The sequence below is a fragment of the Conger conger genome, chromosome 12 (assembly GCF_963514075.1).
Source record: "Conger conger chromosome 12, fConCon1.1, whole genome shotgun sequence".
NCBI lineage: Eukaryota > Metazoa > Chordata > Actinopteri > Anguilliformes > Congridae > Conger > Conger conger.
In genome coordinates, this window is record NC_083771.1 from 23,646,483 (window position 1) to 23,790,661 (window position 144,179).

A 144,179-nucleotide genomic window follows, 5' to 3' on the forward strand; every position below is an offset into this window, starting at 1 on the left:
ATAAATGCAATTCAACTGTAGTACAATGCAGTATAACTGCAATTAAACTGTAGTACAATGCAGTATAACTGCAATTCAACTGTAGTACAATGCAGTATAACTGCAATTCAACTGTAGTACAATGCAGTATAGCTGCAATACAACTGTAGTTCAACGCAGTATAACTGCAATACTACTAGTACTATGCAGTATAACTGCAATTCAACTGTAGTTCAATGCAGTATAACTGCAATACTACTAGTACTATGCAGTATAACTGCAATTCAACTGTAGTTCAATGCAGTATAACTGCAATACTACTAGTACAATGCAGTATAACTGCAAGTCAACTGTAGTTCAATGCAGTATAACTGCAGTACTACTAGTACTATACAGTATAGCTGCAATACAACTGTAGTTCAATGCAGTATAACTGCAATACTACTAGTACTATGCAGTATAACTGCAATTCAACTGTAGTTCAATGCAGTATAACTACAATACTACTAGTACAATGCAGTATAGCTGCAATACAACTGTAGTTCAATGCAGTATAACTGCAGTACTACTAGTACTATACAGTATAACTGCAATTCAACTTTAGTACAATGCAGTATAACTGCAATTCAACTGTAGTACAATGCAGTATAACTGCAATTCAACTGTAGTACAGTGCAGTATAACTGCAATTCAACTGTAGTTCAATGCAGTATAACTGCAATACTTCTAGTACTATGCAGTATAACTGCAATTCAACTGTAGTTCAATGCAGTATAACTGCAATACTACTAGTACAATGCAGTATAGCTGCAATACAACTGCAGTTCAATGCAGTATAACTGCAATTCAACTTTAGTACAATGCAGTATAACTGCAATTCAACTGTAGTTCAATGCAGTATAACTGCAATACTACTAGTACAATGCAGTATAGCTGCAATACAACTGCAGTTCAATGCAGTATAACTGCAATTCAACTGTAGTACAATGCAGTATAACTGCAATTCAACTGTAGTTCAATGCAGTATAACTGCAATACTACTAGTACTATGCAGTATAACTGCAATACAACTGAAGAAATATGTAGTATACCTGACATACAATGCAGTAAATTAAGTATAGTTGCTATGCACTGCAGTTGTATTGCAGTTATACTGCAGTTAAAAGGAATTGACTGCAGTGATTATTTTACATTTCAGGACAACAGTATCGGCTGCTGCCTTTGTTCTGCAGTTCAAGGCCATAATTGCATATGTTCTGTTACAGTAAAGTAGCATAGTACTGTCAAATGGTTGGCATTTATATAGCACCTTTATCCAAAGCACTGTACAATTGATGCTTCTCATTCACCCTCTCATACACACGCCAACAGCGATTGACTGCCGTGCAAGGCAGCAATCAGCTCGTCAGAAGTGTTTGGGGGGTAGGTGTCTTGCTCAGCGACACGTCGACACACCCAGGGTGTGATTGAACCGGCAACCCTGCCAGACAACTGCTCTCACCGCCTGAGCCAGTGTCACCCTGAATTTTGTGGAAGCCTTGATTGTCCTGTGAAGAATTCCTTCAGGATCCCTTCTAACCTGCCGATGTCCTTCAGCAACACTGCTTCTTCTAACCTGCTGATGTCCTTCAGCCACACTGCTGCTTCTAACCTGCCAATGTCCTTCAGCAACATTGCTGCTTCTAACCTGCCGATGTCCTTCAGCCACACTGCTGCTTCTAACCTGCCGATGTCCTTCAGCCACACTGCTGCTTCTCACCTGCCGATGTCCTTCAGCCACACTGCTGCTTCTCACCTGCCGATGTCCTTCAGCCACACTGCTGCTTCTCACCTGCCGATGTCCTTCAGCCACACTGCTGCTTCTCAGTTCTTACTCTTCCTGCATCTGCTCTCATCATCCTGTTCTATCGGTTCTTCAGGCTCCATAAACTGTAGCTTTCACAATGTTACCACAGCTGACTCCTGAATAACAGTGATTATTGAGAGAATAATTAACATTAGTACATAACACTTTCTGTGTCTGAAGGAATTTTGGCATGTGTCATGCGAAATTTGAACTTTATATAAAGTTGTGTAATGCTACAATTGTGTATATGGTTTTGTGTGTTTTTTTTAAACGCTTTGAGAGTGTTAAGATGGCTGTGTTAACACATGGAAAACATGCTAAATCAACTGAGAAAGCTGTAAATAATCTAAATAAATACATATTTAAATTTGGTAATGAAGATAAAGACAATTACAAACACATGATTGCTTCTGCTATATCATAAGTGCATATACTGGGTTTATGTAAAACTGACAGGTATGAGGGTTTATAATGACTGTATTGCTGTCACATTACACAAGTCAAAGTACATCACCCTGCTTGCAAGTTGCAATGTTCATATTTGAATAATTCATTAGTTTTTAGTTTTTAAAAGGGGAATTGTGAGATGTTCATAAGACGATCACCCCTGCAACATTATGACACCTGTTTTACCCAATGAAACAAATCACATATTCAAACGTGTTCATGGATAAGTATTTAGGAGGCATGCAAGACACACACAGCCCTGTATTTTAGTCCAAGTGGAATCGGCTGCTTCGAAAATGTAAAGTCAAATTGAAAAAAGGACGAAGGAATAACAAATGCAAGGTTATTGTTTGTGCTGAAGGCTCGTTTCCGAACGCCCGCGTTCTTCAACGAGCTTCCCGCCCTTCTGAGAAACTTTCATTTGTCTTGTTTACTGTGAGGGTATTAAAAAATGCGAAAGAAAGAACTTTTGAAATGGGTTTCTTTTCTTAAATCAAAAGAGGAGGGGAGAAGCTGGATTTTTAATAATATACTTGACATCAGAGCAACATAATACAAGTCCAAATTAAACTACAACCCTCCCTCCCCCCATCTCTTGCTTACTTTTATTGGGAGCCCTGAGATTGCATTGTTCCTGCTGTGACATAATATTCCAGCCTTGGTTTATTTTTGCATGGGAGAGGGGTTGTTCGCCACAGTCCATGCAAATCAAAAGCCTTGATTTATGCACCTTTCCAGTGGCAAGTGGAACATTACATTTAATTTTGCCAAAGGAGCCTGGTTCCAGCTGGCTCAGGCTTGACACTGTGAACTGGGCCTCGTGGAGCACAAGAATTCATTACTTCTCCCACAATATGCGAAAGCAACATTTGAATGAAACATTTGTCTCTTGTCAGAACAGTGTAGCATCTACTCTCTCTATACAGATATATTAAAAATAGGAGGGGGGGGGAGATGTCTGGCACTTGACTGTAACAAAGCAAGGAGCTGCGTAGCCTTGGCATATTAAAATAAGGCCTGTTGGGTACGGGCAGGAGGACAATCTGTTTCCCCAGTAATATTCCATTACTGCTTCGTAATGATGGCGGAGAGGGAAGTAATGAAATGTGTAAAGGAGGCCGCTGGCTTGTGCTTCTTCACACTTTGTTTACATAGAGTGATTTGGCATCCACCATTTTTCAAAGGCGAAGTGACTTATGATTCTGTAGCGGTCACAGCCATGGGGTTGTAACATTTATACGTTTACCAATAACTATGCATTTTTCATCATATGTATTTTTTTAAATGGCTAAATACTTTTTTTTTGTTTTCTTAAGAACGGTTTATTTGTGCTATTACTTGTTTCTTCTCTTTAATGGTGACAAAAAAAGTGAGCTGTGTGTTGATTCATGTTAAGGAAGTCATGAAGATTCAGTGCATCAAAGACATCTGGCAAATTATTTATCACAAGAAAGTATACAAGATATTTATTATTTTCAGGGTATGGTCAACTCGTTTCCGGAAATGAACTGAAATTCAACTCATGAATTGAAAAATACCCATAATATTTGATGGTGATTTTTGCAAAGATTGATTCTTGAATACATTTCTTGAATTGACTGAATGACCCCAAACTGATATGTTTACAGTCATACTGTACGTTCAGTGACAGAAAAACTGACAGTAAACTTTTCATGCTTATTTGAAAATGCAAGACGTTCTAAAAGGCTATTAACAAACTCTCTGTATGTAAAAAGAAATATTTTGGGGAATTTTTTTACAAGCCATAAGAACAGAATTGTTGTTTAGTATTCATTTGTTACTGCTATCAAAAACCAAAGCATTGGAGCATCAGTTCAAAAGGTGTAATATAGTGTGCACTTTGAAAAAAGCGTTAAAATGCATAGTGCAGTATTCACTTTGAAAAAAGGGTAAAATGCATAGTTCAGTGTATACTTTGAAAATGGTGAAGAATGGATAATATAGTGTACCCTTTCAAAAACAGCCTCTTTACTGCGGGGAGCAACAAGCCTTCCATAAAACCAATGATGTTTTACAAGGTGAGAACTTCCTGATCTTCCAGACTAATGCTTCAGGAGAAGAGTTCTACCTTCCCCTTGCCAGCCGAAGCAGAGTGTCCATTTCATTACATGGAGAAGCATAGGACACAGCCCTTCTGCAGCTACAGTATGTGAGCCATATCCAGGAGAAGAGGTAAGAACCAGTGGGACAACAGACCTGGGTCAAAAAGGTCATTGTTTTGAATTCAAATACTTTTCTGTGCTCAGTTGATCTTGCCAGGTGCAACTGAGCCAACCAAGAGGACCAGAAGGTTGGGCACGTTCTGAGAGTGCTTCACAGGTTCCAAAACTCCAGACAAGCTCAGTAAAGTGTAGAAAGCATTTGAATCCAAAACTATGTTGAATTTCACCCAGAGGGACAACACACCTGCTTCTCTGAGTGAGGAGACTGCAGCTGCAGGATGGCTAACTCAGAGTTTGGCCCTGTAACATACATACAAAATGGCTGAATAGTGAATGAGCATCTCCCCGTTAAAGAAGTAAATAAAAACGGCCTCCTTGTGCGCTGCAATCACTTGAATGGGACGATGAATGAAATGAAAATGAATCGAACCACTCCCACACCCCACCCCGGTCCCTCCGAGCAGCTGATGGGTGAGAGGGAACAGCCCAGCATGGGCCGGTATTTTAATGCCTTTTTCTGAGAGCAGCCGGCGTGGGGCAGGGGGCTAAAATCACGGCCCAGGGAATATTCCGGAGCCAGAGCCGGGGACGGGCGACCCCTCTCCCTCTCCCTCTCCGGGTGAGCTGGGACAGATTACAGCCACATTGCAGTGGATTTGAAAGGAGTGGGGTTGATTACATGAGCAGTGTTGTGTAGCGGAGTGCACCCCCTTGATAAAGTGAATCCCTCATGCATGCCCTGGGCAGGGTGCTGACTTCAAGGGCAGGCCCGAATATTCCAATTGACTACTCACCCTCCAGTCCTTCTGGGCTTTGTTCCTGCTCGCCCTGGCGATACGTATGAGAGCACAAAGACCCGGAGAACTCCACAAACTCAGAAAGAGCCAGCTGAAAGATATTTTCATTAACAATGGGGGGAAAAAAAACAATCGCCAGATTTTCTGCACTGGATAATATGGTAATGCTTTTTAGCCTTAAACGCATTTACAGGCCCGGCACTAATCTTATCTCATGGAGAAAATGCCATTTTCATGTAAAACATGTTCAGGGAATATACATTGATTACGGAGTCTCTAATTCCTGACACACTGGTAAAATAATGAGAGAGAAGCCTAGCAGAAGAAAGTTAGCAGAAGCACTGAGTAGGATGTAAATGTAGACAAAACTAGAATTTTTTAGTTCAAATATTTCTGTTTTTTAAAAGGATGGTACTACTGACTGGATAATGGACTACTTTATCCAGGAGAATTTATCAGGACAATGAGTTTATTTACATATGTTCACTCCCATATTCCAGTTTTACTTCATGCTCTTGCCTTTAAAATACAGACCAATATGATATTTTTCCAAAGAAAGATTATGTGGTTCACAAAACTTTTAATGCTACGCAGGCTTTGCATTAGTTTATGGATTGAGCACATTATTAAGCAGACCTGTACACCAGCTTGTTAATGCTATTATTTCATCAGCCAATCATGTGGCAGCAACTAAATGCATAAAAGCATGCAGACATGGTCAAGAGGTTCAGCTGTTTGTCAGACCAAATGTCCGAATTGGGAAAAAAGGGGATCTAAGTTTGACCGTGGAATGATTGTTGGAGCCAGACAGGGCGGTTTATGTATCTCAGAAACTGCTGATGTCCTGGGATTCCTGGGAACAGTCTCTAGAGTTTGCAGAGGATGGTGCGAAAACATTCTGTGAGCAGCAGTTCTGCGGGCAGAAATGCGTTGCTAATGAAAGAGGTCAGCAGAGAAGGGTCAGACTGGTCAAAGCTGACAGGAACGTGACAGTAACGCAAATAAAAATAAGAAGAGCATCTCTTAACACACAACGCGTCAAACCTATAAGTGGATAGGCTACAGCAGAAGAGTACTTCATAAGTCTAAAAACACTAAGTCTAATAAATACCTAATAAAGTGCTCACTGAGGGTATATTGTAAACACGATAGAGAGCAGAAAGATCTCTCAAGCAGAACTTCACATAACATAACAAAAAAATATTTTTCAATGAACAAAATATATTTGCTCTTCAGATAACAATATGGTTTGTTACACATAAATAGAACACAAGTGAATTACTTCATTTGAAGGGTGAAGGCATAAGACCTCCATCAGATATCTATGAGTTGGAATTTGGTCATGGCCAGATCTGGACATGGGGCTGGGTGTTGTGGTCTTATAAGTGCCCACAAAACACACAGCTCAGAGCCCAGGTTCATCCCCAATTCACTTTCCAGCCATGTCTCCTGTGACTGTCAGATTATTGACCAGCTGAAAAGCCATACCTGGGGCAGCCAGCCAGCTGCTGTCAGTCCTGATTGAAGAGTCAGAGAAAATGTACTTTTCTGGAACCTTCTATATCCTTTTATTGGAAGCCATTTATGCGGCCATTTCTTGCCAGGCAAGAACAATGTTAACTACTGGATGGTTTTAAAATATGGAATCATGGGTTCAGAGTGCAAATCTCAAAGTGGGCAACAGTGAAAAAGGAATTATCAGTGTTTTATACATAATTTGTAATAAAAGGCCTGAATCCATAATACCCGTTCCATTAGCTATTCCTTACTGCTAATGGCCTTAAGTTAAATTTATGCACTGATTATATAGGGCAAAAGGTCAAAGGACTGATTCATGATGTCACCTTTGGAAGTTATTCTAGAGCCCATTTCATTAAAATGAAATTGCTCAAAAGATGGTGAAGGAAAGAGCAAACAAGCAATGTGTTGTTTACTGCAGAAAAGACTGCAGAACTTACAAGAGCCACAAGCTGTGCATGTTCCACATTCTGACCACTTTCCTAATGCATGGACAACTCTGAGGCCTTTGTAAATGTAGTCACACAAAAGAAAGCTTGGAGCTTGTGGTTGAGTAAAAACAGAAGGAAAATGTGGCTTTGGAGAAAACATCTTGGCCATCTCAGAGTGGAGCAGTATTCCAGCAGCATTCTGCAGAAAGGCAAGAGAAAAGATACAGTTTCAGAATTGTGCTCATGGAACCCTGAGGAAAACACTGCTATGCTGTGCACAAACATTAACCTTGCTGCCTAGGTAAGATCTGTTGAAAACGCTGATATTTTTTGCAGTAATTATAATGGGTTGCATTAGTAATAATAGTAATGTATAGTAGTATTGGCGAGATCATAATACGAAACCGCAAACAGACTTAATGTGTCTGACCTTTCTGTAAAATTTATGCAAGCATTTTGAGTAGGTAACATTCCTCTTCCCCGAAGGCTGAAAGATCAGGCTGCAGTTTTAGATCCCCCAGGGATCTTTATAGAGCCAAAGTGGGAAGCCAATGTCCAGATGCAAATGACTTTCCAAGGTCCTTGCGATTTGCTCATTAACTTTCAGCCGGCATAAGTCCTAACTTTATTATTGACTGCTCAGAATACACAATACACTGACCTCTGCCACGCGCAACTAAATCTCTCCCGCCGATCCATTGCAGTGATTTCTGTATCGGGCCGGAAAACTGCAGCCAGCAATTTAGTCACCTTTAGTGTTTACGTCCCTCAGCTTCCCCCTCCCTCCGTAGACGCATCAGCATTTTAAAGCTGTCACTCACGAGAACACAAGAGTCAGTATCGACGCACGCATTGTCCGGCCTCTCTAAGAATCTAATCTATGCCTGTATGCATAAACGCATTGTTTATGACCGGGTGAGTGTGTTGCAATTTTGTTAGCCTTATGTCTGTCTCTCATTCACATATATGTTTTTCACAGAGAAATGCTTTTATGAGATCCTAATTCTAAGTCATTGAATTGCATATGCAATTTGAATAGCAATGGGGAGATATGTGTCTTCATGCAATACATAATGCAGAAACACTTAATTTGTGAATATATGACTTGGAGGTCAATCTATTTTACAATGTGATACTGTCAGTGGGGGGGGAGGGTTCACAACAGTGCCTATCTGTACAAATGCATGACGGATATTACTTATCAATAAGTGCCTCTTTGGCAATGAATGTAAGAGATGATCATGGCTGTATGTAACTGAATTAGGAACAGTGCTAATCTGCTGCATAATGAACCCATCAAAATATACATTTTCGCTGTAGCAAAACAGCTTGACTGGTGACACATTGTTTTTTTCCTCATCACAGCAGTATGTGCCTCTCCCTTTTCTGCTGCAGTATAATTTTAATGTCCTTTACTTGAAAAAGGAAGAAAAACTACATTTTTGGGAGCTGTGATTTTCATGAAATGAATTACAAAGCTCAGTTTGATTCTCGTGTCCATTACTGTGAGCAGGAACTTCCCCAGACTGAAGACAGAGCAGGGTCCTGGAGCTAGCACCGGCAAACTTCACAGAGTGGAGTCACAGTGTTATTTAGAGGTCATGGAGCAGGCATTATCTGAAATCGGCACATAAAGATGAACTACGTCCTCCTGAGACCCTGTGTCTTCAAACAAGGACATTCAATTCTGGCTTCCCTGAGCACTATTCGGTATTTCCAGACATTCAATATTTAAAAATATGTATTTTCTCTGAAACATGTTTATGTCATCCAATACACTTGTGTTAGGCCAAGAGCATGCACATTATCTCCAATACTTTTATGAGAAATACACATTTGTATGTATTTCATACATGATACAAGCTGCTTTCAAGGATGGTTTTGCTTACACGATTTATACCTCTGTTCAACTTACAAAGCAAGTGTGGAACCCCCTCTTTCTCCAAAAGTGCAATATCCCTCCTATTCTGTGCAACCAAAGTTCTTGTTTCATATACTCAAATCCATTGAATATACACCAAACACGAATGTTCAAAGATGTGACTGACATCAGACCAAATACATCATTGTTTTGGATTCAAATACTTTTCTATGTTTGATTGATCGTGCCTGGTGCAATTGAGCCAACCAAGAGGACCAGAAGGTAGGTAGGTATTTTGAGTATTTCATAGGTACCAATTAACCAGCTCAGTAAAGCATAGAAAAGCATTTTAATCCAAAACAATTACATTCTGCATTTGACTGCAAGGTCGTATTGACATATGAACCATACATTGACAAATCAATATGCAAATTTTCATTGCTTAAGTATGTATATGTTTTGTATTGGGTCTTGTTGCAAACTAATGGACTTTAAATAAATAGATAATCTTCATATTTATAACACAGGCTGAACATCTGGGTCTGAATGAAACAGACAGGGTAACATACTCACAAACTGGAGAAGGGGAGACCATTTGCTCTTCAGTACTCTGAATCGGTCCTACCTGTTACATCAAATATTTACTGAAAGCTGCAGGAATGTTCCGGAAGGCCGTTATAAATCTCCCGACCAGACAAGGTGTGAGATCCCTGGGAGCTTAGCGCTTATGCAGATTAGCAGCGGTGAATCAACATATTAAAAGCAGCTGACATTTGTCCTGATATATTGAATCATTAGCACGACAGAATCACTTAAGCTGGATCCACTAACGTCTAGTTTCCTCTGCTTATTGACCCCTGCAGACCGGCCCTGACAAGTGGAACTCAGCAAAGTTCATTAATAATGTGAAATAAATCAATTGGTCAAGAAATAGTGGAGGAGAGGAGACTGCTGCAATGTCTTTGAGGAACAATGTCCTTTTCTGACCCCCTGTGGCAGCAGCTAGAGGACAGGGTCATGGGTGATAAGGTCCTGGGGCTGGGGGGGGGGGGGGGCAGTTACACAGAGGACATGTCAATAAAGCTTATTCATTCAAAATGTATTTTACATGCAATATTCCGGTCCAATATCTATAGACATGTTAGTGCTCTTACACCAGGCCTTTCCTTCACTTATTCTCAGGATGTTTCCTTCCTCGCTTCTGCCCCAACCTCAACCGCAATGCACACAGTCATTCCACTGAATGATACAGGTATAAATGCATTTTATCATCCTTCAAAATGGAAGCAAATCAATTAAGCAAAAATAACGATCTGTCAGGAGCAGACGGTAAAGCATCTGACCTGCAACACCGTAAATTAATATGGACTAAATGTAAATTCTTAAAATATGTAGTAAATCTAATAACAATAGAGATAATAAAATGGACTGTAAGACAGATTGGTCCTTGAGAATTTAATCTTTTGTAGGGAGGAGAGGGGGGGCCATTTCTCGGGACATGTGGTTTCTTTAGAGACAGAACATAAACATAGACTCTTTTACAATATGAAGATAAATAAACCACGCTTTCTTGGCATATGACCAAAGAGCAGTTTAGAATTCCATATATTCATCAATCATTTTCCGTGGCTCCATGGCAACAGTATTATTGTAATGATTCTCTGCAGAAGAATATAGTACTCTTTTATAAATAACTTCACTCATATGAGGCACAAAGCCCAGGGAGGGAGTAAACATTTAAGCACTCAACCCACTTTACCTTCAGATAAACCTGCATAACTATGCAACAGGCTGCGGCATAAATCAAAGTAAAACCTGGAAAAATGTTAACAATTTAAAATATTTATTCAGCCCCCGCTAAAACAGTCACGCAGCAATCAAATTAACAAATGAATGCCATTACTCACATCGATTACAAACCCGGTAACATTATGTCATGTGCGGAGTGGTTTTGATATCATTCCCCTGCTTAAGAAAAAAACTGTTCCTAATCACTATCCCAGAAGAGCTTGAGCTGCTGTCTGACTTTACATAATGATGCACAATTACCATGGAAACAATTAATGATCATTTTGTGCAAAGCACTGGTGGCTTATAAATGAGTGGTTTTTATGAGTGCGATGATATGAAAATGTTATAAATTTAACCTTGGCGTTATTGTTTTGCGCTAACTACAGTGCCCACCTTGGGTCATAATGTACAAACTATCTTTTGAAATGATGTTAGCTGTATGGAAATGAATAAATAAAGTCCTGTTTTGTCCAATTAGATGGGATTATCATTATTGATTTCCTTTCTGCGTCTTCATCCCTTCTCCCTCCACCTCTCTTTTCTTGCATTTTAATTCAGAGTTTTTGTCAGAGTGCGACAGCCACGTTCGCTTTGGAGGCTTGTCCGTCTTCGCCCGTTCATTTCTTCATCATTCCTCGTTCCATCGATTCCTTTTCTTCATCAACTGCCCCCGCGCGGCACCGGACCCTCCCCCCCCCCCCCCCCCGGCGGACCTTGGCACCCCCCGCCGTCGTCACGTCGGGCGCGGAAGTGCAGCGTCAGCCCGCCGCGGTGCCCTTCAAGCCCGTTCGCTGTCACCGAGGGAAGGAAGGTCAGAACCGGAAAAAAAAATGCCTCGTCGTTTCATTCGCTATTCTTGCCAGAGACGAGTGCCAGCTGTAAGAGGGAGAGATGGGTAAAAGATTAACACACCGGCCCCAGCTTCCCAGCTGTGGTTACTAAAGATTATTTAGTTTTTACTGTGTTCAAAAAGAGGTGTACACCAGAAAATCCTTCACCGTAGAGAAAAGTAAGTCACGCCCTTGCGCTTGAAGAGAAAACTTTGCTTCATGCCCTATCTTGATTATCCGGTAGCTTGAAAACCGCTCCCAGAACACGAACCTGTAAACTATGTATCTTAATAACAGAAAACAATTAGCACAATTATCACTGGACAGGGGAAATTCAAATCAAGCTATCAGTTACTTACTGTATGAACAGTGCACATATTTGTTCAACACAATTTGGATTTCTAGAATTACCCAAACCGATCTCATTTATAATGCATAATGTCTGTAACATGCTGGATGTTTCTTATATTAGCCTGTGAAGTGTAAGCGAAGTGATGCCATCACCTTGCTTTGAGACAAATTCTCCACCAAAAAAGAAAAGAAATACCCAGGGGAAGCCCCCTCCAGCCAGGGAAATGCTTTTTGTCAGGGCCTGTGAGGGGTGAGAAATAACAAATCTCTCTCCTAATAGCAACTGAATTAAATGTGCCAGCTCGTATTGCCGACGGTCGCCCCGGAGACGCAGACATCCCGGGCCGGACCCGATTCGCCGCTGCCCCCTCGGCTCGCGGGCCCTGCCCGGCGTCAGGCGGCCCGTTCGCCGATCGACTGCGACAAACCCCGTGATAGGTCGCGGGGAGATGGGCCTGTGCCACGCCGGCGCTCTCCCCGGGGATTGTCCCCGGCCGGGCCGGCCAGCCGCGCTCGATTAGGGAGGCCGCCGCGTAATGGCGCAAAACCAGCGCAGCCACAAGTCATCAACAGCCCTGCCCGGCTTCCCCCGCCACCCTGCGGCTGGGGGCTGATGGGATGGGACAGGAGCGGGATGTCTGGGTCGCACCCCAATACTCTTCCTGGTGACCTACAGGACTAGTGGGGGCAGCGGTTTGTGTGTGTGTGTGTGTGTGTGTGTCTTTCAAATAATTATGTCTAATATTCATAATATTCTTTAATATAGCTAATATTTATACCTAGTACTATTTCATATGAAAAATACACCATCTGTTCTAATGCAATTAATTAATTTGCAATAACTAATTCTACTGGATTGCACAAAGAAGTGTGTATGCTCACACACATTTTTAAACAGCTGCAGTTCTGCAAGTAAAGATTCAGGAAGTAAAATTAACATTAAACAAACCCCAAAAACAAGAGCCAATCAATAACAACAGATGGAGGGATGTTAAATTTCACCTGGATGTTTGGATGGAAGCACAGATAAAAAATTAGTTAGTGCGTGGTCGCACAATGCCTGAAAACCCTTTTAAGCACTCTGCTCCCCCTCACCGCCCCCCCCCCCCCCTCTTCCCTGCGTAACCTTTGACCTTGCTAATTAGCTTGTGTTGACACAGAAGAAAGGGAGCTGTGTTCAGTCGGAGCAGGACACTGCTATCTAACAAGCATATGCGTGTTCCCGGCAACCCCCACACACAGCCAGCCATTATTAATTAGGCCCGATTGTTGCTACAGGGGTGTTAATTGTTCCTGATTGAAAGGCAGACTTTACGGTCAATTTACCCGCCCTGTCTTATCAGGTGACTCTTGACACCCCCTTCATTTTTTAAAACCTAATTAGCTGTAAAATACATGACAAGTCAATTGTGGTAAAGGAGGGGCACAAAATGAAGCGCCTATCAGGGCTAAACGTCTGCTCGCAAAAGATACACTTGTCATGTGGCCTGTTGCTGTTTTGCAATAAGATAAGGGCAGGCAGCCAGAGGAGACAAGGTGGTTGGGTGGTTGGGGGGGGTCTTTTTAACGGCACCGCGTTGAAGAAAGCACAAGGTGTGCAGCAAGATTTGATGGCATCGGTGGATTGCTTTTTCTCTCCTCCCTCCCTCATCTATCTATCCCTCATTCTTTATTCCTCTGCGATAAAGGACAGATGTGATTTATTATGGGACATTTTCAGCTTGTCAGTAGGGCACTGATGAGGAAAATTGACTGAATGTTGACATCTCTGAAGTTACGGTGTCTTCTCAACTATTGTGGCATCTACCGTCCACAAAATCACAAATATTCAATAATTATTTTTTACATTTCAAATTGTGCATTGTAATTACATTGAAAATATGAAGTGATTAAGTCAATCTTAAAGCAATAATAGCTTCTTGTAAAACAATACTTAATTTAAGTCAAAATAGTGTTCTTCAAAGAGAAATACAAAAAACTGCATGAGAAACAGAATGTGATCCAACTGCCACATGCGACTTACATCATGGTGGAGATAAACAATATTTCCTTTTCTCTGCTCCTTGCATTGTACTGCTTTTGGGTTCTCATAGCTGGTATTCTTTGAACAATTTCCAATATAAAAGCGAACTTGGCTGGGCCTTCAAAGTAGCTTCAGGGGGTCGGTAGGGGGGGGTCAGATAATGGGACACTCTGGACCCACCACAGCACAGGGACCAGGGGCACTGCTGCTGCTGAGCTACAGCAAGGTGCCTGTGGAAAACAAAATAGGCGAGACCCAGGCTTCAACGGGCCCGTGTTTACTTAAGCAGGTGCTGTAAGCTTGAGCAAGGCCCACCCCACATCTGTTTGCCATATAAAACTCCAGGACTCTATCAACCATTTACGCACATAAATGACATGGAAATACAAACATTCAAACACAAACTTAGCATGAGACTATTTTTGGCCTTAAAATAAAATAAAACCTTCCATTTGTTCGCAAAAAATACAGAAAAAAAAAGTCAGGTCAGTCAAAGATGCGTAAAGGGGAGTGAAATGTCATCATTTAACAATCAACATTCCTAGAGATATTCTGAAAGGTTGCAGCATAATTAAAACATTCTGAGGTTAATACATTTAAATGAAAATCCCTCAGGTTATTTATGTTTTATAATGTTTCCTGAAATCTCATGTCACAAATTGTGGAAGGAAAACAGCTACCAGAGTAGCCTGCCATACAAGGCCCTTCACAGCTTAATGTGGAAACAAGGGAGAATAAGCCCATCAATCCCATAATAGCGCAATGTGTCCACAGAACATGATGCCAAAAATTTCACAATATGCGGTGACTTATCGTACACCATTGAGTGAGCGGTGTGGATTTTTATGGACAGCCTGGAAAATAAAGGCTTTGCATTTTTGTCACTATAGTGATGCCAGCGTGGAGAACAAGACTGAGATCCATCTCTCACAGCTGTGAATGGGGGAAAGGATGCATAAACCCTTGCATTTGGCAACACAACACACTGCCCCAGGCCATAAAGAACCCCTCCATGTTGGTTTTCTGTTAGGTTTGGCGGCCAGGGTGAATTTATGTGGCAACTGATTCATCTTACAGACCGGCCCATCTGCTGAAAGTGGGCACTATTGGCAACAATTCCAAGACGTTGCAGATTGTTAATGTGGCATCAAACTATAAACAAGGAAATGTTGTTCCATCAATAATCAGCTCAACATATCGGAGTCAGCAGCAGCATGTTTTCATGTTTGGGGAAAAAAACACAATTCTCTTCCTGTTTTATCAGCAACTTTTAAAGTTTACTCCCACTTTCTGTGGCTAAAGATTAACTACGATCCTCTGCAAGAGCAAGCATTAAATATAGTCCTGTTATAAGAAATTCATGAATATATGCCAATAAATAATACATTTTAAGCACAGTGAATGTGAACGTAAGATTAAACATTTTAGGCAAACTTTTCTAAATTATTTCCAAGAGTTCTCTAGTAAAATAAAGGCATGTAACCCATTTATAAATTACAGTGCAGTGCTACATTCATACATTTATCAGTGTCACTGTCCAATTTATAATGATTTACTTTACTAATTTACTTTGTATTATGCCATAAAATAAAATAAATGTCATAATTCTTCTAAATTTACACATGCTGTCCGCTGCTATAGAACTTCAGTTTAGGTATGTAGCTCAGCTAAAAAAAAAACCTTGTATAATTCTATCACATTTCTTTCCAACCATGCCTTGCACTGGATGGGTTCTTCCAAAAGTACAAATTTTAGAAATGGTAATCCATAAAGCCCATCTATAACCAATATTTTCCTTAGACCTGTACAACCCAGCAGTCTCGGGAATACAGTGAGAATATTCTCATAGTCATTTAATACGCCATGACGATTTGGGGGGAATGTTTGTTCTGAGTGGAAAGGCCCAACATGGGGAGACACATACGCACTTCAAAGAGCTGCAAACCAAATATGAGTAACCCTTTGGACACTCTGGCGGAAAAAGAAACAGGCCGCGGGGTTTGGATATCTGGCTGGCGGGGCTGAGCGCAGGCGTCCTGCGGCGGACTCTGTTTTCCTTACATACCGCCGGCACCGCTACGCAGCCCTGCGGCCGCCCGCCTGACGTTAGCTCGCTGCGCTCCGTTTATTTGCGTAGCGTCGTGTGCGGGATCCAGGAATCCAACCCCCAATCCAAGATGGCCGCCCACTCTCGGCTTCAGGGGGTCAATTGTATTTACGTTTTTTTTTAATGAGATGCTTTCATCTGGTGCGTTCATCTCGGTGTCTGCTTCAAGCCAGTGTTTGTACTTTTACTTTCATGGAGATAAAAAAAAAAAAAACTTCAAGCAAGGTTCCTAGCCAAGGTCAATTAGACACATTTGAGTGAAGCCACTAATAATGGTACAATTGTTTTTTAATTTGTTTCAGTCAAATCAGTTATAGCCTTTCAGAGCCTGCCAGGTCTTCATCATATGGACAATGTAGTCCACACTTCTCCCCGCTACAGAACCAAACTTGATAAAAGACTCAAAAACTCCCACCACCCTTGTCTGGTTTGCTCCAATTAGAGGGAGAGCTGTACTGACAAGGCTCAAGAGTTTGAGTAGCTGTGGAATCCAGTGCTGAGGATGGTCCCCACCTGTTTGGTGCGAAGCACAAATGTCAACATGCAGTCTGATAAAACCGTACATTACGCTCCATTTAAAAAGAACCAACCAAACCTGGAATGCTGAGACCCCCTCAAATAGCTCTGCTGTTCACATCTTGGCAAAGGAAAAAGCTTTGGGTCTATTGGGGGAGAGACACAGAATCAGAACATGTCGAGAGAGGGATTTGCTTTTCTACAATTCAAAACCGAGTTGTGTTTACCGCACAGTTGAGCCTGACACAGACGCTGTGCAGCCTCACTTCAATTCTACTCGTGGCTGAAGCAAAAAAATGAGTCACCATCTGCTTTACCTGTTTTGTCGGTTCCCATTCATTATTTATTAGTCCAGCAGATGCCCATAGCCAGACCAAATTCTCAAAAACACATTATCCATTTATACAGTGAGATGTTTTAAACTGGAGCAATTTGATTATGTGCCTTGCTTAAAGGTACTAAAAGAGTACCCTATTACAGATTTGAACCGGCAACCTGTGAGTTGAGTTTCCTACTCAGCTGTTATATTATCCTACTGAGTATTAAATTATGCTGCATCTGAAACCAAGTCACTGTAAATGAATGGAATAATTTATTTAAGTCAAAATGAGACAGCTTTCCTCCATGTTCTCTAATTGGGGGCATATAAATCTCAACTTTCTCTTATATGGAGGTATATGAATGAGCAATCGGAGCATATACATTCAGTGAGCACCAGCTTGTTAATGCAAATATTTAATAAGCCACTCATGTGGCAGCAACTCAATGCATAAAAGCATGCAGAAGTAGTCAAGAGATCAGCGGTTTTTTAGACCAAATGTGAGAATGGGGAAGAAATGTGATCTATATGACTTTGACCATGGAATGTTGGTGCCAGACAGGTTGGTTTGAGTACCTCAGAAACTGCTGATCTCCAGGGATTTTGCAGAAAATGGTGTGATAAACAAATACATCTAGTGAGCAGAAGTTCTGCGGGCAAAAACACGTTGTTAATGAGAGAGGTCAGTGGAGAAGGGCCAGACTGGTCAAAACTGACAGGAAAGTGACAGTAACGCAAATAACCACACATTACAACAGTGGTACTAATAAGTACCTAATAAAGTGCTCACTGAGTGTACATACATGAACTTTACCATTATAAAAAGAGATTTCTCTGTTAAGTAATCATTTTAGTTTATTGAGTTTACATTTATAAAGGGATTGCTTCTAATGTAACAAGTCACCAAAGCGATATTTGCATTATAATTTTGTTACATATGTCATTTCATAGAGAAAATGTAATTTTACCAAAATGTATATTTATCCCTCATGTCTCAAATCATGCTGATTTCACACTGAATAAGAGAGATTCTGGAGCCGTGTGGATGAAGGCGGCAAAGTTTCCACACAGTCTGCAACAGCAGAGCTGAGTTAAATATGGGAGCTTCGCCACCTGTGGAAGTCATTTACCTCCCAGTTTGAAACATTACATTACACTTTATTTGGCTGACTCATTTTATCCAAAGCGACTTACACTTGATTAGACTAAGCAGGAGACAATCCCCTCCTAGAGCAATGTGGGCTTAAGGGCCTTGCTCAAGGGCCCAACAACTGCGCGGATCTTATTGTGACTACACCGGGGATCGAACCGCCGCCCTTGCGGGTCCCAGTCATGTACCTTAACCACTACGCTACAGGCTGCCCCAGTCATGCACCTTAAGCACTAGGCCACAGGCTGCCGCGGGAAACAGGACTTTAATGGCACTGTTCACTTTCCGTCACGCGGTACGGCTGGGGGCTCAGAGGTCAGAGAGCCCCCCCCCGTCAGTGGCTACTTTGTCTAATTACAGCCGACAGAAAAGTTGTGCATGCGGCAGTATTTTGAGCCGCCCCCTTCGATGGCAGTGGTTCAAAGTGCTGTCCTGAAAATGTGTAACATTAAATGCCTTGCATAGCATTAGCAACGCGCACAGAGCTGTTTCAACAATCCCATTATTATTTGATATCTCTCCTCAGAGCATTGATGGGTGGCATTATGAAAGGTGGATCTCTATTTCAACCTTGAAGGGGTTGGGCGGAGTGCCAGTAATGAAGACGTATGAAACCTTAATGCAGCTTAATGTAGCAGGTGTCATATATATAATGTACAGAAGCTCTTTCTAAAGCATTATATTCATTGCTACTACCTTAAAAGCTACTAAATCTTGTGGTCTAAGTTAGTCCGCCTATGATTCCCCCTGCATTAATCGATAGAAAAATTGTTAACACACCTTAACTGGGATCCATTAGCCCATTCAGGGACATTAAATGTGCCAATGCAGTCCGTGAGAGGGGGGGGGGGGGGGGGGGGTTCCAACTCTTCGGCTGCACTCAGGTTAATGGCCAAAGTTGAATGGAGTGACCACTAAATCTCCAAGGACATGAGACGCGGCTGATGCTCCGTCTTCAGCCCATGACGCCGTCTGAAAGCTCACGCCTGTCGCCTGTCACTACGAACGGTTGGGCAGAACACTTCCCTCCCCTGCCGTCGAGGCAAGATGTCAGGGTTCCCCAAACGTGGTCCTGGAGAGCTGCAGGGTCTGCTGGGGTCTCCAACTGGGGTCCTGGAGAGCTACACACTACCAGAAATAAAGGTATGAAAAGTGGCTAAAAAGGTACGAATGTTTATCTCTGGGGTGGTATCCTATAGGCGAATAAAATTGTACCCCTAATCAGCACTATACCTTTTTTACTCGGAACGTTACATTCTCATTTGTACCCAAATATAACGTTACTGTACTTTCAGGGTACGTTTTGGTAATTTGATCCTTGAACAAAATTGTATATCTACTGTCATTTTTTTTTTTTACAGGGTCTGCTGGTTTGCATTGTTACTCAGCATTTAACCCCCTCACTGTTTTTTTTATTTTATTTTATTTTGAATGGCCCTCATGGCATAACGTCATAGCCAGGGGCCCTCAGAAGAGTAGCTTAGAGCTCATTAACTTCAGAGCTGTGCCCTTCTTCCTGGGTTTTGATGCCTCTGGTAGGCAATGGGATCAGGGTCACAAGACATCTCCTCACCAATCTGTTGTCTTATCAAGTCAGGGCCTTGGTGCTCTCTCAGGCCAATGTCAGATACCGTCTGCAGTATTTTTCATATACTTATAATCCACTTATCAATGTCCTTACCCCTGACAAGCGCTATGCCACTATGATGCATTATTTTAATTTGTGAACAGAAAACGACCTCTCTCTTTGAACTCCGCAGATAGAATGAGAATGAAATTGATGTCAGCACAGAATGTACTGAGAACACACTGAGGTTCGGAATCCATAACTGGTATCCATGACGCTCAGACCAGAGAGAGACACTGAGTAGTACCTCACTGTCAAATTGCAAAGCCATTCATTTCATTATGAAATACTGCATCAAAAAAGCCACAAATCATTTGATAACTTCAAATGGGTAACTGCACATATCCCCTTATACACAAGGCGTAGTTTGAAGTAACTTTGCCCTCATTCAAAAATGACACCTGAGAGCTAAGAATTTGAGGGTTTGATCTACAGGATAATTATGAGATGTGTTGTGCTGCATCTTTGTTGGTTGTAGGATGTTTCAAAAAAAGGATTGAGCGTAAACACATTGAGTGTTTAGCCAATAGCTTAGCAAAATACCCAGACATTCACATGCTACAATTTTTGAGAAATTTCTAGAACTTTATTATTCAACATGATCAAATTAAGCCCACACTATCAGCATCTACAGTATGTTTACCAAACAGATTTTTAATCTCTTCCACCAACAGCTCCTCCAGCTCTGGCATAATTTAATTTCATCAACCTGTAGCATGGAAGTACTGGAATTCGTCTGGCCCGGCTAATTTGTAAAGCAATTATTGTTAGGATGAGTCAGCTCCAATACATCACGATCCGAAAAGGCACTGGGAATATCAGCGCGTGACCAGGGATGGGTTCATCCTTACTTTAGCCGCACTTCTAGCCGCACACAAATTAGATCAAAGCAAAAGTGTATGTGACAAGGGGTAATTAAGTCATGTCATGCAGCCAAACCTGATGGTGGATGGAGGGAGGGAGGGAGGGAGAGAGAGAGAGAGAGACGAGGAGAGGAGAAAACGCCTGAGGTAATTGCATTTACTTCATCTTGTAATGCGCCCCCATCATAACTGCTAATTCAATTGTACATTGATTCTGCCAACTCTTTGCCATTAAGAGCGCATTTAATTGCTTCCATAAAGCTTTTAATATGCAGCGCACAAAGGGGAGACATGACACCCGCACAGTAAGTGCACAGCTGTCCCATCCGTCGCCGTGGCGATACGGCCGGGGGGGGCGGAGCGAGGAGAGAGTGAGGGGGTGTGGCGTTGGACAGCCCTGTGCTCCTGCAGATACATCATTATTAGATGAACGTTGGGGGGGCCGTTTCGTGCTTGATGTGCGGGATGGACCATGGTAGCGGTTGCAACAGGGGCCTGACACTAACCCCCCCCCCCCCCCCCCCCCCCGCCCCACACCCTGCTGGGAACATCTTATCTCCTCACCAGACAAGAGCTTAAGGTCTCTACTGTCCCATTACCTCTGATAAGGGAAACCATATGAGAGAGAGAGAGAGAGAGAGAGAGAGAGAGAGAGACAGAGACAGAGAGAGACAGAGACAGAGAGAGAGCAAAAGAGAGGAGGATTTTGGGGGGGTGTTGGGCGCCGATATTACCCCTGTTGGGTTGTCGCTTCCATCTCAGACGAGCAGACCAGGCGCAGTAAAATCGCTAACAAAAGCCCCGCCAAGACAAGACCACAGCCATCAATTCCCCGAGACGTACACAACCGCCGCCGCTGGGCAAACAAAGGCCGGTGTCAATAGCAGCATGTTATAAGGCAGTCTCTCAAATTAAAACCATGTAGCAAACTGCATCTGATGGCAACAGCTATTTAGCGGCGATATTTTACAGGGGGCTGGGTGGGGGGGGGTAGGCCAATGAAAAGCAATAAGTGTTTATATTTAATGTATCTGCTCCTGCCAGCTGCTCGGGGGGACAGGGGGAGGGGGTTTAATAGGAGCTGTCCATCAGTGTCAGGGCCAGGGCAATAAGAACGGGCGAGCCGCAATAAACATGAAGAGGAGATAACACAGGCGCTGCTCCAGCGTCCAGCAGCCTCTTGTTCACTTCCACTGACACCGCTCCCCGCTTGTCATTTCACTGTGTAGCACTCATAATTTGTCACGGCGGATGGTTATCTGCGGGAACCCTGTCTTGTTTTAATTCTGATCCCTAAAGGGGAGGAGGGCCGGCGGGAACCGTGTTGGAAGAGAGCGTAGACCTGTAAATAAAACGCGTCTGTCCTGAGACAAAGGATCAGGGCTCAGGCCAATGCATTTGTGTGTGTGTGTGTGTGTGTGTGTGTGTGTGTGTGTGTGTGTGTGTGTGTGTGCGTGCGTGTGTGTGTGTGTGGGGCGTAGTGGTTAAGGCACATGACTGGTCAGTGCCCACACACAAGGTCAGTGGTTCGATCCCTGGTGTAGCCACAATAAGATCCACACAGCCGTTGGGCCCTTGAGCAAGGCCCTTAACCCTGCATTGCTCCAGGGGAGGATTGTCTCCTGCTTAGTCTAATCAACTGTACACCGCTCTGGATAAGAGCGTCTGCCAAATGCCAAAAATGTAATGTAATGTAATGTGTGTGTATTTATGTGTGTGTATGTATGTGAGTGTGTATGTGTATCTTGCATGTATGTGTGTTTTGTGTGTGTGTGTATGTCTATTTTGTGTGTGTGTGTGTGTGTGTGAGAGTGTATCTGTGTGTATGTTGCATCTGTTGAATCAGGAAAGTGGGGGGATTGTTTACATCCCTCAGGACAGGGGTGAGAACACTCTGGCCCCCCCTGTGAATATTAATTGGAAAACGTTGTTGTTCTAAATGCTGAGCCACTAAAATTCTGGCTCCCTGGCAGGGGTAACAGAGTGCGTGTGGGACAAATTCCTGTATGACAATGAGATCAAAGCTGAAGTGTTCCCTCTGCCGCGCAGGACGGGGAAAAGTCTGCCATCCCCCGCGGACGGTCCTCACAAGCACACCCGGCCGTCAGGTGTCCGTTTCAGCAAGACAGGCTATACTGTAGGTGACCTGGCATCAACTCATCCACGGTAATAGACTAAGAGGAGCGCGCACACAAGGGACCACTTTAAAATGCATTTGCCAGGTGTCTTTTTGTTGTCCTGAGGTTACCTGTGTAGTTCCAGGCTTCAATGCATTAGGTGAGGATTAATAATTAGGGCTATATTATGTTACCCATTATATTACTGAATGTCCCATTGATCACTTTAGAATAGCTTTAGAATGACTCTCTTGGAAAACTTTAAATTAACAACCTTTGTGATAAAAAAGTACTTTATATTTCACAGGTAATTAAAAAAAATTCACTAGTTAAAAAGAAAAGGAGCCACTATGCTATTAGAATGAAAATATTATCTTCGGCCCCACAGCATTATTCAAAAGGTGACAACATGCTCGGGTCTGCCAAAGGGCTTTTGTCCAAGGCTTGGATAAATATTCAGTTCCAACTGGCCGGTTTATATCACTATATACCACAGGGTAAATCCTTTTCAATTTCAAACAAGTTTCATAATAACAATAACACAGCCAAACACACTGGCTGCTTAAAGAAGGGTCAGCGTTACACCTCTTCCAGACATTCCTCTCAGTCACTTTGTCAAGGTCATCAATCAGCCAATGAGAATCATGCATTTGTCAAAGCACTAATATAAAAATATACAGTAGATCCTCTGCGATGCTAACACTTTGGGAACAGGCTTCCTTTGGAACTCTGTAACGTCTGTAACTTTGTCAAGTGAAATAAAACACACATACTTGAAGAATTTTAATACTTTATTCAGCCAGAATGTATTGTTTTAGCCATATTTTTTTTAACAGGTTACAGTCAGGGCAGCACAGTGGTGCAGTGGTCAGGGCAGTCACTTCGAAGCACGAAAGTCCTGGGTTCAAACCCAGCCAGAGCCTTTCTGTGTATGTTCTCCCCGTATTCCTGTATATTACGTATGAACAAGGGCTTGTCTCTCTGTCTATCTCTGAATGTATATGTATGTATTTCTCTATGACGTGCGAGTACCTGTGTGTGTGTGTGTGTGTGTGTGTGTGTGAGAGAGAGTGCCTGTATGTATGTGTGTGTAGGCTTTTGTGTGCCTAGGCAGTCTTCCAACCTTTTCCCAGTCCAGAGAAGGGGTCTGAATAATGTAGAAAAGCTGCAGCGAGGTGGAGCTTTAATCTTTATAAAAACCTTCACCCGAGTGGCGAGGAGGCCGGCTCGCGGGGAGATTAAATGCTTCTGCACATTAGTAATGTCAGCACAAAATGATTATCTTCTGTGAATAATTTATCCCCTGCGTGCTGTAATTTCCTTATCTCTCCCTTTTTTGCCTCTTTTACTGCGGAGGAGACAGCAAATGGCCGAAAACCTATAGATCGTCTATTCCATCAATCAATTAAAAAACACTTACCTCACACTCAACATGATTTATATCTTGTTAATAGAATTGTCTCACTATATCCCTATATTATTGTACCCTTAATTTCATTAGCTATTTGCTTAATGCTCTTTTTAAGGCTGACCTCCAAGGAGAGAGAGATAGGGTTATTAGTCTAATAATGGCCTGTTTCTGGGAATGGTGGAGGTCAGGGCAGGGAGAGGTCTCTGGATGGTAGCCCACTCCTTACTAGCTGTGAGGCCATTCTATCAGAGATTGCCCTGGGAGGGGAGGGCGTGCGCAAAGTCACTGCTTGACAGAGGGCAGTTGTGTCAATCAGATCACCCGCCAGTTTGGAAAATAAACGACAACTTTATTTGACAGTGGCCGCTATGACATTGAAATGACAGGGCCGTTACCATGATATACTACAATGCCTGTCACAAAGTCATGTCCATTCACAACTATGGCAAACCGTTGTTATGACACAATCTACAGTTTGTGTTATGACACAGCTGACATAGCAACCGGCATAGAAGGTTCACTATTGCAAGGGTGTCATAACACTGATTCACCATACTTGAAAATGTCAATAATTAGTTGAAAGCTACAGTATGTCACTGTGTACCAGCTTGTTAAACAGGCAAACGTCCTGCAAAACACCTTGTCTTGGGATGGGTTCACCATTTTTACATTACATTAACATTATTTATCTGACACTTTTATCCAAAGGGACTTACAGTTGATTAGGCTAAGCAGGGGACAATCCCCCTGAACCAACCACCTTCCAGGTCCCAGGCATGAACCTTAGCCACTAGGCTACAGGCATAAAACAGGACCGGAGTTGTGCACCCCTGCTTTAAATAGTGAGGAATTCCAGGCCATTAGAAACCATTCATTCCCTATTTGTTTATTTATTTGGTTATTTGGTTATTTTTAAACTTTTTGGATTGCCTAATTATGTTTTAATGGGATTCCATTTGTTTTCTCCATATGACTCTAATGCACTCTTCACAGATTTATTGATTTGATTAACAGTTATCCAAAATGAGTACTTGGATATCAAGGGACCTTGCATGGTTCCTTAAAATATAGTATGTCATCAAAGTCTCCCATATAAAACCTCACCATTTTTACCATGAAATGAAATATAATTAAACATATCACTTATTATATAGATTGCATGACATTATATAATAATTACATTATGCAATAATATATTGAATATATATTTATGCAATACATTTTCTTATAATGAATATAATAGTTAATGTATTCGGAAAATGAACATTTTTGGCATGGTCTCTGTATAGCAGGACTCAACACTGTACTACAAAAGTTAACTAAGAGCTTAATGAACCTACTTAATACTTTACATTTAAAATTGTTTTCACCTCTGCATTTAGATTTCTGCAAGCTATTTACTCCAGGAAGGTCTATGAGCAATGCTAATATATCATTTAGCCGAATACCCTTGACACAGTAGCATGTAGCACATATTTTAAATATTCATCACGGCTGGCCCTACAGACCCATTACAATCTTCTGGCCGACATCCCAGGGGCCAGGTATCAGTCCTCTGGAAGCATGAGTAAAAAACTACCAGGTAGTGTCATCAAATAATCAATCATCTAACCCTCTCATGATTGCACTCATCTATTACTTAAAGACATTGCATAATATTTCAATACATTAAGTACACGCTAATGGGGGGGACCTGGATGTTTGATCCTAACCCTCTCACTGGAGGAGATCAGGCCCACTTATCAATTCAGCCGCCACGCTGACGAGGAACAAATCAAACAACCTTTACACATTTCAGAGAGTCAACCCCCGGCCGCCTCCCCCGCCTCACCCAAACGCCCTCGGAAAAGACAAAAGAGAGAGAAATGACTTCTTCAGGGTCAGTGATACATGTAAGTAGTCTAGAGACGACAACCGCAGAGAGTCTTCAAAATGTCAACCGTCAAACGGGGGCCGCGTTCCCCATAACTTAAGCGGAACCACTTTGCAGTGGCCGACTGTTTTAGAGGCACGGCTCAATTAATTTCTTATAACTTATTTTATATTAGTTTAATATTATTAAAGTAATACAATTAGTAATTGTCTAACAAATTAAATAAATAAATCATTTTATTAAATCTTTAGACTATTCATTCATTTTAATTCATTGCATTGTACGTATTATTATGTTACGTATATGCAAACACATATAATGTATAATTATCACTGCATAATCTTACAAATGAACACATTCAGGGGTACTTCTGTTTTTAAATAAATTAATCTTGGCCAGATCCATACTGTAAGATTTTATTGGTTGAAAAAGCAAATGAAAGCCTGTTATGACCCAGCATAATATATTTCTCACATGTGGGGATTTCAAACGTCTCTCCCCATTAAAAGTTAATCAAAATGACAGAACATGATGAAACTAATGGGACATAACTAATAGTGATAAAGATATTCAGTCATTTGTGGTGATTTAGCTTTATTAATTCACCGCTGCTGTGAAGACCTTTGACACGGCTATGTTAATTGTTTTGAGATTTTTGTTTTGAGATTTTTTTTCTGTGGCATCAACATTATTGATCACTGCAGGCAAGACCAAGATGGAACTTATTTATTGTAAATGTGGGGACAGAAAGCTGTTAAGGAAATTGATTTTTTTATGTTAATTGCATCGTCAGGCTTAGCAGTCTGACATGGCTTGCTCATTGAGCATTTTGTATGTTTGGTGAAAACCATTCTCTGCACAGACCAGCAAGTGTGTACATGGGCGTTACTAATGATCCAATCCACACTTATTTTATAAGCCAACCACAATCCGAAAGCCTGAGGCTTTGGTTTGTGTGGGCAACCCTTCTGGTACCTCTAAATGGGTACTTATAATTCAAGAAAAGCTTGTGATAGTATGAATTTACGCTATTACTAGCAAAAATTGATAGCAAATTGATCATTGAAAACAAATTGGCAATGGTTGAGCTGCAAGGGTATGTATAAAGCACAGAAAAGCAGTCCTTTGAGCTTATTAATTGTATTATTGTAATTCTGTGGTGCATCCATTGCATGCATGTTAAATCAACCCCATCTGCATTAAGAGCCCATAAAACATCAACTACACCGACATTATTACTTTACAAAGCCTTTGCAACTGCTTTATTATGGCATTGTAAATCAATATACTGTAAAGTATTGCAATGTATCAGTATGACTAATCACAAAAAACGAGACTGACATGCTCACTGTGGGACACAAGGGGTTAAATGGTAATAATCTAAGAAGCTTTTTAAAATCCATCCTGCCCATATATTTTACACCTAGAGATGCTTTGTTTTTATTACTTAATTGCCCATAAAAAGCCAAGGTCTTGAATGCAAATATGGTGGATTTCAGGGAACATGCAGGTTTCTTCTGTATCACGGTGCTTCAGAAAATTCCTTTCAGCACTTTGACCATAAAAAACTAAAATGATATAAATTGTTCAGCAATATTACAATGCACAATTATTTCATAATATGTTATCATAATTCATAGTTTGACATAATTAATACATAACAGTATATCATCAATACCAATAATTGTCTATGAGAATAGCTCAAAATGAAAAAGAACATTTCTCCAGCCCCATGTCTGAGGATATATAAAGCAGTTTTGATTTATTTATTCCTATTTTTTTTCCCTAGGGTTATGTATTTTATCATTGCTAATGAGGATAAATACTGTGCAGCACGTCTAAACTGTTTAAGGCTTGTTCTTTTATCTTTAAAAATAATACAAGAAATAATAAATAGTAATCATACAAAAATAATTACTCCTCATTTAGTCAGTAACTTCCTGGAGTTATTAATGAAACGTTGGTAACGCTGGTCATAACTATGGCATAACACCTGCCATAACCAGTAATGACACCATATTACATTCTGTGTTACATGTATATGTATACTGCAATCAATTATGACAGTTATTTTTAATTATCCTTCGTACATACAATTTGCCATAAATGTTATGACATTGATGTGAGCTCCAATACGTTGTCATGGCTCATAATGGCAAGTGTTATATCAATGATTAAAGCAGCAGGATTTATTGAAGATCAAGTTAAGTATTATACACTATTTTACACCTTTCCTTCATTATGGCTGCATAAAGTTTCTAATCATGACTGTAAAATAATCAGCGTTAAATCAACTCAGATAAAACACATTGTACTCTGCTCGAGTGCATTGTGATCGAGTAGATGTTTTTGGAACATTTTACTATGTAGTCATCAGAAAAAGTGCCACACTTTCGATAAAGAAACAATCTGAGCCTGTCACAAATTTCACAAAGAGGCTAAAACCCCTGTACATTAAGCATCTTTTGTGCCGCTAAAGGAATTGGAAAATGATCTCACAGACTTATAATTTACATTTCTTCATTCAGACAGCCAGCTGTTGACATTTGTAAGTGATCTCTCATCCTGCAAATACAGGCACGCTGGATGTTGAAAATAATGATTAAAATTCAATACATAATTTATTTGCTTAGCTGATATCCTGGGAGACCGATGCAACTCATATTGTACTGGATATGATCCCTTTATACAGAAGAGTATTTGCTGACAGAATTCAGGTTAAGCATATTACACAAGGGTGCTGCAGCATTTACCCACCTGAGTCAGCTAAACCTGCAGCTTTGGCCAACAGCTGTTCAACCTCCGTGCGAAACAGCTGCAAAACATACAACGACACAATGCAATTGTATATAATAGTATAATGTTAACTATATGGCTGTTCATAAAATGAGTTATGGTAGACACTTTATTTCCTGGTGTTCTTTTGAAAACTCCAGTTGGTTTGTACTCTCTTTTATATTCCAAAATAAATGTTTTATGCCACCCAGGAGACATTAGACGTTTAAAAGTCAGTATTAAACGGGAATAATGCGGTGTCTTGGGATCTGAACTTCAAGAATCATCACACATCTTCCAACGGCAAGTAAATCAGAATGACCTTGTGCAGAGGGACAGGATAACACATAAGCACCTACATGTGCGAACCAACATGGAATAGGTTTAGTGTCACAATCTCGATTAATAAAAAATGTGATACAGTAAATGTATAATATCCTTGACTGTGCCAATAAAGTATGCATATACAAATGCATCGATGCGATCCTCTATAGGGGACCTCTTTAGCGACACATTGCCTGCCCACATTCATCCAATCAAGACTCAATAACAAAACAAAAATGGTAATCTGAAGAATGATGAATTGATGAGGAAGTACTTAGTTCATACTGTCACAGAACACAAAAGGTGCTGTGTAAATATTATGACATTGATATGAGCCTTGTGCTTCCATACTCATTGGTGCAGTAAGAAAAAACAGCACACACCACATGAAGTACAAACCCTGTATTAAGGCAGGAAGTTGTCTCTAGTTTTTGCAGTAAGCAGTGTTTGGATAATTAACTTTGGTCACTTTTGCTCTGTTTGTTTGTTTCTTTGTTCCAAAAAATAAATAAAAATAAATAAATATTGGCCCTCGTCCTTATCTTTGTTGTACAGGTAGCAGTTGAAATTGTACTTCCCTCTAGGGTCTTTCAGCGCACTTATCCCTGGTTATGGGTATGCACTTTGTTGTACGTCGCTCTGGATAAGAGCGTCTGCCAAATGCCAATAATGTAATGTAATGTAATGCAGTATCTGAGACAGCAGGGCCTGGTAGAGCAGCCAAGGAGTCATGGGATAATGTGTTAAAAATGGGGAAATCCAAATAGCAAAGCCACATTACTTTACATACACTCAGTGAGCACATTATTAGATATTTATTATACTTATTTTTTAGATATATTTGTCTTCTGATGCTGTAGTCTATCCACTTTGGGTTATGATGCGTTGTGTGTTCAGAGATGCTCTTCTGCATACCACTGTTGTAATGTGTGGTTATTTGCGCTACTGTCACCTTCTTGTCAGCTTTGACCAGTCTGGCCCTTCTCCTTCTCTATTATAGCCTTCTTATGACATGACGTGGCTTTCCAACACATGCTTTTGAAAATGATATACTATATTTAGCTTCATTTCATATAAAATGCACTTGTCATATAGGGCTTTCTGTGAATGAGGCAGAAACTAAAATATTATTTTAGAAGTTTGTTAGCCTGTTTAAACTTTGTAATTCATCAAAATAGGCTGTAATCCCTGTTTACACACCTAAACATGAAAAACCGGTTTTAAAATGGAGGTTTAAAGCTGCTCCACTTTAATTCGTTTTTGTGAAATATTGCATTTAAAGCATCCAGCTTATATACTTCACAAACTATCAATTTATACCACAGGATATTTACTGAAGAAATTCACTGTATCATGCAATACTGTATGCACCAAATCAGGTCATGAAAGAAAGGCTTTGGGATTCAGATATTAAAGGCACCATATTGTGCCATATCTATTCTATATTTCATGTTGATGTTGCATTCTCCATTCTCCACGACCTTTTGGCTGGGTCATCCTTTAGGGTTAGCTACCCAGCATTAAAAGGGTGTGGTATATCGTGGCACATTCCGGTAAATGATGACAAAAAAGGAGAAATGTTGAGTGTTGGGTTTTAATATCTTACTGAGTATGACAATGGGGATTTGGGACTACAGCATACATACAGCACCATATCTCAAAACTACAATCTACCATTCTAAGTTGTGTTTTGTGTACAATACCGACCCTAGCCTTTGAGGGGCCGTAAGCAGGATCTGGGGCCCCCCAACCCACCATTATTAATAGTATATATTCAATATCAATTCGGGGACCCCTTGGGCACAAGGCCCTAAGCAGCTGCTTACGTCAGTCTGGCTGGCTCTGTGTCAATCTCAAGGAAATACACTTAGGCTGTATTTTTTACATCAGACATGGTAAGGGTCTACCTTTAACATCAGACAAGGTACATAAAGGTCTACCTTTAACATCAGACAAGGTACATAAAGGTCTACCTTTAACATCAGACAAGGTACATAAAGGTCTACCTTTAACATCAGACAAGGTACATAAAGGTCTATCTTTAACATCAGACAAGGTACATAAAGGTCTACCTTTAACATCAGACAAGGTACATAAAGGTCTACCTTTAACATCAGACAAGGTACATAAAGGTCTACCTTTAACATCAGACAAGGTACATAAAGGTCTATCTTTAACATCAGACAAGGTACATAAAGGTCTGCCTTTAACATCAGACAAGGTACATAAAGGTCTACCTTTAACATCAGACAAGGTACATAAAGGTCTACCTTTAACATCAGACAAGGTACATAAAGGTCTACCTTTAACATCAGACAAGGTACATAAAGGTCTATCTTTAACATCAGACAAGGTACATAAAGGTCTACCTTTAACATCAGACAAGGTAATTCATAATTGTTTTGGATTCAAATACTTTTCTGTGTTTGATTGATATTGCCTGGTGCAATTGAGCCAACCAATAGACCAGAAGGTGGGGTTTGAAAGTATTTCATAGGTTCCAATACACCAGACAAGCTCAGAAAAGTGTAGAAAAGTATTTGGATGGCATTTGCCCCAGGTCTGCAGTGGAAGCTGACATGAGACCGGCCTTGTGGATGTGCCTGTCGTGCGGGCCTCGAACCTCCACAATCGCATCTCATGAACAATGGAGTTGGGAATGTCATCTGACCTCTGCTCCAGTCAGCGGGACCGGCCCTCCCGCAGTAACAGGACAAAGACAGCAGGGCCCTGCGGATAGATGACTGGGTTTCCCAGACTCCAGCGCGAGCCCCTGCCACTTATTAAATTAGCCCAAATCTTTATGGCATGATCAATAGCAATGTGTTTATTTTGCAGAGGAGTGTTATTCATTAGAAATTCAAGCAGCCTTAAAGAGGCTCATTAGGGTCTGCTCTGCCGTGGCTCCCCGAGACAAATAGCCCCATTGAGGGGAAGGCAAAAGGCCAGGACAGACAGGGAAGGGCAGATGACTTTCACAAAGGGATAAATATAGACCCTGAAGAGCTGTCAGTGCAGAGAGGAATGCCCTGCCTATGCTTTCAGTCAGCTGCCTCCCACAGGTTCAGAAAAATACACACCTACACACACACACACACACACACACACACAGGCAAGCACACACACATGCAGACACACACAAAAATGCATAACAATAAAATGACAACAACAATAATTTGTTCAAATGTAAAGTCTAATATTATCAGTACCGGTTTTACATTTACTTCTGATTACTGACAATGGCATTCAGTAACTTGTTACTGATTACTTGTTAATTGTCTGTCAAATAGATGATGAGTTATTTGACTGACTTTAGACCGATGACTAAAACAGGATGTCTGATTTATCATTTGAATTCCCAAAGGCATTAAAATAATAGGTGATGAAATAATAAGTGTATATCACATAAACATATAAAATATAGCACATTGTGTAAATTTAGTTGTTATTTAATTTAGCACAATATTTAATTACTACTTTAATTATTTAATTGCTATTACTCTTTGTATGGTAGACATTTCTGCAGATAACTTAAATGTCCAGTAAACAGTTAAATTAAATGTCCAGGCCTTATTTGACATTTACTGATGCCAAACAGGGGGCTGAGAGATAAAAAACAAAGAGAGTTTTTGAATCTTATTTTTCAATTAATGCTCCTTGGCAATTATAATAATTTAGAAAAAAAAGACTCAACACCGGGAAAAAATAAGTTATGATCCTGTTGTACATATTTACATATTTTGTGATGTCTGTTACCCACATCAGGCCTCGGGACATCAGCCTATGAGCACTACTGGTACCCTGTTAGTCATAACCCATCTAAACACCTGACATGACATAAAACATAATGACAAGAGCAGGCCATTCAGCCCAGCAATGCTGGCCTTCTCCTACCACTAAAGTGTACCTAATGCTTAGTTAGATAATATCTACTACCGTATCAAGCCCGGCCTGGAAAACTGCCAGCGTTTCCACCTCTATGACATTGGCTATTCCACACAGTGACCACAGCACAACAGCACTTCCTAATGTCTATGTAGAATTTATCCTTTGCTAATTTCCATTCACGCAGCCCCGTTCTGCAAAAAGAATCTCCTGTAGATTCTACTTGTAGTATCTAACCTGCCACACCTCAGGCTGGCGTCAGAGACAAAGTGACAGAGGAAGGGGGGAAGGAGGGGTTAAACTGGTAAGCGCATGTTTACTAAGCCGTTTAGAGCACCTCTCTAAAAGCGAGGGGGGGTATGGGGTGCTTTCTTCTTTTCTCTTTTCCCACCCCCTTTCCATCTCAGTGCACATCAGTGAATTGATGGGATGACCCGGACTTGATCTTCCAGGGCATCGTGCCTGATGGTGCCTGCAGATTGATAAATTGATTCAAAACTATTACCATGGTAAAAAAAAAAAAAAAAAAAAAAAAAAAGCAATAAGGTCATAAAAATTGCATTGGTCCAGCTAAGTAAATCCCAGTGCATTTTTTTGGGGGGGGGGGGGGGGGGGGCAGTGGAAGAGAGAAGGGGGGAGGAAGAGGAGGAGGAGGAGGAGGCGCAGGGCATGAGATGGAATGAGAGACAGAGAAATGACTTTGAAGAGCTCATCGTCTGCAATCTTTTCTTCCTCCCCAGGATGCATGCGGCTGCATAGAGCCACTTCATTACTGGGGAATTACTGTATGAGGCGCTGGCGGGGCCCGGCCTGCCTTAGGGTCCGCTGGGGGTCTCTTCCTTCCCTGGGGGGGCTTGGGCCGGTTAATACCTCATCACCGGCTTCATTGAACGCTTTAATCTGCACCCCTCTGATCAATAGAATCCCGCTGTAAATTAAAAGGGCCATTTCATGTAATCAAGCCTGTTAATGCTCATTCTGAAAACCATTATTTGTGGAAGGCATTTAGGAGAAAATCACCACAGTGACAAGACCCCCCCCCCCCCTCCCCCAATGCACAGGGAGCTTATCGGAGGGACACGGATTTGGAGGATGAGGAGGATCGGGGAAGGGGGGGGGTGGGGGTGTGCGTGTCTCTTTTCAGTGGGATAACGTGCCGCCACAGAGAGAGCAGGGATTGAAGGAGCAGCCGTGGAAAGGTCCAGTGGGTCTGACGGCCGGGAGGAGGGGGGACTGCGGGAGTAGGGAAAAGGATGAGAGAAAGAAGCCATAAGATGGGAGAGGAGACATGCCTGCTGCTCGCTCTCTCCCTCTCTCTCTCTCTCTCTCTCTCTCACACACACACACACACACACACACACACACATCCCGGAGAAGAAGAAAATTAAATTTTCCAGCCTGCTATTTCTTGCGGCAAATTCAATTACGGCAGCCGCTTGTACAGAAAGCTGTAACTTCCCTGGGCCTGAAATTGAAAAGAGCAGCAGGCTGATGAGACAGCGGCGGACTGCTGAGCTTGGGCAGGAAACAGAAACAGAGAGAGTCCACTGTGGAGCCCAGCCGTGGGCCACATCACCCAACCCAAACGCCGCAGCGCAGCTACAGATGCACTTAGGCCTACTGAGGAGGGGGGGGGGGGGGGGAGCATGCAGTCAGAGAAGAAGAAATCACAGTTATCAAGGCCAGACATTTTCTTTATTGAGGTTTAAGAAAAAATCTGATATTCAGTTCAAATATACTGAACGATTTGGATCATTTGTCCTTTTTTAATTTGGAAATGTTATCAGTTCTTGTAGATTGAACTGAGATATGGAACATGAAGGAGATATGCAGATGTTAAGATGGCTACGTTCAAACACACCTCTTCCTTTGCCTGTAGCTGTCAATCATCACCAGACCTGTATCAAATATGTATATGTAATTCTTTAACCATTGAGATTCAGGTACACATTTAAAAACCTCCTGCATGCCTCTGATAACATTAAACATACAAAAGAATATTTTTGCTCTGATATATATCATGACATACTGTATATTGGTGGAATTTTTGTCTTATTTTTTAATTATCAGTCATCTGGGGTTATTATTTGACCAGATGATTGATGTTATGATGTTTTGATCATCATAATTTTTGAAAAACTTAGAGAAATAGTAATTCATTATATCTATTTTAATATCTATCTTAAAATATTGATGTAATGAAAATAACTCCCTATATTTCTGACCTGTACAAATTGATCTCCCAAAAGCAGCAATGAAGTTTATTATTATTATTATTATTAATAATAATAATAATAAGAAAAATACTACTAATAATAAAAGGAATCACAATAATAGTACTACTACTGATGTTAATAGTATTGTCAGTATTGACAATAATAATAATAATAATAATAATAATAATAATAATAATAATAATAATAATAATAATAATAATAATAATAAAATGTATTAGTATCATTATTATTATTATTATTATTATTATTATTTTCCTGTGAAAGTAGAGGTCACTAGGCATCTCTTTCTCCCAGAAAGAATTCAGCTGCGAGACTTGAGCTTATGAGATTGATTGAGATTCAGAGCTCAGCTGATCCTCAGCAGGCTCTCCAAATCTGGGTGCATGAAAGCACAAAAACAAAGTGTGTACAATGTATCACTATTAAACTCAGTCCATTGGCGGAATAACAAAGAGGGATTTGCTCTTGACTTCTGCTGTCAGCCTGTAAAACCTGCTCTCCAGCAGAGCAGAAAATAAAAATAAAAAGTTTTTGAGGTATATGAGTGGTTTTGAGATGAAACTGTGGCACTGCTTTGATCGATAGCTCAGCACACTCGAGTGTCTAAGCAGCATGTTTCTCAACAATCTCTATTTCTAAGTCTAGACAGAGATTCAGTGAGGAAGGGAAGCGTTTGAGCTTATCATTCGCTGCTATAAACAAATAAATAGCCATCTACAGCACCTCAATTACACCTGCATGTTAACAAGGACAAATCATAGCTTTAATCTGGTTGTTGACAGGGACATAGCGTTGTCATTATGCATGAGTGATTCTCCCTCATTCAACCCTAGTGATTCAGACGGAGGCATCAATGATGAGGAATTGAAAGCATGACAGGGCAGGATATTACACACACGCTCTCTCTCTCTCTCTCTCTCTCTCTCTCACACACACACACACACATACATATGGGCATATGTGTGCGCACACACTCCTACATACACACAAACATAGAAACATAAACACACACTCACATGTACACCTATGCTGGCTAACAAATACACAAACATGCGCACACAAATGCACATGCAAGTACACAGACACACACATACAAACATGAACACAGACGTAAACACACACACACACAGAGCACACACAAGGTGCACAAAACAGCACTGATCATTACTCACAGAACTGCATGCATAAGTCCACGATTCTAGCATCAAACGTACTAAGTTATTATAAGAGGGATTATGACAAAAACAGTTACATCAATAGTAAATTAAGTTTTTATCATGACAAAATTACATCTGTATGTTAAAGCCATTGCTTCATCTTGTCAAAGTCTGTTATTTCCTCTCGACTCAATTCTAGCACACAGAAAGCCCATCGATTTGGTGTAGGTCAGGTTCGGTCTAGTTTGGCCATCAAGCGGAAAATGAGTTCCCCCCCTTGTCATCCTAATGTGCTGCTCCTCCTCCAGGCCCCCTCTAATTCTTCAGCTCTTCACCAACAAAGCCCGTGGAATTATCCAGAAAGAGTAGAGGAAATAAACCATCTAATTCCAACCCGAATCTGCCCAGGGAGGAACTCCATAATGAGGCCGGCCTTAGTATTTAAGATGGAGAGAGAAAGAGGAGAGAAAAAAGGCTATTAAAGTTGTATCTTAAAAGGTCAATAACGTTCTGCGTATAATGACTTTGACTGTTTTAATCCAAATATATGAGTCTGCTGCTAAGCCCTTCCCTGACATTGATAGACTTGAGTGGCAGTGGAGGATCTTCCCTGTCAAAACATCAGCGCTGGGGAGATAATGAGAACAGGCGCACGAGTGCAAACTCTCTTCAAGGCACGCTGCTGCCGCTGGCGTCAGAAAAGCGCTGTTACCCCCGGCTCTTAATCGCCGTAAGTCGTTTGGGTGTGTGATGGTCAGGGGGGTATGGGGTGTGTGTGGGAGCGAGTGTGTGTGTGTGTGTGTGCAGGAGGTGTTTTTTTTTCAGGAAATGAAGAACCGTTCGACCTAGGTGATGTTGCAACCTGATATCATCTCTCCTTTCTCCCCGGACATTTAATATGATATTTGCTCTCGCCGTTGGCCTTCCGAACCGGCTGTCAAGAAGGAGCATCTCATCTGCAATGTATGACAATTTCCGTGTGACAGAAAAGACACCGTCCTGAGTCAATAGTCTATAAATTGCACTTGGAAATAGGATGGGCTTAACTAAAGGCTGTTTGCTCTCTCCCTGGAGGTCAAGAGGCAAACCGCCCCCTCTCCCCCCACCTTTTTAATAATTTGTATGTTTAGCTATTTGGTCAATTTACTCTGTACTTGTAATGCCTCATAGACGACACCATCAATCAGATGCCACCTTGACAAAAAAAGAAGAAATCTCCCACTACAATATTATAGGTTATTAAAGCATTATGGGAAACACCAGCTCAAGCATATCACTGAAGGCCTCATCTAGCGATTCCCCTTTGCACCCCCACAACTACCCCACCCAACCCCTACTCAATCCCACAACTACCCCACTCCACCCCTATCCCACCCCACCACTACCCGACCCCATCCCTACGCCACCCCACCCCTATCACAAACACAATCATTACCACCCTGCCTGTATGTGACTGTTCATTACACGTTCCAAACACAATCATTACCATTCTGCCTGTATGTGACTGTTCATTACACATTCCAAACACAATCATTACCACCCTGCCTGTATGTGACTGTTCATTACACCATCCAAACACAATCATTATCATCCTGCCTGTATGTGACTGTTCATTACACGTTCCAAACACAATCATTACCATTCTGCCTATATGTGACTGTTCATTACACGTTCCAAACACAATCATTACCATTCTGCCTGTATGTGACTGTTCATTACACCATCCAAACACAATCATTACCACCCTGCCTGTATGTGACTGTTCATTACACGTTCCAAACACAATCATTACCACCCTGCCTGTATGTGACTGTTCATTACACCATCCAAACACAATCATTACCATCCTGCCTATATGTGACTGTTCATTACACATTCCAAACACAATCATTACCATCCCGCCTGTATGTGACTGTTCATTACACCATCCAAACACAATCATTACCATCCTGCCTATATGTGACTGTTCATTACACATTCCAAACACAATCATTACCATCCTGCCTATATGTGACTGTTCATTACACATTCCAAACACAATCATTACCATCCCGCCTGTATGTGACTGTTCATTACACCATCCAAACACAATCATGACCATCCCGCCTGTATGTGTCCCTCTGACATGCCCCTATATTCTCTTCCCCTCTGAATTCTCATTTCCTGTTCCACCATCTTGTTCGAGGACAGCAACCCCCCAGAGCATGGCGTAAACGATGATAAATTATGATGACATCATAAAGAGCGACAGTACTGAGTGTTTGCTGTTTGCAGGTAGTACATCTCAAACATGTTAAACCTTTGTCTTGGAGATTAGAAACAAAAATGGTAAAGAAAGAAAGAAGCAGTCTCAATTGTCAACTCCTATTGCTATTCCACTTTAGCTTAGCCATACGTCAGGCAGGGAAGTGTCACAAGCATGCGTACTTATGCAAGTCTGCTGTTCCTCTCTCAGATAATAATTCAATTTCAAGGCAAGGCACATGGATCATGAACAACTGCGAAGAAAATAGCTTTTTTCTCTGCGTTAACGCTATAGGTATTTCCCCAAAATAAACGTTCCATTTTATACCCAACAACTGACGTTATCGAACGACCCCTGCAAACCCAATAAGGACTGAATAGGTATGTGTACAGGTAACAGCTCATCATAAGAATATTTCCCATAGGGACCCATTGTGAAAACAGCAGGTCTACATAAGCATCTTTAAGTGCCTAACACTTTAGCCTCCAGGTTGGGCTGCTCTTGATTGTTTCTCTCTGTTACAAGTGCAGGCAGTCAATGTACACGGGAGGGAAGCAGGAGGAAATCATAACGTTCCCTTTGGAAAATGACACCGAGCTTGGAGGAGTCACGGAAAGCGTTCTCGCGCAGCAGCAACGGTCCAGGGGGAATCGGAAAGCGATCACGCCGCACGTTCGGACGGGATGAGATTTACATCTTCCCCCCGAGATGCAGATCAAAGTCTTTGACACGAGACAGGGCGCTGCACCAATCCCACTTTGCAGAAGAATATTATCCCAGGTTCAATCAACAAGGAAAAGGATGAATGTTGATTGAATGCAGGCCAGTGCCTTGATGAAAACAGATTTCCCTGGGCATGATTTTGCCCAAAGACAGATATATTTGGGATTGATTCTGCAATGAAGGAAGGAGGCGGTGGGGTAGCTGTCTCGCAATTTGGGGCAACATTAGCTCAGGGGGTAGAGTGGCTGTCAGGTAGTCCGAGAGTTGTCGATCCCCTGCTCTGGGTGCGTCGACATAACCCTGAGATTGACACTGAACCTCAAAGTGCTCCAGAGGAGCTGATTGGTGCCTTGCATGGCAGCCTTTTGCCGTTGGTGTGTGTGAATGGCAGGCTTTAATTCACAGTTTAATTTACAGTACAATTTTGCATTTGTGTTTATTTTTTTAATATAGTTTGGCTGCCCTCAGAACCATTAGAAACTCAGGAGCCTCTGAAGAGCTTGACACACTCCACAGAGGGCCCGTGGAAAAGGCCACGAGTGTTTGCACTTTTGTTGCTGATTGTCTGGGCCAAAAGCCATTTAGACACAGTGTCACAGCCAGAGTTAATGAATTAATCAATCAGTAATTACATTTTTCCTCTACGCAAATGAAGGATTTTTTTTCCCTCACAGCTGAAAAAGAGGCGAAGGAAGGAAATTGAGAGTCTGAATTACAAATGATCCACCGTACAGTAGCTCCTTTTTTTGGAAGATTGATGACAGAAGTTTAGGGATTTTGATTAAGCCGCTACAAAAATGACTTTGATTAGTCAGCATTAAAAAGTGAAAGAAAATTGATCACTTTAGCTGGGTTGAAATAAAATGTTATCATTTGGCATTTAAAAAAGACAAATGACGGTAAGGATAATGTCAGCCTTCTGTCTTTATGTTGGACTTACATTATTACTTCTTTTATCACCATTCAGGATATTAATAAAAGAATCATCCGTGAATTAATGCTTTTGATCATTAAAGAGTTCACACGAGAATATGAACACTTTACCAAATGACTTTGTCATAATGCATTTCAGCCATTTGTAATCCCCCACAGTGCTTTCCTAATGCATTAAAGTGCGCGTTGCAAGTGTTAAAAACCCACTGGCCAACCAAAAACCAAAAACAAAAAACCCAAACAAAAAAAATGACTTTAAAATGCAACTAATGTCTCTGATGCATTTATGCCAAGTGCATTGTCTATACTGCATTATGTGAGCTGCCATATAAGATATAAACACAGGTGTTCGTGTTAACAAAATATGGGGTTGCAAACAAACAGAGGCTCCTGGTTTAATCTCTCCCTGCCTCCCACTTCTTATTTCTGACCACTGTATTCTGTATAAAACACAGTACTCTTACTCACTACAAACAAAGTATATAAAGCACTCCTGAACACTCATTTGTCATGGTGGGGGGGGATACACGTATATAATCTATTCTCTCGCCGAGGCCTTGAATACCGGCCGCCCTGAATGAGCGGGAGGCTGTTTTCCGTTCGGCCCTCACCGCACCTCGGACGGAAAAACCCATCCCTCGTTAGATTTATTTGAAAAGAGCAAACAGGGAGACGCCGGCGTCACTGTGGTGACCCCATACATCACGGGCTTTGTGACCACATATTAAGTGCTTTTCCCTTCCCCCGCCCATTAAAAGTAAATAATCTGCAGAGAATGAGGCATTCACTAAGGAGGCATCCTATTTGTCATACGTGACAGGTATCTGTTTATATACAAACCCAGGGATGTGCATCAGGGAGGGGGGGGCGGGGGACAAGTGGCTGAGAGAGTGATGATGTCAACTGCTAGGAAGGAATGTGCATTAATACCACTGGCTACTGCACTGCATGGAGGGGAGGGGCTGCATTAATACCACTGGCTACTGCACTGCATGGAGGGGACGGGCTGCATTAATACCACTGGCTACTGCACTGCATGGAGGGGAGGGGCTGCATTAATACCACTGGCTACTGCACTGCATGGAGGGGAGGGGCTGCATTAATACCACTGGCTACTGCACTGCATGGAGGGGAGGGGCTGCATTAATACCACTGGCTACTGCACTGCATGGACGGGAGGGGCTGCATTAATACCACTGGCTACTGCACTGCATGGAGGGGAGGGGCTGCATTAATACCACTGGCTACTGCACTGCATGGAGGGGAGGGGCAGCATTAATACCACTGGCTACTCTAACACCCCCAACCCCCAAAATATTTCACCCTTCCTACAGACCAAGCATGATTTTACACAACCTTTTCTTTTTGGAATTTTATGTCATTAAAATAAGTTAGGTTGAAAGGCATCTTGTATCCATGGTGAAATATGGTAGTGGGTCAGTGATGTTTTGGGAATGTTTTAATTCCAGAGGTCCAGGGGCACTGGTTAAAAAACAATGGTATAATGGGTACCACCAAGTATCAGACGATTTTGGCTGACATTTGGTTGCCTCTACCACAAGGCTGGGACTTGGCTGTAAGTGGAATTTGCAGCAAGACAATAACCAAAAGCATAATCCATACGCAAAAGGTTTCATGACTACAAAATTATGTTCTGCAAAGGCCATCTCCATCCGAAAACCTCTGAGTGCTGGGCAGTTGATAAGCACACACCCAAGAATGTGAAGGATCTTGCAAGGATCTGAAATGAGGAATGGTCCAAAATCCCTCCACATGTGTTCCTTAACCTTGTCATGCATTGCAGGAAAAGACTTACAGATCCAGAATTTTTTTCTGATTTACAAATATTGAATCTTGAATATTCTTGAGCAACAGGTTATAGATCTGTTCATGGTTTCCTTTAAAAGGCAAATACCACAGACTGCAGCATTGAATGTTCAGGAAACTCCTTTAAACATGCATATAGTTGCTCTGGTGCCTCTATTTCTGAACAAATTAAACATATAAGAATATTATTTCATTATATGTGTGTAGGACAACTCAGTTCCTGGGCCATGCCTTTATGCGTATATTTATTTATTTACACACAATCTCTGCTAAAAGTTTTAAAAAGTAGTGGGAAAATAAAGTCGTGGCATAATCTTAAGATCATTAACTTAATTATTTCTGGTTAATGAGCATAGGGGAGCGAGGGAAAGAGGACCCAATTACTAATGAAGTTTCATCATCGTATGAGAATAAATGAGCATTGCGCAGCGACAATGCTTTCATGTTGTTGCATATTTATAACGTTAGATTAATTTAATATTCCCCTTATAAATCATGCAAATTTATGAACTGAAGGTTTCGTTTTATTACAGCATATTAAGTCATGTTCGATGCGTGAGGTGGCCCTGAAGTGAAGCAGTACCCAAGGTTAGTCACTGTTATTTATGACCCTCCCTGTCAGTTAACACTAAGCTGGCTTTTATTGCAGCTTAATGTGTGGGAAGGTGGGAACAATATTAAGGACTACAGTCATAGCCATCGCCAGACAGATGCCGCCGGCTGTTTCTTTCACACACAGATTTTTCTTGGATCATCAATAACTGCCATCACCCTGTGGACTCCCAGTCAGACTGAACTGAAGTTTCCTTTAGAGCCAATTAATGTTACTTCATACCTGCTCTGAAAAAAACAAGACATTTGAGAATTGATGGTATGCCGCGTAGCTTTTCACGGACAAATTAAGTCAAGAATAACAATGTGACGTTTGAATAATAGGACGATGTACGGATGTGTTTGGCATTGACCTCGTTTTGACAAAAAAAGAAAGTGTCTTGCTTTCCCAGAAAAGACACAGACACAGACAATTCACCCCCTGAGTACTCCGTAGCCTCCTTTAAAGGAACAAACTAAGAAAATCTCATATCATTACTGAACCTAATATGTCACAAGCGGCAAACAATACCTCCGACGGGTTTCGTTACACAAGCGAGGTCAAAGGTTAAGCAAATGAAAACTCCAGACAATTTGTGTTCCGGCCTAAGCATACCAGACACTTATATTAGATTATTCTTTAAAAGTCGGCCCTTAACCATTCTGAGTGGAGAGTGACCTTTGGCACACTGCAGGTCCAAACAAAGTGTTTCCTCTGCCTGGGAATACTGTATGCAAATGGTACTTTTTAAACTGCCGCCGCAGGTCATAACACTGCGATTGTTCTTAACAACTGCAGGTGGCATGCTGGGTCATATCGCCCCCGCTAATGAATCAGCGACGGGGACCCTGTACCATTTATGGCACCCGGGATTGTGCATTTGCAGCAATTTACAACGATTAATAGAGGGAGGTCACCCTGGGTCACTTTCAATTTCCACTCGGAGGGGAGAAAAATGGAAACAACTCATTTGCACAAATTTAAATAATTCGCTCGCGCGGAGAGGGGAAAAAAAAGAAAGAAGGAAAAAGAAAGGAGGGGGAGAAAGAAAGGGAAGCCGGGAAAAGAGAAAGGGAGAAAGAGAGGATAAAGAAGGCAGGGAGAAGGCTGGAACGGCGGGGCACAATGGGAACCCGGGCTGTGGCAGTCGGCTCGCATAAAGGCTGCAATAAAAATCACAGCAGATATGAATCCAGATGTAGGGGGGAAAAAGGCTCCCTTTTCTCCTCCCTGTCTCGCAAGGGAGCGACTGTTGCCTCTAGTGAGCTTTTAAACTTATCATAAATGTATTAAGATTGCGCCGGGCCATGAAACAGCTGTAGACAATTAATCTTCTGCAAATCTTATCCGAAGAATTGGTTTCTGCAAAGTAACATCTGCTCAGGGAGGAGATTACTCATGGGCAACACGGGCCCGACACACTTTTATGCACAGGGCACCATCATTGCCAATGAAGTAAAAATTTATAGTTTTCCCTGTTCAGTAAAAATAACATTCGGCTGCATTAAAACGTCATCCATCAACATCGTCCCCGGACTCTGGGCCCATCTCAGCCACAGAAATTAAGAAAGTATTCGTTTTAATGTGAACTTGTAAAATGCTTTGCTCCGTTGGTCTGATATTTCCTGCGCCTGTGGGTGTGTGTGCCTGTGTGTGTGAGTGCAAGTACATGAATGCGTGTGTATACGGTATGTGGCTACATTCACATTTTGTATAACCATTCTACTGTGAATTGCTATTAATATTTCAGTTAAGCAAATTTCAAAAAGGCAAATGTGATTCCTGTATTTACATAACTAAAACAAGCATAGATAGAAGCCGTTTATAAGTCAGTGTACATTAAAACAAAATGTTTATTACGATACGTTATATTTATGGAGTAAATATTTCAACTGGGCCCATTTCCTGATTTATGCCAATTTCAAAATTCTTGGAAAATCCTGATATCTAGGTTTTGCTGCAGCATTTTAGTGAGAGATCTAAGTGAGTCATAGCAACAGTATTAACAGATGATATAACTGGGAAGCAATGTCCTGTATAGGTTAGGAAAGTGGGATTTAACTGAAAGTTGTTGGTTTAGTTCCCAGGTTGGGCACTGCTGTCGTACACTTAAGCAAGCTACTTAACCTGAATTACTGCAGTAAAAATCCGACTGTATAAAGTATTTATATGTAAAGAATGTAACTCACTCTTTTCATGTAATTGTGAGGTGTATATGGAAGAAGAAGAAACCATTGTGCATGCTGGGATAGGCTCCAGTCCTCCCTGCAACCCTGACCAGGAATAAGCAGGTATTGATAATGCATGAATGGATGGATGGATGGATGGAAGAAACCACTGTGCTATTAAAAATTAGCAGAGCATTACGCTGATTTGACTACACCATATTGACTGAAGAAAAGCTTATTATGAATGCCTTATGCCAGACATGCCCAAATTATGGGCCAGAACCCATTGTTCAGCTATAAGATTGGGATGGGCAACTGGGTGCACTACCATTTCTATCTAACTATTTCATGTTTAACTGCATTCCTCAGCTTAATCAGGTCTAGGAGCAGGACGTCAACCTTGGAGACAACCCTCGGATGAACTCCCAGCAAGGCGGGAATCGATCATGGCGTCTTCTGCCGGCTTCTGTTGTGTTGAGTGCGAAATGGTTAGCACTAGTTCTGCTGCCAAGCTTCATATTAATGGCCTCTGTAGGAAGTGTCACCATAATTTAGAACCAGAGCAGGAGGTAGCCAAGCTAGAGGCCCACATCTGGGCATTGTATCAGATCCAGGAGGGTGAGTTATCGATCTCCCTGATGTCTTTTCCTCCTGGCATCCCTTCCTTGGAAAGCCCAGCACTGAGAGACTACAGAATAATGCACCGACTGCAACACTACACTGTTCAACCTGATGAGCTGACCAAATTGGTTATAACCTCAAAACCAACTGCATGGACATTTGATCCTATCCCAACAAAAATGGTCAATGAACTTCGCACTAAATACATTCAGTGCTGGTTCAGGGCTTTTAGGATGTTCAATGATGCCTTATATTGAAGGCTATTTCTGTACTGCCCCTAAATGCCATTGGTCCTAGCTACAATCACATCTGCCCTTTCTTATGAAGCCATACCATAAAAAACAAACACACCCGCAGAATTGAATTGAATTTGTTTCTGACTAAGCCATGAAAGCAGAATTCTCTCTCTCTCTATTTTGAGTTTCAATATTTGTATTCCAGTGGTATAAAATAACAGTTTTTGAGATGTTTGATAATTTGGTTTACTCCAATTGAATGTGCTCTTGAGGTGGGGCAGTGTGTAGCCTAGTGGCTAAGGTACATTACTGGGACCCAGAAGGTTGGTGGTTCAAGCCCCAGTCTAGCTACAATAAGATCCACACAGCTCTTGAGCCCTTGAGCAAGGCCCTTAACCCCAAATTGATCCAGGTGGGATTGTCCCCAACTTAGTCAACTGTAAGTTGTAATGGATAAAATCATCAGCTAAATACCTGAAATGTGTTGTCCTGAAGCTAACTTAATGCCATTTTTTTGTATTAAAGGATAAAATCCAAATTCTCTCTCCCTCTCCTTTTCCATTTCTCTCCCTCTCTGAATTCAATTTAAAAAATATTAATGCATATACTGTACACACACAATTGTATTTTTTCTGGTGTTGCTCTAGTTCATTCCACTCTTCCCCAGGTTAAGGCAGGCAGCTACATATTGACTGGCAATTTTGTGCAGTTGATTACTTAGGTATTACATAAAAGATTATGTTTACATACATGTACAATGTTTCTGAAATATTCAGAATATACATTGTACAGTGTGCATAATGTAAGAAAAATGAAGAGTGCACTGTTGGCTGTCTCAATAAAGAAAGGAGAGTTGGACAAAGCATGAGCTGACCATGATGCACCATTCAATCCCTCTTCCATTCAACTCGTCTTCCATGACATGTTCTGTCATTGCTGTATTTAGTGGCCTTATGGGGTAGGGTGGCCTTATGGGGCAGGGGGAACTGCAGCATGATCTGGCTCACACCACCGCAGCCCCACTCCAAATTGAAAAATACGTATGCTAGACCTAACTCAAAACATCATCTGTATCCTTCTAACTTCACACTGAAGTGGTAAAATTACGTGAGAAAATTGTTATTATTTAGGCTACAGTTGATTCTGTATGTATATGGACATAATTTGGCTCTGTGCTCCAGCACGCTGCATGTTAAAGAAACTGCCCTACATGGACTGGGCTACGGCTGTCAACATTGTTATGAAATGGAAATGGGAAGAAATCCATATTAATGATAAACTTAGTCATATCAGGGCAAGTTAAGAAGGTGAGGTGTACAGCCTTTAAATTGGCCGTGTGTTCAAGAACTGCAGCTCTAAGGATGAAGAAGTGTCATAATCAGATAGCCACGTCCTAAATACAATCACAGCTAACCAGCAGCTGACTGGAGCCTCGATCCTGAAGCAGAACAAGTCCTGTCAGCTACATCAAAGAAATCCTGAACGCTAGGCTCGGCAACAGGCTAAGCTACTGGGCCTCCAACCACAGAAGACTTTATCAACAAAAACATTATTCTGTACAAGTTGCATGTATTGGAGGGGAAGGGATTCATTCAGAGACAAAGAAAAGAAACATTTAAGGAGTCCCTCAGGGGCCTATTTTCTGCCTGTCTTTATTCTCTCCGCATTAATTACATTCCTGTGACTTTTTCATTCCCCAACTGCCGCCTTCACACAGATGGCAATATTATTTACAATATAGGCCTCCGCCTGGAACCTAGCCAGATGCAACCTTAATAGGAATTTGATCATCTGTAAATTTGGCTGCCTGTCAATTAGTTCATTTATTTATTTATTTCTGTTTTTTACAAACAAAGCAATGTGCAATAGCTGCAGTAGACAGTGCTCTGCATTGTTTCTTGGTGAAGAAATACTATAAAAATACGGGCCCCTGCAAGCAGTTAAGGTGCATACACATCATCCCCGTTGTCCAGATCAAAAACGCATTGAAACATCAAATTAGTTAATTAGCATGTCTTTAGGGGGCGCTTATTGTCAGATCATCATAACAAACGTAGCAGGTCACTGTCTCTATCTGTGATCTGAGAGTTGTAGAAGAGAGGGCATTCATGAAGATAAGAGAGAGAGATTGTATTGAAAATATTACAATGGTCTTATGACATATTAGATCTATCCGCACAACCACAGGGATCTCATATTTTTACATATTGATCATTCCATTACTACTGATAACCATCATATATCTACTTATTCATTTTGCCATCATAGATTTTGATAAGTGACTCATATACCTCATTCCTGACCCAAAAGAATGCAAAGGTCCAGCACAGGGATTCAAGGGACTCATATAGCTGGGCTAACATTTCCATATTTGCCAATATTTACCAAGATTTCCATTTCCACGTCTGCCAATATTTACTAACATAAATCAAGAATCCCCACCTCTAAATTGACTGCAGACATTTTTTAAAGGATGGAACTTTTATACAAGTGTTTACTCCTTGTATACGTATACTGTATATTCAGTTATTTTATACAATCTTCATAGTTAAATTTTGTCAATCTTATCATGTTTTTTGTCCTGTTTACAACACCAACACACCGTGTATTTAGATTAGTCACAGAAGGAATGTTAACGCTTTGGGTTAAATCTAGGCACGATAAAGCTACACAGCCTAAGTTGCAATAGATTGTATTTCTATTTAATAGTTTTAATAGGAATAACACTTCATATTTCATTTCATGAACAGGGGTTTCTTTGGTTGTGACAACCCCCACAAATGTGCTTCACATTGCAAGTTATCTACATTTACATTTACATTTTTGTCATTTGGCAGACGCTTTTAATCCAAAGCAATTTACAAGTGCATAGGTTCTTCCACAGGTTCAAAAGCTGCTATATATGCACTTTGTTCCAATGTAGAGTTGCTTCTGTAGAGTTTAAAATAGACTGAAGTCCCTTATTGGTGTCTCCTTTGTCCTGTGTGTGTGAAAATGAGCAGATAAAGCTGTGTTGAACGGTCTTGAGACATTCTGCTGTGTCTCTACCTTGAAGAGGGTCTAGCATAGGTCACCCTAAGTCATTTGATTCCAGCATGACCCCCAGCCTCCCTTGGTTGATAATGATATAGCGCTGTCTTGATCAAACAGAGCCCAGAGATATTGTTTGATGCCACTGCTTTGTGCACGGAGGGAAAACACAGAATCCATCTCTGCTGTCGTTCAGGGAGAGGGCTCGATCACAGGCTGAAAAACTCATGAATCTTTAATTACGCTTCCTCCACGGGGAGGACTTTTTAAAAACATTTTTATTACTGACCCCGTACCGAAAATAGAAATATTCACTGCGGGATGGCTTCATGTATAATTTTGTTCAGTTTTGCATTTGTTAAGACCAGGATTTTAGAGAAATCAAATGAATGCATAGCATTAACCATGACTGTGGTAGAAAGTCCCAGAAATGTTCTGTTCCTTCTTTGGAATTTATTTTTTGAATAATTTTAGCGAAACTTCACTTTACTGAAACAACTTGGCCTACTGGATGCCACAAAACAGAGATCATCTTATTTGAATGAGATATCGTTTAACATTAGGTCAATTTATTTTTCAGGAGTGCTAAATCAAGTTCTAATCCACCTTTGAAAATGTGGCAGCCGGGTCCAGACCATATTTGTACACAAAGGCGCCGGAAATAGGCCGTGTCTGAAATTTCTTGTTCATTTGTCAGGGCTGTTCAATTATTTTTCTGGAAATCAAACAGAAAGTCAGACGCGGCATTCTCGCCATGCCCCGCGCCTCCGATGGAAAACGTATTTGAAATCTCTTAAGAGTTCTGTTCGACTGAACTACCTGCCGACGCACATTATGGTCCAGAAGTTGAGATTATCTTTAAACCTCGACATGTATTGTTCAATGTGACATGCTCAATTTATCATTAGTTGTGAAGTGAGAACGGATGAGTACACTTTCAATTTAGTTCGGCGGTTTTCTACATTCATCTTGCTTCTTCATCATCCATCATTTCCCCCTGTTTGATTCGTACAAAAACACACTTTCATAAGTTTAATGCAATTAATCATAAGGAAAAGATAATTTTATATTAATGGACCGAGGCATTTATTTTATTATTTATTTGATGAACTTGCACGGTGATTTTGATGGAATCTATTCCAGATAAGCTATTATCTCCCGCTCAGTAAGCACACATTTGTCCTGCTTTAAATATTTCTTATAGTTTCGTCTTCGTACCCCCCTCCCCCCGAATCTTTGTGTATATTTCCAGCCAGTGTTTTCCCATTAGAATTGCCTGTGCAGGCTTTGTATCTTCATCTATCCGCTCATGATAAATTGAAAAAGTAGCGCTGATAGATAGGAGGTGACCCAAAAACAAAAGCAATTACGGGAAAGGGTGATGCGCGTGCAACACTGAACCACTGAGAGGCTTTGAACTAAAGGTGCAATTTTGTTGCCTTGGCAATAAATATCTAATAAAATAAAGACCTCTCCTGAAGCGCAGAATGCAGATCCAAGCACTTTTTGCACAACATCATCAATATCAGCACAACTAAAACCAGGACTAAACCAGGACTAAACTAGGACTCTGTGCCCTTTGTTCCCGATTGTTTCGAGTAGTCGGAACAATTTAATACATCTTCTTCAGGTCGATAAAATATGCAGGGATTTACAACACCGCTAAAACTTTTTAAGGCCATTGGACGAGATTCCACATGCAAGATGATGATGATGATGCAACATGATGTAAGATGAAGAACAGCGTTGGTCATTATTGTACGAATTCACGTTTGTAGTAAGCGACCAATGATTTCATTTCCATAGTCTGGCCAACCATTTACCATTTGTAATGCTGAATAAAAGACTTGGAGGACACAGCAACATTTTTGGCTGACATAGGCCCCTGTTTTGCAGATGTATCATATACCATGAAAACAATTATTTGTCAATTCAGTTGACTGTGTAGATAAAGCTAAACATTATCGGCTAAATAGTTATCAATTAAATGGTAAATCCCTCCATTTATATAGTGCCTATATTTAACGGCAATTGATGCTTTACGCACGCACGCACGCACACCAACAGCGATTGGCTGCTGTGCAAGGCACCAACTAGCTTGTCAGGAGAAATTAGGGGTAAGGTGTCTTGCTCAAGGACACTTCGACACACTCAGGGCGGGATCGAACCGGCAACCTTCCAACTGCCAGATGACTCTTACTTCCAGAGCTAATGTCGCCCGCACATTACTAACTTACCAATATATTATTTTCTTTATGGTGGGGTAGGTTTTGTATTTTGTCTAAGCAGATAGGGTCAGTTTGTGTCATGAAAGATGGAGTGTCTCTCTTCGGGGCCAATGCTGAATGCTCTGTGGCATATATGATACTGTATATGTTTTTTTGTAGCAGCAGGTTGCCAGGTTGGTTACAATGGGAAAAAGGGAGTAGAGATAAGAACCAAGAGGAAGTCTCCCTAATATGAGAAGTGCTTTTCCCATCCAACAACAAGCTTGCTAAATCTGAAGGACATGTTCAATATTCCTCTGTGCCTCTTATCAGATGTGTTCTTCACAATTGCAGCACCTCACCAAAGCAACCTGAAAACACATATCGTCATCTGTCATCTGCTCAAATTTGCCTTCCCTTCTTCTCACTTCCTTTTTGGACCCTACAGTCCATATTTTGCAACGTGATCCCAACGAAAGCCTGAAAGACGCAAAGCAATTTATTTTGCATTGCATTCCGGAAGAACAAAGATTTTTTATAATCCAGGACTGAGAAGTGGAAAGCTTTCCTTTATTAGGAACGTGTGTTCTCTTTGTGGCAGCAGAGGCTCTTCCAAGTGCCTTCCAGCCACATGCACACTGCATTTCAGGATTCATTGGGCCAACCATTTTGCAGCCGTTATACTTCAAACAAACGAATGCAATAGCCTGCGTATATCTAACAAAGGTTCATTATTACCAAATCTTATGTTTCTCCACTAAGACTATTGTATTAGTCAATGTGAAAAACTAAAGTGGAGCACAGATTAACTCACATATACAGATATCTATCTGTGTAGGACAATACTCTGCAAAACCTCACTGCCTCATGTCTCCAACCGCTCCGTTGGCAATAAGAGGAAGAGATTAAAAAGGAAAAGTTCCTGCTCGATGATTATGCAAATGGATCAACGCAATTCACTTAGGCATCTGATGATAACTAAATAAGAACATAATTATTTCTCAAACTGAATGGTCTTGAATCTCACCACAAATCAATCAGATCTCTTCTCTAAGAAGTTCGGACTCTATTGTAGCTCAATCAAAAAAAATCAATGTGGACCAATTATAGCCTGTTTCATTAGAGTATGCAAATGGAAGAGGCTTGTAAATGAGTTTCTCTTTTATTCCTACCCCTCCGGCCTGCTCTCCACTCACCCGTAAGACCAAACCGGTGCACGCTTACTGGCCTCTAGTTGTAACTGTGGGTATTAAAATAAGAGTCTCGCACGTGAGAACACACTGAAAATAACAGAGCCATGTTCCCTCAACAGGGATGGGAATTGTTTCTGATTAATCGGGAAATAATCCCGCAAATGTCTCAGGAGGGCGCTGGAATTTGGCTTTATTGCTGAACACTCTCTCCTGCGATCAGCTGTCAGAGAGGGCTTACGAAATAGCCAGATCGTCTGCCTATGGTGGAGACATTTATCATCTGAAAGTCAGCATTCTCTGATTAATCAGTAAAAACAACCCTGCATTAGCACTTCTGGTATCATTGGATCTTCTCTCCAGCCCTTTGCCATACTCTCTTTTCATTACATCACCCATAGTGAATGTGTTAAACTATCCACAGATTTCCACCTGCCCTTTATTGTCATAACGTCACATAAAACATAATGACGGGAACAGGCCTGTATCTACTGCTTAGTGTGTCTAAACATTAATAGCATCTAGCACTGCATCAAGCTTGGTATTGAAAACCCCCAGTGTTTCTGCCTCCACTGCATGTTAATATGTATCATCACACTGTATGTGTCACCAATGAGGCACCATCACTGGCACTGTGCGTTGAAGGGACCTGACTCACCCACCCAGGGGATTGCAGGCTGCCCATGGCCTGGAGCACTATCCTTATCCCCGAGTGCCTGCATAGATACCCAGCTGCGTTACTGAAGACTGTGTCTCCAACAGGCAGGGTAGCACCAGTCCCCATCTCTGGTCTGAGGCCCACTGGTGTTCATCTTGGATTCAGCTTCATCAATGTAAGCCTTTCAACATGTGAAATGGAATGGCTTCCTTTTACACACTTCATGTGCAGCTAATAAAAAAAGTAAAAAAGTAGTAAAAAAGTTAGCACACAAACTGGATTTGATTTCAATGCGTAAAACCAAAATTAATTTACATTTTATTAATTGTTTTCCACATTGCCAGACTTTTATAACTAATTTCTCATTTTAATTGTCTCAAGGTGTGAGATTGAAAAAGCCTTCGATATGACCAAGTGTGTATTCTCTCTACGGCAGCAGAAAAGCCCTGCATTTTACACCCTCGCTATCCTGGTGAGAAATACTGTTCAGAGGAGCACTAATGTCCCATGTAATACCTCAGCCCCCAACCTCAAATGCTTGAACCAGAAACTATAATCTTCAATGTCTTTTGCTGCGACCAAATGTTGTTTTAACACATAAAAAATTAATGAATAACATTGGGCATGGACTTGTACTTGTACAAGCTCCATTACATGCGTATTAACGGGTACCAAATCTAGATTTTTGACATATCAAAACAAAGAATGTTACATAGATCAAAATAACATACATGGTAATCAAAGTCAGCAGGTTTAAATGCAACGCAGTACATCTGGTCTCCCATTGGAAGTATGGTCAATGTCCATCATACTCAGATAGAATAAAAACATTATTTTACCATTACTGCTCTCTAGTAGGAGAATTGTTGGATTATGCGTTTGGCATTTCTGGGGCTTATTGTTTGGCCATTCAGATTTTAATTGCCAGTTAAATTCATCACCATCATACTCACAATGGCCACAAATGTGGTCATTAAAAATCCCATGGCACTTTTGTACACCTGGCCACCTAATAATCCCCTGCATGTGTTCCCCACCCACCCACTTTGATTTCCTGAGTTGCCATTGCATTGCAAAAAGGTATATATATATAGCATTCAAAAATTCAAAAACGTATTTTTGCAGATCATTTTTTATGCAGGTGATTATCTTGTATTCACTTGTTTGAGCTTCCAGACAATAAGGCGGAATGTGGTGTTTTTCTGGAACGGTTTCAAGGACAAACTCAACCTGGGCAACGGAAGAAAGCAGTGTCATTCACCATAGCATAGCAAATGTTGATTTTCAAAAAACTATGGAATTTCTGCCTTCTACTAATCCCGTCTCATTTCTTATGGCTTTCGCATTGCTGTGTCAAAGTAAGTGGACAGTGGCTGTTTTGTTATACGGAAAGATATTGTCTGTGGTCAGGGCGCAAACCCAAAGGATGTGAAATTGTTGTATTTGCGCTTGCGCTCGATACTCCGTCTCCAATCTTCCGCGATTCCTTCTGCTGCGGATCCAAACGGAATTCCAGTGCGGCGCCAGGCCGCTCCGTGCATGCGGCTGACGCACTCTGGCCCGTGCTGAACCGTGTCTCTGCGCTGGAGCACCCTAGATCCCTTTCATTCCGGTTATGCTCCTTCGCTAGATAAACACGCTTTCAGCGCGTTCATGCTCGTCCAGACGCCCGCGCTCCTCATGTGCGTCTCAGGAACCACGTTCTTCTCACGTCTGAGGGGAACGATGCCTGTCAGACGGCGTCATGCGTCTGCCCAGCGGACACGCTGACATCTCGCTCGTGTTTCGCTCAGGTCCGACTTCCTGAAGGTTGCCCCTCATGAACGCCATAAACGAAGGCCTGGTCAACGTTTGCCCTTGACTTTGGCTCACAACTAAATAAAAGTGTTCATTTGTTTTTTGGACAAACGCAGCAAAACAAGTAACCTTTGAACTTGCCAGACTGTGCTTTGTGAAGATGCAAAATATCACTTGCAGTTATTTGTGAGTTAAGGATAAAATGCAGATAAATTCCAGGCCTATGATTGTGTGTGTTGATGAGCAGGTTTGTATAGCACACACAAAACACTGATACATTTCAGTCCCCATTTAGTTTTTAACACAGTCAATGTGAATTAGTGATGGGTACCTTTAATACAGATTAAACCAGCTTTGTGCAATTCACTGGTATAATTGAATTTCATCCTTACAAAAATCTACCCAGATTCCTCTTTGCTACTTTTGCACTTCTTGTTGAAGCCATAAATCTATGGATTAGATATGCAACATGTAAATCTTGACCGTGGCACCCAGGTGATTTGTACTCAAGATTCGATTGAGTGGCTACATTCTTTTTTTTTTTTTTTGCCCTGGATCTTATGTTATTACACTTTTCAAAAGACTCCATTGACACTTAACCGAGGATTTGCCTCCTCGCTCTGGGAACCAGGGAGTGAGAGAATTAGAAGCGAAAGAAAGCAAAGATTATGCAGAGCAGACAGCATTCTGCCCTCTTCCACGGACTCCTCCTCTGAATAGCAGCATATCCTTCAGATGGCAGACGACAGTGACATACAGGAAGTGCGTGGTGAGTACCAAGGCACATGATCCAGGCAGCAACACAATGGCACCTCAGTGCTCTGTGGCACACCAGCCTTGTGGTTAAAATGTTACCACGTGTTTATAATTGTGTAAAAAGCACTTACTGTGTTCTCACTGTGTTCTCTCTAATTTCTCACTATTTGTGTTACACATGACATGGGAGGTCTAACTTTCTTTAGATGAGGCCTAATTTAAGTCAAACCTATGACAGACTAAAATATTACATTAGATATAATTCACATTTGGGCATAGAGAAACAAACATATGTGCTCCTATCCTCTTACCCTTCTAAGACTCAGATCTTCACTTGCTGACTTTTGTGAATGGTATTGTGCCAGAAGTCCCCTTATATTAGAACAAGTGTTCCATTTAAATCAGGGCACGGTCTGTAAAACGACCTTTTCCAAAACATTGCGCTCTAACAAATGACGGGTCATTTATGCCCTTGTGATTGGGCGAACGCTCTATAGTTCCAGGAAAAACAGTTATTTAAAATGATGTCGTACTTGAACTACATTCTCCAGCAAAATAATCGAATTTGGCCATTTATTCATATTTACTGAGTATACCTGCATTTCATTTGTATAGATCACATCGGGGATAAAAACAGTATCGGAGAAAATCTAATCAGAAATTCTGGGACGTGGTGGACAGTCGCATGCAGTCTGCCTTCTGAAATGCGGCGAGGTCACTGCCTTGCTTTTCATGATGTGTCTTTGAAATCTATCCGAATCACATTAAATTGGATATAAAGATGTGCAGACACATACATCACAGTAAATGGAGTGCTGGACCGGTGCTCGTGGAGAATCCCACCTCAACAATCGGGTTATAAAATCGGCTTCAGATCCGATTAATAATTTACAATCCTGTTAGGGGAGAACAAACATTTCTGTTCAAGCAATTTAAGTTGCGGAATTGTTATTAAACCCGGGTGCTTATAGGGACCGGGAGATGGTCTCGATCTGAGAGGCAGAGATGCTGTGAAATGTAAGCTGGCTCTAGCACTCTGTGCCGGAGAATAACTCAGCGCTATTTCACACTCGCTGCTTTCTTTATTAAACTACCGTCACAGTAAACACACATTACCCGCTCTCATCTTTTCAAGCTTTTTTATTTATTTAGGATCACGGAACCCACTCCATCGCTGTGTTGGCAGGGTGACTTTTTCGCCCAGCTAAGAGTTTCAAGGTTCGCCCTGATGAGGAAATGATCTTCAGTTTCGCAATCAAGCTATTAGCAGGATGAGCTAGTCATATTCCAATCAAGTAGTCAATGATCCTTTTAGCTCCTCCCTAACATTAGGGAACTTTTTTCAAAAGGGATAGGAGACTAAAGCCATACAAGATAGAGTTGCTGTTTTGATTTGGTTATAATAATCTGAAGTACATTTTAAATGTTGAATGTTTTAAATAGCATGTTTGCATGAAAGCAAAATGGTCACGATGGCTCACAAAGACAAAGCATTTAGACAAAAACACCTTTGACACTTCTTTGGCATTGTCTATCTAACACTGAATTTAGAAAAAAAAATTCTAAGAGGTCTTGTCCTTGGATGTTTTTATTGTGTGTTTTAGTCTCCATTAACATTGTACATGGCTACACAGTTAAATTGTTAAATAATTATCTGAAATGATTTAAAGGATAATTCATTCTAATTGTCGGATGTCCTTTATAAAATACAGTTTTTGTTTAACCATTATGAATTCACTTTTGCATTTATGAATGCATTTTGGTTTGAGAAATGTGTGCTGTCTAGTGTTCTTTTATATATGATGGTTGAGATTACTGAAACTGTTATTAGTTATGAAAATGATTCAATCGTTTTTTATTTTTTATGATTTGTCCCATGTCTCACCGGGTACAAATCATCACCATCAGCATTTTCATTCACAACTTTGTTCATGTTGAACTTGCTTTTAATCACGCCATTTCAGGTGACTAAACTGTAGTGTATCAGTTTATTTCATGTGTTTACATTTGCTTTCATTTTCTTGGCAATGTTTGTCTGGCCAAGAATGCCCCCTAGTGGTATATAATCATTAGTACAATTCGGTCAAAACGGAAAAGACATGTTAAATCAAACCATACATCAATTCGACAGCACTGATTGTAAATATTGTTTTAAAAGAAACATTTTCCTCGGTTCAAGAAAGTGTCAAATCAAAAAATTCATTCCAAAATGGTTCCAGTCAAGTAGCCAACCATCCAGCAGGGCCAGTTAAACACATAAGAAAGGACTTATTAGCTATTAAAGAACAGGAGAGAAATAATTTAACACTACCTTATATTAATGTGTGCTTCAAGAGTATGTGAGAAAAGTAGTGAGAGTGAGGGGTAGTAGTGAGATTAAGTTGCAAAGTTGGCAAAACTGCCAGTCACTTTAAAGGAGCCAGACTGAAGTGGCTCTGAATCAGGTCAGTACTGATTTCTCAGTCATACCACCATTGTACCGGTGCACAGAATAAATGGAAGAGTGGTGTTTATTCTGAAAACATTAAAAAAACTGAATCACATTATTTCATAAGTGTTGAAATGGTTCATTTATTTCACAAGCTGAAACACCCAAAGGCAAACAGCTTTTGATATATGGGAGACAGTTTTATCAGGAACTTGAGACTCAAAGTACACTCTCAGAAAGCACAGCTGACGGAGAGCTCCTTACATGCTGAGAGTTGCAACAAGTCCAATCGTATCACTGAGAAAACACACTTATGTTCCCCGATACATAATAAGTCTCCACAATTATCTGCCAGTGGCACGGATTAACAAGGTTCCGATCACCAGCCAAATCTACACAATAGCCGCCATGGTGATTGCATGAGAAAGCACTTTTGCCGCAATTTAAATCAATACCAGTTCCTCTCTTCTTCATCAGTAAGCAACAACACCTGTGACACTGGAGACAGCAACTAGATGCAATGAAACGTAAAGTAACTTGTTTCGTTTCCAAATGCCTGAAGCCACTCAGACTATGATAGTTCACTCAGTGTGAATAGGTCCCTACTTTTAAAATTGTGGAGAGGAACTAGCCTGTTTACAGTTAATGGGTAATGGGTTAATAGAGGAATGCACATTATTATGGATGCAATATAGAAAACTGTTCCACAATTTTTTATAAGAACACCTAATGTGGGGCTGAACATATCCAATTCTCACTCTAAATAGGATACATTACATTAGAAAGCATAGAACTATTTTCAACCACAGCTGTTTGTTTCCACACCGCAGCCCACAGCCAAGTTTACAGACTTGTGAGGGAGGAAGACCGTTCATTTGTGGTTTTGGCATGCAGTTCTCCCGTTCCTTGAGCACTTAAGAAAACAGACTTTGAGGATCGCCAGCCCTTCTTACCTTCCTGGGCGACCACTCATTGAACTCTATCTCCCTATCACAGATTCTTGCTGATGCTGCCATTTTATTTTAGCTTTCACAAAAAGAGGAGTACTTAGAAAAAACCCTCCCATGACCATTATTCGTAAAAGCATCTAATGGTATGACATATGGACATACTGCAATTGTTGTAGGAAACACACAAACACAATGGACATCCTATAATGGATAAATAAGTTAAATAATTGACATTTGTATTTCAGAGCAGAGCATCAAATTTATTTCACGTTAGCCAAATGTACTTGCATGGTTTTGGTGAGACTTCGGTGCGCCCCTCACAGGTCTCTCATTCTTTGAGATTTCTCACATTATTATCATGTACTTTAGATCATGCTGGAAAAGGGTGTCCACTATTGTTTCATTTACGTTTCATTTTCATTAAAACTACAAACTGCAAGTTCAATTTAATTCACATTCTGAGAGAGAAGGAGTCTTGTTACAGGGCCTTGTTACAAGCTGGCTAACCGGCATGGTTATTTAATTTGTTGATTTACTGTGTGAATGTAACCTGTGGTCAGGTGTGCAACAAAAAAAATAATTCTTTTACTTGTTACTCACTCATATTCATGATAAAAATGTCCATTATTTTCAGGAGCAGGGGGTTATGTCTGATATGTTATTCCGCCCTCAGAGCATCTTCTTCTAATGTGCTTTGCGCCCCCTGCCGTAAACCTTCCCAACTGCAACCTGGACATGTAAACATGTATGGCGCTTGAAAATAAATCTTTAGCTAGTTTGTAGCGAACTTTCACTTTAACATTCGCTGCAATATCCAGATAAAATACAACGGATAATGCATGTGTAGCCAATGTCAGCGACTGATACATTTAATTACACATCATCTTAACATTATCTGAACACCAACTACTATTATCGTTCATGGATTGTATTCTGCCCAGTATTCATGTATCTTACTTAGTTCGCTGTACTTTGAGATTTCTCACATTATTATCATGTACTTTAGATCATGCTGGAAAAGGGTGTCCACTATTGTTTCATTTACGTTTCATTTTCATTAAAACTACAAACTGCAAGTTCAATTTAATTCACATTCTGAGAGAGAAGGAGTCTTGTTACAGGGCCTTGTTACAAGCTGGCTAACCGGCATGGTTATTTAATTTGTTGATTTACTGTGTGAATGTAACCTGTGGTCAGGTGTGCAACAAAAAAAATAATTCTTTTACTTGTTACTCACTCATATTCATGATAAAAATGTCCATTATTTTCAGGAGCAGGGGGTTATGTCTGATATGTTATTCCGCCCTCAGAGCATCTTCTTCTAATGTGCTTTGCGCCCCCTGCCGTAAACCTTCCCAACTGCAACCTGGACATGTAAACATGTATGGCGCTTGAAAATAAATCTTTAGCTAGTTTGTAGCGAACTTTCACTTTAACATTCGCTGCAATATCCAGATAAAATACAACGGATAATGCATGTGTAGCCAATGTCAGCGACTGATACATTTAATTACACATCATCTTAACATTATCTGAACACCAACTACTATTATCGTTCATGGATTGTATTCTGCCCAGTATTCATGTATCTTACTTAGTTCGCTGTACTCCTAAGTCTTAATGTAGCAACCAACTTCTTCCGTCCGCAGAGACTTCCCGGTCCCGCCTCGCAAGTCACGAAGTTCCGTAGAATAATCAACTGTCTTTCGCGGTTAGCTATCAAGAAAGCAGCATGGCGGAGCTCAATACCAGTGTTTGTATCTCAGGATTTGTTCTTGGGTCATTGATGTTTCAGCACTTCAACAGTGACTCTGATGCAGTAAGTGTAAATACCATACAATCAGTTTCGCGGAACGTTATGATAACTCGCGAGCTAAGATGAGAAGCTTAGCCTAGCTAGCCTAACCGTTACCATTGGAGATTAATCAGGCATCAATTGATACTCCTTGGTTGATAGCATGCTTAGCTACATTATTCGTTAGCCATCTGGAATTACCTTACTAGCTGAATGGTTAATTTTCTTGCCTGATTGTGGCCGCAGCGGAAACTATGTACAGCTAAGTTAGCATTAGCATGTTAATTTAGCTGGGACAAGGAATTCTGTATATTTTCCATTCAGGGGATATCGGCAGCTAGGTAGGGGACAGCTTGGTCCAAGCCAGAGGAAGATAAGTCTAACAGATACTAGCTATCTAAGTTAGTTGGGGAGCCAGTTACTTACTAAATAACTTAACGATAACCAATTGGCTCGAAGCTTAATTCGCTATCTAACGTAAACGTGTGAGACTTCTCCGTTTTAAACTTCCAACGCTAGCTGTTAACTTAGCTAACTTTATTGGTAGCTATCTTTGTTAAAACAGGATTCATCAGGAATTCTGTTGGACTATATGTATAACGTTACTTATGGTTGCAGGAAGGGTTTATTCTTGGGGAGTGCAAAGCTGAAGAGACGAGCAATATCACCGACTCCCAGATAGATAATATTCAATTCGAGCACTTAATAAGTGAGTATTACCAGCGTCTTGTGTCCAGACACTGTCAACGTGTGCCAATCATTCTATGTGTTATTAACGTAACTGGTCTGAATGATTTGTATGAATAATGTGTAACACTGCTGTTCTCTGCTCTCCCATTACAGACATTGAAAAACACATTCCCTGTCTCAGACTTGGCAGGTCAGTAGAGCTGTAGTATGTTGCCACTTAAAGGAATGATTCTTTCGATCAGTGTGGTGTAATGCATTATTGATAGATGGATGTGGTTATGTGACTTAATTCACGGCGCGCAAAAGTCTCATTTCTGGTGCACGTATTTATTTTGTTCTACTTTTGCCTTTTCACCCATTAGTTTCTATAATAACATTGGAGAGGTGAACCCGGATGACATACGGCGTATTTTGTCCTCTTGTAAGGAGGTAAGAGTGTGACCCCTGCTTGTTAACAGACATTCAGTTCAATCACAGGCTGGCTGTTGTCAGACTATCCTGCAGGTGGAGGAGTAGAATGTGGCGATCCGGGGTAGACCAGATTACGTGTGTTGTGCAATGCAAATTCTTTAAAACGAAATTGGAGGCAGATTACAGTAGAGAGAACCAACATTCAGTTCTGTAGCAACTGCCCTATTGAGCATTCAAGTGTGCCAGCGTCAATACATGTGACATCTGTGGCTTCGCAGTGTGTTGCGACATCTGTGGTGTCATAGCGTGTGACAAAACCGCACATTTTTAGAGTGGCCTCCAGCACAACGGTCACACTCAGCATCTGGTTATGCCACACCTGTCTGGTGAGCAGATTATCTTAGAGAAGGAGAAATGCCCATTAATGGAATTCAAAAACATTTGATGACAAAACCAGTATTGTGCGCGTGGGACCTTTTATACAACATAGGACCAATACATGTTGCATATTTTTGTTCAGTGTATTTTCTTACTTCTGCATAATGAATAGCAGTTTCGATTATGCAGACATGCACACCTCTAGGTGTAGTGTAGGATATCAGGTTTAAGAAGATTTGGAAAGTTTTGTTCAGTACATTCTCACTACCATGATTAGCCTTGTATATGTATGCCATAGATTATAATGGCACTTATATATAGTTACATATAGATATTGTTATATATAGGCATTGTATTAGCTATTGTATTGTTGTACTCTGGGTATTCTAGCTGCTAACCGTGGTATGCTAGTTTAAGTTGATTTATTCTTCAAGGGTTCTAATTGTATCTGTATTTTCACACTTGTTCTTGTGTTTGATCTGCACTTCGTTGTACGTCGCTCTGGATAAGAGCAACTGCTAAATGCTTTGTAATGTAATGTATCCTTTTGTTTGGGTCTTTATTTCCTAGGACAGAGTGATTGGTTGGTACAGACAACGGAGGAATACAGAACAGCGAATGACCTTCAGGGAACAGTTGGTTCATCAGAACTTGAAGAAAGCATTGTCCAATCACGAGCTGGTCTTCCTGCTTCTGACACCAACCAAGGCCACGCCTTCTGGCTCCACACACCGCCTGGAGTACTCTGTGTATAGGTCACATGGAAGGTCAGCACTAAACTAGGACTAGGCTGGAGGCAAATCATTTTTCATGTTCCATTCATTCTAAATCGTAAACAGTCTCGATATATTATGGTTCCAGTTTGGTGTGCTTACCAGGGCTGTCACCAGAAGCAGCAAATAATGGAGAGTGCGCACTATGTACAGTTGCCCTCTCAGCCATCGTAAAGGTGTTCTGCAACTACACACAGCGGTCTTGCACAGTCATTTTTCTATAATTTCATAATTGGTGCCAGTGAGCTCTGAAACACAGAAATCTCCATACAACCCCTCCGAATTCAACCATGAGGAAATGTGAGTTTCAGTTTGTGGCAGTTTCGTTCAGTGTTATTTTCTTCTTAACAGCCAGTACCATAATCTCCCAGTCCTGGTCAGTAACCTGGGAATGTTGGAGCAGCAGGACTATTGGCGGTTGTCTGTGCCCTGTTCCTCATTGAGCTCCTGCCAGGCAGTGAAGAAACACAGGTGATGTACCCAGAGCTGTGCACTTAGCAATTAGAGTAGCAATTACTTGTTCTTCGGGGGGTTTATTATATTACCCTTATTAATGAAGAAATACAGAAACACAGTTTCAGGCCCCGTCTGCCTTTTGGGCCTTGAGTCATTGATCTTATGGCTGAAAGTTCTCTCAAAAGTGCTAAAGCTCTTTATGAGCTTGTGTGCAAGCAAGTCTTCTGCATTTGGTTGAGACATTTTGGTCTGAAAATCTGCATTTAGCATCTCAGTAACTAGGAAAAAGTCACATTCCTGCTATTCCTTATATGATGTGTGGGTCCTCCTCTCGTCCTGTGCAGGTCTAAGTTCTTCTGTAAGGATGGGTCCCTGAGCGAGGTGAATGAGATCAACAATATGAATGACACCCTGCAGACTGAACTTCAGGTGAGCAGGGGCTGCATCACAGAGCAGGATTAGAGGGTTAGCTGGATTACTGTACCGAGTAAAACCTGGACCAGCTCTTTCTACTTCAGTCCGTGCTCCAGATTTTGTAGGGTTCTCGGATTTAGTCTGGAGTCATTCCGCTAACTTGTCCCTGTGTGTGATTTCCTGACAGGCCGCCTGTGTCAAGCTGGAGAAAAGCGAGCGCTCCATCGAGACGTTGCTGGCAGACATCTCTGCTCTCAGGACAGCAGTCAACGAGAAGAAGCAGAAGCAAGCCTGCGAAAGTAAGACATGGGTCACATATTATGTATTAAAGAGGATTTGGGGAGGGTTAGTAAGCACTTTGTCAAAATTGAGACGTCTCCCTTCATTCATTGTGCTCAGGAGATGTGATAGTGCTACACTGAGCTCGCAATCATTATCTTTTAAATTTTAAATTAAATTGGTGAAATCAGAGCTCCACCCTTCTTCTTTTTTTCCGTTTCAGTACACCTTGTTCTAACGCTGCAATTTCACATGACTGTAGATCGCCGTATAACCCACCAGACATTGTGCTTCTTTGCAGAAGATCAGCTTCGAGCTTCAATCCCGCCGCAGAACGTGATGCTGTGCGAGGCCATGAGGACGCTTTTCCCACAATCCCCTCTGCTGCAGACCCAGACTCTCACCCAGGGGGGCGCCCCGGCAGTGGAGTTCTGTTGCAGCGCCTGTCACGGGTTCGACATCTCCTCGTCCCTGCCCCTGATCGAGACCCACTGGGACGCCCAGGCGAGGAAGTGGAGGACGGGCAAGCAGGCAAGGAGCTGGGGGAAACGCGGCCTCGCAGAGGAATTCCAGCAAACGAAGAGGAAGAGGAAGAGGAGGGGGGCCGACACGGATAGCGAAGGACCGTTGATGCTCAGCGGGTCAGAGACCGAGGATGAGCTGCTAGCCTCTCAGAACGGGAACCAGGAAACGTCCAACTCTCCGGTGTTTTGAAGACCCCTAATGCCATTCTGCCTTGATGTTTGACCTTTTGTTCGCTTATTAAACTGATCTACAGACTCACAATTAACAGTGTAAAACTAGATGTTGACTAGACTACCTTTTTAATTTCAAGTTGTGTGCACGATAATCAAGGGTGGTTTTTAAATGAAAATGGCAGACCTTTAACAAAGCAGGACAAGCAATGTCCTCATTTGTTCCAGTGCTAATCTAAACTCAGGTCAGGGAGACAGGTGTTAGTCCAGGCAGCTTTATATGGAAACATTCCAGTCACATTTGTACTGTACCCACCAATGATACATGTGAACCCTGCAGCTGTAGCTTATGATGTCAAAAATGTCAAGCCAATTTAAATAATTATGAGAAGTTGGCATAATACCCAGAAATGGCAGCCCTTGCTGTGCACCTGTGAGATGTGGATTTTGACCTGAAGTCTGGCCTGCTTTATGCTCAACAGTAATCAGGTTTAGATTGATTTAATTTTGTATAATCAAAGGTCTTGACCAAACTGGTATACAAACATCAATGGCTGCACTCTCCTGAATCAGTGGTTGTACTTCTAGCAATGGGTGCTGATGAATATGATTGGGCCTAAGTAATGGGGGGAAATGCATTTCTGAAAGAAATTGTGTGTTTTCTCCCTGGTGTGTGTGCACAGTTAAAGAAAAAAGCTAAACTGTTTGGGTGACTTTGCATATTTAAGCAGATTATATTCTTTAATTAAAATGGTCTTTCAAACATTTGGCTTTCCATAATATGTTATGTTCATAGACACCATAAAGCATGATACATCTTTATTAACTTTAACCGGGCCAATGACATCCTTTTCAATGACTGGAACCAGACGGCAAGCAAATACTTTCAGAAGATATTTTGTACAATTGAAAGTGGTTATTTGCAGTATTGCAGGTGGCATTTCATTGGCTGAGGCTACTCCGGGTGTCTGATATTGCAAATGTTGGGGTCTCGTAGGAAGATGGGGTCTTTCAATGTCACCGACATAAAACCTGTCAAGAAAAAAATAAATTCTCAGGATTATTATTCTCACACCTACACCTTGAATTACTGTTTCATTTATTTTACAGGCTACTGATCTTAAAAATGCATCTTTGCCTTTGCATTGTTAAAACACTTTGCATCAAACTTTGTGGGGAAAAAAGGAAGAGAAACCTTTTGACCAATATGCTAAGTTTTGCCAAATGGCAGAAAATTTAAAATATGGCCGACACTCTGGGTCCTGAAGGCCAGGAAAGAAACCTAAGAGCTCAGGTTGCATCTGAAAATTGATATTATGTCCATCCATCCATCCATCCATCCATCCATCCATCCATCCATCCATCCATCCATCCTTTACCTGATCTATAGAGCATGGACAGGTGTAAGCACTCTGGCACAAACCTCACATAGTCCATCAAGAGTCACTTAAGATCAGTGAAATGGCAAAGCAAGGGACAGGACCAAAGAGCTGTGGTTTTGTCCAAAAAGTTAAAGTTAGTACCACCCTGTGGCTTTCTCCTGCCAGACTGCTGAATCCAACTGCCTGGGCTAGGCTATGTCAATACTGAAGCTAAGCATGGCTGGATTGGTTAGTAGTGAAGCCAAGTAGGGCTGGGTTTAATTATTTGGCTGGGCTATCCCCTGGGAACAGTAAGCTGTTGATTGAAGTGCTGATTGCAGGACAATGGTTTGAGGTCTTCTCTCTAGTTCCCAACAGAAATACTAATATTAAATATATTAGTACATTATATTAGCAGTCGTCACAATTGCTACAGAAGCACCATATGACTAATTAGCACTTGGGTTTGGTTAATTGTTTTGTGTGTGGTTTGACAATCCATAAATATTGTATGGACATTTTACCAACGGGGTAGAAAAGAATAGATGAAAAGCCTGATGAACAGCCAAAACCAACCTACCCATGTGTTGAGCTTTCTTTATGGCCTTTGATATTTCTCTCTGTTTCCGACCACACAGCCCTGGTTGGGAAAAGTAATATTCTGTTTGTTAAAACAATCCTATTTCACGGTGAATAAAATAATACATAATACAAAAAAAGTGCTACCTGTTATGTGCCGGCCATAAATGCGACCTGTATGTGGTGATACGAACTGAGACAGAAGCTGTAGAAGAAAGGTGGTCGGCTTTCAGAAAGGATTTGAAACGGAAACTACACTTGATGATAAATCAAGATGATATTAAAACGGTAACAAAACTGATTCAGAACAAACAATCTGTCTTCAGAATGAAAACAATGAATTAAAGCAGACCTGCACATTTTTGTATTCCACCTTGATATTGCAGAGAATGCAACCCTTCTCCGGTTCCTTGAAAGGATTCCCTATCTTCACGGGCTGTGTAGATAAGTAGAAAAATTGTTACATTACTTCACTTTTAACATAAAGGATTTACTCTCTGGTTTCAGTGCTCAGCAGTGCTAACATCTCAGAGATCTTACGACATGGATTACGTCGGCACAATTGTACATAACGGCCATGATCGTGAAATCATTTAAATCATACCCTGCATGAAACATCCCAATGTTCTAATGAACATAATGAAATTCCCGAACTCGAGACATGCAGATTGCCTTTGAATGTCTTACCATATCAGCCTCGCTTTTCCCGATCTCATGCGCCGTACTGGAAATCCTTCGGACAAACTGCCCTAAATGAGAGAAATGCAACCCGAAAAAGACTAGCTAGCAGGTTATTTACATCTGATTGAGATTATGGTAGTTAGCCAGTACTAAATCGCAGCCGTGAAACAACGACGAGTTAGCTAGCTTGTAACCTTTGCTTTGATTAAAACATAACTCATGATTCTTACCTGTTACAGTAGTCGAATGTTTTGCCGTATGCTGCGAGAGCACATGATGAACAAACCGACTACCCCTAACAACGAACATCTTATAAGCACCTTATTGTACTAGATGCAGCTTAGCTAGCACTTTCAAGTTATTCGCATGTCTCACAGCACTCAATGGCTGCTCCTGTCATTGCGTACGTCTCGAAGTATTGTCCCGTCGTGAAACTGAAATGATAAAATAACGTTCCTAGAAATACAATCAAACGTAAAGTTGGGGCCGCATAGAGATTAGATTAAAGTGAATAGTACCATTGTATTATTATACTTTACTAATAAAATATATCAATGAAAATAAGTCTGAATAACATGAATTATCGTTAACATACTTTTCCGTCCGTACGGAATTTAAGGTGACTGTATGACCTCGTTCCTGATTGGTTCCTTCTTTTTAAATTACTTGACTCCACAACAACTGCTAGCTAGCTAATGATTCGAAATTAATTTTACTGAATAAACGTGGTTTGTTTACTAATTTAATTTTACGAACGGCAGTAAACATACATGAATGCCGTGTGAACGAATTGTTCTCGATAGTGAACGTACTTTAATATGTTTTGGAATGTTGTATTATGGTCGCTACATGGTTTGATAGCTGGGGAAATATTGCACGACCATCCAGTAGATTTTGTAATGTGGAAAATACTATAACTTACAATAGTTATGATATGTGTATGATATAAAGAACCATGGAGCTGGTAGCTAATATCATAACGTTATGACAATATAATCAACACATCTTGGATAGAAGAATGAGTGGCGTTACAGAGCACCGCGAAATCAAAATAAAACGCGTTTCTTCTCGCAAAAGATCTAGGGATATCCTGAGAGCTCCCCTCGCTCCAGCTATGAAGAAGGGAAACTCAAATGAGGAGCAATGCTTAGGCCTACATTGCCAGGTTGGTGCGCAAGAGAAAGACAGACCTATAGCTACAACTGGACTAAAGTCCACAGAGGTAAGCACTTTAGCTACAATAACACAATAAGAATTAACGTTACTGTATTGTTTACAAACACGAATCACAATATCCCAGTTAAACTGGGTAGTGAGCATCACGATGCGTATTGGTTTTCGAACCACAATTTGTAGTCTTTGGATTGTACTGAACTTGTAATTCTTATTAAATAACACATAGTATATTGAGGAATTATTTCAATGTTACGATATAGTTATAGAATACATTGTATTGCATGCCACGAAGAATAAATGTCCTATATTTACATCCCAGGACCTTTAGCCTAGGTTTAATGAAAAACCATGGAACTTGAACGCAAGTTTACAATGCAGAATAACAATTCAAGCAGCAACCGTTTCACATTCAAATATTAGGACTGCAATACATGCAACAACACAGGGACTACTGGACATTATATTACTAGTACGCTAGGTGGCAGTATTTTGTTCAAGGCATTAACTTATTTACTGTATGTATGACATTCTTTACTAAAAATACACTTTTCCCCATAACGCAACGCGTTCTCTCACTAATAAATTCTTATTCGTCACAATCAGGACACGTTTATCGACAGTTTCACTTTACTACTGAACAATACATGACAGCCCATTTACATTGAGAGTACACCAATTTCAACAACCTTAATTGATTATGAAATTGACTGTGAAGAAAAAATGGCTGTGACAAATCTTATGGGGGTTGAGAGGCATCAATTATTGACATATCAATTAGCTTTATGTTGCCCTTGGACATTCAAATCTGACCCTCAAGAGAGAACCATGGGTCATGATGACATGCATGATGACATGATGATTCACCGATGTCTCATGCTCTTTGTCCCCCCTTCAGTGCTACAGTGACAATGAAGATCTATTCGGGGACTATGACAGCATTGCTGGTGATAGCTCCTTCCTGGCTAAGATGGATGATATGGAGCTGAACCTGAAAGGGCCCTGCTCTGACTTCAGAAGTGAGAGAGACCCTGCCCTCGAAGGGCACACGGGTGTCAGACAACCACCTGAGCACCCCGAGCCAGACTTCACCGCACTAAAGATGGCAAAAGATCTGCGTAATGAAGATCTCAGCGATTCTACATTTATCTCCAGTCTAAGGGACCAGTTTTTTGAGGATCTTCCCAGCTCCCAGCTGGCATTTCAGCAGGATGTTGTGAAAAAAGCAGGGCAGTACCAGAGGTGCGCCGCCTCCACGCCCGAAGTGAAAGTCCGAGATGCAGGCGCCACCCCGGAGAGGAAGAGGCAGAGGAGAAGCATGGCAGAGCAGCTGAAGAGGGCCATGGCTGGGAACGCCAGCGCGTCCTCAGCCCTGGCGTCCAGGACAGCGGTGCAGAAAGAGGCGGAGGTCACCAAGGAGATGAGTGTTGCCACGCATGCCATGGAGTCCACCTCCAATGAGACTGACCTGGGTCCTTTCTTCGGCCTCCCCAGCAAAGTAAAGGACCTCATCGGCAGGCTGCGAGGAATCCAGGACCTGTATGGTAAACTGTTATCCACCGCACTGTGTGGTATAATGTATGGTACAATATCTTTACACCACACTCTGGTACAATATTGTTACACCACACTCTGGTACAATATCTTTACACCACACTCTGGTATAATATCTTTACACCACAATCTGGTACAATATCTTCCATTATGTCACACTCTCGGACAAGATCGTTATTTGCACCACACTGTACACATTCTTTAATTACACCGCATTCTGGTACAATATCTTTAATGTTTCTAAATGTGGGCAGATGCATTGCTCTGAATTGCCCTGCTTTCAGCAGGCGAGCAGCTGAGACATACAGGCTTGGCATGCAAGGCTAGCATTCCCTTAACATCCCTCCTCCTCCTTCTTTCAGAGTGGCAGAAGACGTGCTTGACGCTGGACTCAGTGCAGCAGAGGAGGAACCTGATCTACTCCTTGCCAACCAGCGGGGGGAAGACCCTGGTGGCGGAAATCCTGATTCTCAAAGAGCTGCTGTGCAGAAAGAAAAACGCTCTACTGATCCTTCCATACATCTCCCTGGTACAGGAGAAGGTAGAGTAACACAGTGCTGTAAAATTAAGCTCATCTCCCTGGTACAGGAGATGGTCGAATAGCACAGTGCTGTAAAATTAAGCTCATCTCCCTGGTACAGGAGATGGTCGAATAGCACAGTGCTGTAAAATGAAGCTCATCTCACTGGTACAGGAGAAGATAACAGTGTAGGTTAGTGTAACCTTCTTCTGGCCCTTGTATTCTTCCGTAGGCCTGAACCCCTGGCTGAGGCTTGTGTTCCTGCAGGTGTGGGGCCCTTTTTAAAGTGTAGTCTTCCATGGGTCTGAACCCCTGGCTAAGGTGTATCTTCCTGCAGGTGCGGGGCCTGGCTGCCTTCGGCCTGGAGCTGGGCTTCCTGGTGGAGGAATACGCAGGCAGCAAAGGCAGGTTCCCCCCGGTCAAGAGGAGGACTAAAACGTCCTTGTACATCGCTACAATCGAAAAGGGCCACAGCCTGGTCAACTCCCTCTTGGAAAATGGCCGATTGGACAGCATCGGCCTGCTGGTGGTGGACGAGGTAAAAAAGACTTCAAATGAGATTGACATTGACCCAGACCCAGCAGAGACCCAGCAGCATGGGGCGACATGGCTCAGGCAGTAAGAACAGTCGTCTAGCAGTCGGAGGGTTGCCGGTTCGATCCCCCGCCCGGGCTGTGTCGAAGTGTCCCTGAGCAAGACACCTAACCCCTAAATGCTCCTGACGAGCTGGTTGGTGCCTTGCATGGCAGCCAATCGGCATCGGTGTGTGAATGGGTGAATGAGAAGCATCAATTGTACAGCGCTTTGGATAAAGGCGCTATATAAATGCCAACCATTTACCATTTGCCCAGCAGTTGTAGTGCTTGCAGGAAGGCTGTTCGTTCCACTGTCTAGGAGTTGTAATTGAGAAGTGCTGAGCACTCTTCAAGAGTTATAAGGCTTTACAAGTTCAGTAATATACTAGCCCAAGTAATGCTTTCAAGGGAATCGATGACATTTTAAAATCAGATCTAACCTGTGCTAGCAACCAACGTAGGGGTGATAAAATTGGTGTGATATGTCCTGGTCAGCAGTCTTGCTGCTGAATTTTGAATGAATAAGCTTGACCTTTCTTTTTGTTTCTCAGCTGCACATGCTGGGTGAGGGGAACAGAGGGGCGGTCCTAGAGATGGCTCTGGCAAAAGTACTGTATGTAAGCAGTAAGTCCAACTCCATCTTTGTTAAACGCAGACTTGTGTCAAATACCTAATTGTTTTGGATTCAAATACTGTTCTGTCCTCGATTGACCTTGCCTGGTGCAATAGGGCCAGCCCAGAGGACCAGAAGAGGTTCCAATACACCAAGAAAGCTCAGTAATGTCTAGAAAATTATTTTAATCGAAAGCAATTATGTATTTGACCCAAGTCTGGTTAAATGAGAATCTGTTGCTAGCCATTCAACTTTTTTGTTTTTTTGACAGAATCAACACAGATTATTGGAATGAGTGCCACCCTCAGCAATGTTGTGGACCTGAAGGAATTCCTAAAAGCAGACAATTACACCAACGAGTTCAGGCCTGTATGGAAATTTGATCTCTTCCATTTGCAGTGGCATACTGCAGAGATGCCTGATCTTATCTGAGAAGGGCTGACTGACATGGGTGCTGGCTTTTGTTCTAGCTCAGCATTAAAACACTTGACTCAGCAGGGTCTTGATTGAGGAACACAATTAATTTTGTTGAGCTGTTGGGGTAGAACAGGAGCCAGCATTCACAGCAGCCCGTCTTGCATCAGAACAGAAACCCATAATCAACATTTTTTCTAAATTGTTACTTTCTACAGAAAGGGATCACAATTTCAAATAAATTACACTGAATGTCTACATGTACATGGAAATAACAGATTAATTAAGCAGAAAAAATTACTTCAAGGTCCTTTTGTGATCTGTAACTTCACATAAAATGAAAATAAAACTGTTTTTAGTGTTGACCTTAATTATCCCAGAACACATATCCACAGATTATTTTTCTCCAAGATAACAAACATTTTGGGCACACTCCTAAAATGTAAAAGTCAGCAGATGCCCCTTGGTTTATTGCAGTCTGTCAGGTAGTCCCAGCAATTTAAGCATGTACTGGGTTTCCACAGTGCTTCTGAGGGCCAGTTATACAGGCCTGGTGACATTTTGTTTTTGGGTAGGTTGGCAGTGGTATTATGAATAATAATTTCCTCCTTATGTCCAGGTCCAACTGAAAGAGTATGTGAAGCTAAAGGATTCCATCTATGAGATCGACCCAAAGGAAGAACACTGCTTCAGACTGTCGCGACCTTTGAACTTCAAGGTGAACACGCATTCAGAGACTTTATGTTTACCGCTTGCAGTGCTGAGGGGATCCCATTTCACACAAGTTCCAGTTGTGCTCTTCTAGGGCCATGGCTACCTCCTGCCTAAATGGTTCCTAAATGGAATAGAAACATCATTGCCACATACAAAAACCGCTGCTTGGCTCATCCTGTAGGCGCCTGTCATCAGTGTGTGGCTCCATGGTTTGATATTCAGACTGGACCATGGCAGTGCCAACCATGGCCACCATTTTAGTGTGAATGGTGTGAATGTCGATTTTGTATACTCTTCCTCCTGCTCTTCCTCATGCTCCTCGTGCGATGGTGCGTTCCTACAGTACTCCAGCACCATGCAGAAGATGGACCCTGATCACATCATCGCCCTGGTGACAGAGGTGATACCAGTGCACTCCTGCTTGGTCTTCTGTCCCACCAAGAAGAACTGTGAGAACGTGGCACTGATGATCTGCAAGTACCTGAAGAAGTATGTGTGCTGTTTTAAGCTGTATTCCCCCCTGCTTTAAGCTCTTTAAACTAAGACTTCCAGTTATCTGAAGGAGAAACTCCACTCAAAACAATTGGAAATTGGTATATTCCATATTCCCCTGTGACCAATATTTGATGTAAGAACCAAATATTTAATCTGCAAAAGAGACCATCTGTTGTAATTATGGAACCGAGTTGTTGTGGGAATTTACCATTTCTGTATATTTCTGGAGTCACAAGTCGGCATCCCTACGTGCCCACCAGGGAATCAAACCGCAAACTCTCCAGCGAGGCCACCCTCATGATAATGCATGTGGTAATGGTATGGACGGGGCTGAACAGGCACTCACGGCTCCGGCATGGTCCCCACGCAGGGAGTATGTGCAGCACAGAGAGGGGGAGAAGGCGGCTCTGCTGGGCGATCTGAGGGCCAGCGGGAACGGGCTGCTGTGCCCCGTGCTCCAGAAGACGGTCCCGTACGGCCTGGCCTACCACCACAGCGGCCTGACGGGGGATGAGAGGAGGCTGGTGGAGGAGGCCTACATGGCGGGGGCACTCTGCCTCCTCACCTGCACCTCCACGCTGGCCGCCGGGATCAACCTGCCTGCTCGCCGGTGGGTCCCTGGGCACCCGGTTTTCACAGTTTTTTTGTTTGCATTAATTAGCGGTACTTCAGGAGGGCACATGGGTCCTCCACTCTCCTCTGCTATTGCTGCTGAAGAAAGAGAAAAAGAAAATAAAGAATTTAAATATTATGCTCATACAAATAAAATAGAAAGAAATATGTATATATGTATATTTCATTATTATTAAAAACTCATTGGGGCTCGATACATCTATCTCAGGATAGTTTGGAGTTCCCAGAATAATCTGAGTGCATCGCTTCTCTTCCACCTAATTTACTGGAGGATGTCGTTGCTGAATCTCAGACCCTGAGTGTTGGGGGGCCGGTGGCATTTGGGTTTATTGCTAAAGCAAAAGCTGTTCATGCTTCCTCTGCCACTGGTGGAGCCCTTTAGGGTTGCTTTGCTTTGCTCTGAGTATGTCCTCATCGTCAGGGTGATCCTACGGTCTCCCTACGTGGCCACAGACTTCCTGAAGAGGAGCCAGTATAAGCAGATGGTGGGTCGGGCGGGGAGAGCTGGCATCGACACATCAGGAGAGAGCATCCTGATTCTGCAGGAGAAAGACAAGCTCATGGTAAAAAGAACCTGCCTGTAGTCTCACTAGCCCTGCCGACGCTCTAATAACCGGCATATCCTCAAATCCATTTTCCACTTAAAGCACTATACTACCCGAAGTAGTGCTTTAAGTGGAAAATGGAATATAAGTAGTGTGATACCGTGGTGTGAAAAAGTGTTTGCCCCCTTCCTGATTTCTTATTTTTTTGCACTTAAATGTTTCAGATCATCAAACAAATTTAAATATTAGTCAAAGACAACACAAGTAAACACAAAATGCAGTTTTTATTATTAAGGGAGAAAAAAATCCGAACCTACATGGCCCTGTGTGAAAAAGTGATTGCCCCCCCCCCTGTTAAAACATAACTTAACTGTGGTTTATCAAACCTGAGTTCAATTTCTCTAGCCACACCCAGGCCTGATTACTGCCACACCTGTTCTCAATCAAGAAATCACTTAAATAGGACCTGCCTGACAAAGTGAAGTAGACCAAATGATCCTCAAAAGCTAGACATCATGCCGAGATCTAAAGAAATTCAGGAACAAATGAGAAAGAAAGTAATTGAGATCTATCAGTCTGGAAAAGGTTATAAAGCCATTTCTAAAGCTTTGGGACTCCACCGAACCACAGTGAGAGCCATTATCCACAAATGGCGAAAACATGGAACAGTGGTGAACCTTCCCAGGAGTGGCCGGCCGACCAAAATAACCCAAGAGCGCAGCGACGACTCATCCAAGAGGTCACAAAAGACCCCACAACAACATCCAAAGAACTGCAGGCCTCACTTGCCTCAGTTAAGGTCAGTGTTCATGACTCCACCATAAGAAAGAGACTGGGCGAAAATGGCCTGCATGGCAGAGTTCCAAGGCGAAAACCACTGCTGAGCAAAAAGAACATTAAGGCTCGTCTCAATTTTACCAGAAAACATCTTGATGTTCCCCAAGACTTTTGGGAAAATACTCTGTGGTCTGACGAGACAAAAGTTGAACTTTTTGGAAGGTGTGTCCCATTACATCTGGCGTAAAAGTAACACCGCATTTCAGAAAAAGAACATCATACCAACAGTAAAATATGGTGGTGGTAGTGTGATGGTCTGGGGCTGTTTTGCTGCTTCAGGACCTGGAAGACTTGCTGTGATAAATGGAACCACGAATTCTGCTGTCTACCAAAAAATCCTGATGGAGAATGTCCGGCCATCTGTTTGTGACCTCAAGCTGAAACGAACTTGGGTTCTGCAGCAGGAAAATGATCCAAAACACACCAGCAAGTCCACCTCTGAATGGCTGAAGAAAAACGAAATGAAGACTTTGGACTGACCTAGTCAAAGTCCTGACCTGAATCCTATCGAGATGCTGTGGCATGACCTTAAAAAGGCGGTTCATGCTCGAAAACCCTCCAATGTGGCTGAATTACAACAATTCTGCAAAGATGAGTGGGCCAAAATTCCTCCACAGCGCAGTAAGAGACTCATTGCAAGTTATCGCAAACGCTTGATTGCAGTTGTTGCTGCTAAGGGTGGCCCAACCAGTTATTAGGTTTAGGGGGCAATCACTTTTTCACACAGGGCCATGTAGGTTTGGATTTTTTTTCTCCCTTAATAATAAAAACCTTCATTTAAAAACTGCATTTTGTGTTTACTTGTGTTGTCCTTGACTAATATTTAAATTTGTTTGATGATCTGAAACACAAAAAAATAAGAAATCAGGAAGGGGGCAAACACTTTTTCACACCACTGTATGTGGCTATCTTTCAGTTGTAGCGAGATGTGTAGCTGTCTTTCAGTAGTAGTGTGACATATGGCTATCTTTTAGTAGAAGTGTGATATGTGGCTGTTTTTCAGTAGTAGTGAGATGTGTGGCTGTCATCAGTAGTTGAGTGATATGTGGCTGTCTTTCAGTAGTAGTGTGATATTAACCCTTAAAGGAGGCGTTATGTGGGAGGGATTGATCCTGGCACCTCAGAGGCCTGATGGTCGACGGTGGACATGTACATCATAATGGATAAGGTGTCAAGAGACACAGGTCAAATGGCTGGTAAGCAGCACTGTTTTAATCATCTGTGTTTTCAGGCAGAAAAGCTGGTGTCTGCACCTATGGAGAAGTGTAACAGCAACCTCCTGCATGACAACGGCAGGGGCATTCAGAGCCTGATCCTGTCGCTCATCGGCCTCAGTGTGAGTCCACAGCCCGCAGCACACACAGCATGCAGCACACACAGCATGCAGCACACACAGCCCACAGCACACACAGCACAAAGCATGCAGCACATACAGCACACAGCCACACACAGCCTGCAGCACACACAGCATGCAGTACACACAGCATGCAGCACGCACAGCATGCAGCGCACACCCAGCCCGCAGCACACACAGGACGCAGCACACACAGCCTGCAGCACACACAGGAGGCAGCACACACAGCATGCAGCACACACAGGACGCAGCACACACAGCCTGCAGCACACACAGGAGGCAGCACACACAGCATACAGCACACACAGGAGGCAGCACATACAGCACACAGCACACACAGCACACACAGCCCACAGCACACACAGGAGGGAGCACACACAGCATGCAGCACACACAGGACACAGCACACACAGCCTGCAGCACACACAGCATGCAGCACACACAGGACACAGCACACACAGGAGGGAGCACACACAGCCCACAGCACACACAGGAGGGAGCACACACAGCCTGCAGCACACACAGCATGCAGCACACACAGCACACAGCACACACAGCACACACAGCCCACAGCACACACAGGAGGGAGCACACACAGGACACAGCACACACAGCCTGCAGCACACACAGCACACAGCCCGCAGCACACACAGCACACACAGCCCACAGTACACACAGGAGGGAGCACACACAGCCTGCAGCACACACAGGAGGGAGCACACACCAACTGCAGGGCATGTTTCACCGTATTATACAAGTGGCATATTAGGGCAGTCAGAACTTGGTCGGCTATTGCTGTTGTGGAGGTACTTGATGTGTATTTCTTACTTTAGCCCACAGGCACCTGAATGCTTCTGTACCAGTCATTGTGAAGTTGGCAAGTCATCAGAAATGTATCTAAATATCTGGAATATCCTGCAGTGTACAGAAAAACTCTGGGACAGTTGATAACATACCTAAAACTGAAATTATATATATAAAAAATACAGAATGTTAACTGTTTTTAAAAAGATCCAGTTCATTTTTCTTAGATTGGTAGGCAGTTATACCTTTGGCTGATTAGTCAGTACAGCCCTTGTGTGTTATGTTTATGTAAGTTTATATGCACTGGGGGGGTGGCATTAGCTTAGGAGGTAAGAGCGGTCAGTTGGAAGGTTGCTGGTTTGATCCCCCATGCTGGGTGTATGTGTGTGAGTGTGTGTGTAAATGGGTGAATGTGAGGCATCTATTGTAAAGCACTTTGGATAAAAGCGCTAAATGCATGCAGTCCACTTACAAAAAAAGAATGGTTTCATCTATCTTTCATTTTTAATTGACTTATGGCTTAAGGTTTGAGGGAGAATGATTTTGCCCACTTCTCTCCAGATCACGACGACGACAGAGGAAGTAGGTGAGTTCATGTCTGCCACTCTGCTCGGCGTGCAGGAGGCCCGCACCGCCTTGGAGAAAAGCCTCTGGGACATTACCCAGGATTCTGTGCGCTTCCTCATCCAGAAGGGCCTGGTTGCAGCAGTGCCGCCTGATCTAAGAAACGGCACTGCGCTAACCATCACCAAGCTGGGCAGAGCCACTTACAAAGGTGAGATGCCTCCTGGACATTCAGAAGTGATTCACTGAAACCGGGTCTTGCACCTGTGAAAATGTTCCGGAACATTCTCTTTTTTGTGAGCGCAGTATCATGCGCTCAACCTTCGTGACTTACAGTATATTGGTACAAAGATGGGTCAGTGAAACCTTACATTATTCACATAGCTAGGTATAAGACTAAGGGAAGTCCTTGCCTGTGCTGGTCGTGTTTTCAGATGTGCCTGTTTTTTTATTTTTATGTTATTACATTACATTACATGGCATTTAGCAGACGCTCTTATCCAGAGCGACGTACAATGAAGTGCAGATCAAACACAAGTACAAGTGCGAAGAGGACTTGAGAGGACAGTACAGTTCTGAGTCCTAGTGTAAACATACAGATAATCAGAACCCTTGAAGAATACAATCAACTTCCAAACTAGCATACCACAGTTGGCAGCTAGAATACCCTGAGTACAACAATACAATAGCTAATACAAAAAAAAACAATATCTATACATAAGTGCCATTACAGTCTATGGCATATATAAGGCTAATCATGGTGGTGAGTTAGGGAGGGAAAGGTGATGCCTGAAGAGATGAGTCTTCAGTCTGCGCTTGAAGGAATTCTGAGACTCGGCCTTTCTGACATCCACCGGGAGGTCATTCCACCACCGTGGGACCAGAACAGACAGCAGTCGTGAGCGTGAAGAGCAGGTGTGGCGAGGGGGAGGCGCCAGACGGCACAAAGTGGCAGAACGGAGGGGTCTTGTTGGTGTATAGGTCTTGAAGTGATTGAATACATACAGGGGCTGATCCCTTAACTGCCTGGTATGCGAGCACCAAAGTTTTAACTTTGATGCGAGCCATAACAGGCAGCCAGTGGAGGTTGCTGAGCAGGGGGGTGACGTGAATGTCTGGGAACATTCAATACCAGACGGGCTGCAGCATTCTGGATCAGTTGTAGGGGTCTGATGGCAGATGCTGGAAGGCCAGCCAGCAGAGAATTGCAATAGTCCAGACGGGACAGGACCATTGCTTGAACAAGGAGCTGAGTGGAGTAGGTGGTGAGAAAGGGTTGGATTCTCCGGATGTTGTACAGGAAGAACCTGTACGCCCAGATCACCATAGCGATGTTCTCGGAGAAGAACATCTTCGTTTATTTGTTTTTTTACCTGCAGGCTCAATTGATTTGACCTACAGTGACCTCTTGTACAAAGACTTATCAAAAGGCCTGGAGAGTCTGATGTTGAACAGTTTTCTTCACCTGGTCTACCTGGTAACGCCGTATGACATGGTCTCTCAGTGCAAGCCTGACTGGATGATCTACTTCAGGCAGGTGAGCTGGCAGCACTCCTAGAATAACCTCTGTTTTGGAATCAACTCAAATGCTTTCAAATTATGCCACATTAAAAAGTCTTGATACTTTAAAATCCTATTTCACATAAACCATGGAATCACTCAAAAGTATCCAAAATAAATTTCATACGGCAGTATGTATAACTATTTGTGCTTCTTTGATAGGAGACATTCATATAACATTCAAGAAAATGTAACGATAACTTTTTTTCACAGAACTAAAGAAAATGTGTTTAGAAATGTAATGGCAATGGCAAATCCTTCTCTAAAGGACAATACAAGAACCATGTTGCTTTCAGCATAAGAAAAACTAATTTCAAATCTCAACTCAAGTAAATCAGGCTTAATGGGGTTCAAAATAGTGTGATGCTAGTTATTTTCTATAAACTGACATGCTTCAGTAGAATTGTACAGTTGTACAGTTCTCCACACCATACTTTATCGTACTGCAAACTATTCGTGTCCCGCTCTGTCTGAGGTAAATAATTGTGTATCGTGTGTGTTCCAGTTTTCCATCCTGTCTGCTACAGAGCAGAAGATGACGGCCACTGTAGGTGTGCCTGAGAGCTTTGTGGCTCGCAAGGCAGCCGGGCAGAGTGTGAAAAAGGTGTGTACTCAACATCAGTCTACACCACTGGGTGCTTTCCTTTACGAGAATATCTGCACTGACAAATTACTTTAAGAGATTATTAACACTCTTTGTTTGACAACTGTAATCTCACTCAGAAAAAATGCTATCTGTCTGACGATCAGTGTGATGAATTTGAAGCAGGTGTCTGTGTTTCAGCTCAACGCAGTGCTTTGGACTCCTAGCCCCATGATGTTATTCGCTGATTTCGCTGACTGAATTTACTGACATCACTTTTAATGAGTATGGTGAGGAGTAGTTCACTTTTACGCTTTACTCATTAAAACCTCTCTCTCTGTCTCAGCCAGTGGACACAGTGGCAGTGAACAGGCTCTACCTGGCCATGGTGCTGTTCTCCCTGCTGAAGGAGACTGACCTGTGGAGCGTGGCTGACAGATTCCAGCTACCCAGGGGCTTCATCCAGACGCTCCTCAACTCTGCCTCAGCCTTCAGCTCCTGTGTCCTGCACTTCACAGAGGTGGGCCCTCCTCCTGTCCCCTAAAGCAGGGTACAGAGGTACGCCCTCCTCCTGTCCCCTAAAGCAGGGTACAGAGGTGGGCCCTCCTCCTGTCCCCTAAAGCAGGGTACAGAGGTGGGCCCTCCTCCTGTCCCCTAAAGCAGGGTACAGAGGTGGGCCCTCCTGCCCTCCTGTCCCCTACCCCCTAAAGCATGGTTGTGTCCACCACTCACCTTGCTGTTGTTTGTTTTGTCCTTTTCCCGCTCTCTCCTCATAACGTGACATCACAACCATCTTATTTCTACTTTTATGATTCCTGGCCCAGAAGCAGGAAGTAGGCTATGCCTACTCTCATGTCCTCCCTCTCATCTTCCTTTGACTCTCTGTGTCCCCTCACTACCAAACTAGCTCGGGCCTCCCCCCCCCCCCCCCCCTAGTCCTTGGCTTTCTGATGCTCTACGAGCTGTCCGAACCGAACTGTGGGCAGCGGAGAGAAAATGGAAAAGGTCCTGTCTCCCCAGTGATATAGCTTCCTTCCATGCCCTCTTATCATCTTTCCATTCCTCTGTCTCTCTAGCAAAATCTTCCTTCTTTCACTCGAAAATTAATGCGGCCGCCTCTAATCCCCGCAAACTGTTTTCAACCTTCTCCTCTCTTCTGGCCCCCCCTCCCCCCCCACCCCCCTCATCACTCACACCTGATGACTTTGTCTCCTAATTTGAAAAGAAGGTTGATGCCATTCGCAATTCCTTCTCACAACCCTCTCCCCCTGCTGACCCTCCTACCTTCCCCTTCCCTAGCCTCCTTTTCTCCCCTCTCTGACGCCGACACATTGAAACTCCATACATCCCACCACCCGACCACCTGTCCTCTTGACCCCATCCCCTCTCCCCTCCTACAATCTTTATCCAATGACATTCTCCCTTTTCTCTCCTCTCTAATCAACACCTCCCTCTCTTCCGGCACCATGCCCTCTTCCATGAAGAGGGACAGAGTCACTCACCTGCTCAAAAAACCTACTCTTGACCCCTTTGCCCTGAACAACTACCGGCCTGTCTCTCTTCTTCCCTTTCTCGCTAAAACTCTGGAATGGGCGGTCTGCTCCCAACTGTCCACTTATCTTCTCTAGAACAATCTCCATGACCCCAACCAGTCTGGCTTCAAGAGTGGCCACTCCACTGAGACTGCCCTGCTCGCGGTCACTGAGGCACTCCATTCTGCTAAAGCCAAATCCCTCTCCTCTGTCCTCATCTTCCTCGACCTGTCGGCCGCCTTCGATACAGTCAACCATGAGATTCTGCTCTCTTCGCTGTCTGGGATGGGTGTCACAGGGTCGGCACTCGCTTGGTTTTCCTCCTACCTGTCTGGTCGCTCCTACCAGGTGACTTGGAGGGGCTCAGTCTCTGACCCTCACCCCCTACAAACTGGAGTCCCGCAGGGCTCAGTTCTTGGGCCTCTCCTCTTCTCGCTATGCACCATGTCTCTTGGTTCTGTTATCTCTTCCCATGGCTTTTCTTATCATTCTTACGCTGATGACACCCAACTCTTCATTTCCTTCCCCCCCGACACCCAAGTCACCACACAGATCTCTGCCTGCTTGGCTGATATCTCTGCGTGGATGACTTCCCACCACCTGAAGCTCAACCTTGCCAAAACTCAGCTTCTCTACATCCCTGCTAAGTCAATCGACCTCTCACTGACTGTTGAGGACTTTGTAGTTTCCTCCTCCCGTACGGCAAAGAATCTTGGGGTGACTCTTGATAACTGCCTCACCCTGGCTCCACAAGTATCCTCCACTGCCGCATCCGTCATCTCCTGACGGAGAAAGCCACCCAGCCCCTAGTCCAGGCACTCGTCATTTCCCGCCTGGATTACTGAAACTCTCTCCTAGCCGGTCTCCCAGCATGTGCCATCAAGCCCCTCCAGCTGGTCCAGAATGCCGCAGCCCACCTGATAACCGGTCAGCCCAGGTCGGCTCATGTCACCCCGCTTCTCATTGGCCTCCACTGGCTTCCTATTGCCGCACGCATCCGATTCAAGGCCCTAGTGTTGGCATTTCAGGCTGCTAAGGGGACTGCCCCACCTTACATACAATCCCTGATCACTCCCTACTCCCCAGCTAGACCACTCCGGTCTGCCAGCTCTGGTCGCCTTATGGTTCCCTCTCTACGTGCACCTGGCGGTCGAGCTGCACGTTCACGCCTGTTTTCCGTTCTGGTTCCTCAGTGGTGGAATGACTTGCCTACCACTGTCAGGACAGCAGAATCCCTCCCCCTACTTCGATGCAGACTCAAAACACACCTTTTCAAACTCTACCTTAGTCCTCCCTCCTGATTTCCCCTGCCCCCCCCTTTCTGATACCCCTATCCTTGTCTAACCCCCCCAAAAAAAAAAAATTGCACTTATGATGACGACTATATATTTACTATATGTGTATTTTCCTGGTTCTGGATGTGATGCTTTGACTTGTGGTAGAACCTATGCACTTGTAAGTCGCTTTGGATTAAAAGTGTCTGCCAAATGACAAATATGTAAAAAATGTAAATGTAATTGTGATGTCACAGTGCCTCTCTCACCCAATCAGGAGCTGGAGGAGTTCTGGGCTTACAAGGCGCTCCTGACTGAGCTCACACGTCGCCTCACCTACTGCGTGCAGCCAGAGCTCATCCCCCTGATGGAGGTGGCCGGGGTCCTGGAGGTATGTGGTCCTCCGTTCAACATGACAAACCGAACGTGTCACGGGCAATACAGCACGTACGGAGTGATGATATGTATTATGTTTCTGTCTTTCACAGGGTAGAGCCAAGCAACTGTACAACTGTGGTTACAAAACTCTAGCCCATGTGGCTAATGCTGACCCTAACGTGCTTGTCCAGACTATGCAGAACCTCTCTACCAGACAGGCCAATCAGATTGTGGCTTCTGCAAAAGTAAGTGACTCTAGGGCGGGTCTCGTGTACCTGCTGGTAGAGGTTCCAACTGAAAAACCTTTTGTGACCGATTGTAACACACCCCTGAGCATTTTTTGGTTGATAGAATACAGGCTGGTGTGTACTGTGTCTTGTGACTGGGTTCTGAATTCCAGTTTGTGTGTTTCAGATGCTGCTGACTGAAAAAGCTGAAGCTCTACAGGAAGAGGCAAATGACTTGCTGACACTTCCTCCTGATCTCCCTTCATTATAATGACTGCCGTGCAGTATATTTATTAGAAATTTGATATTTCAGGCTCTTGTTGCTTTTTATGTATATGGCTCTTAGTAAGAAAAGCACTGTAAAACAAATAAAATATTTGGACACCCGGTATTGCAATATGCGTGTTTTCAATTCCCTATCGAGTGTTGTCCTGAAGGGAACCCACTATGATTGACAAGTATACTCTAGATTCACCAGGATCACCTGCGCACTTTCTGTTTTTCTCTAAATGACTTTGCATATGGACCCGTTTGCATTTCGTGGTGCTAAAATGAACTGTTGGGCAGAATTTTAACTGAGTGAAATTATAATTTCAACCATCTGTCAGTCAGTCAGTTTTTGCCACTTTCATTGTGTTAGCTATTTAAGGGTTTACACGTGAGAACCAATTCATGTAAGTACAAGTCTCTTAAACGGGACAGATTTTTAAAGATCTTTGAATGGATCATTTTTAATATCGTCTCGCTAAAGCTTTCCAACACATTTTCTGAAACCGATTGATATGATCTGGAGTTGTAGGCACAACTGAACATTAACGTCAAACATTAAAACCCAAAAACGAGTTGCCTTTTTCCATGAAGCCCAAATAATACGACTTTACAGTTTTACCTGTTACTGAACCTTGCGCTCCTGGCATAGCTTGTGCAATGGTTTAAAATGTCAATGAGACCTGCTCAAGAACAATGCCTTGCATTTTACACAGACATGGGCAATTAATAGGGCTTCAGTTACAACCGGCTCAGTAAGGTTTTTCACAAGGAAATAATCCCAAACTCTGCCCTCTGAATGAGACGCGACTAGTCAGCTTTTTTCACTCGTTAAAATGTAAATGATTCTGGATGCTCCTCCCCCAATCGGTCGAGGTAGTTCTATGTGATGAACGTCAACGAGAGCTTGAAAGGCAGAACTTCGTTTTCTAAATGCGTGTCCGGCAAAGGTTTAGTTTTTCCCCAGATAAGAGTTTAAATTAACATTATTACTGTGATTATAGTCTATGTCGTGCCTCGGGAGAGGAAACTGTCCATACTTGCTCACATCATAGGCGGTGAAATCTTTGTTTCGTTTCAGTAACGATATCATCTTTCGGATATAACACAAGCAAATGCCGTCATGTTGGGATATCTAATTTTTGCCCTCTTTCAAGCACCATATCTTTGTGTGTTTGCTGATGTTAAGGAATACGATTCTGTATTTGTATCTATGCATGTGGATAGAATACACAGACGAGTGAGCGACCACTTTCTGTCGGTAGCGATAGATGCCAGCCTAGTTGCCGAAGAGAAGTACATGTACCTTTTGAGGTGAGTGAAATGTTTTCAGCCTCTCACGTTTGAGCTATGGCCGCTCTGGCGCTGTCTGGTTTTGTTTATATTTATCAAAGCGCTATTTCCATTAGTATGGAAAAACTGAAAGTGCGAGCGGAAATGTCTTGGACAATGGGTTCACGTTTGTTGATGTTGTGCATCATGTTGGGTATTTATTTTTTTTGACAGCGCATAAGATGCATATGCATTCTTTTCTGTACGAAGCGATGTCTTGTTGCTAGTTGATGGGGCTTATAGATTAATTGAAACCATTTAATAATTGTATCCATATCGTGTTTTGACTGTGTGTAGTAGCGTTGCAGTTCCATCCATAGTGTTAAAATGGGGAAAGGTTATCAGGAATTTCACCGCAAACTGAGTAATGATCTTGGTATTGCTCATAAACTGGGTTGTGTTTGAGCAATTTGTCTACAATCTTCCCTAGCTCTCCGAAACTCAGGACTTTAGCAAAAGCACTGAGCCCAGCGTTTCTACGATTTGGTGGAACGAAACAAGATTTCATGATATTCGCTCCTGAAAACGATTTATTAAAACCAAGGGACTTCCCGAACACTTCACCATTTCATGAAGGTAACCAATCCTCCTGTTGCTGCCTATCTTAAATAACCTTTTTTTGTGCCACCAATGGCATTCCCCTTTTTTATCTTCTAGAATAGATCCCAGTTTCCCCACATATAAGTATAAGTATATAGCTCCTTGAATAGCCCGTATAAAACGCGATGCCTTTGTTAAAAGTTCACTAGAGTTTAAATGAGTTGACACACATGCCGAACTCCCTCCCAACATGGACGACGTCATTAAAACCACAAATGAAATGAGAAGAAAGAATGTTCACCTGCATAAGTCAGACAATTAATAAAAGTTAAATGATGCGTTCGAAAAATGACAAAATCAATGTAAATATGGTTCTTGTTTTCTGTTTCTATTTGCTGTTGAGTACCGTCAACATTTGCACCTATTGTGGCAATTCGATTAACTAATGTGGTGTCATTAGAGGACATATGTGCGAGACTGGAGTTACCTCCCCTCCTGGAGGACAGGCTGAAGAGAGAATGGGCCAAACAAGAAGTCCTCCTTCAGAAAGAGGAAATGGAGGGTGTCATTAAGAGAGTCAAGTTCTCAGGTAATCTTGTTTGTTGTTTGGTTTATAGATGAGGGCAATTTGATATATATGTTATATATATATATATGTATATATATATATATATATATATATATATATGTTATCAATGTTGGTTTTGGTTTCCATGTGGCAAGTCATTGAACCTTGTGACTTGCATTTTTAGATTTTTAGCTGTGTCATTGATTCAAGAAAATTTTTTGTTTCTTAGCACATGTCCATGAAAAAAAAAAAACCCCACTGGACTTCTTTTTATTGTGCAATGGAATCAGCATTTAAATCAGTATAAACTGTGAGGAGAAGCGAAACTTTTTGTGGTAATCAGATGTACACCCCCCTCCAGAGTATGCTGTGGACCTGCTCTACACCTTTGCAAACTGCTCTGGGCTCGAGCTGATCTTTGGGTTGAACGCGCTTCTCAGAACACATGGGAATGTCTGGGACAGCAGGAATGCTGAGAAGCTCCTGAGCTATTGTGAATCCAAGCAGTACAACATGTCCTGGGAACTGGGGAATGGTAATGTGTCCACACAGTCCTGAAAAGGCTCACTCCCTGCTGGCGTAGGCCACGATATAATCAACAACTCTCTCTAACTTTGATTTACAAATAAGTGCAAGTGCTTTTTGTCAAGAACCAGGAGTCGCACAGTTCTTTGTATCACCAATTTTTGGGTATTTTCCACTATTCATATTAGTTATGCCATTATCCTTTCCATTGTAGATTCACTGGAAATATCACTTATTAGTTTGCAATGTAATGTATGGGAAAATGTTTTTTAAATTATTTGAAAGTTTTTTTAAAAATAGTTTTTATTTGGTAGCATCTTTAATAGTCCTTTTTACATCTGTCTCAATAATGGGCCGTTAATTAGAAAAATACAGAAGAGCCGGTTCTAAAAAAGTAAAAATAAATAAGAGGCAGCCTGTAGCATAGTGGCCAAGGTACATGACTGAGACCTGGAAGGTTGGTCATTCAAGCTCCAGTGTGGCACTTAACCCTGCCTTGCTCACCGGGTGCTGCACAGTGGCTGCCCACTGCTCCTAAGTAACTTGGATGGGTCAAATGCAAATTACAAATTACCCCACGGGGTTCAATAAAGTATACCTTGTATCTTACCATGGTACTATTTTAGAACCACACCTTCCAGTATGCTGGCTGCTGGCTGTCTGTCGTTAATGGCTTTTCTGTGACCTGTCCAGACCTCACAATCTAGCCATGCAGGATCATGCATTTTAGCTCATTGCCTGAAAACAGATACAGGCAGACAACTGTAGACCAATATAAATCCAACGCAATTCATATCGGTGCATATAAATCCAATCCAAAACCACTGGAATATTTCCATCTTGTGTTTGTGCTAGAGCCTAACAGTTATGAGAAGAAGGCAGGTTTCAGAGTTGATGGGTACCAGCTGGGCCAGGACTTTGTCCACCTGCGTACGATCCTCCAGGAGTCCAAGTTATACCAAATGGCCAAGCTCTATGGGCCCGACATCGGCCAGCCCAGAGACCACCGGAGAGACTTGTTGGAAGGGTAAGAAAGCTAGGAAAATTTTAATCAAGCTTTTTCCTGCCTTCCACATTAACTGAAGTTATTTAACATTTCTTCAACATCATAATCTCGCATCGCATTCATGTTTGAGCTAAATTAATTAGTTAATTTGCACATAACATGCAATCAGATTTCAATCCAGCTAAGTGGTGTTGCTGGGCGTTCGTTGAAGTAATTATATGAATCTGTAGAGTCCAAGTGCCAGCTTGACTTTCCCTGTGTGTCCAACTGAGTAATTGGTTTACTCTCTGTGTGCTCTTTAATAATGAGTTCTTTGAGTTGCAGAATGAGGTCAAATTCCTTGTGCTTTTAATTGCCTGTGCTGTTCATACACATTTTTGTATCTCTAATAGAGCCACACTAATTGAGCATGAAACTAAATTGTCAAACCACAGACAAGTAGGGAAAAGGTTTCAGTGCCCTATTTCTGGGATAAAATGGTCATGTGCAGCGAGATATTAGGCTGTAATTGGACAAAGCAGTCGATTTTGGTGAATTTACAGTACTTTAGTATCATCATGACTCAATGTTTTTTAAAAAACCTGTATAAGTGCAATTTCCACCTTGATCGACTGCAGTAATATTTATAGGATGTATGGTCATTTTAGTTTGGTACGGTAGAGTAGCATACACCTATGGGTCATTGTAGTTTGGTACGGTAGAGTAGCATACACCTATGGGTCATTGTAGTTTGGTACGGTAGAGTAGCATACACCTATGGGTCATTGTAGTTTGGTACGGTAGAGTAGCATACACCTATGGGTCATTGTAGTTTGGTACGGTAGAGTAGCATACACCTATGGGTCATTGTAGTTTGGTATGGTAGAGTAGCATACACCGATGGGAACTAATCAAACAGGAGTGGGGCAACCTATGAGCTCTAATGCCACTGAGCTCTAGTGCTGCTTTTCCTTTCCATGTGGAAAAGTGCTCACAACTTTTGCCGTTTTTTTTAACTGCAATAATGTTTTTGTGTCTTTTCCAGGTTTTTGAAGAGTGGTGCAAAGGCCATAGATGCATGTACCTGGCACCAGTAAGTTAATGTCCACATTTCTCAACATTAGAGTCACAGATTTACTCTGTGGGGCAGGAAAACCCACAAACTACTGCTTGTCTTTCGAAAAAGGCCACACTCTCTTGCTCTCAGGTTTCCTGGAATTAAATACAAGTAATTTTATGAGTAACTGACCACATGTTTTCAAAATCAAATGAAATAAGTAAACAATGTAAGCATGGGCAGTGACAAGCCAGTCCATTTCATGCCTTCTGTTGACCCCTGACTATTTTTTGTGAGATTAGGGGTAATAGTGCTGCTGCTACTACTACTGCTGCTAATACATACATGCATACATACATACATACATACATGGCATGGTAAATGGCAGGCATTTATATAGCACCTTTATCCAAAGCGCTGTACAATTGATGCTTCTCCATTCACCCATTCATACACACACTCACACACCGACGGCGATTGGCTGCCATGCAAGGCCCCGACCAGCTCCTCAGGAGCATTTGGGGGTTAGGTGTCTTGCTCAGGGACACTTCGACACAGCCCGGGCGGGTGATCGAACCGGCAACCCTCCGACTGCCAGATGACTTACTTACTGCCTGAGCCATGTCGCCCCACATACATACACACACGCACACACACATACATACATACATACATACATACATACAAACAAGTAAAGATAAGTAATGTCATTAATGGGTTGATAGTGTGGCTAGGTATTGTTGGAAAATGTTTTGAAGAAGGATTGTCAAAGACCTTAGTTTTCCTGAGGTTGAAGTACAGTCTGAATGGACTCCAGCCTGTATCAAATATCCTTTTGAACATTGCTCTTGTTAGCCTGTGGTTATCTAGCGTAAGAGAGTGCCATTATTGAACAATTTTCTACTGTGGTGGCTGATGGGATGAGTTTGGCATTTGTTTCAATAGACTGGGCCCTGGTGTGCCCCTGTAGGAATACTGTGACCCAGGACGTTTGACAGGATTGTAAGTGATTTGAATCCAGACATCCTGTCCTGTTCCAGAAGGCTGGTGTATGACTGATTGTGTTTGTTGGAGTACTTCAGGTTTCACCCGTCTCACCAGCAACAAATTCAGACCTCATGCACAATGATATCTTTGTGTCAAGTGTCCCATGTGTAAAACAGTATCAGATGTATGGATAAATTTGTATTGGACGGAAATTAGATGTTCTATATTTTACGCCAGTTCAGGGCAGTTCAGAATGGAGGTGCTGGAGTAGTATTTTTCTCACAGAATACATACATACATTGTCTTTTGAACTGACAGAATATTTTGGTGATAGTTTTGATTCTTATTTGACATTATCAGCCCCTACTGCTGTTACTTGGTAAACCATACACTTTTATTATCTACAAAATCATGCAGCATATAATTTCACTTAATGATGTATTACAATAAACTCATACAATATAACTTTATAATTGTCTTTTCAGTAATTACTTGCAAATTGACATGTTCTTCAGGTCAGTTTTATTCTTTGTTGACTGTCTCTGTATGCGTGTTCTCTGTGGGAAAGTTGCAAATGTGTTTGTGACGTCTGGAAACGAGGCTTTTGGGAAACATCCCTTTTTTCAAGACCTTTTATTGACTGTCTGTCTATCTGTGACCGTATGTGGTCAGTTTTGGAAGTTTTTGGTTTAACCCACTTCCTGGCAGATCCCAGTGCATTAAGGCTCAGGAGTTCCCCGTTTTGGTTGCTGCTTCATTTTGCACAGATGGCTGAAATCAGCTGCCGCTGCAATATTTTCCATTTATTGCAATATCTGTGTGGACTCTGGGCCAGGAATGGGCAATATTTAAGATGCATGCACATTATACATATGGATTTGCATGTTTTTCATGTGCAATGTGGGTTGCTCACTTGTATGTTAATGGTATCACCTAAAAAGAAACCTGTACTTTTACTCAGAATTTTGGTGTCCTCCCTGGTCTACAGGCTAGGACTTGAAGAATCTGACTTTAACCATGAGGAATAACCACTGCTGTGGGAGGCATGTAAGGAGAGATTTGAAAAAAGAGAATAACATTTGCTGAAGTGATGTAATCCACCTTGAGAAACTGGTTTCAGTTACACGGAAATGTCCTTTGTGGACACTCAGAGGAATGATGAGATTCCTTACATACTTACAGACACAAACACGGCAGTGTTCTTTCCTTGGCTGCAGGCATTATTGGATTTTGAGCCTCACTGGTTATCTCAGTGGGTCCTTGTTTAGGTCACATGCACCCTGTGTTTGCCCCCTCTTTGTGTGCTTACATGTTGCTGCTGTAGGTAACCGCGCTTGTGTATAATTGTATACTTGATTTATTATTCATAGATTTGCATTTGTCAAAACTGTTTCATTGCTGCTTCTTGGTTGGTTTGTTCTAATCAGATTACTCTTCAGGGTTCATATTTTTATCTATGTGGTCGTTTCTGGCACTTGGAACTGTTCTTCCCTCTACTAGGGTTTTTAGCACACTTGTTTTGCTGTATGTCACCTTGGATAAGATGGCAAATGCCTGTAATGTAATGCACGCATCGTGCCACGTTAGCCATCAGTTGATCAACAAAAAGTCGCACCAAAACGTAATAGACATTCAGTTTCAAGTTAGCAGTTAGCCACTTCCTTTCCAGGAAGTTTCACCAACAATGAAAGGCTATGGCGAAATAAGTTGTTGGTAAGCTGATATGGCCTTAGTGTAATTTCTGGCCTGTAATGAATAGATGTATATCTGTCAAAACTTGTTGAACTTGAATGGGCCTAAAGATGAGCTTCATATGATGTTCTAGATATTCACCATTAAAAAATTATAATAAAAATAATTAATTTAACTTTGTCAGATACTAGTCTACATGTTTTATGTTTGTATTTTTAAGTGAGGTTTAAGAAATCTTCACTAGTTTTATAAGTTTTACCAGCTGGTGTGTTTTTATTATCACAAAAAAATAAGCTAGGGTGGTTATGATTTATTGATGACCATTCCAAAGTCATCCGACGGAAAAAGACAATGCTTGCACACAGAGCTGTTCCTTCCTACATAGGTTGCTTGGGCGGTTCAGTTCCATTTTGGTTTGTTCATCGTCTATCTTCCCTTGCAGAGCACCTGTTCAGTTCACTTGTTCCACGTCACAGTTTTAGTCAGGAAGTACCTCCCTCGAGGGAAGACGGCAAGAGAAGGGAATGTGTTAAAGTGGAACTGAACCCAGCCCAGTTCTTTAAAAACAGACGTGATGTTATTTGAGAGCTCTGCCACAGGAGACTCATATCTTCCGGTCATTGCTCGTGTGAACACTGACATTTCAGCTCAGGTGTCTGTCTTGCTTTTAGCTACTATGTCAATGGAAGGGACACTTCATTAGAAGATTTCCTGGACCCTGAAGTATTGGACACCTTGGCTACAAAAACAAACGAAGTCCTTCAGGTGATGAACAGATTCAGGTTCTACTTTGCTATTATGGATATAAAGAATTCAAATTGGGGAAGATCCACGAATGTATGATGTGAAATATGATGCATGACCACTGTAATTTGCTGTTTACATAGTTAGTACATAGGAAGTCATCACCATTCAGATTCACTAAATCATTACTGTTCAGACCATGTGATGATCTAAGATATTTGTACATGTCTCAAACTGCACCAGAAATCTACATTTGGAAATATTACATGAAGCATGCTTATTTATAGAAAGTTACATGGGTGTTTAGATTAAAAATAATCAATCCGTGTAAAGTACATCTGTGGTTGCCATCACCAAGTGACACCATTTCTCTGAAGCTAGCTTATTGAAATCAATACTCTTTGGCCCCCTCTTAACTGAAAACATTGGCAATGGTGTATTGAAATAATTCTGCCGGACGGCACAAGTGAACGTGCGTGTTTCTCCCACCTGATGGCAGACCACTGAGCAGGTGTCCCCTGGCATGAAGGTGTGGCTGGGGGAGACCAGCTCGGCGTACGGCGGGGGTGCCCTCGGGCTGTCGGACACGTTCGTCGCCGGGTTCATGTGAGCGATCCAGGCTTCATTCTGCTTCATTCTGCTTCATTCTGCTTCATGCAGGGTCACTCAAAGGCTCTGACTAATGCTGGGGTGTGCAACAAGGGCCGATCCGTTTCAGGATTCTGTGCCAACTTCTGCTGCTAATCGCTTTATTAGCTGAATCATATCTTGATCTGACCTCTGTATGAGCACCAGCTACAGTCACAGACTGCTAGTGTGTCCTGAATATGTTTCTGTGCTCCAGTAAAGGAGTGAACAAGCAAAGTTCATAGAATTGTCAGAAAACAAGCTATTACAAAGGTAATTGGTTGGAACGAAAACCTGCACGCGGACCGGCCCTCCAGGACCGGGGTTGTGCACCCCTGACCTTAAAGCCAGGCTAATTTCCAGCCTCGCGCGGTTCATGTGTTCTGCTTCTTAAGTTTTCTAAACTAGCATTTAATCTACTTTGTTTTTTTTATTTGCTATGTCTGAGTCCAGATGCTCCTGATATCCTGATCAACTTACAAAACTAATCTACCCTTTACCTGATCAGATTGATGGGCTGTTCTCTGGCTACCAATTATTTGCATTTCATACAAATTTTGATTCCCAAGGTGGTCACTGGAAATGAGAATTCAGTTGACCTACCTCGCCAAATAGAGGTAACATAAAGGAAAGTAAATATATTTAGTGGTTAGGCCATACAGTAATACATGTAGTCTACCTGGCATTCTAGACAATGTACTCATTCAATCCCCTGCAGGTGGCTAGATAAACTGGGCCTTGCTGCTAAACTGGGCCTGGACGTTATCATCAGGCAGGTCCTGCTTGGTTCTGGAACATACCATCTGGTGGATTCAAACCTAGACCCACTTCCTGTGAGTATTGATTCAAATGGAAATCATGGCCATGACAACATCATTCAAAGATTATCCTCATTTATTTACTGTACTAATTTTGGGCCTTAACTCGAATATAGAAGATACTATTATTTTTTATTAGTAGAATATTTTTCTTTATTACATATCTGAGCCAGATATCACCTTCATCAAAAACAATCTGCCAGTTCTTAAGTGTGGAGTTCATGGGCACAACTGAGCATGGTGTCTTAGTACAGGTGAATTTAAGTGAATGTCCAGTGGCTGTGTGTCTGCTCTCTAATTGGTTGTGTCTCTTGCAGGATTATTGGCTGTCAGTCCTGTACAAGAGGCTGGTTGGACCAGAGGTGCTGAATGCAGAAGCTTTCGCGCCTCACGGGGCAAAGAAACGAAGACTGCGCACATACCTTCACTGCACTAACAAGCGAGCGTAAGTCTGGTACTCATCTAGTCTGGTACTCTAGCCCTTACCCTGCAAGTAAACAATGATTAATGGAATGGTCCTTTGAATTTGGCAGTTTCTTATTTCAATAATGAAGGGCTTGGGCTTTTTTCCTACTGAACAAATCATTCATGAATGTTGTTTGTGGAAGGTACTGTTATTTTGAGTCTGAAGATTCAGAAATCGGGCATCTCTAATTGATAAAATAGGTCAAATTTAAGTATAAAAATACAATGTGCAAATAAATGTCTTTGCTTTAGAGAAATTAATTCCATTTAATACATGGGATAATTAGTTTGAAAGAAGATATTGGTTGTCATTTCTTTCCATAATAATAATAATAATAATTATTATTATTATTATTACTGTTATTAACCTGGGTCTGTTAACCACCTTTGTCCTCTCCCCAGCCCAAATGCCAGGAGAGGCGCTGTCACCTTGTTTGCGCTGAATCTGAGTGGCAGCCCAGCCAGACTGTCTTTGCCCCCCCATCTTTCAAACAGCTCCGTGGTGGCCTTTGTGTTGGAGGCCGGGGAGACAGGATACCAAGGGCTGTACTCCAGGTACCCCAGTCCACTGTACACAGAATGTCAGGTCCAGAATTACCGGCGCCTTTTGTATGGATATTGTCAAAAAGATGGATGAAATGAACAACACAGTCAATAAGCTATATCTTTTACTAATGTTCAGAGAAAATTGTTCAGAGAAATGTTTTTGTATTGGCACTCCTGTTTTCAGTATCTTTTGCACCCCTCCCTTCAGACGGAAGAAACTATGAAATCATCTCTTGTTCTGTTTTATGACATTAATGATCATTGACTGATTCTCCATACGGAATCTTTAAATATCCTTTGCTTTGTGCTTTTGGACTGCTGTCTTTAACTCGAACCACAATCTTGAACCTAAGATGGCCATGGCAAGGCAGTACTTTAGGGAACCATTTTGAGATAGACTTTGGATTACGTTGGATTGCTTGCTGGAAGATCTATTTGTGGTTAAGTTTGGATCCCCTGTGGGGGGAGCATGCCAGGATACCTTTTGGTAGGGCTGGGCGATATGGCCAAAAATATTTATCACCATCCATCAATCCATCCATTATCTGAACCCGCTTATCCTGAACAGGGTCACAGGGGGGCTGGAGCCTATCCCAGCATACATTGGACGAAAGGCAGGAATACACCCTGGACAGGTCGCCAGTCCATCGCAGGGCACACACACCATTCACTCACACACTCACACACTCATACCTACGGGCAATTTAGACTCTCCAATCAGCCTAACATGCATGTCTTTGGACTGTGGGAGGAAACCGGAGTACCCGGAGGAAACCCACACGAACACGGGGAGAACATGCAAACTCCGCACAGAGAGGCCCCGGCCGACAGGGATTCGAACCCAGGACCTCCTTGCTGTGAGGCGGCAGTGCTTCCCACTGCACCATCTGTGCCGCCCTTATATCACCATATATTTTCAATTTAATGATATACGTCACAATATGCTTTTTTTTCCCCTCCTCATTTCAACCGAAGATGCTTTAAGAGGAATACAAGGTTGACTGTTCCCTTGAGTTAAGCAGAGTTACTAAGTGCAGTTGTTAAACAGTTAAAAACATGCACCATTTACATTGCTAAGGTGTATTATTTACAGTAAACTAAATGGTTTGAAATTGGTTAATGTCTCTAAGATAGGACACACAGTTTAATTAGAAAAAGAACAATGACTGCAGTTTTTAATTCATAATTTAAGTACTATTAAGTTTTTAGACAATGTCAGTAGAATGTGGATATATTGGTTAGATAACTACATATATTGAATATTTTTGTTTGGATCTTTATACCTAATAAAAATACCTTTTTATTTACATAATGGTGCGATTAGTTTAAATAAGTCTCACCTCATACATACAAACATTGGCAGCTACAGTATGTTTGGGATCATTGTCTTGCTATAGAATGAACCGCCACCCAATGAGTTGAGACATTCACTTGAATTGAACAGATAGGATGTGTCAATAAAGTTCATATAAGTATTAAATGATTAGATCAGGACCTATAATACATTAATATGAAGGCCTGTGTGCCTGTGAACATTTTGCTGTCTTTTGTATAGTGGGCCCTGTCTGCTTGTATGGAATGAACTGGTAGTGTGTGATTCTCCTGTACTTTTCCAGGTCTGTCCAGCTGAACGGGGAGGTGCTGAAACTGGTGGACGACAGAACCCTGCCCTCCCTCCAGGGGGCACCCCTCCCCCCCAGGGACCATCTCAAACTCCCCTCATTCTCCTTCACCTTCTATGTCCTGAAGGATGCCAACGCACAGGCATGCAGATGAGTGTTCGAGAGCTTTTGACTGGTGTAATCCACCAACATCAACAGAGAAACGGTTTCCGGAGTACCACAAGAGCCTAGAGGGGCCACAAACAGTTAATTTATAAAGTGACGACTGCCTAATTTATAAAGTGAAGAAGATTTCTTTTGTTAAGTGAATCCATTTCATGTTCAAATGCTGATGAATATGTGTGCTTGAGTGTAAAACTCAAGTAAATTTAGAAATTAAAATATTGAATATATTTAAAGGGAATTTTGCATATATTCCCCAAAAATGAATAAACCAAAGCTTTTATATTACATCATATGTTCTAACATTCCTACTTGACCAAAATCTGTCTTCAGTTTTATATAATTTGCATTTGAAAAATCTAAGATCTAATATCAAATCTGTTCATGGAATTTTTATTACTTGAGAGAGTTTTTTTGCATGTAGACCAACACCTTTCACTGGCCTGACCTTGCCACGTAAGACTGGATATTTTTTTATTCTTAACTTGATTAAATCATCAAAATGCACATTTGTCTTACAAGACTTTGCACAATGGGTAAATGTGATATGTACAATATTTGTTTTGCGTTTTATACTTCAGCTGTAATGTGCAAGAAAAGGACAGCATTTCAAGGATGTATATGTATGATTAATTTATAATGGTAAAATATTGGCAATGTTTTATGTATTAGAAGCATTGCTTATTAATGTTGCAGTAAACATGATGTGGAGTATAATGAATAACTAATTTAGTCATAAATGGATGGGAAATGGCAATATCTTCAAATAGATTCATTTATGAAACACTGTGAAGTGAGCAATGTACCTGTAAATTATGATTGTTTTGATTCACCAGAATGTTTTTTACACTACATTTTATGGTGATGATAAAATGTGTTGTATGTACATAATAGTTTGTGTGGGAAAATAAATTCACAGATGTTTTAAAGTCTACTGTTTGCATATTTGTGAAGACCAGAGACTACACTATTCTGTTTGACTGTTGCCCTTCCCCACTATACCACCACCCTTTTTTATGTTCGGCAAATATCTCTGCGTAAATCTCACAATAGCAAGCGGTTTTACTATACTAGACCTCACTATTTGGTCCCCTGGGTAGTGGAAACACATCTGTCATTCCCAGACATTCAGTCCCCTGACTGGTAAAAAACAGTTTGAAATCAACATGGCATTTCACTGCCAATGAGAACTGGCAGAGAACTGCTTAAGAAAACCATGGAGAAGAAGTCAGGATTCACCATCCCGAAAGTGGATGCACTGTTCACATTTTTTGAAAGTGCTCGACAGCTTTTCATGATATCAAGTTGCTGGTATCAGGTTGTGCCTTAGCTTTTAAAATTAAACTACACATGAAGTTTTTTAATAAAGAGGTTAAAATCCATGGCTCAAAAACTTTACTATGCGCACCACCTAGCAAGTTCTATTCAAGAATGTTTTTCTTGAGTAGTTCTGCACTAGTAAAACTGGATGTTCATGTTTAGATATCTGTTTGTTAGAAGCCTACGAAGTTGTTTGAACATGAGCTACTGCATTTGTGAACAATTGTACGTTTATTGTTATTATTGTTGGCATCTGGGGAAGACCAGAAACAGGGTGCCAAGGCTTGGCAAGCCAAAGCACTTCCTCCACGAGGAGGAACCCACCACAAGTCGCTATGAAAAAGTTTATAATAAGACACCCCCAAGGTCGCGCGAGAGCGGGGGAGGATGAGAGACCTACAGGACAGACAACTGTTATGACCACGGATGACGATCAAAGGACAACGATTCAGAATAACGGAACAACTGGAGTCTGTAGATGTGGAAAGGTCTGTAAAGGCGATAGGGGTCTGAAGATACACCAGAGTAGGATGGGCTGTTTACGACACAGTAGTGTGCAACGCACAGGGCAACCTGATGAGACGGAGGAGAGGCAGGGTCAGGTGTCCAACCACAGCACCCAGAATCTCCAGGCACACAACGAAGGCGTCAGCATTCTCTCAAGTAACAACAACGTATCAGACGACCTGCAACAACAAGAGAGGCAAGCCAGTCAGGAAACAGGTCAGCGAGTGCAGGCCATTGAGGGTGGGGAGACGAGGAAAAAGCTAGTGACGTGGCCAACAGCAGCAGCCAGAAAAGACTGGGAGTCTTTCGACAGGGAAGTAGACCAAGTCCTGGAGTCTGTCCTCGCTGGTGACATTGGCAGGAAGATGAAAGCAATGTCCACTATCATCTGGAACATAGGAGCAGAGCTTTTTGGGATGGAGCAGAGAAAGACCAAAGGCCCGCAGCACGCTGGAGAGAACAGACGCTCAAGGGAGATTGCAAAACTCAGACGAAAAACCTGCCCTTAAAGAGATGCGAGATAACGTGAGGGAGCGCATAAAGACCTTGCGCCGAGCGGAGTGCCACAGAAGGGATAGAAGGAGGCGGGAAAAGGAGAGGGTTAAGTTCACCAAAAACCCCTTCAAGTACCTGTCAGGGCTCCTTGGAGTTAAAAGATCAGGAGTGCTAAAGGCCCCGAAGGAGGAGGTAGAGGAGCACCTCCGTAAAGTCCACAGTGACCCAAGGCGAGAGGAAGAACTCGACCTGGAAGGAAAGCTGTGCTGCCCAGAGGAGCCAACCATCTCCTTTGATGACGGAGAGCCCAGATGGAAGGAAGTCAATGACTTCATCCGAAAGGCCAGGGGAAGATCTGCACCGGGGCCAAATGGGATTCCGTACAGAGTTTACAAGAACTGCGAGAGGCTGAGGAGACGTCTTTGGAGGCTACTTAAGGTAGTGTGGAGGAAGAACCATCTGCCAGACAGTTTTCTTATTGCCGAGGGGTGCTTCATCCCCAAGCAGGAGGACTCTTCCAGCTTGAAAGACTTCCGCACAATCTCACTGTTGAACGTGGAGGGGAAGGTGTTCTTCGGAATCTTGGCGAAGAGGCTGACCCAGTTTTTGATCAATAACAAGTACATTGACACCTCTGTACAGAAAGGTGGAGTACCAGGAGTTCCCGGTTGCATCGAACACAATAGCGTCATCTCCAAGATCATCGAGGACGCAAAGAGGAACCAGGGAGATCTAGCAGTCCTGTGGCTTGACCTAACAAATGCTTATGGCACAGTGCCGCACAAGTTAGTCGACCACACACTCAAAGCCTATCACGTCCCCCAGAAGGTACAGTTGCTCCTCTGGAACTACTTCGGGCACTTCAAGATGCGCTTCACCTCTGGTAACTTCACTACCAACTGGCAGAGGTTGGAGGTCGGAATCGTGACCGGATGTACCATCTCAGTGATTCTGTTTGCAGCGGCGATAAACCTCCCGGTCAAGTCAGTGGAGAAGCCTAGACGGGGAGCTGTGCTGTCAAGTGGCATCCAACAGGTCCCAGTTAGGGCCTTTATGGACGACTTGACAATCACAGCGAGGTCAGTCCCGGAGGGTAGGTGGATCTTGGAAGATTTGGTAGAGCTCACCACAGCAGCTAGGATGGAGTTCAAACCATCGAAATCAAGAAGCTTAGTCCTGAAACGGGGCCGTGTCCAGGACCGCTTCCGGTTTAAGATCGGTGAAGACACCATCCCAACGGTCACGGAGAAGCCGGTAAAGAGCTTAGGAAGGTGGTACAGAGCCGACCTGAGTGACAAAGTAAGTGTGAAGGAGATGCTCAACCAAGCAGAAGATTGGCTGAAAGCCCTGGAGAGGAGTGGCCTGCCTGGCAAGTACAAGGTTTGGGGCTACCAACACGGCATCCTTCCAAGGCTCCTGTGGCCACTGCTTGTGTACGAGGTTCCCTTGACAACAGTGGAGGCTTTGGAAAGGAAAATTAACAACTTCCTCAGGAGGTGGCTGTCTGTCCCCAAAAGCTTTTGCTCTATAGGGCTATACAGCTCCGGGAGCAAACTGCAACTGCCAATCACATCAGTCGTGGAGGAATTTAAGACAGCCAAAGTCCGGTTGGCCATGATGTTGCGCGATAGTGATGACCAGGCTGTGCGACAGGCGAACATCATGGTGAAGACGGGACGGAAGTGGAAGGCCAACGGAGCTCTGAGGGAAGCGGAGGAGCGTTTACAACATGCAGACATCATGGGTACGGTGACCCAGGGGAGGCTGGGCCTGGGAGTCATCACCCGAGCAAGCTGGAAGGAGGCAAAGGCAAAGGACCGGAAAGGGATGGTGCAGAAGGAGATTCGTGCTGTGGAGGAAGAGAGCAGACAAGCCAGGGCAGTAGCCATGAAACAGCAAGGCAGCTGGACCCGGTGGGACAGTGTCCGGGGAAGATCCCTGTTGGAAGGACATCTGGAACATGGAGGGGCATCGGATAAAGTTCCTCCTTAGCTCCGTGTACGATGTACTGCCAACACCGACAAACCTCCAAAGATGGAGACTGACAGAGGATCCCTTCTGTGCGCAGTGCAAGAGACCAGCAAACCTGGAACACATTCTGTCGTCCTGTCGGGCAAGCCTGACTGAGGGGAGGTTCAGGTGGCGCCATGATCAGGTGCTGGCGCAACTGGCCGATGGACTGGAGAAGGAGAGGAAGCGGAAAAGAACTAAGGCCCAGGAAAAAGGCCCCCGCTTCATTGGCTTTCTCAGGCCTGGGGAGAAGGCAGGCAAGGAGGACAGATGTTCAGGGATCCTTGGTACGGCAGAGGACTGGGAGATGAGAGTTGACCTCGGAAGGCAACTCAGGTTTCCAGAGGAGATTGCCGTCACCAGCCTCCGACCAGATATCGTGCTCTGGTCCCAAGCAACAAAGCAGGTGGCCCTAATAGAGCTGACGGTACCCTGGGAGGAAAGGATCGAGGAGGCACATGAGCGCAAGCTGGGGAAGTATCAGTCCCTCATCTCTGAGAGCCAGCAGAGGGGTTGGAGAGCCTGGAATCTACCAGTGGAGGTGGGTTGCAGGGGGTTCCCGGGACAGTCACTTTGGAGAGCACTGGGGATGCTTGGGGTTAGAGGGGCAACCCGCAAGAACCTGGTGAACAACATCTCAAAGCAGGCAGAGACAGCATCCAGATGGCTGTGGATAAAGAGGAGCGAGCGGTGGCTAAACCAGGCTGGCAGAGGGGAAGGGGGTCAGAGCTGTGTGGTGAAGTCCTGAACGGCCGAGGGAGCAGTTCCAGGACGCTGGTTCTGCTGTCAAGCCCCACTGAGGTGTCGTGGGCTAGTTGACGAAACACCGGTGAAGTGGGGTGCCAACTTGAAAACCCAGTGAAGTCAGCAGTTCTGAAACATGCAGCTCTGCCCTCAGCTGAAGACGTCTGAGGGGAGCGACTCCTATGCTAACCACCCCACATAAGAAGCAGGACGTAACTCCTGCCAAGTGGGGTGGTTGCGATATACCCTATCGTTTAAAGACATTAGCAGTATAATTTGATTATATTGGTCGTATTTTTTATTCAATTGGTCATTTGCTACACTCACTTTAGTAGAAACACCTGTACACCCACTTCTTCATGCAATTATCTAATCAGCCAATAATGTGGCATGTAGGTTGCTTTGCAGGTGATGCAGAGGTCAAATATACACTCACATTTACTCACCACTTTATTAGGTACACCTTTCTAGTACTGGGTAGGGCCTCCCTTAACCCCCAGCACAGCCTGAATTCTTTGTGGCATGGATCCGATAAGGTATTGGAAGCTTTCCTTAGAGATACTAGTCCACGTTAACATGATAGCATCACATAGTTGCTGCAGATTTCACAGCTGCACATTCATGCTGCAAATCTCCAGTTCCAACAAGTCCCGAAGGTGCCCAGTTGGAATGAGATCTGGTGACTGTGGAGGGCATTGGAGTTTACTGTACATTGGCGTACATGTCCAGTGTTCGTGGAACCAGCTTGAGAACTGGTGTGCTTTGTGACATGTTGCGTCATCCTGCTGGTAGTAGCTACCTGAAGAAGGATACATTATGGCCATAAGGGAATGCACATGGTCAGCAGCAATACTCTGTTTACTGTGTCATTTAAACAATGCTCAGTTTGTATTTAGGGGCCTAATGTGTGCTAAGAAAACATTCCCCACACCATTACACCACCAGCACCAGCCTGAACTGTTGACACAAGGTAGGATGGATGCATGGATTCATGTTGTTTACACTAGATTCTGACTCTACCATCTGTATGTCGCAGCAGTAGTCGAAATTCCTCAGACCAGGCAAATCTTCTCAATCTTAAAGCCTGTGCCCACTGTAGTCTCAGTTTTCTGTTTTTAGCTGACAGGAGTGGAGCCTGGTGTGGTCTTCTGCTGCTGTAGCACATCCACTTCAATCTTCAACGTGTTGTGTGTTCAGAGATTCTCTTCTGCATACCCGTGTTGTAACACATGGTTATTTGAGTTACTGTCACCTTCCTGCCAGCTTGAACCCGTCTGGCCTTTCCCCTCAGACCTCTCTCATTAACAAGGCGTTTTCGCCCACAGAACCGCCGCTGACAGAATGTTTTCTGTTTTTCACGCCATTCTGTGTAAATACTGGAGATATGCATGCAGGGGATCGGCAGTTTCTGAGATTCTGAGATACTCTGCTGTCTGTTCTGGCCCCATGTTGCTGGAATGACTTTGACCAACTTCAAACACAGATGGAACACTCGCATTTTCAGGCTGCACATTGTAATTATGCTATATGCTGTTATGATTGCACTTGCGTATAATTCTTTTACTATTCTTAGTGTTCTAGTTGCCATAACTGTGGTATTGGTCCTAGGTCAGTTTATCTGATTATTCTACAAGGGTTCAAGTTTGTGTCGATGTGATCACTCTAGCACTCGGGTTTTCAGCATACGTATCCCTGGTTATGATTTGCACTTTATTGTATGTCACTCTGGATAAGAGTGTCAGCCAAATGACTGTAATCTAATGTGTAACCACCACATATGGCACCAACAATTATCCCATGGTCAAAGTCACATTTCTTCTGTAACTGAACCTCTTGACTATGTCTGCATGGTTTTATGCATTGAGTTGCTGCCACATGATTGGCTGATTGGATGTTTGCATTAACAAGCTGGTGTGCAAGTGGTGTATATTTTAAATATATATTGTTGACTGTCATTGACACAAGTGTATTTAACAGTACATCGGCTAATCGCTAATATACTAGAAGACCTCAATAAAAAATAGTTGGCAAGTTCAATTGTGAAATTTGAAGTCCCGGAAGGTAGCATTGTGCAGGTTTGTAGCATTTACTATGTCACTGGGTTGGTTGGGTGCCTCTATTTAATCAACATTTGTCCTTAACTGAGTTTGGTGTGTTCATTTTTGTAATGACTTCATTCACTAAACAATGTTTGCTAATAACTGAATGTTTGTTAATGACTGAATCTCAGCCAATGTGTGTCCCTTCAAGCTAAGATCAGAAATGCTAAAACAATGGCTACTTATAAAGAAAACAATTGAAGATGTCAATAATTTTTTTTTGTTATTTTTGTGAGTCTCAATTAAGACACAATCTAACCATATGTAGAATCATGTTTAATTAAATTGGGAGAGGCCTGTCTCAAGATTTTCTTTTTATGGCAAAATTCATGTTTAAATAATATAATGATGTCATTTCTCATACAGTATATGGATTACTTTAGTGCATAAACCCTTCACAATTAGACAATTTCCTGCATTCAGGAGCATGCTTTTATTTGGTGTTCTTCAAATCCTAAAGTTCAGTTACTGACCCCATTCCCCTTAAAAACCTGTTATTCTGCCCAATAGCCACTTATGAGCGACCAATCAGATTCAGCTGGATTCATTCCACACAATCAGGACATAACAAGACAAGTACTTGTGACAGGGTTTTACTTCAGCAAAGTATTTAACAATGTGAAAATAATGGTGTTTGCATTGAGCTTTGGACCTTGAGCTCAGGAGAATGCCTGCAAGGGATTACAGTCTGCACTGAGCAAACAGCAGTGACTCTGGGCCCTGATTGGCTCTCTTACTCTTCCTGCTCCTCTCCATGTGTGATGATGTAACAAAGGGACTTGTAATCCAGGTTCCCTGATTGGTCAATGGTGGAAGACTGAAACATCTGCTTTACCTGCAGTCAGCCACAGAAAAAATGGTAAGGGTGGGATCACAGTTCATTACAGTCATAAGGAATGAATACAAGCTTGTGGGCCTACCTCTTCTGCTGTGAACTTGTCTGCCTGTGTCATCAGAACACGTTGTAATCTACAAGAAGGAAAACACATTTTCGACAGGAATTTAAGATCAGTAGTACACTTTATGGAAGTTTTATGTGAAGAAAGTCATGTGAGGTAAAATATATGTGTGTGTGTATGATAACAATAATTGTGTCATTTTTGTTTTGATTTTCTGAAGTTTAATTGTGCGATTAGATGAACTTACTCATCTTTGTGAATATGCCCCTTGCCATCAGGATCAAACATTTTAAAGGCATTTAAAATGGTTTCCTCTGGGTCCGTGCCTACACACAAATGAACAATTTTGTATTTAGTACCCACAATCATAACAGATGTTTAAAGGTCTTTACAAACTAAATCACATGTGCTACCTAAACCTTGTTTACAGCTACCAATGACTTAATTCTGGTTATTTATCAAACTAAATCAAATTCATATAGCAAACTAAACAGGGTAGGTGATTTGCAAAAGCGTTCCCGGGGCAACAAAGGGTGTCCTGTACATAAGTCACCATTTCTGGTTGAAATACGGAACATCCCAGCTAATCTACAAACAGTTTGCGACCCAAAATGCATTTAAAGCAAAAGAGCAGTACCATGTAGCTTTTCTCCAAACAGATTAAGGAACATAGTGAAGTTTATGGGGCCGGTGGCTTCCTTTAGCATTTCCTCCAGCTCGTTCTCTTTCACATTCAGTTTACCTAAACAAATGCATATCAGTTAGCACTGTTGGAACAGCAGACTCATCTGAACAGAGACACACACTCACACACAGTAAAATACACACCCAGAGAGGCATATGTGTCCTTCAGGTCTTCCTTATCGATGAACCCATCCCTGTTCTGATCAATGAGAGTGAAAGCCTGAATATAAGACAGAGTGGTGGGGAGAAAGAGAACAAGAGAATGTATTAGTTGTCAGTCTTTTGTATGGTGAGGGCTCCTTATAAGCCCCATAGGGTTTATATTACTTCACCAACACATTCTGTTTTTGTTGCATTTCTAAGCTATCCATATTCTCTTCAGTTCAAATAAATAAATAGGGCAAAACTTAAAAGATCTTACAACCTATTTCGTTACATCTCTATACTTACTGCAGTTATGACAAACCTTTGATGAACCACAAATTGTATTACACAATTTTACTTTAGCTGTAACTGTGTAACTGTGCCAGTTGCTTACTGATCGCATTGCTGTAGCACAGCTGTGTTTCCCTGATAAGTTAATTGCTCAAACACGAACCAGGATTTTTTTTGTCATTGCTGGCCCTGCTCACCTCCTTGAACTCCTGGATCTGCGTTTGCTCAAACATGGAGAAGACATTGGAGGAGGCTCTCTGTGCCCTCTTGGCTCCTCCTTCCTTCTTCTTGGTCTTTCTGCTGGCCTGAAATGGATTTGGTTTGAGAATAGGTTTGCGGTAAATAAATAAGTATTTCTTGTAAGTATTTCAGTCATAAGTGCGTAGAGCATTATCTGAGAATTAGAAGGTCCTATCTGTGTTCTGTAAAATGCCTGCTATATAAATCTACCTATGAACTTAGAATGGAAACGGTGGAGGTGTAGGGTTCTTTGCATATGGCACATCTATAAACCACACAGGACATGCAAAATACATATATGCGAATTTCAAAAACATGTTTTAAATACTACAATTCCATAGCAGAAGGATTGAGGGAAATACAGATAAGAGTACTGAACATTTTCCAAGTATGTTACTCAATCCAAGACTGATCAAGATGGCCATAAGTAGAGTACAAAATGGTGAGAAGTTCACAAATTGTAGGAAGCCATGTCTGAGAGAAAATGAAAATGAAATGAAGTGTCCCCCAATTCCCCTAGTTACAATGGCAATTATTTACAATGAAAGTAATTTTGCTGGGATGTCTCCAAATGCAGAGGCATGTTAAAACAAGAAGCTTTCTTTCAATATCTATCTCAGCACTAGCACATTAAGAATAGTACCCATTCAGAAGATGGAAAAGTTACACATATGAGTAAATATTTGGGTTTCCAATATTTCCAGGTTCTATCCTCTTTAACTGATATACCCACACACCAATCCTCAAACTGCCAAACTCATAAAAAGACGCTGGTAATACTCACCATGTTTCACTGGTGCTGATACTCCTCCACAAGAATGCGCCCGAAGAACTTGGAGGAAGACAGCTTAAATACGACAGCTGTCTGTAACAGAAACGCGGCTGGCGTGAAGCAGATCCCAAGGGGGACACCCTGATCCGACAGGGACCCCCAGCCCAGGCAAAACCCTCCATACATGGGCAAGTCATTAGGCGAGGTCCAGGCCTCTCCAGAGGCCTGGCAACTGCTGCTCATATTGAAAACCTTTTAAAGGATTTGCACATTGCCACACATGGCTGGAGACAGACAAGCTAAATTTAATGGAGGATCTGATTTTGTACTGCATTCACTTAATGTGTTTTCCTTTAATAGAACTGTTAAAAGAGGTGGTTATTGTGACTTTATTTGCTCCACTAACAAGTGAAGTGTGGTATACACTAAGATAACTGACTTTCAAAAATGTGTAATTAAAATTTTTAATTACATTAATATATGGGGATAACCTAATATATTGCAGTGATGGTCAGTACAATCTGAATTGTGTGAATGAAAGTTGTGTGATTTAATTCACGGCATTCATAATGAGCAGATGTTCAGAAAGGGAAACTTGAAAATACATGTTTCACCAAAGCTGTTGCACATTGATGGGAAAAAGCTGCCATGTTACTAAACTGTATGAACCGCATAAAGCAGCATAAAAATGGCTCCCGTGGCCCAGATATTTTCATTTGGCTCCAAAGTTGAGTCACCTCTGTCTGCCTAGAGACTGGAATTGGGAGAGGATGAAGTCCCAGTGCAGGCTAAAATTACCCCCCATAATCTGAAGCAAACCCAAGAGAGCGGGCAGTTGAGTTACTCAAACTTCATCTCGAAAAGGCATCTCGGACCTCCCAGGTGTCTGGTGGACAGGCACATGGGGGTGGACAGTTACGGTACCATACATCATTGCAATAATTGCATAAATCTGAGATCCATTTTCAGAAATAATAAGAAACAATATCCCTAGTTGTTGAATTAAATATAAATAATTTGATGCATTTGTATGAAATTTCAGGTTCTTTTTTTTAATGATCAACATTCATTGGTAGATAGAAGAGACCAGTTGGTCAAATGAACTTTTGTGCTTTTCAAAACCCTGATAACAGTTCTCAAATTAATTATAATAAAATTTACTTGGTAACATATGTTTGAATAAATGGTGCTGTATACAGTCCCCTCAAAAGTATTGGATAGTAATAAAGTTTTGCGTAGCCACGCCTGTATTTTCACTCGGCCTACATGGGCAGGTGGCTTCGTCGCAAAGCGTACGCCTAAGGGAGATAATATTCTATGTTTCTAAATCATTTCACATTTCACTAGTGCAGTGGCAAGGTCGGCGGTTCGAACCCCGGTGTAGCTGCGATAAGATCCGCATAGCTGTTGGGCCCTTGGGGGATGCCCTTAACACCCCATTGCTCCAGGGCTGTTCCCTGCTTAGTCTAATCAGGACTTGTCGGTCGCTTTGGATAAAAGCGTCTGCTAAATAACAAATGATTATTTATTTATAGCTTGCATTGTAGCAACTAGACCTAACATCCTCAGAATGACCTACACAGTGGCACGGCGTCATTTTGTTGGGAATGTTAAATAAACCAAAAGAAAGAAGAAGAAAAAACGTGAAACAGCAAAGTTGGGTGAATTTTGTAACTTTGAGTTTCATAAGGCAAGTATATTTCTCGAGTTATCAAAATACATTAGTTGTATTGTAGACTGGTTTCCGGTTTCATTTTGTCTTTGAACCTGTAGGTACAACACACATCGCGATAGAAACACACATCAGGACATGTAGGTCTCTTTGGATAAAAGCGTCTGCTAAATAACAAATGATTATTTATTTATTTATAGCTAGCATTGTGGCAACTCAACCTAACATCCTCAGGATGGCCTACACAGTGGCACGGTGTTATTTTGTTGGGAATGTAAGGTATATTTCTCGAGTTATCAAAATACATTAGTTGTATTGTAGACTGGTTTTATTTTGTCTTTGAACCTGTAGGTACACGGCACATCCCGATAGAAACACACATCAGGACTTGTCGGTAGCTTTGGATAAAAGCGTCATTCTCAGGATGGCCTACACAGTGGCACGGTGTTATTTTGTTGGGATTGTAAGGTATATTTCTCGACTTATCAAAATACATTAGTTGTGTTGTAGACTGGTTTTATTTACACATCAGGACTTGTCGGTAGCTTTGGATAAAAGCGTCATCTTCAGGATGGCCTACACAGTGGCACGTGTTATTTTGTTGGGAATGTCTGTCCTCCAGGGTCCTCGTCGCACTTGTCCCTGTGTTCGATTTGCACTTCATTGTGCGTCGCTCTGGATAAGAGCGTCTACTAAATGCCTGTAATGTAATGTAATGTAATGTGAAAAAGAAAGAACGGGAAACCGCAATGTTGTGTGAATTCGGTTGGGTGAAACATTCGCAGCATTGAAAACCATTCGCGTTTTTTCCCCTTAAAATAGTTCTGAATGAAGATCAGGTATATAATTCCGAGTACAGTAAAAAATAAAACAAAAAAGGAACTTTGTACATGGGGTATATTCCAGATGTCTCATTAAAAATGCATGTCTTACGAAATTTAAAACGAAATTAGATTGAAGGCTTCACAATAGCCCACAGTCTTGTCCCGGAGGCTAGAACCTAAAGGCATATGGTGATGCAGCGTCTTTTGGTTATTACTGCTCTAGCCTTTGGAATAGCCTGCCGATGGGTCTTCGCGACTCCAAATCCGTAGACATTTTAAAAAGAAGTCGTAAGACACACCCTGTTGTAGTTCTGTCTGTAACGTGGTACACAAATAAAGTTTTGCGTAGCCACGCCTGTATTTGCACTCGGCCTACACGGGCAGGTGGCTTCGTCGCCTACGGGAGATAATATTGTATTTTTCCAAATAGTTTCACTTTTTTCAGTTCGGCGCAATATGGACGCGTGCTCACATAAAACAGTGCTACTGCGGCCGAACGTCTCTCGGGTAAGGTTGCCTGCTGTAGGCCGTCCGCATATCACGTTAACTTGGTGTAGAATCAACATCAACTTGTTCGCTTGCTAGCTAACGACTCGTGGCCATAGTCCTTCGCCTCCGCGTCGTACAGTAACCCCCTTGTTAACAAGATTATTCCTGATACACGTCGTAAATACAGTCGTGTAGGCTATTTATTGCATTTTCTGGAAGGCTTGGCTGCTGTGCGAGGATTATCCAGCTACTGAGCAAACTGTTTCCACGTGCTAGGCCGGCTATAGCTAGCTCGTTTGCTACCTTGGCGAGGCGATGTAATTTAGTGCTCCGGTGCCTCGCTTATTGTATGTGTCTGGCCATTTTGCATGCTTAGAGATTGGGGAAGTATATGAGAAGCACCGTACGTGGCACAGGTAAAGACAATTGTCACAACATTTTCAGAGGCCTTGTTGGAAAACGTGGTATTTCCCCCACGTAGGCCCCGTGCCCAGCGGACGCCAAAAGTAGCAGTGTTGAGTTAGCCTACACCACAGAAGTAAATAATTGTGTGCCATAGTGATTAGCTAACGAAAACGACAACGCAGAAGAACCACTCAGCTTGCTTTGGTTGGATATACACACACGGCAGTCTGCTGAGTGGTCAAAGAGGGAATGCTGCTTTCCACGTTTGTTTTGAGCAAACACTCGTGTTTCGAAGAACTCGTTTCCTCCGCGTTTTCGTCCTTTTTAGTGAATTTCGAGTGCTTACTCTAAATTAACTTTTGATGAATTGCCTTGAAGTTTCTGTTATAGTGTAAAGTACCTTTCGGGCGTACTGTATATCGTATTAAAAACCATGCAGTGTTTTTTTGTTTTTTTCTCAAGTGTCTCTATTAATTGTATGTAAATGATGTTCTTCCCATAGACTGTATAAAAGTAAGGCTCTTCCGTGCATGCACCGTCTTTTTGACGGTTTTCCCTTTTCTAGCTGGAGAGCCCTTGTGAAAGGAATGAGACGACTGACCTCTGGTGGCAATTACTAGCAATGTACGGGGAAATCCGGAAGTATTTGAATTTGAAGATGGCGGGCTCCTTGTTTACTTTTCTTCAGATTTTACCTTTTGCTGTCAGATGGCCTGACCTTACCTATACCTAGTAATACTATTGTTTTGTTGTTGTGTTTTTTCTGTCTTTCAGTGTGTGATGAATCTTTCAAGCATGTTCAGCTGATGGTGACTGAGATGAGGACAGCATGCAGCGGACAGGCTGGAGGTGGTGACAGTGCAGTTCTTTGTGAGGGTGCAGCCAATAGCAGTATCGAGGCAGTCGGCTGCATAACTCGGCAGCGCACATCCGTGGACTCCATTTGCCTGCCTCGGAGGGACATTGATGTCTAAATGCGTTCAGCTCAACATCAGAGGTTGTGTTTGATAAACCTCCTGATGCAGATTTGTCTTGTTTGTAAGTACTGCCAGTTTAGGCTGTCCTTACGAGGCACACATGCTTGCTATGCATGCTTTCGCACTCAGTCCATGACTGCGAACCATGGCCAGAACCCGCCCCTTAAGTAGCACAGGCTCAGGTAGGTCTCTTGTGCTCGCTCCGGCAGCACATATACTAAAATTGGAACGATACAGAGAAGATTAGCATGGCCCCTGCGCAAGGATGACACGCAAATTCGTGAAGCGTTCCATATTTTTAACCTTACCTGCGCACCAGTTGATATTTTCATGCCTAACCTGAGCTCTGGGTAACATTTTTTGTGAAGCGGTGCATATTTTGTGCCTTGCCTGAGGTCCAGGTAACATTTTTTGGTGATTCTGTGCCTTACCTGAGCTCCAGGGCTTTGTGATTTTTGTAAAACAAAGTTCTATTTTAATTTATACAAGCTGCTGTCCGGGTGTACCTAATAAAGTGGTCACTGTCCACTAACTGCTCGAGGGCAGAGGCTATTGTGACGTTACAGGAAATGGGTGGGCTAAATATTCGCATTTACAGGCTGGTGTACAGGTGTACCTAATAAAGTGGTCACTGACTGAACCGCTAGAGGGCAACGGCTGTTGTGATATCACAGGCTACTGTAACGTCACGGCAAATTGGTGGTCTAAGTATTTGTATTTACGAGTGTAGAGATAAACCTAATAAAGTGAAACTCCGTCCTATTTTAAAAATAGAATCTCCATCTCCGTCGACCTTTTTTTTTTTTTAGAAATAAAATATCCATCTCGGTCCTATTTTAAAGAGTAGAACAGGTTCTCTGTATTGTTCCCATTTCAACGAGTAGAACAGGCCACTGAGGTGACTCGTCTTTGAAAAAGGCTTCATACGCCAGCGGACAAGTGCCTGGACATGGGTGGATGCTCTGCGTGAGGTGTGGTATGCTTCTGTGGCCCACTGGTGGGCCAGTAGCTGGCCATCTTCCCTCTGATCAAATAAACCCCAATTTCAAAGAGCAAGGGCTCATTTTTGGATGGTTGTTTGCTTTAGACTTGCAACTTGGCACTTTTTCCCCCCTCCGTTGATTGATGCAAATGCTTCTTTGTGCACTGCACACCACCTTGAGTGTATATTGTAAATAAAACTTTAAATGAGACGAATCGCTGTTGTCTGTTACTCTGACGACACTGAGTATCACGAGGGTATTTCCTAATATTTTGTGACTGTTCATATATCCAGGTCTAGCAAACTCGAATTCAGTTCTTGAGAATGTTTTGCTACTCATTGTCCAATTTCATTTCTTTTCCAGGCAGAAATTGTATTTGATAGTACAAAATACAGAAAGGGAGCACCGTCGTGATTTTTAAAAATGATTATATTAATAATAATGATAATACAAATATGGCACAACTCGTTCACAGCAGAACATGGAGAAATGTCATGAGTACAAGAGATGGACGTGAATGGGGACCTACTTGTTGCTGCAACTAAATTCGGCAATTGTTCCAACAGTAGATAATAAACTGCCATCAAACAAAACAAGGACTGATTTGCACGTCCTCAAACTTAAACTGGAGCTATGCTGACGCCTAGTGTTAAAGCTGAGCGTTTTTCTGCTATTCAATATGTATGGAAATATATTTTTCACTGGCTTCTAGAGTGACTGCTATCGCGGTCACATGAGAATGATCACTGGTCTGATATTTTAATCACATAAATAAGTAGAATAAATAGAGCATGCCCATGGGAGGCATGTGTCCTGGTCCAAGCTGATGTCCTGCAGCGCCCGGCCCGTCTGCGACTGAGGTTCCCTGCAATGTGAGGCTGTGCACACAGGAAAAACATGCTTATCACAAGAGTTATGAACATGCTATGTGACACAGTATTAAAAAATAATAATAATAATAATAATAATAATAATAATAATAATAATAATTTAACTTCACAGGAGCTACCAAGATGTAGTAGTTGATAGACCTAACCACAGCTAGCTAGCTACACTATACCACTGAAATGACTCACTTTTTTAAACATTTCGACAGAAATTATTAAACTGGGGGAGTAATTAAGCTACATTATTCGTATTGTCACACACTGAATCGAGGTATGGAGGTAGGTAGGTAGATAGCCAAGCAGCTATCCGCCTTGCAAGCCAGAGAATATTACGTTTTATAATTAAAACGAAATGTGCGACATGCCAGCTTTGTCTTACGATATATTTCTAATGTAAAAATACATACATGATGTGTTTATACACCTGGAAAGTTCATTCATTCATTCATTCTGTGTATTAACAGCAACGATAACCGTATTGAACAGCGCGAAAGCCAACTAGCTAGCCTGCTCTGACCATCGTTAACATGAAAATATAAATGATTCTTCTGATTTTAATATAAATTTCATTAGAAAACGCATTGAAAGCTTACCTTTCACCGATGCGGGAGCAATGGCCGACGCGCCGATTTGAGTCAAAACGGAGAAATTGTGAATTTGGAACAAACACGTGTTCAATTTGGAACAAATCCGGCCAAGTGATTGGCTGAGCCGCTTTGTCAATGTTGGTGAAAGTTGTAAATTGGAACAAGGCACGGCCTCTGATTGGCTCCAATATTGGAACATTGGAACAGAGAAGATCGGTAAAGTGGCAAATTCACGCTTTCGCACGATCTTCTCTGTTCCAATGTTCCAATATGTTCCAAACTGGAGCCAATCAGAGGCCGCCCCTTGTTCCAAATTCCAACTTTTACCAACTTTTACAAAGTGGCTCAGCCAATTAGACGACCAGGCTTGTTCCAAATGCAAACACGTGTTTGTTCCAAACGTGTTCCAGTCTTCCTCCGCTTTGACTCAAATCGGCGCCTCGGCCATTGCTCCTGGATCAGTAAAATTAAGCTTTCAATGCGTTTTCTAGTGAAATTTATATTAAAATCAGAAGAATAATTTATATTTTCATGTTAACGATGGTCAGAGCAGGCTAGCTAGTTGGCTTTCGCGCTGTTCAATACGTTTATCGTTACTGTTAATACACAGAATGAATGAATGAATGAACTTTCCAGGTGTATAAACACATCATGTATGCATTTTTACATTAGAAATATATCGTAAGACAAAGCTGGCATGTCGCACATTTCGTTTTAATTATAAAACGTAATATTCTCTGGCTTTCAAGGCGGATAGCTGCTTGGCTATCTACCTACCTACCTCCATACCTCGATTCAGTGTGTGACAATACGAATAATGTAGCTTAATTACTCCCCCAGTTTAATAATTTCTGTCGAAATGTTTAAAAAAGTGAGTCATTTCAGTGGTATAGTGTAGCTAGCTAGCTGTGGTTAGGTCTATCAACTACTACATCTTGGTAGCTCCTGTGAAGTTAAATTATTATTATTATTATTATTATTATTATTATTATTATTATTATTTTATTTTATTTTTTTAAATACTGTGTCACATAGCATGTTCATAACTCTTGTGATAAGCATGTTTTTCCTGTGTGCACAGCCTCACATTGCAGGGAACCTCAGTCGCAGACGGGCCGGGCGCTGCAGGACATCAGCTTGGACCATGACACATGCCTCCCATGGGCATGCTCTATTTATTCTACTTATTTATGTGATTAAAATATCAGACCAGTGATAATTCTCATGTGACCGCGATAGCAATCACTCTAGAAGTCAGTGAAAAATCTATTTTCATACATATTGAATAGCTCAGCTTTAACACTAGGCGTCAGCTAGCTCCAGTTTGAGGACGTGCAAATCAGTCCTTGTTTTGTTTGATGGCAGTTTATTATCGAACAATTTACGTCCACCTGTTGTACTCATGACATTTCTCCATGTTCTGCTGTGAACGAGTTGTGCCATATTTGTATTATCATTATTATTAGTAGTAGTATTATTTTTAAAAATCACAAAAAAAAACAAAAAAACAAGAGTGGTGCTCCCTTTCTGCATTTTGTACTGTCAAATAAAATTTCTGCCTGGAAAAGAAATGAAATTGGACAATGAGTAGCAAAACATTCTCAAAAACTGAATTCGAGTTTGCTAGACCTGGATATATGAACAGTCACAGAATATTAGGAAATACCCTCATGATCCTCAGTGTCGTCAGAGTAACAGACAACAGCGATTAGTCTCATTTAAAGTTTTATTTACAATATACACTCAAGGTGGTATGCAGTGCACAAAGAAGCATTTGCATCAATCAACGGAGGGGAAAAAAGTGCCTAGTTGCAAGTCTAAACCAAATAACCATCCAAAAATGAGCCCTTGCTCTTTGAAATTGGGGTTTATTTGATCAGAGGGAAGATGGCCAGCTACTGGCCCACCAGTGGGCCACAGAAGCATACCACACCTCACGCAGAGCATCCACCCATGTCCAGGCACTTGCCCGCTGGCGTATGAAGCCTTTTTCAAAGACGAGTCACCTCAGTGGCCTGTTCTACTTCTTAAAATGGGAACAATAGAGAGAACCTGTTCTACTCTTTAAAATAGGACCGAGATGGATATTTTATTTGAAAAAAAAAAGGTCGGAGATGGAGATTTTATTTTAAAATAGGACGGAGTTTCACTTTATTAGGTTTATCTATACACTCGTAAATACAAATACCGTAAATCCTCAAATTGTGTCCGGGGTCTTTTATTTACTTAGGCTGCACAAAGCACAGGCCTTTATTTGGGGCATGCTTGTATTCGATTCAGGACTTTATTTCTTATTAGGCTTCTGTTGTAGAATTTTATTCTTAGAAATAAAGTAAAAAGCTACACTTAAAGTGGGCCAACACTGTTCAACACTTCCTGTAACCGTTCAGAAATCAATTAGTGTAGGCTAATCAGGAAACACTGTTTGGCAAGTCATATTGTCAGTCTTAACAGATTTAGTTTATTGCAAATATTCTCAAACACAATTTTTTATTGTGAGACATGCGTTTCGTTTGGAGCAGCATACCGGTAGGCTATCAAAAGATTTTCGCTTTGGTTTGGGATTTAATTTACTTTTGGACTGTTTGATTCTATTGCTAAATGTTGGGACTGATGGGCACTGAAATCTGGGGGGTATTTGATGGTTCACTGTTAAGTTTTATGTAGTTGAAAGAGTGTCGGGATTTCCACCCGTCTGTTTATTGCGAGCCAAGGCAGCCGCTTTCATTCATTCATTGAACGTGCGCTGTGCTGTAAATACAGTGGTGTGAAAAAGTGTTTGCCCCCTTCCTGGTTTCATATTTTTTTGCATGTTTGTCACACTTAAATGTTTCAGATCATCAAACAAATTTAAATATTAGTCAAAGACAACACAAGTAAACACAAAATGCAGTTTTTAAATGAAGGTTTTTATTATTAAGGGAGAAAAAAAATCCAAACCTACATGGCCCTGTGTGAAAAAGTGATTGCCCCCCCTGTTAAAACATAACTGTGGTTTATCAAATCGGAGTTCCAATTTCTCTAGCCACACCCAGGCCTGATTACTGCCACACCTGTTCTCAATCAAGAAATCACTTAAATGCCGGACCTGCCTGACAAAGTGAAGTAGACCAAATGATCCTCAAAATCTAGACATCATTCCGAGATCTGAAGAAATTCAGGAACAAATGAAAAAAAGTAATTGAGATCTATCAGTCTGGAAAAGGTTATAAAGCCATTTCTAAGCTTTGGGACTCATCCAAGAGGTCACAAAAGACCCCACAACAACATCCAAAGAACTGCAGGCCTCACTTGCCTCAGTTAAGGTCAGTGTTCATGACTCCACCTTAAGAAAGAGACTGGGCAAAAATGGCCTGCATGGCAGAGTTCCAAGACGAAAACCACTGCTGAGCTCGTCTCAATTTTGCCAGAAAACATCTTGATGTTCCCCAAGACTTTTGGGAAAATACTCTGTGGTCTGACGAGACAAAAGTTGAACTTTTTGGAAGGTGTGTGTCCCATTACATCTGGCGTAAAAGTAACACCGCATTTCAGAAACATCATACCAACAGTAAAATATGGTGGTGGTAGTGTGATGGTCTGGGGCTGTTTTGCTGCTTCAGGACCTGGAAGACTTGCTGTGATAAATGGAACCATGAATTCTGCTGTCTACCAAAAAATCCTGAAGGAGAATGTCCGGCCATCTGTTTGTGACCTCAAGCTGAAACGAACTTGGGTTCTGCAGCAGGACAATGATCCAAAACACACCAGAAAGTCCACCTCTGAATGGCTGAAGAAAAACAAAATGAAGACTTTGGAGTGGCCTAGTCAAAGTCCTGACCTGAATCCTATCGAGATGCTGTGGCATGACCTTAAAAAGGCGGTACATGCTCGAAAACCCTCCAATGTGGCTGAATTACAACAATTCTGCAAAGATGAGTGGGCCAAAATTCCTCCACAGGGCTGTAAGAGACTCATTGCAAGTTATCGCAAACGCTTGATTGCAGTTGTTGCTGCTAAGGGTGGCCCAACCAGTTATTAGGTTTAGGGAGCAATCACTTTTTCACACAGAGCCATGTAGGTTTGGATTTTTTCTCCCTTAATAATAAAAACCTTCATTTAAAAACTGCATTTTGTGTTTACTTGTGTTGTCTTTGACTAATATTAAAATTTGTTTGATCTGAAACATTTAAGTGACAAACATGCAAAAAAATAAGAAATCAGGAAGGGGGCAAACACTTTTTCACACCACTGTACATGGAAACCTTATTCCGTAGCCAAGTAGCCTAAATTGAGTTAATTTTTAATTTTGCCTGATTTACTTTTTATTAAATTCGTAGGCTGGAATGCCTCGTGGCAACAATTGTGTTGAAATGTATACTGCTTCAGCCTTTGGCAAGCTACTGGTAGCTTGAGAGCAACGTGTTGGAGACCCATGGTGTAGGACAACGACTTTTCATTGGTAGCAGTATTAAACCAACCAACAATATTAAATATTAAGAAGAGCTCTTTTATTTCATTGAGTTAAATCGAAACAATGTCTTCTAGTGCCCATGGACTGATAGCCCTACTGGTAGGCAATATTACCCCGGCTTGTATTTGGGGACCGGCCTTTATTTGTCCGAATCGGCCACGCCCCCGGCTATTATCCGAGGCCCGGCTTCAAATAGAATCCCGGACACAATTTGAGGATTTACTGTACTTAGACCACCAATTTGCCGTGACGTCACAATAGCCTGTGATATCACAACAGCTGTTGCCCTCTAGCGGTTCATACACACTCAGTGACCACTTTATTAGGTACACCTGTACACCAACCTGTAAATGCGAATATTTAGCCCACCCATTTCCTGTGACGTCACAATAGCCTGTGATGTCACAATAGCCTCTGCCCTCGAGCAGTTAGTGGACAGTGACCACTTTATTAGGTACACCCGGACAGCAGCTTGTATAAATTAAAATAGAACTTTGTTTTACAAAAATCACAAAGCCCTGGAGCTCAGGTAAGGCACAGAATCACCAAAAAATGTTACCTGGACCTCAGGCAAGGCACAAAATATGCACCGCTTCACAAAAAATGTTACCCAGAGCTCAGGTTAGGCATGAAAATATCAACTGGTGCGCAGGTAAGGTTAAAAATATGGAACGCTTCACGAATTTGCGTGTCATCCTTGCAGTCGGCGTTCTTCTCTGTTCCAATGTTCCAATATGTTCCAATATTGGAGCCAATCACGGGCCGTCCCTTGTTCCAATTTCCAACTTTGACCAACTTTGACAAAGCTGCTCGGCCAATCGGACGGCCGGATTTGTTCCAAATTCGTCACGTGTTTGTTCCAATTTCATCACCTGTTTAGCCGGCCAATTGTAGCTCTTCCTCCGTTTTGACTCAAATCGGCGGGCCGGCCATTGCTCCCGCATCGGTGAAAGGTAAGCTTTCAATGCGTTTTCTAATGAAATTTATATTAAAATCGGAAGAATCATTTATATTTTCGTGTTCGCGATGGTCAGAGCGGGCTAGCCGGTTGGCTTTCGAGCCGTTTTTCGGGCTGTTTAATACGTTTGTATGACTTAACCGGCACCGAACTCGTTGACGTTAATACACAGAATGAATGAACTTTCCGGGCGTATAAACACATTATGTATGTATTTTTACATTAGAAATATATCGTAAGACAAAGCTGGCATGTCGCACGTTTCGTTTTAATTATAAAACGTAATATTAGTTTGCTTGCAAGGTGGATAGCTGCTTTGGCAAGCTAGCTACAGACCGAACCGGAACCATACAGTAGAATCGGTGTGTACAGTACGAGTAATGTTTTGACTCCCCAGTGTAATAATTTCTTTCGAAATGTTTAAGAAATGTTTTGGCATAAACGACAACTGTCAGTCAGTAATGGCATCTCAGTCGCTCATTTAAAATACATCACAATTTAAAGCATACTTTATGTAACTTCCTATATTCTCAAACCTTGTGATTTGTTTGCATCTTTATTTTGACTGTGTTTTATAAAGTATTGTCAGTTTGGTATAATACAATTTGAATTAACTGTTGTTTCATTGTAATATTTATCAGAGAAAGAAGGATCTCCTTGAAATAGGTTTGGGTGAGAGATTCAATGTGTTTATGCATGCTTTGTACCTTTGTCCTGTCATCCATCCATCGCTGCCTAGCTGTGGCTTTCACCCTGCGCGTAACTGCAACTTTTGCATTTCCCTGTCTTAGAGGCTCATCTTTCTTTTTGATCACACCCATCTTCTCCTGCCCCCCCTGGTGTACTGGCACTGGGCAAATTTATGGCATTACTGTAGATGCACTTTCTAATGTACATCACTGACAACCATAATAACTATGGCACTTATTTGGGCTGAGCTGCTTGTAATCATAGTTAAAAAGCATCTCATTTCAATGCTTGATTGACACAAACACATAGGTTTTTGTTTTAAAATGATTTTTATTTTTTAGGTACGTCTCTGCAAAGGCGATCCTGCTGTCGAAGAGGTCCCACACCCGCTCCCCCCACCTGCACCTCCCACCACCGCCGCCGGAGGAGAAGAGGAGGGACGGGCCGAAGCCACAGCCTCTTTGAGTTGAACCAGCGCACTCTCTCCCAGTGGTAAGTGGTGGCACGATGCAGAAATTGTATGCCGTAATCCTGCGATGTGTAACTTTCTGCTGACTGACATGCTAACATGTGGTGTTTATCGCTCTCAGGTTCTCCCGGAGGCAGAAGGCGTGGAAGAGAGCTGTGCTTCAGCAGGACGTGGTGGGTACCCGCATCCCTGACAGCGTGAGGAGAAGTACATCTGCCTAAAGTGCGGACAGCCGAAACAGCGGCAATTTGGCCATAGCCGTTTGGCCAACATCGCGTTCTGATCCACTGCTGCCGGCAAATCGGTGCAGGAGTGGTTGACAGAGATGAAGGACACTCATGGACGCTGATCCACTGGCTGGGTGGAGGACGCTTTTATTGTATATAGTTCTGTGATCTGCCCTCTACTTGGACCGGTACCTTGGCGAGGTGTAGAGGCTTGCGTGTGCTGAAGACCCTCAGAGCTACATTGCCTGCAGTCCTTGGACTGCTGGTCTGAGGTGAAGCACCAGACAAAAGCCGGTCCTGCAATGGGAACACTGAAATGTCAAAAGTGTGCCCTTGGCTGCATTTGTAATGGACACTTTTTTATATGGACACAGTAATGCTCCCAGTGGTGTGCATCAATGTTTCCCATTTTGTATAGTGCTGTTACTTTATGTCTAAAGTTCAGCATAATTAAGTATGTATGTTTTTTAAACACAATTGTATTAGTGAAGCAGCTTGTGCGTCAATGTTTGGATCATTGCATATTGCAATCATTTAAGGAAATGCTTGTGAAAGGAAATGCTTGTCTTTTGTTTCTGAATTTAACAATACTTGATTTGAGTCTTTGAAAGTGAGAACGATTTCCTTCCTTCTCATGCATACAAGTCAAAGCTTCAAAGCTTTTAATGTCCTTCCTTCTCCTGCATCACTGACTGTCTAGACAGGCAGTCAGTCAGTCCCAAGACAATTATCCCTGCCAAATGTGTTTTGGATTGTGTACTGCAATCGCTGTTTTATCTAACAAAAGTAACTAAAAAAAGTCATCAATAGAGTCAGTGAAAAGCAACCTCTTTTCTCTGTCTTTTTTAATTTTGTCTTTTTATTTCAGTTAGTTAATACATTGCATTGATGTTCACAATTACAACATCTCTGTATAATTCATTTCTGCTGCAGAAATCAACGTGTTGTATAAGAATAAAACATGCACAGAAAGCCAATAGTCTCTCTGCATTATTCTGACAAGTTACATTTTCTGACATTCTGCATTTGAAGTGACCGTTCATTTAAAATTCTACACAATTCTTACAATTCCTGACATTCAAATTATGTGCATTTACAATTAAAATTTCTGACAATCTGCATATTCATAGTTCCAATGCAGTTAATGCCAATACGTGTACATATAGCGCCAGTTACTAAGGTAGTGCCAATACATGTACAGAAATATAGTTCCTATACTATTTGGCCCTTGAATTCTGCATATAAACAATGCAACAGATAATTCGGCAATTTGGCCGGGGTCGGATTCGAACCTCCGACCAGGTGCAGGGCGCAGGGGGCCCTGCGGGCCCCTCCTTTCTCCACTTTACCGATCTTCTCTGTTCCAATGTTCCAATATTGGAGCCAATCAGAGGCCGTGCCTTGTTCCAATTTACAACTTTCACCAACATTGACAAAGCGGCTCAGCCAATCACTTGGCCGGATTTGTTCCAAATTGAACACGTGTTTGTTCCAAATTCACAATTTCTCCGTTTTGACTCAAATCGGCGCGTCGGCCATTGCTCCCGCATCGGTGAAAGGTAAGCTTTCAATGCGTTTTCTAATGAAATTTATATTAAAATCAGAAGAATCATTTATATTTTCATGTTAACGATGGTCAGAGCAGGCTAGCTAGTTGGCTTTCGCGCTGTTCAATACGGTTATCGTTGCTGTTAATACACAGAATGAATGAATGAATGAACTTCCCAGGTGTATAAACACATCATGTATGTATTTTTACATTAGAAATATATCGTAAGACAAAGCTGGCATGTCGCACATTTCGTTTTAATTATAAAACGTAATATTCTCTGGCTTGCAAGGCGGATAGCTGCTTGGCTATCTACCTACCTACCTCCATACCTCGATTCAGTGTGTGACAATACGAATAATGTAGCTTAATTACTCCCCCAGTTTAATAATTTCTGTCGAAATGTTTAAAAAAGTGAGTCATTTCAGTGGTATAGTGTAGCTAGCTAGCTGTGGTTAGGTCTATCAACTACTACATCTTGGTAGCTCCTGTGAAGTTAAATTATTATTATTATTATTATTATTATTATTATTATTATTTTTTAATACTGTGTCACATAGCATGTTCATAACTCTTGTGATAAGCATGTTTTTCCTGTGTGCACAGCCTCACATTGCAGGGAACCTCAGTCGCAGACGGGCCGGGCGCTGCAGGACATCAGCTTGGACCATGACACTGCGAACATCTTCGACCAGGACACATGCCTCCCATGGGCATGCTCTATTTATTCTACTTATTTATGTGATTAAAATATCAGACCAGTGATAATTCTCATGTGACCGCGATAGCAGTCACTCTAGAAGCCAGTGAAAAATATATTTCCATACATATTGAATAGCAGAAAAACGCTCAGCTTTAACACTAGGCGTCAGCATAGCTCCAGTTTAAGTTTGAGGACGTGCAAATCAGTCCTTGTTTTGTTTGATGGCAGTTTATTATCTACTGTTGGAACAATTGCCGAATTTAGTTGCAGCAACAAGTAGGTCCCCATTCACGTCCATCTCTTGTACTCATGACATTTCTCCATGTTCTGCTGTGAACGAGTTGTGCCATATTTGTATTATCATTATTATTAATATAATCATTTTTAAAAATCACGACGGTGCTCCCTTTCTGTATTTTGTACTATCAAATACAATTTCTGCCTGGAAAAGAAATGAAATTGGACAATGAGTAGCAAAACATTCTCAAGAACTGAATTCGAGTTTGCTAGACCTGGATATATGAACAGTCACAAAATATTAGGAAATACCCTCGTGATACTCAGTGTCGTCAGAGTAACAGACAACAGCGATTCGTCTCATTTAAAGTTTTATTTACAATATACACTCAAGGTGGTGTGCAGTGCACAAAGAAGCATTTGCATCAATCAACGGAGGGGGGGAAAAGTGCCAAGTTGCAAGTCTAAAGCAAACAACCATCCAAAAATGAGCCCTTGCTCTTTGAAATTGGGGTTTATTTGATCAGAGGGAAGATGGCCAGCTACTGGCCCACCAGTGGGCCACAGAAGCATACCACACCTCACGCAGAGCATCCACCCATGTCCAGGCACTTGTCCGCTGGCGTATGAAGCCTTTTTCAAAGACGAGTCACCTCAGTGGCCTGTTCTACTCGTTGAAATGGGAACAATACAGAGAACCTGTTCTACTCTTTAAAATAGGACCGAGATGGATATTTTATTTCTAAAAAAAAAAAAAAGGTCGACGGAGATGGAGATTCTATTTTTAAAATAGGACGGAGTTTCACTTTATTAGGTTTATCTCTACACTCGTAAATACAAATACTTAGACCACCAATTTGCCGTGACGTTACAGTAGCCTGTGATATCACAACAGCCGTTGCCCTCTAGCGGTTCAGTCAGTGACCACTTTATTAGGTACACCTGTACACCAGCCTGTAAATGCGAATATTTAGCCCACCCATTTCCTGTAACGTCACAATAGCCTCTGCCCTCGAGCAGTTAGTGGACAGTGACCACTTTATTAGGTACACCCGGACAGCAGCTTGTATAAATTAAAATAGAACTTTGTTTTACAAAAATCACAAAGCCCTGGAGCTCAGGTAAGGCACAGAATCACCAAAAAATGTTACCTGGACCTCAGGCAAGGCACAAAATATGCACCGCTTCACAAAAAATGTTACCCAGAGCTCAGGTTAGGCATGAAAATATCAACTGGTGCGCAGGTAAGGTTAAAAATATGGAACGCTTCACGAATTTGCGTGTCATCCTTGCGCAGGGGCCATGCTAATCTTCTCTGTATCGTTCCAATTTTAGTATATGTGCTGCCGGAGCGAGCACAAGAGACCTACCTGAGCCTGTGCTACTTAAGGGGCGGGTTCTGGCCATGGTTCGCAGTCATGGACTGAGTGCGAAAGCATGCATAGCAAGCATGTGTGCCTCGTAAGGACAGCCTAAACTGGCAGTACTTACAAACAAGACAAATCTGCATCAGGAGGTTTATCAAACACAACCTCTGATGTTGAGCTGAACGCATTTAGACATCAATGTCCCTCCGAGGCAGGCAAATGGAGTCCACGGATGTGCGCTGCCGAGTTATGCAGCCGACTGCCTCGATACTGCTATTGGCTGCACCCTCACAAAGAACTGCACTGTCACCACCTCCAGCCTGTCCGCTGCATGCTGTCCTCATCTCAGTCACCATCAGCTGAACATGCTTGAAAGATTCATCACACACTGAAAGACAGAAAAAACACAACAACAAAACAATAGTATTACTAGGTATAGGTAAGGTCAGGCCATCTGACAGCAAAAGGTAAAATCTGAAGAAAAGTAAACAAGGAGCCCGCCATCTTCAAATTCAAATACTTCCGGATTTCCCCGTACATTGCTAGTAATTGCCACCAGAGGTCAGTCGTCTCATTCCTTTCACAAGGGCTCTCCAGCTAGAAAAGGGAAAACCGTCAAAAAGACGGTGCATGCACGGAAGAGCCTTACTTTTATACAGTCTATGGGAAGAACATCATTTACATACAATTAATAGAGACACTTGAGAAAAAAACAAAAAAACACTGCATGGTTTTTAATACGATATACAGTACGCCCGAAAGGTACTTTACACTATAACAGAAACTTCAAGGCAATTCATCAAAAGTTAATTTAGAGTAAGCACTCGAAATTCACTAAAAAGGACGAAAACGCGGAGGAAACGAGTTCTTCGAAACACGAGTGTTTGCTCAAAACAAACGTGGAAAGCAGCATTCCCTCTTTGACCACTCAGCAGACTGCCGTGTGTGTATATCCAACCAAAGCAAGCTGAGTGGTTCTTCTGCGTTGTCGTTTTCGTTAGCTAATCACTATGGCACACAATTATTTACTTCTGTGGTGTAGGCTAACTCAACACTGCTACTTTTGGCGTCCGCTGGGCACGGGGCCTACGTGGGGGAAATACCACGTTTTCCAACAAGGCCTCTGAAAATGTTGTGACAATTGTCTTTACCTGTGCCACGTACGGTGCTTCTCATATACTTCCCCAATCTCTAAGCATGCAAAATGGCCAGACACATACAATAAGCGAGGCACCGGAGCACTAAATTACATCGCCTCGCCAAGGTAGCAAACGAGCTAGCTATAGCCGGCCTAGCACGTGGAAACAGTTTGCTCAGTAGCTGGATAATCCTCGCACAGCAGCCAAGCCTTCCAGAAAATGCAATAAATAGCCTACACGACTGTATTTACGACGTGTATCAGGAATAATCTTGTTAACAAGGGGGTTACTGTACGACGCGGAGGCGAAGGACTATGGCCACGAGTCGTTAGCTAGCAAGCGAACAAGTTGATGTTGATTCTACACCAAGTTAACGTGATATGCGGACGGCCTACAGCAGGCAACCTTACCCGAGAGACGTTCGGCCGCAGTAGCACTGTTTTATGTGAGCACGCGTCCATATTGCGCCGAACTGAAAAAAGTGAAACTATTTGGAAAAATACAATATTATCTCCCGTAGGCGACGAAGCCACCTGCCCGTGTAGGCCGAGTGCAAATACAGGCGTGGCTACGCAAAACTTTATTTGTGTACCACGTTACAGACAGAACTACAACAGGGTGTGTCTTACGACTTCTTTTTAAAATGTCTACGGATTTGGAGTCGCGAAGACCCATCGGCAGGCTATTCCAAAGGCTAGAGCAGTAATAACCAAAAGACGCTGCATCACCATATGCCTTTAGGTTCTAGCCTCCGGGACAAGACTGTGGGCTATTGTGAAGCCTTCAATCTAATTTCGTTTTAAATTTCGTAAGACATGCATTTTTAATGAGACATCTGGAATATACCCCATGTACAAAGTTCCTTTTTTGTTTTATTTTTTACTGTACTCGGAATTATATACCTGATCTTCATTCAGAACTATTTTAAGGGGAAAAAACGCGAATGGTTTTCAATGCTGCGAATGTTTCACCCAACCGAATTCACACAACATTGCGGTTTCCCGTTCTTTCTTTTTCACATTACATTACATTACATTACAGGCATTTAGTAGACGCTCTTATCCAGAGCGACGCACAATGAAGTGCAAATCGAACACAGGGACAAGTGCGACGAGGACCCTGGAGGACAGACATTCCCAACAAAATAACACGTGCCACTGTGTAGGCCATCCTGAAGATGACGCTTTTATCCAAAGCTACCGACAAGTCCTGATGTGTAAATAAAACCAGTCTACAACACAACTAATGTATTTTGATAAGTCGAGAAATATACCTTACAATCCCAACAAAATAACACCGTGCCACTGTGTAGGCCATCCTGAGAATGACGCTTTTATCCAAAGCTACCGACAAGTCCTGATGTGTGTTTCTATCGGGATGTGCCGTGTACCTACAGGTTCAAAGACAAAATAAAACCAGTCTACAATACAACTAATGTATTTTGATAACTCGAGAAATATACCTTACATTCCCAACAAAATAACACCGTGCCACTGTGTAGGCCATCCTGAGGATGTTAGGTTGAGTTGCCACAATGCTAGCTATAAATAAATAAATAATCATTTGTTATTTAGCAGACGCTTTTATCCAAAGAGACCTACATGTCCTGATGTGTGTTTCTATCGCGATGTGTGTTGTACCTACAGGTTCAAAGACAAAATGAAACCGGAAACCAGTCTACAATACAACTAATGTATTTTGATAACTCGAGAAATATACTTGCCTTATGAAACTCAAAGTTACAAAATTAACCCAACTTTGCTGTTTCACGTTTTTTTTTCTTCTTTCTTTTGGTTTATTTAACATTCCCAACAAAATGACGCCGTGCCACTGTGTAGGTCATTCTGAGGATGTTAGGTCTAGTTGCTACAATGCAAGCTATAAATAAATAATCATTTGTTATTTAGCAGACGCTTTTATCCAAAGCGACCGACAAGTCCTGATTAGACTAAGCAGGAAACAGCCCTGGAGCAATGGGGTGTTAAGGGCATCCCCCAAGGGCCCAACAGCTATGCGGATCTTATCGCAACTACACCGGGGTTCGAACCGCCGACCTTGCCACTGCACTACAGGCTGGCCTCTTAAAAGTCCATTGAAAACACTGCACATTCTTCTGAGTTGAGAAAGGAGGGGCCCACAGGGTTACTTTTGTTAGATAAAACAGTGATTGCAGTATACAATCGATTACATTACATTACATTACAATCCAAAACACATTTGGCAGTGATAATTGGCTTGGGACAGTGACTGACTGACTGACTGTCTAGACAGTCAGTGATGCAGGAGAAGGAAGGACATTAAAAGCTTTGAAGCTTTGACTTGTGAGAAGGAAGGAAATCATTCTCACTTTCAAACACTACTTTCAAAGACTCAAATCAAGTATTGTTAAACTCAGAAACAAAATACAAGCATTTCCATTCACAAGCATTTCCTTTCCAATTACTAGTTTATTTTGTTGGATAAAACAATGATTGCAATATGCAATGATCCAAACATTGATGCACAAGCTGCTTCACTGTAATACAATCGTGTTTTAAAAACTTAATTAATTATGCTGAACTTTAGACAAGCAGAGTCATAGAGTAACAGCACTATACAAACTGGGAAACACTGATGCACACCACTGGGAGCTTTACTGTGTCCATATAAAAGAAGTGTCCATTACAAATGCAGCCAAGGGCACACTTTTGACATTTCTGTGTTCCCATTGCAGGACCGGCTTCTGTCTGGTGCTTCACCTCAGACCTGCTTGCCATGGTTGTCCCTACCAGCAGTCCAAAGACTGCAGGCAATGTAGCTCTGAAGGTCTTCAGCACACGCAAGCCTCTCCACCTCGCGTTCCTTCCTCGCTGGGTGGCCTGGCGCGATCGGTCTTCTGGGGTGACAAAGACGAAGTCCGCTTGTCCGGTCGCCTCGTGGTGGAGGCAGCTGCTGGTAAGCCATGGCAGGGATGCGGGTACCCACCACGTCCTGCTGAAGCACAGCTCTCTCCCACGCCTTCTGCCTCCGGGAGAACCTGAGAGCGATAAACACCACATGTTAGCATGTCAGTCAGCAGAAAGTTACACATCACAGTATTACGGCATACAAATTTCTGCATCGTGTCACCACTTACCACTGGGAGAGAGTGCGCTGGTTCAGCTCAAAGAGCTGTAGCATTGTCTGGGCTATCAGCCTAGGGCTGCCCAGCACAAGCTCACGGATTTTGATGTAATGAGCGAGCACTGCTGCCCACCGGGGCCTCCTGACGCCCTGGGATATGAACCCGGTCGGGTACAGGCGGCAGAGCTGGCTGCAAATGGCCTCCACCAGGTGACTGGCATTTGGCCAATTTGCAGGACCCGAGGTTTCTCCGAGAAGGCAACTGCAGGGGGGAACCAGATAAAATGGAATTATATCTCTTGACACTCTGAAGGTCTTTTTCTCCATCGATAGGGGGTCGCATGTCTTTGAATGGCATGTCTCTTACCGTTGGAGACTCCTTTCCAGGGACAACGGACGTCTTGCCCTTCGTTGACTTGACTTGCCCCTTCACGATCCTCTCCCAGTGCCGGGATGGGTAGATGAGCCGGCTTTTGTTGGCGTCTGGGAGAACACTCCACAGACTCACCAGCTCGTCCACCTTGGCATCTGACAGCGAGGTCAGTCCACTCAAGGTCACCAAAGCGCTGGCCAGCTGGGTGACTGGGTGACATGCTGGCCAGCTGGGTGGGAAAAAATCCAGGAGGGTGGCGGGCGACTGAGGAAAGGCTTCAGGGGCAGCTGGAGGTGATGGCCCAGACGGGAGTGCGTCAGCTGGATCTCCTGACTGGGCTGCTGAAGGGATGGGGTTGGGCAGTGGACCGTGCGGTCATCCTCCTCCTCCTCAAAGCCCTCATCCTTCACATCCAGATCCATGTCTTGGATGTCAGCAGCCTTGTCCAGTGTGTCAGGGTCCAAGCTGACGTCCTGCAGCACCCTGCCTGTCTGTGAGTACAGGTACTCCACACCAATGAGCTCCCCTGTGGAGTGGGCCAACAAACAAAATTTGTGCCAAAACACACATCAAAGTCAAAGTTGGCACCGACATAAGGATCTACGCACCAGTGTACTCGCCAGGCTTGGTGTAATCCTTAACCAGACTCTGGCCAAGCACCGTTTGGCTGAGCTGGTTAAGGCAGTGCTGCAGGTGGCCACTGTAGGAGAGGCTGTGCTGGTTAAGGCAGTGCTGCAGGTGGCCACTGTAGGAGAGGCTGTGCTGGTTAAGGCAGTGCTGCAGGTGGCCACTGTAGGAGAGGCTGTGCTGGTTAAGGCAGTGCTGCAGGTGGCCACTGTAGGAGAGGCTGTGCTGGTTAAGGCAGTGCTGCAGGTGGCCACTGTAGGAGAGGCTGTGCTGGTGTCGTGAGCCACGGACCCCTTGCCGAGCTCAGACCTCACGTTCCCACGAGCAGTACCTCACAATGAGGTGTCTCGGGGACGAACTCAAGTACTCCGAACGTCCTGGAGCCCTGGTAAGTTCTACTGAACTTCCAGCCCAGTCTCGAAGTGAAGGGTGTGATGCAAATCTGGTAATCGATGTCCTGTATTCAATGTATTCCTCTAAAGACTCTTTATCACATATGATTATAGTAAGATATACTTTATTATAATCAATCAAAAGAATAGAGTTATACAGATTACAGTGTACATATCATCTTTTGCAGTTTGCTAATCACATGCAAGTTACATATACCCCTCTTAGCTCTTTCTAAATTACCTTTCCACCACGATGTTTAAAAATCAAGGTACACCCTTCCTATATCCATCCTCTTTGGCCTTAGCCTTATCCTATAGCTCCCCCTTCTTGACGTTTAAAAAGAAACTATTCCTATAATATTATATTTATCTAAATATGATAACTTCTCTACATTTTTCTACTTTATATAGTACCCTAATAAGAAATAAAAGATATATAAAAGTAAACTTATAATATGTTACTTTTCCTACTTCTACAAGTAATATAGATTATAATTACCACTCCAGCTTGGTTATAATTGTTCTGCGTGGCTCTTTCTTCACCAGCTCGTAGATATCTTCTGAAGCCAAATTCTGGGATCCTGCTCTAAGGTCTAAAAACTTATCCCTTATATATCTTTTTTGCATACAAAAGTGTACCTTTTTTGATAAGAATTATGTCAAGCGGGAAGACATTTATCTTTTATATAACCTGTTTTTTAATGATCATATTAATTATTTCTGTTTTTCCAATTGTCATTTTCTCATACCTCAAAAGAACTGTCCCCAATATTTTATTTCATGGGCCCCTCTGGTTTGGGAGTCTTAATATATGAGTGGAAAAAAACTAGCCCTTATGTTGTTTTTAATGAACCTATTCATCACTGGTGTCTGTGTCAGTTTCATAATCTCTCCTTGACTTCCTCCAAACTTTGATCTCATGTAAGCCAGACGTTAAAGCCTGCCACCATCCCAACACCCTCTTCAGGTGCCCCTTTTTGTGGCGCCTTAAGGGATCTACAAAGGTCATCCAGCTAATAGCTGAGTGTAATTCATCATTTAACTCCTCTATAGTCAGTCCTTTAAATCTATTCGATAAGTTATTTGTGTTATCCTCAGGAAGGCCCTTGAAGCCTCTTAATTTTCTTTCGGTATTGACGTCCCTTCCGTTTTCCTTATTTATTTATTTTTTTGTTTTAGCCAGGCATTGTGCCCCTCCCCTGTAGGGTTGGGGTATTCTCAGTCAGAACTTTAACCTTGCTCCTTAAAACCCTAAATCTAAGTCCCCCGACTTCAGACTCCTCTACTGACAAGTATGGCTGCTCATTCTCTGAACCACATATTTTTCTTCTTACGGGCGTTCTTACTACCACCTCGATGGCGTGTGCGAGGGGTTAACAATGCATTCCTTTCTAACCCATCCCCCGTCAATCTCTCATCAGGAGGGCCTAGGGCCGGGTCCTCGACACTGGTTAAGGCAGTGCTGCAGGTGGCCACTGTATGAGGGGCTGTGCTGGTCCCTCCACTGCAGCTGCGGCACGGTCTTTGTTCCACCTCACCAGTCTGTCCAGCAGGAATGCCTGAAAGTGCATGGCATTTGCACGATCCCCTGAAAGTGCATGGCGTTTGCACGATCCCCTGAAAGTGCATGGCGTTTGCACGATCCCCTGAAAGGAAACAGACCAGCACATGTTGGCAAAAAAGAAAATCAACTAGGCCTCAACCGATTTTTGCTACGGTAGGGAGGTGGGTGATGGGCCTACCTGGGATGAACCGGTTGAGGTGGAGGTGGTATGACTCCAGAGAAATTGAACCCTGCGTGCAGCGATACACCGGCAGCTGGACGCCTCCCTTCGTCAGCTGACCGGTCTGGGTTTACAGACTCAAGCCTGGTGGGTCCTGTCTGCAGTGGAGGTGGCGCCTCTGCTCCTCCCAGATCGCCTGGATGCGGTCATGGTCCAGCAGCGGGATGCCCATGGTGTCGTGTCCCTTCGCGCTGTGGAAGGTCTGGATGAGCTCAGCGATGAGGCGCTCCGTGTCCGCAGCTCCGCGTGTGCGGCGACGGCAGTGACGGCAGGGGTTAGGGTTAGGGCGCCTCCTGCAAACGCGTGGGTTTCCTCCGGGTACTCCGGTTTCCTCCCACAGTCCAAAGACATGCAGGTTAGGCTGATTGGAGAGTCTAAATTGCCCATAGGTATGAGTGTGTGAGTGAATGGTGTGTGGGCCCTGCGATGGACTGGCGACCTGTCCAGGGTGTATTCCTGCCTTTCGCCCAATGTATGCTGGGATAGGCTCCAGCCCCCCTGCGACCCTGTTCAGGATAAGCGGGTTAAGATAATGGATGGATGGATGGATCAATCAATCCCTCTTATTGTGCTATACACGTCAGTAAAATCCAATCCAGAAAATGTTTCCGAATGTCCAAATCCAAAAGACCAATCCTGAATTTACATTTCAGGTCGTTGAACCATAGACTGGTAAAGGATCCTGACATGTATTCCATCCCACAGTTCTGATAATCACATTTTTATTACAAAATATCACCAGAACACTCAGATCAACAAACCCATATTTCCAATAAAAAAACATGCTTGCCACCATAGAACTTAGCATAACACATTCCCCACACATTATGAACTAACTTCACTTCAACAGACTTTATTCTTTACTTATACACTTATGATATTGATATTGATTGTCTAAAGCAGGCCAAGTCAAAGTTACTTCAAACGTTTACTTTTATGAAACTCATTTCAAATATGTTTGAGTGGCTTGAAGCAAGCTACTCACATCTTATGATTTGTTGGAAAAATTAATGTAAAAAAATAAAACTAATTTAATGTCACCAGGTTAGTTTTATTACAATTAATTTGAGAACAGCGTTGGCCAATCTAACAATGAAATGACAATCTAATACAGAGAAATAAATTCAAAATAATTTAGTTGTTTTTAGTTGTTTAAAAATAATTTCAAATGTACTGTGAACAAATCTGCAAATGTTTTGATTCCACAGAGAATAACGACTGAAAATGTAAGTGGATATTGGCAGCAGCAGGAAATTATTACATATGTTTCAGCCTGCAGCAAACATTCTTATCTCTGCATTCATCTGTCACTTATACAGCTGCATATTCACTGAAACAATTTTAAGATTAAGTGCATTCTCAATGGTACAACAGTAGCAACCCAGCTGGGAATAAAAATGACAGGCTTTGTGTTTCGAACATTCCTCCAGAAGGTTAGGCCAATGTAAGCCACCTCTGGAGAGGTGACAACATACTACAGAAATCACTCTTTTTTACTTTTGGTTTTTGATCTGGTGCAACACTTGCGGAGACAAAAGCAGCACGCTTTGAAGAAGATGACAGCGATCAGCACCACTGTGGCCAGAAGTGCAGCTAGGACATCCAGACAGTGGTACTGATACCAGGACAGATTATGGGCCTGCACTCTAAGGTGCTTTGCTCCCTTGTTCCGCATCACAAACTCGATCCAGAACACGGCCTGGTCCAGTGCGCTCATCGGCTGGTCATGGTGGATTCTTGAAAGCCTCATTGTGCTTTCTTTGTACCTGGTGTGATTACAGACAGAAAGATGAGAATGGTAAATGCTAAATTGACTGCATTTGTACAGTGCTTTTATCCAAAGCGCTTTACAATTGATGCCTCTCATTCACCCATGGGGGTGACATGGCTCAGGCAGTAAAAGCAGTTGTCTGGCAGTCGGAGGGCTGCCGGTTCGATCCCCCGCCTGGGCTGTGTCAAAGTGTCCCTGAGCAAGACACCTAACCCCCAAATGCTCCTGACGAGCTGGTCGGCGCCTTGCATGGCAGCCAATCGCTGTCGGTGTGTGAGTGTGTGTATGAATGGGTGAATGAGAAGCATCAATTGTACAGCGCTTTGGATGAATGCGCTATATAAATGCCAACCATTTACCATTCACCCATTCACACACACTCTCACATACACACACCAACAGCGACTGGCTCCCATGCAAGGTTCCAATCATCTCATGGGCAGCAATTGGGGGTTAGGCATCTTGCTCAGGGACACTTCGACACACCCGGGACAGGGCATCGAACCGGCAAACTGCCAGACAACCACTCATACCTCCTGAACTAATGTCAGCCCACAAAGCAATGCTTTTTACACAAAGGGTGACTCAAGAATGTAGAAGTTACAATCATCGGAATTTGACATTTCTTATATCAGTCGCTACTCAGTTTATGAGTTGGATAATGATGTTGATAATGCGGCTTACGATGGGTCATTTATCACAGCGTTGACAGCAAGCACAAGGTCTTGTCCCTGAAACTGGTTGAGGTCCAGGATGACAGCAGCCCCCTTAGTCTTCATGTGGTGCATGTTATCCGGCTGGTCACCAAACAGGGGAATACCCACCATGGGGACACCATGGTAAATCGCCTCATACATGCCATTGGTCCCTCCATGGGTAATGAAGGCTTTGGTTTTTGGATGGCCTGATGAGAACAACAACCAAATATGGTTAATTATTTGACAGACAGTGAAGAGATTTAAACTGCTGCATGGACTATATTTACTGAGTATGGCCTATGTCAATGCATAGCCTATCGCTAGGGTGCTGATTTCCTGGCAACAGAGGGCTGTCACCTGTAATCAGTTTGAAATGCACAGTGCATCTTTTTTTTTTACGGTTATTATTTTTTTTACAATGCTAACAGTGAACAACAACTCCTTGAACTTGGATTAAGAACAGATGGAAATACATTGTTTAATCTGCGAGTACAATCATTAATTCGTGATTGTTCATTTACAACATTTTAATGGCCAAGTCCAATATACTTGACATTTCTATTTTTGTGAGACTGATAGTTTTGTCAAAGCAAGCTTCAGTTCAATTAGAAGCAGTAAGAAACATTATTAATGGCAGGACTGTTGCAAGGTGGGCACAAATTTGTTTTGTTTTCTGATTAATGAAAAAATCGGCAATCAAATAAATCTACATTTATTTGATTTACAATATTGAAATTAACAACACATTTTCATTTTATAGTTCATCAGATGTGAAATTCACAATTGTTGACTTGACATAGAGTCAATAATTTATATTAATGCATTTGTCACGTTTCAGGTCTGTCTCGCCATGTTTTATGTTTATTCATTTTGTCTTAGTCTTGTATTGTCTTATCATGTATTATGTTAGTCTATGTTAGTTAGGCGTGTCAGAGCGACGCTAGCGTCGCTCCGTCCCAGTTTGTGATGTTATGTTTCACCCCATCCCAGTCTGCTCTCTCCCTCGAAGACCCCCCCTGCGACGTGGGCCTCCACGGCGTCGGAACCCCTCAAACCTCAGCTATCCCCCGCTGACCCCCTGTGAGGACTTTGCTGTCACAGGGGGACTATGGAACTGCCAGTCTGCCACTTGGAAGGCTGACTTCATCCCTGCGTATGCCTCCCTCCAGTCCCTACAATTCCTTGCCCTAACTGAGACCTGGATCACAGCTGACAACACCGCCACTCCCGCTGCCCTCTCATCCTCCTTCTCCTTCTCGCACACTCCCCGGCCTTCCGGCCGTGGCGGTGGTACTGGTCTTTTAATTTCCCCCTCGTGGAAATTCTCTCTTCTCCCCCTCTCTGACCTGTCCATATCCACTTTTGAATTCCATTCTGTTGCAGTATCCTACCCTACTAACCTTTTCATTGCAGTTATCTATCGTCCTCCAGGGCCCCTGGGAAACTTCCTTGATGAGCTAGACACCCTTCTCAGCTCCTTCCCTGAGGATGGCACCCCACTGATTCTCCTTGGAGACTTCAACATCCACCTAGAAGCCTCCCAGTCTGCTGCCTTCCTACCGCTAATCCACTCCTTCGGCCTCTCCCTGCAACACTCTCCTCCAACCCACAAGGCGGGCAATGTCCTAGACCTTGTCTTTGTAAGGAACTGCTCATGCTCCGATTTCACGGTTACCCCTCTGCATACATCTGATCACCACTTCATCTCATTCTCCCTCCCTCTTCCTCCCCATCCTCCTCCCCCTCCTCCCACCCACACTTCCTCAGCCCGCCGTAACCTCCGCTCCCTCTCACCCTCTTCCTTTGCCAGCACCGTCACCGCCTCACTCCCCCCTCTCGAATCCTTCTCCAAACTCCCCGCTGACTCTGCATCTGCCACCCTCCTTTCATCTCTCTCCTCCGCCTTTGACTCTCTCTGTCCCCCTGTCTCAAAGCCACCTCGCACATCCCCTCCCAGTCCTTGGATATCTGACACCCTCCGTACCTCCAGGGCCAGCCTCCGCGCAGCGGAGAGGAAGTGGGGGAAATCCAGAGACGCTTCCGACCTCATGACTTACTAGTCTCTCCTGGCGGCATTCTCTTCCGATGTCACTGCCGCCAAAGCAAAATACTATCAAACACAAATTCAGAACTCTGCTTCTAACCCCCGGAAACTTTTCTCCATTTTCTCCTCTCTCCTCAACGCACAGCCTCCTCCTCCTCAGTCCTCCTTCGCTGCTGATGACTTTGCTGATTTCTTCGATGAGAAGGTCACAGTCATCCGCAGATCCTTTACAACCACCGCCCCCCTCACTGTGCCCTTCCCCCCCTCTAGGCCCATCCCTTCCTTTTCCACTTTCTCCCCCCTTACAGACTCTGATGTTTCTCAACTCCTGCTCTGCCACCGCCCTACAACCTGTGCCCTTGACCCTATCCCCTCTTCTCTTCTCCAAACTATCACACCTGACATTCTCCCATTTGTCACCTCCCTTGTCAACTCCTCCCTGTCCTTTCCGGCATCCTCCAAGAGGGCCCACATCACTCCGCTGCTAAAAAAGCCTACCCTGGATCCCTCCATCATCCAGAACTACCGCCCGGTATCTCTTCTTCCTTTCCTTTCTAAAACTATAGAACGAGCCGCTTCTACTCAACTTTCTTCCTTCTTTTCTAACAACAACCTGCTAGACCCCCATCAGTCTGGCTTCAGATCGGGCCACTCGACAGAGACTGCGCTCCTCTCCGTCAGTGAGTCACTTCATGCCGCACGAGCAGCCTCCCTCTCCTCTGTCCTCATTCTTCTAGATCTCTCTGCTGCCTTCGACACTGTGGATCACTCCATCCTCCTGTCTGCCCTGTCAGCAACGGGCATCTGTGGCACAGCCCTGGACTGGATTGAGTCCTACCTCTCTGGTCGCTCCTTCCAGGTTGCCTGGGCTGGTTCGGTATCGACACCTCGGCCCCTCGCCACAGGAGTTCCCCAGGGCTCAGTCCTTGGCCAACTTCTTTTTTCTCTCTACACTCGCTCCCTTGGCCCTGTGATCACTGCACATGGGCTATCCTACCACTGCTATGCGGACGATACCCAACTCTTCGTCTCGTTCCCGCCGTCTGATACGCAGGTTTCAGCCCGTATCTTTGCTTGCCTGAGGGACATCCAGAGCTGGATGGACAACCACCATCTAAAGCTCAACCCAGGTAAAACTGAAATGATATTCATCCCTGCTAATACCTCTCCCCATCTGGATCTCTCCATTTCCCTCGGGGATACCACACTCACGCCGTCACCCAGTGCAAGGAACCTCTGCGTGGTGATGGACAGCAGACTGTCCCTTTCCGAGAACATTGCGGCGGTGACCCGGTCTTGCAGGTTCTTCCTATACAACATACGGAGAATCCGCCCCTTTCTCACCCCCTACTCGACCCAGCTCCTGGTCCAAGCGATGGTTCTGTCCCGCCTGGACTACTGCAATTCCCTCTTGGCTGGCCTCCCAGTGTCCGCCATCAGACCCCTCCAACTCATCCAGAATGCAGCAGCTCGTCTGGTCTTCAACCTTCCCAAATACTCACACGTCACCCCCCTGCTTACTTCCCTCCACTGGCTGCCTGTCATGGCTCGCATCAAATTCAAAACATTGGTGCTAGCCTTCCAAGCAGTTAAAGGGTCTTCCCCAGCTTATCTGCAAAAAATCATCAGACCCTACACCCCTGCCAGACCTCTTCGTTCAGCCTCCACAGGCCGCTTGGCACCTCCCCCTCTCAGAACCTCCACCTCACGCTCACGACTACTGTCTGTTCTGGCTCCACGGTGGTGGAACAAACTCCCCGTTGAGGTCAGAACTATAGAATCTCTCCCCACCTTCAAGCGCAAGCTGAAGACACACCTCTTCAAGCAGCACCTCTCCCCATCCCTCCCTACCTCCCTGTGAACCTTAATTGTTGTCTCTGTGACTTGCTTTGTGTATCTGTATTTTTAGTTGGCTAGGTAAGCAGTGTTTGGATAGTTAACTTTGGTGACTTTTGCTCTGTTTGTTTGTTCAAAAAAAAAAAAAAAAAGGCCCTTGTCCTTATCTTTGTTGTACAGGTAGCAGTTGAAATTGTACTTACCTCTAGGGTCTTTCAGCGAACTTATCCCTGGTTATGGGTATGCACTTTGTTGTACGTCGCTCTGGATAAGAGCGTCTGCCAAATGCCAATAATGTAATGTAATGTAATGTAGTCTAGGTTCGTCATGTTGTTTAGTTTATTTCTTGTTACGATTTATTTTCTCGTCATGTCTAGTTATGTTTCGTTACGATTATATTTCCTTGTTATGTTGAGTGGTTATCGTCTTAGTTTCGTTTTGTGTTATGTTTTGATTTATGTTTATTGTTACGGAGACTGGTTACTGTTTTCAACATACACTTTTACATGTCTTTCCGCAAACCTTGCGTTCCCCCTTTTCTCTCTCTCTCTTTCTGTCATTCACACCCTAATTGTTTCCATTTGTCTATTTACTAAAACTACTAACGCTAGATCAGGATTGGGTAGAAACTAACAAACTAATCATGTGTTCATGTTACCTTACGTTTCTCGTGCATGTAATTTACTAATTTACTAATGCTAGGGCAGGATAGGTTTATTACTAACGATTACTAATTACCTTGTTAAACTTGTCATCCACCGCACCTGTTTTCCATTTCCTTGCTACGCTCTAACTAATTGTCTACACCTGTCTACACCTGCATTTATATCCCAGTCGCGCTATTGTTCACTGCGAAATTGTCTGCCTCTTGTCCGTCAAAGCAACTCTTGAGCATTATTGCTATTGATTACACGTTACGAGCCAAGCCTGTTTTACTGACCATTGATTTCTGTTTTGTTGACCATCGCTTGTTTTTCACCACGTCCTCGCCTACCGTTTTTGTACCTTTGCCTCGCTGTTTTATGGTTTCGACTTCCACATCGCCCTCGACTACGACTCTGCCTGCCGCTCGCCTGTACTTCTGCCTCACTGACAGCTCTCCTGCTACCGGACCTCCCTGCACGTCTACCGACTACGAGTTTGCCTCTTCCCTCGGCACCGTGCTTTTTGTTTGTTTAGTGTTGGTTTGGCTGGATCTACGCGTATGGACTTTGCTTGTTTTGACTACGCTCCTGGGATTCGTCCCGAATAAAGCCCTGAGGGGTCTTTATATAACTATTGTTTCTGAGTCGTGCATTTTGGGTCCAACCCCCACGCACCCGTCTCAGCATTACTTAATATACAGACTTACAGTTGATTAGACTAAGCGGGAGATAATCCTGTGGGGTTAAGGGCCTTGCTCATGGGCCCCGCCCGACAGCTGTGCGGATCCTATCGTGGCTACAGGGGATTAAATCACCGACCGTGCTCCTCCAAGTTGAGTACCTTAACCACTATGCTAGACTGCCCTTGAATATGTGAATAGTAAAGAAAAAATCTCATCCAGGTAAATTGACATGCAGTTGCATGTAACTGCTAATCTTACTTCAGACAGAGGTTTCGGAGGTTTACAGTGAATTGTCATTTTGGGATTTCTTTAAATGGTTTATGCATTCTAGTCTGATTATTCTAAGTGATTGAACAGATGGTTTAATGACAAGTTTTGCTTCTTATATATACCACACCTAGCAGGTCATTCTGAGGAATCCAGTCCAAAAGTCTGATGTTGGGAGGTAAAGTGTCTGGCTTCTCCCCACTGTATCTCCAGAGGACCTGTGGCCAGAACAAAGAAGACAATCAGTGCATGTTATGTAGCTTTAATCCAACACAATTTACAGTTGATTAGACTAAGCAGGGGACAGTCTGCCCAGGAGCAATGTGGGGTTAAGGGCCTTGCTCCAACCTAGCAGATCTCAGGCATGGACCTTATCCACTAGGCTACAGGCTGCCCTGACATAACATGGTTATTACAGTAAATGGGTGTAATCCATGGTGTAAGATCATATTCAGCTCAAAACAAAGTGAATTTAGATTGAGAATTTATGTGATGAAAGCTTGTAGCACGAGTGAAATCACTAGTAAATAATAAGAAAATGCAGCTGATAGCATGGGATACATGGCTATCGTTGTAAATGGAGGTTACCTTTTGTGATATCTGTCCCAGAGCAGAAGCAATTACGTCTCTCCTTTCTCTGGTGAGGTTCTTTATCATTGAACCCAGAGAAAACACCACAATCCCATCTTCCCCTGAGCTCTGCACAAATTCCTCCATGTCCTGAATGAAAACAGATTGGACCACTATTAACCACATTATTATGGGGACAATGGGTTTAACCAAGTAGGATATATAGGATTTTTATTAATTATGTAATTTAATCATAATCATGACATTACATTATTATCTAGAGTGACATAGAGTTGATTAGACTAAGCAGGAGACAATCCTCCCCTGGAGCAATGCAGGGTTAAGGGCCTTGCTCAAGGGCCCAACGGCTGTGTGGATTTTATTATGGCCACACCAGGATTAGAACCACCAAACTTGTGTGTCCCAGTCATTTACTTTAACCACTATGCTACAGGCCGCCCCATTATCACTGCTATATTCCTCGGTATGTGTTTTTCAATTGTCTTTCACATGTTGAGTCTACAGTCAGTGATCACTTTATGAGGTATTTATTAGACTTATTGTTTTAGAAGGATTGGGCTTCTGCTGCTGTAACCCATCCACTTTCAGGTTTCACGTGTGCATGGTCACACATGCTCTTCTGCATACCACTGTTGTAGCGCATGGTTATTTGAGTTACTGTCACTTTCCAGTGAACTTGAGCCATCCTGATGTTTGGGTCTGAAGAACAACTGAACCTCTTGACCATGTCAGCATTCTCTTACGCATTTAGTTGCTGCCACATGGTTGGATGATTAGATATTTGCATTAACAAGCTGATGTACAGGGGTACCTAATAAAGTGCTCACTGAGTGTATGTCCAGTATGATTATCCATCTCCCACATAACTAGTTTCATGTCACAAACACAACAAATTTAGTTGGATTTCACAGGTTTGCCCTTACTTCAGGCAGAGGCTTGGCAGGCTTACAGTGAAGGCCGCCAACAAATTTGAAGTTTGGAAGAAAAGGTCGGGGATATTCAAAGTCCCAGTAGGTACGGATCAACCAAATGTCTGCCTTCCCCATGGCCTCACAGACTGACGTTGGCTTGCCTGTTAAGAGAAACCTGGGTTAAGCAGGTCGCTTCAATAACCAGAGTAAGGCGGGCCCAAACTTACACCTACTTTCCCAAAGGCAAAGTTCAAGGCTGCATACTCATTCATCTTGTTTAGCAGATTAGCACCCAAGCACGTGATATATGAATCTGTTCCACGGGCACTGTTCCATAGGTCACTGCTGTAAGAACTTCACAAAGATCTCAAAATTACAGGTGAGTACTGTAATTCCATGTTGTGAAATTATATTTGGATTGGCTCACAAAGACAAGACAGTTAACAAAATAAATATTTTATTTTTTAAGAGATTATCTGTATTCCACCTGTGTATTTATTTTTTTGTCAATTATCAGTTACACAAACTTACTTAGCATTAACATTTAAACCACATTTCAAATCGCCGCCCAACGGGTGGGCGAATATGTCCAATGCCCACCCTAATATGGGCTGTTCATTTCGCTATTTGCATGCTGAAAATCCCTGTTGCTTCCTGATTTTACTATTGCATATTTGTCATGGTATTTAGACAAAATATAATATTAGACAAAGGAAGCCTGAGTAATAGACATTTTTGATTTACCTATTTTATTTATTTGCTGAAAAAGTGATCGCCCCCTTAAAGTTTGACTGGGTCACTCCAAAACCATTTATAGATTGGTGAAATGTGGGTCCCTAACCAACTGAACCCTCTGGTATACAGCATTGTGCCTTAACCAAAACATTTAGACCTCTTTAAATTATTTGACTGATGTCTTATGATTAATTTAAATGGTAGGCATTTATATAGCGCCTTTATCCAAAGCACTGCACAATTAATGCTTCTCATTCACCCATTCATACACACACTCACACACTTTAACACAGCCCAGGCGGGGGATCGAACCGGCAACCCTCTGACTGCCAGACAACTGCTCTTACTGCCTGAGCCATGTCGTTTTAGGTTTAAAATATAACCATTTTTCTTACCTCTCATCTCAGTGAAAAATGAGTCCCATACCATTGCTCCAAAAGTATGAAATAGTATATCCTGAGAAAAATAAAATAGATAATTTTTTAGTCTCTGGGAGAAGTCCATTTCATCAGTGTACTGCATACCAGTACTTGGAACATAAGATGGTGGTGCAGGCAACTGTCCACAGAGTCTCTCTAGGGTGTTGGCATGGGAGAACCTCAAGGAAATAATTAAGGGTAGGTCCAGGGTCTCAGCGAGGAGCTCGCCGCATAGAAACATGGGGTCAGTCAGCAGAACGTCATATCGCGCCTGCCTCAACTTCTCCAGCAACTCTTTGTTTTTGAATACGGCACGACAGAATACCTTGTTCATCTCAGTGGTCCTCTGAATGATCTCCTTGATCTTCAGCGAGACCTGGATGAAGGACTCGTTTGGCAGCTCATACATCCAGTAGTGGAAAATCTCATCCATCATGTCAGTCATGTCTTGTGCCGTATAGGGCACTGGGACGATCTCGAAGCTGCAGCTGGTCGACTGGTCGGCCGTGATGGTAGGAGTAGCAGAATGAGTCAGCACGGTCATCTCGTGTCCTTTCGCTGACAACGCTGCCACAATATTCTTCATGTTTAGCCAGTGGCTGTGCTCCCCTGGCCATAGCAGGACCTTCCCACTGTAAGTGTGCTGCGTGTGGCACAGCACAAGCACCAGGACTGGCACACACTGACTGCTGCGAAACATGGCTGGAGGAAAGCGGAGTTCTGAAGTAGTACTTATGAGTTCATATAGCCTGTGGAAGGATTACTGGAATGCTATCAGCAACCTTGACTTCCGCAACAGCTCATGAAACACGTGCGTGAGAGCTGTTGCGTAAGTCAACGTTGCTGACAGCATTCCAGACCGTGGAATTATTTTAATAATTAAATATTAAAAAAGGGAAAACACGCGTAAAACACAAAACACATTACATTTTTTTAAATTACTATTTCATTTCTTTCATGAAAAGTTATCCAACACCAATATCACCCATGTGAAAAAATAAATCCTCCCCATAAACTTAAAAACTGGTTGCAAGAACTTTATCAGCAATAACTGCAATAATTTTGTATATTAGCCTTTCACATCGTTGTGGAAAGGCTAGATCACGTTTTGTTGCAGAACTGCTTCTGGAAAAACTAGTTCTGGAAAAATGTAAGATGTAAAATCAGCCTGGAAAGGATTACAATGCCATATCTGAGGCTTTGGAACACCACCAAACAACAGTGAGTGCCATTATCTTTCAATGGACAACAACAGTGTTTTTGGAGCGGCCGGCCTGCCAAAATTCCTCCAAAGGCACAATGACAACTAATTCAGGAAGTCACAAATGATCCCAGAAGAACATTCTAAGACCTGCAGACCTCTCTAGCCTCAGCTATATCAGTGTTCATGACTCCACAGTAAGAAAGAGACTGGGCAAAGAAGGGATTCATGAGAGAATCCTTTAAAAAAGAGAGAAACGTTCTTTTAAAAAAAAGTGTAATTATACAAAAGAAACAATACTAACATTATGATTGAAAAGAAACACGAAAGTTTTGGAGTGGCTTAGTTCTGATTTGAACCCACAATAGACAATCTGAAATAAGCAGTTCATGCTCAAAAACCTGCCAATTTGTCTGAATGAAAGCAGCTCCGCAAAAAAGAGCAGGCTCCACACATATATGAAAGACTGAGATCAAATAATTGAACCTGTTTGGTAGCAGTCATTGCTGCTGAATGTGGTGCAACCAGTTATTAAGTTTAAGGGGGCAATTACTTTCATATGGTTAACATGGGTGCTTGATAATCTTTTTCATTAAATAAATGAAATTATATTTTTTCTTGTTCTTTCTCCAATTTATTTAATTTATCAGGGACAGTGCACATTAATCAACATTTTCAGTTTCCACATCAATGTAAATGCGCC

The 144,179-nt window shown here is 42.5% G+C and overlaps 6 protein-coding genes, 1 long non-coding RNA gene, 2 other non-coding genes and 1 pseudogene across 13 annotated transcripts; 6 read left to right on the forward strand and 4 right to left on the reverse strand.

Moving 5' to 3' along the window:
- Window positions 1–60,088: 60,088 nt before the first annotated feature.
- On the forward strand, window positions 60,089–65,750 carry abraxas1 (abraxas 1, BRCA1 A complex subunit). Its single transcript, XM_061262674.1, has 10 exons — window positions 60,089–60,161; window positions 60,429–60,598; window positions 61,193–61,283; window positions 61,418–61,454; window positions 61,627–61,693; window positions 62,624–62,820; window positions 63,178–63,297; window positions 63,627–63,711; window positions 63,884–63,995; window positions 64,277–65,750. The coding sequence occupies exons 2-10, from the start codon at window positions 60,512–60,514 to the stop codon at window positions 64,687–64,689; spliced, it is 1,209 nt and encodes a 402-aa protein (XP_061118658.1). The 5' UTR covers window positions 60,089–60,161; window positions 60,429–60,511; the 3' UTR covers window positions 64,690–65,750.
- Window positions 65,375–67,733, reverse strand: mrps18c (mitochondrial ribosomal protein S18C). Its single transcript, XM_061262675.1, has 6 exons — window positions 67,522–67,733; window positions 67,298–67,359; window positions 66,963–67,046; window positions 66,758–66,815; window positions 66,612–66,671; window positions 65,375–65,702 (listed from the first exon to the last, which is right to left on the reverse strand). Exons 1-6 carry the CDS (start codon window positions 67,598–67,600, stop codon window positions 65,626–65,628), a joined length of 420 nt encoding a protein of 139 aa, XP_061118659.1. The 5' UTR covers window positions 67,601–67,733; the 3' UTR covers window positions 65,375–65,625.
- A 108-nt stretch (window positions 67,734–67,841) lies between these two features.
- helq (helicase, POLQ like) lies at window positions 67,842–84,029 on the forward strand. 3 transcript variants are annotated; one of them, XM_061262672.1, is made up of 19 exons: window positions 67,842–67,910; window positions 68,369–68,513; window positions 69,363–70,008; window positions 70,381–70,559; window positions 70,876–71,076; window positions 71,665–71,737; window positions 71,998–72,095; window positions 72,760–72,858; window positions 73,198–73,343; window positions 73,720–73,959; window positions 74,404–74,545; window positions 76,596–76,700; window positions 78,084–78,297; window positions 79,466–79,623; window positions 80,152–80,250; window positions 80,576–80,749; window positions 83,313–83,426; window positions 83,524–83,658; window positions 83,828–84,029. In XM_061262672.1, the coding sequence occupies exons 2-19, from the start codon at window positions 68,406–68,408 to the stop codon at window positions 83,909–83,911; spliced, it is 3,015 nt and encodes a 1,004-aa protein (XP_061118656.1). In that variant the 5' UTR covers window positions 67,842–67,910; window positions 68,369–68,405; the 3' UTR covers window positions 83,912–84,029. The 3 variants fall into 3 exon arrangements, with proteins under 3 accessions (XP_061118656.1, XP_061118655.1, XP_061118657.1); XM_061262673.1 differs by lacking the exon at window positions 67,842–67,910 and adding an exon at window positions 67,985–68,019; XM_061262671.1 differs by lacking the exon at window positions 67,842–67,910 and having other exon boundaries at window positions 67,963–68,513.
- Window positions 84,030–84,783: 754 nt separating this feature from the next.
- hpse (heparanase) lies at window positions 84,784–97,509 on the forward strand. Its single transcript, XM_061215931.1, has 12 exons — window positions 84,784–85,221; window positions 85,670–85,815; window positions 86,240–86,368; window positions 86,709–86,882; window positions 87,728–87,899; window positions 88,903–88,950; window positions 92,265–92,358; window positions 92,837–92,943; window positions 93,683–93,797; window positions 94,100–94,227; window positions 94,650–94,802; window positions 96,410–97,509. The coding sequence occupies exons 1-12, from the start codon at window positions 85,031–85,033 to the stop codon at window positions 96,567–96,569; spliced, it is 1,617 nt and encodes a 538-aa protein (XP_061071915.1). The 5' UTR covers window positions 84,784–85,030; the 3' UTR covers window positions 96,570–97,509.
- Window positions 97,510–98,427: 918 nt separating this feature from the next.
- On the forward strand, window positions 98,428–101,657 carry LOC133141536 (uncharacterized; annotated as a pseudogene).
- Window positions 101,658–104,387: 2,730 nt separating this feature from the next.
- Window positions 104,388–111,651, reverse strand: LOC133141853 (myosin light chain 5-like). 2 transcript variants are annotated; one of them, XM_061262645.1, is made up of 8 exons: window positions 111,581–111,651; window positions 106,795–106,875; window positions 105,968–106,075; window positions 105,480–105,555; window positions 105,289–105,393; window positions 104,899–104,977; window positions 104,673–104,721; window positions 104,388–104,587 (listed from the first exon to the last, which is right to left on the reverse strand). In XM_061262645.1, exons 2-8 carry the CDS (start codon window positions 106,795–106,797, stop codon window positions 104,486–104,488), a joined length of 522 nt encoding a protein of 173 aa, XP_061118629.1. In that variant the 5' UTR covers window positions 106,798–106,875; window positions 111,581–111,651; the 3' UTR covers window positions 104,388–104,485. The 2 variants fall into 2 exon arrangements, with proteins under 2 accessions (XP_061118629.1, XP_061118628.1); XM_061262644.1 differs by lacking the exon at window positions 111,581–111,651 and having other exon boundaries at window positions 106,795–106,892.
- LOC133106121 (U6 spliceosomal RNA) lies at window positions 111,343–111,449 on the forward strand. The gene has a single exon (XR_009704294.1). It is a non-coding gene; the product is annotated as a U6 spliceosomal RNA (small nuclear RNA).
- Window positions 111,652–118,965: 7,314 nt separating the features above from the next.
- Window positions 118,966–120,882, forward strand: LOC133105578 (uncharacterized). The gene is made up of 4 exons (XR_009703870.1): window positions 118,966–119,012; window positions 119,659–119,689; window positions 120,049–120,199; window positions 120,298–120,882. It is a non-coding gene; the product is annotated as an uncharacterized LOC133105578 (long non-coding RNA).
- Window positions 120,883–124,144: 3,262 nt separating this feature from the next.
- On the reverse strand, window positions 124,145–124,251 carry LOC133106122 (U6 spliceosomal RNA). Its single transcript, XR_009704295.1, has one exon. It is a non-coding gene; the product is annotated as a U6 spliceosomal RNA (small nuclear RNA).
- An 8,431-nt stretch (window positions 124,252–132,682) lies between these two features.
- LOC133142297 (UDP-glucuronosyltransferase 2B15-like) lies at window positions 132,683–143,012 on the reverse strand. 2 transcript variants are annotated; one of them, XM_061263437.1, is made up of 7 exons: window positions 142,601–143,012; window positions 142,252–142,312; window positions 141,134–141,282; window positions 140,208–140,339; window positions 139,750–139,837; window positions 134,132–134,351; window positions 132,683–133,442 (listed from the first exon to the last, which is right to left on the reverse strand). In XM_061263437.1, the coding sequence occupies exons 1-7, from the start codon at window positions 142,973–142,975 to the stop codon at window positions 133,160–133,162; spliced, it is 1,308 nt and encodes a 435-aa protein (XP_061119421.1). In that variant the 5' UTR covers window positions 142,976–143,012; the 3' UTR covers window positions 132,683–133,159. The 2 variants fall into 2 exon arrangements, with proteins under 2 accessions (XP_061119421.1, XP_061119420.1); XM_061263436.1 differs by having other exon boundaries at window positions 142,252–143,012.
- Between the last annotated feature and the right edge of the window lie 1,167 nt (window positions 143,013–144,179).

Excerpts from the sequence above, each read along its gene's own strand:
- abraxas1 (XM_061262674.1), top strand. The coding sequence starts at position 60,512 with ATGGCGGAGCTCAATACCAGTGTTTGTATCTCAGGATTTGTTCTTGGG. Across the intron at positions 61,694-62,623 it reads TTTTGTCCTCTTGTAAGGAG|GACAGAGTGATTGGTTGGTA; the intron begins GTAAGAGTGTGA and ends TTTATTTCCTAG. Across the intron at positions 62,821-63,177 it reads GTGTATAGGTCACATGGAAG|CCAGTACCATAATCTCCCAG; the intron begins GTCAGCACTAAA and ends TCTTCTTAACAG.
- mrps18c (XM_061262675.1), bottom strand. The coding sequence starts at position 67,600 with ATGTTCGTTGTTAGGGGTAGTCGGTTTGTTCATCATGTGCTCTCGCAG. Across the intron at positions 67,360-67,521 it reads ACATTCGACTACTGTAACAG|GGCAGTTTGTCCGAAGGATT; the intron begins GTAAGAATCATG and ends TCTCTCATTTAG. Across the intron at positions 66,672-66,757 it reads TTATGGCCGGCACATAACAG|GGCTGTGTGGTCGGAAACAG; the intron begins GTAGCACTTTTT and ends TTTCCCAACCAG.
- hpse (XM_061215931.1), top strand. The coding sequence starts at position 85,031 with ATGTTGGGATATCTAATTTTTGCCCTCTTTCAAGCACCATATCTTTGT. Across the intron at positions 85,222-85,669 it reads AAGTACATGTACCTTTTGAG|CTCTCCGAAACTCAGGACTT; the intron begins GTGAGTGAAATG and ends AATCTTCCCTAG. Across the intron at positions 85,816-86,239 it reads CACTTCACCATTTCATGAAG|AGGACATATGTGCGAGACTG; the intron begins GTAACCAATCCT and ends TGGTGTCATTAG.
- LOC133142297 (XM_061263436.1), bottom strand. The coding sequence starts at position 142,975 with ATGTTTCGCAGCAGTCAGTGTGTGCCAGTCCTGGTGCTTGTGCTGTGC. Across the intron at positions 141,283-142,251 it reads ATTTTTCACTGAGATGAGAG|GCAAGCCAACGTCAGTCTGT; the intron begins GTAAGAAAAATG and ends TTCTCTTAACAG. Across the intron at positions 134,352-139,749 it reads TCCTCAGAATGACCTGCTAG|GCCATCCAAAAACCAAAGCC; the intron begins GTGTGGTATATA and ends TGTTCTCATCAG.
- helq (XM_061262671.1), top strand. The coding sequence starts at position 68,310 with ATGAGTGGCGTTACAGAGCACCGCGAAATCAAAATAAAACGCGTTTCT. Across the intron at positions 71,738-71,997 it reads AAAAGTACTGTATGTAAGCA|AATCAACACAGATTATTGGA; the intron begins GTAAGTCCAACT and ends TTTTTTTGACAG. Across the intron at positions 73,960-74,403 it reads ATCAACCTGCCTGCTCGCCG|GGTGATCCTACGGTCTCCCT; the intron begins GTGGGTCCCTGG and ends CCTCATCGTCAG.
- LOC133141853 (XM_061262645.1), bottom strand. Across the intron at positions 105,556-105,967 it reads AGATCCAGGAGTTCAAGGAG|GCTTTCACTCTCATTGATCA; the intron begins GTGAGCAGGGCC and ends TCTTATATTCAG. Across the intron at positions 104,722-104,898 it reads GGGCATATTCACAAAGATGA|ATTACAACGTGTTCTGATGA; the intron begins GTAAGTTCATCT and ends TCCTTCTTGTAG.